The 123562-nt window shown below is 43.8% G+C and overlaps 3 protein-coding genes across 17 annotated transcripts; 2 read left to right on the forward strand and 1 right to left on the reverse strand.

The window, feature by feature from the left end:
* Positions 1 to 3694: 3694 nt before the first annotated feature.
* MTFMT (mitochondrial methionyl-tRNA formyltransferase) lies at positions 3695 to 25479 on the forward strand. Of its 2 annotated transcripts, none has more exons than XM_019748694.2 (9): positions 3695 to 3839; positions 9643 to 9852; positions 11736 to 11858; positions 13153 to 13255; positions 14360 to 14435; positions 17359 to 17450; positions 22384 to 22462; positions 23336 to 23418; positions 24542 to 25479. In XM_019748694.2, exons 1-9 carry the CDS (start codon positions 3826 to 3828, stop codon positions 24740 to 24742), a joined length of 981 nt encoding a protein of 326 aa, XP_019604253.2. In that variant the 5' UTR covers positions 3695 to 3825; the 3' UTR covers positions 24743 to 25479. The 2 variants fall into 2 exon arrangements, with proteins under 2 accessions (XP_019604253.2, XP_019604252.2); XM_019748693.2 differs by lacking the exon at positions 3695 to 3839 and adding an exon at positions 7693 to 7964.
* A 7345-nt stretch (positions 25480 to 32824) lies between these two features.
* SPG21 (SPG21 abhydrolase domain containing, maspardin) lies at positions 32825 to 51991 on the forward strand. 2 transcript variants are annotated; one of them, XM_019748690.2, is made up of 9 exons: positions 32825 to 33086; positions 36672 to 36758; positions 39454 to 39615; positions 43541 to 43621; positions 44579 to 44724; positions 46544 to 46652; positions 47344 to 47451; positions 49371 to 49511; positions 51276 to 51991. In XM_019748690.2, the coding sequence occupies exons 2-9, from the start codon at positions 36696 to 36698 to the stop codon at positions 51390 to 51392; spliced, it is 927 nt and encodes a 308-aa protein (XP_019604249.1). In that variant the 5' UTR covers positions 32825 to 33086; positions 36672 to 36695; the 3' UTR covers positions 51393 to 51991. The 2 variants fall into 2 exon arrangements, with proteins under 2 accessions (XP_019604249.1, XP_019604251.1); XM_019748692.2 differs by lacking the exon at positions 39454 to 39615.
* A 2661-nt stretch (positions 51992 to 54652) lies between these two features.
* ANKDD1A (ankyrin repeat and death domain containing 1A) lies at positions 54653 to 92511 on the reverse strand. 13 transcript variants are annotated; one of them, XM_019748704.2, is made up of 15 exons: positions 92155 to 92511; positions 88763 to 88866; positions 86613 to 86711; positions 82882 to 82980; positions 79184 to 79288; positions 78395 to 78493; positions 74897 to 74995; positions 73848 to 73946; positions 71586 to 71684; positions 64935 to 65033; positions 63767 to 63865; positions 62281 to 62376; positions 59664 to 59868; positions 57735 to 57866; positions 54653 to 56702 (listed from the first exon to the last, which is right to left on the reverse strand). In XM_019748704.2, exons 1-15 carry the CDS (start codon positions 92186 to 92188, stop codon positions 56641 to 56643), a joined length of 1530 nt encoding a protein of 509 aa, XP_019604263.2. In that variant the 5' UTR covers positions 92189 to 92511; the 3' UTR covers positions 54653 to 56640. The 13 variants fall into 13 exon arrangements, 11 of the variants coding, with proteins under 11 accessions (XP_019604263.2, XP_074183667.1, XP_074183664.1 ...); XM_074327566.1 differs by having other exon boundaries at positions 64935 to 65030; positions 92155 to 92489; XM_074327563.1 differs by having other exon boundaries at positions 63767 to 63982; positions 92155 to 92489.
* Positions 92512 to 123562: the final 31051 nt, after the last annotated feature.

The raw sequence follows: 123562 nt of genomic DNA on the forward strand, positions 1-123562 counted from the left end.
TCCGATGTCTGGGAGTCTGAGGATTAAGAAATTGCTCTTTCCAGATTAAGATTCTGCTAATTAAATGGATTAACGAGGTCTGTGTAGCCTTGAGAAAGGGAACAAAAACACGGTTCTTAAGTCAATCAGTGAGGGGAGAAACAAAAGAAAACAGCTGAACATCAGTGTAGATCTATTAGGCTGGTGCAAAAGTAATTGCAGTTTAAAAATTAAAAATAATTGTAAAAACTGCAATTACTTTTGCACCAACCTAATAACTGTAAACTAACTAAGTCTAATTACAAGTGACTAGATAGCGAGCCATGAAGTAAGTCAAACTGCAGACTAGCTAAGTCTAATTACGTTATCGATTTACCGATTTTCACCCTTACACAGTTTTTGGCACTTTCTGGGGAACGACTACTTTAATTGTCTTGGCCTGGGTCATGCACCCATGTTTTGGTCAGTTGTTATGGTCAAGAGTAAGGTACCAGCTCAAACCCCATGCCCAAAATAGCCAGTGCCTGATGTCAAAAGCTCAAAGACATCAGGGCTGAGATTTCTGAGATTCCATCATGGTCCCAAGTAGCTGGTGCAGCCCCTGGCATTATGTTCAAGTTCCAAGAAGAAGAAAAGGAAAAAGAAAAGGACAAATAGGTGTGGCCATAGGGTATAATGGACAAATAATCTACCAGAGTGTAAATCCAAACAACAGGGATTATTATGGACAGGACTGACAGCCCCAAAGGTTTCAAGGTGGAAGAGGCTACTCTGTATTTCTAGGTCAGCCTATTCTGCTCCTTGGGGTGGGCCACCCATCATCAGCTGATGCCAAGAGGGTGGACACGCCCTTGGCTAGCTATTTGGTCTTACCTTGATTTTCACCAGCATCATTTGCACTCAGAAGCCAATTTAATAACTCAGTTTGAACAATAATTATGTCATGTCCCCGGTAGCACATTCTCATCTCAGTGGAGAAAACTTCATGGAAAATAAAATGAAATCTAAAAGTGGTGATGTAAGGAAAGATAACACACAATATCAGAGACACTGCAACTTTAAGATGGTTAAAAAAACAAAAACAAACTGAATGTCCAAGAATAGGGGAGGAGTTAGATTATAGTACTAATGGAACTGCATATTTCTTCTAGAGGCCAATTTTTATATTAAAACCCAGAGGGGGAAATCATAAGAGTAGAATTAGTGAGGGCATATTTGAAAAAGGTAGGACAATTAAGTTCAAAATTATTGGTGCTTAAGCACTGACTTGATGCTTCCATCTGCAATAGGGTGGTTGACAGGAAGGATGGGTATGTAACGGGACCATCTTTACATTGAGGTAAAATGATCTCAGTAATTAAATGATTTTTCAACAGACATATATTTTCCTGGAAGCATTTCGGAAACATTTGAAAAGTACTGGAAGTTTGGGCAGAAACTGGTATGAAACAATGAAACAAAATATGTGCTTTCTCAATGAAAGTTCATTCTGTAGCTGCCACCTTCATACCTTTCATTTTATCTATAGCACTGGAGATTTTCTATGCCATTGGCCCTTTAGAATACTCAATTCTTTGTATGTCTTTGACCCTTTGCTCCTGGTTATAGTATAACCAAATATCTTCTTTAGTCCCTGAATAAATCAAAGTCCAAGAGCAGAATAAAATCAAAGTCTATCAGTCTTTTGTTTTAATTATATGAGGTACTTGTTTAATCATTCCCATACACAGCACTCTGAATAGCCTCGTCTTGAAGAGGAATTGCTCAATAACATGTTTGAGGAATGTCAAACCTGGTAAGTCAACCTTGTGTGTTAATTTTTCTGAATTTTGTTGCTCCCACCTTTCACAAGCCAGTAAGCATTCTTTGAGGGAATGGAGGTGGCATACAGCAGGTCCCAGTGTTAAAGAAAACATTTCAGATAATTTAATTAGGACTATTTCGTTAGTTAAAGTTTTATTATAATCTTGCTACGAGGGGAAAGCCCTCTGGTAGTCCCAGTTCAGAAACTCACTTTTTGTGAATGATTAGATAATCACTATTAGACTAGATAAACAACAAAAAGAAGAATGTTCCACTATAAGGTCACTAAGACTCTGGACTGATTTCAGCTGGGTGGGTGGATGATTAGTTTTCCAGAACAAGTCTTAATCCACTTAAAGTTTATCAGAAATTTTTCTAAGCATTTTTACCAGGAATCACTTCTTTCCAGAAGGAATTTGTGAATTAAATCATTCGAAAAGAAAAAACATTCTGTCCTGGATCAGATTTGGGACAATTTCTTTTAAAGCCCTTCCTTTTGGCTCAGATCATGTTAAAAGATCTCTCTTGGTCAAAAAAAAAGACTGACTCTTTACGTTAATTAAATTTCCTGCCTAGTTTTGATCACTTTTTACATTTTTTAACTAGTGGAGGCAAGTAGGCATACAAAACATACACAGTCATTGTTGCCATAAAATTTTTAATCCACATTGGTATTATTCCTTTTTTAAAAAAAACTTTTATTTATTTTAAGTGTGTTTTTCCAGGATCCATCAGCTCCAAATCAAGCAGTGGTTTCAATCTAGTTGTGGAGGGCACAGCTCACAGTGGCCCATGTGGGGATTGAACCTGCAACCTTGTTGTTAAGAGCACCGTGCTCTAACCAACTGAGCTAACTGACTGCCCCTTGATATTATTTCTTTGTTAAATAAAACCTCTCATGGCAGAAAGCTTTTCTAAAAGAAAGGGTTTATTGGACCATGGAAAGGGACCAGGTCCAGGGACATACAGTCTAAACCACCAGCAACAGAGCTAGAGGGAGAAAACAAATATGTTTTCCTTCACAGAGCAGACAGGGCTCTTTATACAATGGGTAAGAAAGAGGTAAGTTGTTTTGATTCTGGCTATAGATAAGGGGGCCAGGTAAAAGTTGAAGTGGGGGCAGTTCTAGGATAGGAATGATAAGGAGAAAATTCTGAGACGTCCTAAATTAAATTACAGGAAGCAGGAGAGTGGAAGAGAGAGATAGGAGAGGTTCATCAACTTCAGGGCAAAACCAACAAAAGGCTGCTTACATTCCTGAATGTAGAAACTTCAGAATTAACATCCGGGTAGCCTTTTCTGCAATTATCTAAAGAGAATAGCCTGGAGTCACTGACCCCTAGGTGCCTGCGCTTCTTGCTTACACAGGAACTTTCCAGACTGTCGCCCACAACCCACCCAAAGGAACAAACACTTCTTCCTTATGGACTCTGTGCCTATCCCAGAACTAGCCCATTTCACCTGCCACCCCGGTAAGCTATAGCCAATGTAAATTCTTTCAAAACAACTTACAGCTTTCTTCCCTTCCTTGATGTACAAAAAAGGCCATCAACTCCGGGACCAAGGGATTGCTGTCTGTTTCCACTAGCCCTGCTTCTCATGGTTTAGATTTCATGCCTCAAGACCTGGTCCTTTTTTGGCTAGCATTTGGTTTAATAAACACTTTCTTTTTGAAAAGCTTTCAGCCTTCAAAGTTTTTTTGTGTAACAGGTACATAATCCATAAGGAAGAAATATTTATTGTTTTTGGATTGGTTGTGGGAAACTGTCTGGAAAGTTCATGAATAAACAGGATCCAGTGGCTTCTGATGGTGGTCGACTATTTTTTTTTTTTAGATAACCGCATGGAAGTTGATTCAAAGTTTTAACATACATTCAGGAATGTGAGCAGTTTATTGTTGGTTTCCACCACAGCTCTGTTAACTGATTAACCTCTTACTTCTTCCTCTCACCCTTGGACTTGCTGTAATCTAATTTAGGACATCTCAGAATTTCACTCTTATCGCCTTCAAACCAGCTTCCTACCTTTGGGAGGAATTTCCAGATGAATATCGTATGGTGAGTCAGTCTGTTGGTAACTATTTCACGCAATTTATGAGCCTGAATTCTGTAATTGTTATTCTGTGTCATGTTTCTTTTTTACTCCCTTTATTTCCCAGGAGTTCTTGAGACACTTATTCTAAATTTATGTATGTGCCTACCAGGCTCTGAGATCAAATTATGAGCTCCATTAAATGTGAGAGGTTTTACTATCTTGTCAATTTCCTTGTGAAGATAGGCAAAGGCATTTCATAAAAAAATACTCTTATGGGGCAGCCAGATGGCTCAGGTGGTTAGAGCTCTGAATAACAGGGTTGCCGGTTTGATTCCCACATGGGCCAGTGAGCTGCACCCTCCACAACTAAATCTAAGGACAACAACTTGGAGCTGATGGGTCCTGGAGAAACACACTATTCCCCAATAAAAAAATAAAAAGAAAAATACTCCTATCCTTTGTTAATATTGTGCAGCTCTCTTGCCTGGGGGAAGTGATTGGGTAACAAACCAAAGATTTTAAGATTTGATCTCTTTAAATCAATCTTTAGATTTCCCTTGGTTTACTAGGTTGACTATCAGCAGCAAAGAGAAACTTCCTTAACCTTGAGTTGCTTCTCCTTCCTGTAGTCTTACATCTGGCTTCTCCTTCCTGGGACTCTTGATAATCCTCAAATGTCATGTGACCACTCCAGTCTCTCGCCTCAAGGACACCCAATCAGGTGGTCTCTCTGCCTCTTTAGCTCTCCCCCTGGGACGGAAAGACATCCCAGTCTCCTGCTGCGGGAGAGTCTGTTGCATAGCACACTCTCCTTTGTACAGTATTTGTCTATCATCTGTAAGAGCTGTGGGGGGTGGAGGAGAGTGGCCAGTGAGTCCCGGTCTGTCCCCAGCGGTAGCCTTGCAGCCCCAGCCCTGGGTTACAGAGAGGCTGGACAGATTTGGGAGTGACATCTACTGAGACCACAAAGAACGGTAAGAACACAGACCCATGTAATCCGAGTCAGAAGCACTGTAACTTTGTGAGTTGCCCCTTACGTTCAATGACTGGAAAGGTTGGTGAGCAGCGCTCCCCTCGTGGAATTCTGCTGCAACCACAGGCAAGAGATGGCAGTACTGCTTGTACATGGAGCTTCTCACCAAAGGCTGCATCCCTAAAGGCTTCGTTGGGCTGCACCCTTCGGTTCAGTTCCTGCCCCTCGCACTGTGTGTGGCAGACCTTCCCCTGGTCACATGTGACGTTGCTTCCCAGGCCACATATAGGAGTTCTTGTGGACTCACGTGTTGGCCACCTTATCAATTTAGAGCTCTGACCATTTTCTTCCTAGTGACCCTACTCCATCTTTCCCAAGGCTCTGCCTGCTCCTCTGCTCCTGTTTCTTGACCTTCAAAGGTCAAGATTTCACACACACACACACACACACACACACGCATTTAATCTGTGATAGGTCTGCCTCTCGTCAGAAATGAGATACACATAGTTAGGGTCAATGTGGGATGAAGGGGAATAGTGAGAGGAGAGGTTTGCCACTTCCTCCCACTCCAGAATCAGCTCTCTCACCCCCAAGTCATGGATGCCAATCCCATGTTCTAGATTTCTACCAAATATCTCTGCTTGCTTGTCTCATCACTTTGTTTCAAAGCATACAAAACTGAAATGCCGTCATGGTTACCACCAAACAAGGCTTCCTCTCTGTCAATGACATTGCTCTTGTCTTGTCACCCAGATTCAGAACTTGGGGTAATTTCATTGATTCAACATGTATACATACTCCATTCATTAGAGAAGAGAAATTTTTGGAAACTGGAGCACCAGCCTAATTAGCATTATCTTGGATGTGATTTCTGGACATTTAAATTTATTTCCTAAAACTCCTTGCCATTAGAGGCTGGCGTCCTCATCTTCTCTGTGTGCTTTATAGTAGCTCCAGCAGTGGATTTGTCTAAGCTTGGAAGTGGACACCCCTGCCCCCCCACCCCATACATCCCTAACTTAGTACCTAGAGTTTCAGAAAGATTTCCATTTTAGCATTCTGGGAAAACTTCAGTCATTACAATATCATTTTTCAGTTTTTTTTTAAAAGATGTTTGCTGGGGTGGCTGGTTAACTCAGTTGGTTAGAGTGTGGTGCTAATAACACCAAGGTTGCCAGTCCAATCCCCAGTGGGACACTGTGAGCTACCCTCCTTAATAAATAAAAAATGAATAAATAATAAAAGACGTTTGCTGCAAATCAAAAGACCATCCATTAGACAATTAGATGTCAATGGCCGGCAGCATCTCTCTGGAGGAAAGAAAACATCGGCATCGGTCCCTCAGACTGAGCAGTCACTGTGTGGTCCTCAGAGAGCGCTGTGAGTGGCTCAAAGCAGGACTACCTATGAAGAATTATGGGCTGCTGAAAATTAAATGTAGCGTAATGCAAGTCTCTCTAACTCAAGGAGAGAAATGATGTAAACACAAATGTAAAGAGTCACATTTCAGACAAGATCTAGATTCTAAGGTGAAAACCCAAATGACTATTTGGGTTGTATTTATAGATCATGTTGTATGGAAAAAGATCACTTTTAAAAATATTAGAATCATATTCCACTTACCCTCATAGAGGATACTGACAGAGAACTCGATTGAAGGAATAGAAGGTTTGGGGTCACATCTCATTCTCCTTTTTGTACATGATCAGATGAACAGAAACACTAGAAATACAATCTCTCCCTCTTTGCTTTTCTTTTTTCTATTCAACACACAGGTGAATTGTCAATGTCTAGGCATACATTATACAACTTCCCTCAATAACTGCAAACTGTGTGAGAAGCAGAGGTCCCCACAGAGCACTAAGGGGCCACATGAAGAAAGACAATAAATCCATACAGGTGAGAGTTCAAGGCTTCAGGGAGGATGTCTGAACTTGGTATTGAAGAAAGGGTAGCACTTAGAGAGAAAGAGACGTGGGGAGGACAGCCTAGGAAGGATAGACAGCATGAACAAAGGAACAGAAGAAGGGATGTGCAGAACTCATAATTTAGGAAAAAGGACTGGTCTAGGGTTGCTGGGTCTAAGACTGCATGATGGGGAAATGTGGTGAGAGCAAGACTGGAAAGGAATCTGGTCTCCTCTCTATAGCCAGGATGTGTGACCACATTCAGGGAGAAAGCCACTGCGTGGGCCTCAGGAATACAAAATCTAAGCACTAAAAGTCCTTAGGGGTCTTCTAAGGACAGTTTCCGCTGCCCATTTTCCATAAGAATCTCCTCTATGGTATCCCTCCGTGCAAGAGGGAGCCCAGAGGGTAGGGGATAGAGTAGGGCTTTTGATTCACCGTAGTAATGAGCATAGTGATTGAGCCTGTTTCCTAAGGTGCAAAATGAGGACATTGACTTTTGTAGTACATAGGATTGCTGTGAAGGTCAAAAGGTTAGAATCACACTTTGGAGCTACATGGGCTAGCTGTGAGGACCTCAGATAGGTAATTTACTCAACTTCACTGAGCCTTAGATTCTCTTCAGTAAAATGGTTGTAATGATATCCACCTGGTATAATTGATATGAGGATTACCTGAACTAATCAAAAATGCTAAGCCAAAGCATGGCATACAGTAAATACGTAGTTAATATTAATTATCAGAATAGCTGAGAAAATGACACAGAATTACGTACATAAATGGGATTTCATTGTCTGAAAACACATAAGATTTGTTCCCAAAAGAGTTCTTTTGGGAGATGGGCTCAATCGTGCCAATAAATGCAACAAAAGTCTAGAGACTCTTGAACCCGCACATTGCTTCATCGACTCCAATACAGGCCGGCGGTCACGCCTTTAACCAGACAGACCCCGCCCATCGGGTTTCCTCCCGGGCCCCGCCCCTCGGGCCCAGCTCTCTCACCCTCCCCCGGACGCGCCTGCGCAAGGTAGGCCGCGGGCGGAGGCGATGAGGATTCTGGTGCGGCGCTGCTGGGGACACCTGCCAGCTGGTGGCGGCGCGGGCCGGAGATCGGGACCCCAGTGGCGATCGCTGGCTGGGCTCGGCGGGTCCCCTGGCGGGGAGGATGGCGGGGGCACCCGAGTCCGCGAGAAGCCGCCCTGGCGGGTGCTCTTCTTCGGCACGGACCAATTCGCCCGCGAGACGCTGCGGGCGCTGCACGCCGCCAGGTACCGAGGCCGGGGCTTGGGGGGCCCGGCTGCTGAGGGCGCCAGTATCCAGCCTCTGAGGCCGTCCCCGACGGTTTGTACTCGCCCTGGGGAAAGCAGCGGCACCAGAGGGTGTGGGCCCAGATCTCGGCGTCTCCGGGCGACCGGAAGGTGCACCGCACTCGCCCTGTCCCGTCCGGTCTACACCCCACACTCCAGGCCCTGACTATCCGTTCTCCAAGGGCTCCCGGGCCCCCGGCTGTGCCAAGCCGGTGCTCACCGCTTTGCATACATCACCTCCGTCCAGTCCCACCACCTTCCTGCCCCTTTTTCGCGTAAGGAAACCGGAGCTCAGAGAGGTTAAATGATTGCCTAGGGTCATCAGCTAAGCTGACTGGGACTAAAACGGGGTCTGACTTCAAAGCCCTTCCCTTTCCATTTCCTCCTACTGCCTCTGATTTGTACCCTCCAATGCTTTGGACTTCTTACCAGGGAGATGCAGCCCCCTGCACTCCCATGCCTTATTCCTTTGCACCCCATCTCCTTGCATACATCCAGACCTAGTTTTCTGGGATTGGAATGAGGACATAGTCCAAAAACCAAGTTTTCAATTGAATAAATTTGTGTCAGAGCTCTTAGATATACATTTAATATTTCTAAAATTTAACCATTCTTGTTTACTGGAAAAAATTATTTGCAATCCAGCTTGTCCTGAAAGTCCATGGTATCTGGTGACTATACCCATACATACTCTCTGCTTCCTTTCCCCCAGCTCCACTTATTATTTCCCCGCGCCGTATTTTCCTGATGCACCCCTGCACTTATTTCTGTCATCTCAGTCTCCCCTACAAATACTTCACAGCAGCCTTTCCTATTGACTCCGTCATCAATCGCCTTCCATATCTCTCCCTGCGTGTATCCTGACCCTTCTGCTGTTGCTTCACTTGGCATCTCCACTACTCCTGCACTATTAGGGCCCTCCTGTCTATTCCTTTTCTCATAACTTCTCAACATGTGATACAATACCTGTGACATAAATAAATGAACAGCCCCTCCCAGCACTGGAATACTATGCAGCAGGTAAAAAGAATGGGGTAGTGCTATATGTACTCTCATGGAATGATGCCCATAGTATATTTTTTAAAAGTATTTATTGTTTGACTAACACATGGTTATGGTACAAAATTCAAAAGACTCAAAGGATATACAGTGAAGAGTCTTTTCCTTCCACCTGTGTCCCAGGTCCAGGTTCCTCTTTTCAGAGACAGCCACTGTTTTTAGTTTCTTATTTTAGAAATGTCTGGTGCATATATAAGCAAATGTATAATTAACCCATTTTTTTAAGACTCACATAATAGCATATATAGTGTTAAGAGAAAAAAAACAAAATATGGAGTAGTATATATAATATCCGAATTATATAAAATGTCTGTATGGTATATGTTTCTGTTTGCACAGAAAATTTCTAGAACTGTGTTCTCCAAACAGTAGCCACTAGTCACATGTGGCTCTTTAAATTTAAAATAATTAAAATTAAATAAAAAATAAAAATGCAGTCTCTCAGTTACACCCGTTTTAATCATTTACCCTTTAGTGCTTCATGAATTTAATCATAAAAATACCGTAGATGTGTGTGAAGTAGTTTAGCTTTGAGCCATTGTCTTAACACTCACATTTTCTTCCAATCTTTCCAACTTAGGGAAAACAAAGAGGAAGAATTAATCGAAAAATTGGAGGTGGTTACAGTACCTTCCCTGTCACCAAAAGGACTACCCGTGAAGCAATATGCTGTCCAATGTCAGCTTCCAGTGTATGAGTGGCCAGATGTGGGATCTGGAGAATATGATGTGGGAGTGGTTGCTTCATTTGGCCGACTTTTGAGTGAGGCTCTTATTCTTAAATTTCCCTAGTAAGTTTTATTTATGAGGAAATATAGTATAGAGATCTTGGACTTGGTATTATAAAATGCAATAACTTGAACTCTAATTCTGCTTTCTTTAGTATTTCCTCTTAAAATAAAAAATGTTATTAGTGGCATGAATTGTTGAAATGTGTGGTACTCTATCACTGTCGATGGGCTTTCACCTACTCTCATTTAAATTCCATATATATGCTGACAACTTCCAAATTTGTCCCTCCAGTTCAGATCTCTGAACTCCAGACCTGATACTCAGTGCTTTCTCTGCTTGGATGTCTGATAAGCACCTTGTATTTAAGATGTTCAAAACTATATTCCTAAACTTTTGCCCAAAACCTACTCCTCCCAAAATCTTCATCTCAGCAGATAGCACCTCCAGCCATACTGTTGCCCGGCCCCCAAATCTTAGAGTCCTTCTTGATTCGTTATCTCATGTAATACATCCAATCCATCAGGAAATCCTATTGGCCCTGCCTTTGAAATCTGTCTAGAATCTGACTCATCACGTCCAACTGCTGCCATGCTCACCTGTCGTTCTGCAGTAGCTTCCCAACTGGTCTCTGCTTTTGTCCGTGGCCCAACTCAGTGGGTTGCCATCAGCTAAAGTGATCCTTTTAAAGCATAAGTCGGATCATGTCATTCTGCTCAAAATTCTCTCGTGGTTTTCCATCTCCCAGAATAAAAGACAAAGGCCTTGTTTTGGCCTGAGTATGTGTCTACTTGGTTTGGTCTCCTTCTGGCTCTCTGGCCTCATCTCCTAGTTCTATTCCTCAGGTTCACTCCTCTCCAAGTGCACTGGCCTCTCTGCTGTGCCTTAAACTTGCCAGTGTTTACCTTCCTCAAAACCTTTGTACTTCCTGTTTCCTCGGCCTGGAAAGTTGTTTTCCCATCTATCTGCATGGCTATTCCTTTACCTCCTCGTGTTTTTACCCAAGTGTCTTCTTATTGGTAAAACCTTCTCTGACCACTATTAAAATTATAATCTCCCACCCAATATGCCTGTCCCCTTCTCTGCTTTAGTTTTCTGCATAGTCTGTAGCACCATCTGACAAACTTTTTACATATTTTGTTTTTCATTGCTTATCTCCCACTCTTTGTATATAAGCTCCCTGAGGGCAAAAAATAAATTGTTATGTTTATTTCACTGTTGCTTGTACCCCTAATACTTAGAACATTGTCAGCACATGGATTGTGTTCAGTAAATATTTACTGGATGAATCAGACTGGGCTGAAGAGTGGGACTTAGACTATCTAAGACTCGCATGTGTATATATATATATACACACACATATGTATATAGATATATACATATATACACTCTCAAGTGTGTAATCATGCTGATGGAAACATCACTAATGACAGTAAATTATTTCAACTGCTCATTAATGGGTGATAGGTGTATTGGGATAAACAGGAAAGGTGAATAGATCGTTTGATGGGGATTCAAGAAGCTGTCTTAGGCATTCTATATGCAAACTAAGTGAAATGAGGGTAATTATATAACTAAAATATAAACATAACTCACATCCATGAGATGCACCACAGGGTCTGAGTGGTTCTACTCATACAGCAAAAAATGCATTTTTTGGTGTTTATTTAAAAATTCCCAGACATCGTGAGCTGTTATGGAACATCTTTGGAAAAATAAACCAGTTGTTCTTGCTCTGTTTTTAATTGGGTTTCATTGGTCTCTTATGGTAAGACAGTGAACTTAGCTCTGGCTCCCTTTGCAGGTGGTACAAGACTAGATTTAACTGTTAGTATTTCAGAATTTCTGGGAAAGTTGAATGATGAAAAGTAGCATATTAGTTTAGGTAGCAGTAACTACATGGTACAGTTCACTTACATACTAACGTTTGCCTTTTCTAACTCAGTGGCATATTGAATGTCCATCCCAGTTGCCTCCCGAGGTGGCGTGGTCCAGCCCCTATCATCCATACCGTGCTTCACGGAGACACAGTTACTGGAGTGACAATTATGCAAATAAGACCGAAAAGGTACAGCTTATTTTCTTGAGATTTTTTTGTGATTTTAAATGTTGATATCAGTCTGTTCTGGGGGGGAAGTGGATGAATGGATGGTGCTCACTAATTTCTCCAACTCCAGAGTCCTCCCTTTGCTTATGGTTTCTGACAGAAGCCATATGTGTTTTGGTATTTATGCAGTGTCTCTAAAGGCTTTGTGAAATTTTTAACTTGTTAATTCAAATAACTTATATCATTAACAACTGGACATTGTATAAATAAGAGATGGATTTTTGTATATCAGTTGTTAATGAATCTCAGTTCTGCTAGCCTTGGTTTCTATAGTCAAACTGGTCAAAAAAATTTTGGAACCTGAAATAATATATTATATACCAATAGTTGCCTTAAACATTTGATTTTTCTTTTTATTATACCTAAAATCTAAGAAACTATTTAAAATTGCTTTAGGAGTGTATTTAGCCTCTGCCTATTGTCACCTAATGTCCCCCTAGAAAATAATAATTCACAAGTTCACAAGAACAACTCAATATCTGGGATTTGCCTTAATTTACTTCAGAAAAAAAGAGGGAGGGGGTAGATGAAACAAGAGTGGCAGAACTTTGATAATTCTAAAATCTGGGGGAAGTATATAGGGTGATTCTGTAGACTAGTCACTCCGTTTTTGTGAATGTTTGTAATTTTTCGTAATAAACATTTTATTAAAGCTCATAGGTTAAAAATAAAATTAACAGAACCACAAAGTTAAATATTCAAAATAAACCATATTTCTAATAAAAGCTAATAGCCAGTATTTACGGAGCTTGATGTGAAATGTAAGACTTGTGGGATTGCAAATACACTTATATCTGCTTATAATCAACAGTGATTATAATCCAGGCAAAACTCTTGTCCTTTGAGAAAGGAAATATGGAAATATGGAAATATGGAAAGAAATAATTAGGAATTTCCTAATTGTACTTCCCTGGAAAAGAAATTCTTTGCTCTATGCTTTCATTATACAAATAGAGATTTCTTTTAATGCTATTTATTACTAATAGTGGAATTATCTATAATTGCAATTAAATTCCTGATATGCAGCCTTGTGCTTTTTTTCCTTTAGGAAAAAATAAGTTTAAAATCTATATACAGGCCAGGTCTCACTCTCCCCCTTCTTTCAAACTGGCATTTCTCCCTTGCTAATGGCTAATGTTCAAATTCTTGGCCAAGATTAAACTATTCTTGTGGTATGTAAACGCTCATGTAGACAAACATTTTGATTGTAAGAAATTGTCAGTAATCATATTATTGTTTCTAATTTTTTTGGTAGATTTGATGTAGGTCCGATTCTCAAACAGGAAACCATTCCTGTGCCACCCAAGAGCACCGCAAAGGAATTGGAAGAAGTGCTGTCACGACTGGGTGCCAACATGGTACAGTTCTCTGACATCCCACTGCTTTTTACTCATTTAATAGATTTCCTAAGTGGTTATGTTGAGAAAACAATTTTATGACATGTAATTTTAAGTCATTGTTTTTTTAAAGAATGATTTTTATCCCTGGCTTCCTAAAAATTAGCTGGGCATTTGTGCTCTCGTGTACATCTTTGAGGATTTACACAGAGCAGGTACCTAATAAAGGCTTTCAAATGCAACACATGGTCGTATATGGGCCACTGTTTCACAATGAGGCCTTTAGACTATTCTTCCCAATTTCACTCTCAGTCTCATAGACGTACCTTTCATCCCTGTCAGACTGAACCAACAGCATTTCCTGAGGGCTCTTAGCTCTCTTCCCACTTCTTTGCCTGGGTTCGTCATTTGCATCTGTATGCAACTATAAATGAACTCCACAGCTTTGTAGAGCTCATTGAATCTGCATACAGCAGGTAAATGCTTAATGACCAAATTAGTGATTTTCATATGAACTCATTAATTTTCTGTAGAGGAAAACTTTCCCCCCAACTATATAGATTCTAGGCACTCACCTCAGAAATCCTATTATAATAGCACCGGCTTGTGTTCCAGGACTGTTCTAGATACTCTATAGACTTATTTTTTACCTTCCCAGCAAACCTTTGAGGTAGCTGTTGCTGTTGACTGTTTTACACATGATGACATTGAAGGCTGCAGACAAGTAAAATAACTTTTCCACAATGACACAGCTAGTAGATGGTGGAACTGGGATTTGAACCCAGAACTACGTAACTCCCAGAACACACTCTACTTCTGTGAGGCTCCACTGCCTTCCCTCCTGAAAGGTGAGAATGTGGATAACTGGGCATAGTCTGTCCTGATACCAAAAGCTTGCACAGCCAGGCAAAGCTCAGCATTCTCTGGAAGCGTATCAATAACTTGCGCTCTACAGAGAGCAGCATCTCTACTGAAACTCCACCGAGTAGATACGTATCCTCACAGCGTAAGGCAATTTACTACCTTACCTGCCACACAGCTCTTTTAAAGCTATAGATAATATGAATTGTAATGTATTTCTGCTTTTGTTCTTTTCATCCTAAATATATTGCTCTCCTTTCTTAGCTTATTTCAGTTTTGAAAAGTTTGCCTGAAAGTTTGAACAATGGAAGGCAGCAGCCACCTGAGGGGTTGACATACGGTGAGTGAAGCCTGCAGAGACTCTTACCTCTTTCATAGGTTTTGATTTTTGTGTTGGCATCTGAACACTCTGACTTCCTCACTTGCATATGTCCTTTAATTTTAACTAAAGATTGAGTGTCCACTTCTATGTCCTTTTCTAAAGAATGGTTGCTAAGGTCTCCCTCTGCCTCTTAACATGCAGCCTCATGAAAGATTGGAAATTTTTACCCTACTCTTTATGTTGAAAAGTATTAAACACAGGGAAGAGTTGAAAGACAGTGAATACCTGTTTAGTCCAGAGTCAGCAATTACTAATGTTTGGCCATATTTTATTTTGCTCTCTCTAAATGTGTGTTTATTTAGTATACGCATTTTAATTTCTGTTTAGCCATTTGGAAGTATGTATCATGACCTTTCATCCCTCAGCACTTCAGCATGCATCCCTAAGAAAAATGACCTGTTCTATAATAGCATCTAATATCCAGTTCATATTTAAATATTTCCCTAATTGTCTAAAAACATATTTTATAGCTGTATATTTTTCAAACTAGGATCAAATTGTAATTAGTTGTTATGTCTGTTTAGTCCCTATAATCTAGAGTAATTCCTCCACTATTTTTTTAATTTCCATGTTACTGACTTTTTGAAGAAGCCATGCCAGTTGTCTGTTTCCTTCCAGTGCTATTTAACTTGTTCTTCTAGCCCTTATATTGCCTATAAATCGGAAGTTCTAAAGGCTTAATTAGAGTTAGGCTTAAAGTTTTTGGAAAGAGTATCTCATAGGTGATATTATGTTCTAGTGATATTTGGTTTTGTTTGTTTTTAATTTTAAGGATTGCTTTTTAAATTATGATTTAATTTTATTTTTTTAATGTGTAAAACATTCAAATGATTCAAAAGTTAAACTATTTAAAAGGATATGCTCAGATTAATCTTGCTTCTGTCCCCTCCAATCTTAGGACAGTCACATCAATAAGCCACAATACCAGGTTGCATCAAGGCTAGTGAAGTTAAGTTTGATCATTTGGTTGAGGTGGTGACCACCAGATCTTTCCAGTGTAAAGATGTGTTTCTCAATTTGCAATTAGCAGGTAATATGCAGGGTAATACTTTGGCACCATGCAAAAATCCTGTTCTCTAACAGCCTTTCACATAATAATTTTAGCAGATTGATGCTCCTTTTTTGAATGGATTATTTCATTAGGGGATGCAAGTAGTGATTTTACAATTCCTTTTACATTACTAGTTGGCATTGTTCTGTGAAGAAGAATTTTTCCTCATTAATTGGGGGTGAATTTTAGTTCATCCTAAAGTAGCAGGATAAATGCTTATTTTTTTTTTAATTATCAATTTTTAGAGTAGGGCGTTATGCCATAATCCCCTTCAGTTATGGTGGCAAAGGAGGATTTTTAAAATTATCATTTGACTTCATGGATTTTCATTTATTGTGTTTTACAGTTCATTACATTCATAATTCATAATGCTCAAATTGTCCCGGATTGGCCAGTGGGAGCCCCTTAACATTGGCTCCTGTATCCTTTTAACATCCCCCCAACCCCCAACTAGCTTTTGAGTGCTTCCTGGCTTTTTAGCATAAGATATCTCAGGCTCACTTTGTAAATTCTCTGTCCCACACTGGAATCAGCCATTTCTCCCTTATTCATTTTAGTGGGGGGTGGTATTTAGAAACCATCTGGTACAATACATTCTAAATGAGGTGTCAGTGGACAAGGCTAGGCATATGTTTAACGGTTGTTTGCACTTTTTTTTTCTCTCGGAAGGGTCTATTGCATCTTTTGCCAATTTTTCTGTCAGGTTTTTGGTCTTTTTCTTCTTAGTTTTTAGGAGCACTTTATGTAATAGAGATTAATAAATTTATATAATACTTATAAAGTATTTTAAATATAATATAAATATAATATGTAATTATACATAAATTATATTTGTTATATAGCTATGTCTTATATAACTATATAAATACGAGGTGTGATTAAAAAAATACAATGAATGTTGCTGCTGAATGCCATCCAACAAAAAGGCAGGGATCTTCAATATGGGAAGCAGTTGCATCGAACCTTAGTAACAGTGTGTGACGAGTTTCAACTTGTTTGGTATAGTCAGTTGGGTGTGAGCTATGGTTGAGAGAAGGTAAGGTGTGTTTTAAAGTGTGCCGTAAATCATCCTCTATCATGACAATACTCAGTGTCAAATATCGATTCTGGTATACAGCAATTTCTGTCAAATAAAAAAACATTATGGTGTGTCCTCATCCACCTATTCACTGGATCTGGTACCATGAGACTTCTGGCTCTTCCCCAGAATCAAAATGACCATGAAAGGTAAATGTTTTGAATCGATTCAGGACATTGAGGCAGCCATGATAGAGCAACTAAAGACACTCACAAAAGAGGACTTCCAGAACTGCTTCAGAAAGTGGCAAGAACGATGGGATAAGTGTGTTCGAATCAAGGGGAAGTATTTTGAGGGGGATTAATGGCAATGTGTCTTTTACTGTAATGCATTTTTTAAATTTAAACATTCACCATATTTTCTGATCGCAGCTCATAGATATAAAGTACTGTGATATAAATTGCAAATACTTTTCATTTGTGTTTTTTTTTACTTGGTTTATGGCATTTCTTTTTGTTTTGCAAAAGTTCATTTTTATATAGTCATTCTTTTCCTTAATTGCTTCTGGAATTTGGATCATAGTTAGAAGGGTTTATTTTCCATACCTAGGTTATAAAGAAATTAACCCATGTTTTCTTCTAGTACTTGTATGATTTATTTATTTTTATTTTATATTATAGAAAATTCCAAACATACAGAAGTTGAGAAAATAATATAATGAATTCTCTTGTATATCTCACTCAGTGTCAATTGTTATCAATTCATGGGCAGTGAACCTGATATTCAATCTTGCTATTGGCTTTATCTTATAGCCCCTAAGATTTCTGCTAATACCAGCTGTATAAAATGGGAAGAACAAACTTCAGAGGAAATATTCAGACTTTATCGTGCCATTGGAGATATAGTAAGTTGGAAGTCAGATTGCAGTTTTACTTTGTGTGTGTGTGTGTGTGTGTGTGTGTGTGTAAATGTGTTATTCACTTTCAAACTATTTTTATTTAGGAATGAATCTAATATAGTATAAATCTAAAAATCCTGACATTTGGGTTTTTTTAAATTCTTTTTCATTGTGGTAAAATACACATAACACAAAATTTACCATTTTTATGTGCATAGTTCAGTGGCATTAAGTAACCTCTGAGTTTTAGTTTGTTCACTGGAAAATTAGGGCTGATATGTATATAAAGCATCTAGTACTGTGTCTGACACAGAGTAGGTGCTCTGTAAAAGATACCTTCTATTCATTCATTAACAAATTATTTATTGATTTATAAGTTCTTTGATGAAAATTAAAATAGGATAATGTGACAGACTAATGGGAGGTTATTTTAGATTGGATAGATGGGGAAGGCCTCTCTGAACTAACACTTAAGCTGAAATCTGAAGACAATAAGGAGCCAGCGATGTCAAGATCAGGAAAAGAGCATTCCAGGCAGAGGGAGCAAGTAGTACAAAACCCAAGGTAGGCTAAACCAGATAAGACGTTACAAGAAAAACTACAAATCAATATCCTTTATGAATATAGGTAAAAACCCTCAACAGGATTAGCAAACTGAATCAAACAACATATAGAAGAGAATTATATATTATGACCAAGTGGGATTTATCTGAGGAATGCAAGGTTGGTTCAACATACAAAAAAATCAATCAATGAATATACCATATTAATAGAATAAAGGACAAGAGATGCATATTTGTCTCAATAAATGCAGAAAAAGCATTTGACAGAATCCAATACCCTTTTATGATAAAAATACTCAACAAACTAAACATAGAAAGGAACTTCCTCAACCTGATAAAGAATAGCTGCAAAAAAACCCACAGTTAGCATCATATTTAATAGTGAAAGACTGTGCTCACTTCAGCAGCACATATACTAAAATAGTGAAAGACTGAAAGCTTTCCCCCTAAGTTCGGAAGCAAGAGAAGGATGTCTGCTCTCACCACTTCTGTTCAACATTGTACCGGAGATAATAGCCAAGAAAAAAAAGGGAACCAGATCAGAAAGGAAGAAGTAAAACTATCTCTATTTGCAGATGACATGATCTTATATGGATAAAATCATAATGAATCTCCAAGAAACTATTAGAGCTAATAAATAGTAAAGAAGTCTTAAGTAAATGGAAAGACCTCTGTTCGTGGATTGGAAGACTTAATGTTGTTAAGATGGCACTATTCTCCAAATTGTTCTATAGATTCAACACAATTCCTGTAAAAATCCCAGTTGACTTCTTTGCAGAAATTGATAGGCAGATCCTAAAATTTATATGGAATCCCAAGAGGCCCAGAATAGCCCAAAAAATCTTGAAATAGAAGAACAGTTGGAGGACTCACACTTCCTGTTTTCAAAACTTACTACAAAGCTACAGTAAATCAAGAACTGTGGTACTGACATAAAGATAGACATATAGCTCAATGGGATAGAACTTAGGGTCCAGAAATAAACCCATACATTTATGATCAATTAATTTTTGATAAAGGGGCCAAGGAAATTTGATCGGAAAAGAATAGTCTGTTTACCACATGGAGCTTGGACAACTGGGATATGTACAATCGAAAGAATGAATTTGGGGGCTGGCCCGGTGGCTCAGGCGGTTAGAGCTCCATGCTCCTAACTCCTAAGGCTGCCAGTTCGATTCCCACATGGGCCAGTGGGCTCTCAACCACAAGGCTGCCAGTTCAATTCCTCGAATCCCACAAGGGATGGTGGGCAGCGCCCCCTGCAACTAAGATTGAACCTTGAGCTGAGCTGCCGCATGGCTCAGTTGGTTGGAGTGCATCCTCTCAACCACAAGGTTGCTGGTTCTACTCCCGCAAGGGATGGTGGGCTGTGTCCCTGCAACTAGCAACGGCAGCTGGACCTGGAGCTAAGCTGCACCCTCCACAACTAAGACTGAAAGGACAACAACTTGAAGCTGAATGGCACCCTCCACAACTAAGATTGAAAGGACAACAACTTGACTTGGAAAAAAGTCCTGGAAGTACACACTGTTCCCCAATAAAGTCCTGTAAAAGAAAAAAATAAAAAACTATACTGAGATACCACTTAACATCTACTAGGATCATCATTAAAAAATAGCCAATAGCATGGGTTGACAAGGATATGGAAAAATTCGGAACCCTTGTACGTTGTTGGTGGGAATGTAAAATGTTACAGCTGCTGTGGAAAACAATTTGATATTTCTTCAAAAAGTTAAACACAGATATATATTACTGTATAATAATCCTTCTGCAATTCACCTTTCCTCTCCACTGAGAAAAGTTTGTGCTATAACAGAAGGAGTACTTATCATGGAACCAGAAGGTGAGATTTGATTCCTAGGGCTGACATTTACTAACCAAGAGCAAGAACCTTATCTTCTCTGAGTGTCTGCTTTTTTACCTCTAAAACGGGGTTCAATACTGTTCACAACTGTCAAGATCAAAGGAGATAAACTCTGAATTTAAATACATGCAAACATGATTTTGACAGTAACAATGGTGGACATTGAAATTATTCTTACCATCCCTTTCCTTTCTGCAATGCTCTGATCATAGGTGAAGATGAGCTTTACCTCCCCAAGAATAAGAACTGTAAATTCTGATTCTATTCCTAGCATATTTATAACTCAGTAAATACAAATCTCTTTTTAGTCAGTAAGCATGTTTCAAAAGTATTTTGAGTTCTTTGGAAGACAAAAGTTACACATATGAAAATCATTTCATAACTTTTATTGGGACCCGGTAAAGCAAAATGAGTCAGCAAGTTATAAAAGAGGATATTGTACTAAATATGTCATATATAAGGTTATGAACACCTATGAACTTTTCTTCAAATTTACTTAAGTTTAAATTTAATGTTCAAATCTTTGCCAACTGCCTAACTCTTCTAAAAATTAAATGTCTTCTTTAAGGGATCTCATAAAAAGAGCACTGAGTTGAGAATGAAAAAACATAGATTCTGATCGTTGGTTCTGCTACTAACTAGCTGTGTCTAAACTTGGGAAAAATAGCAGCATTTCTCTGGGCCTCACCTGCAACCATTAAATAGAAGATTCAACTACAGTCTGAAAATAAATTTTTCTTCTTTAAAGCTCTTATTTTAAGTGTGTTTTTCCAGGACCCATCAGCTCCAAGTCAAGTAGTTGTTTCAATCTAGTTGTGGAGGGCGCAGCTCACGTCGGCCCATGTAGGGTTTGAATCGGCAACACTGGTGTTACCCGCTCTAACCATCTGAGCTAACCGGCCGCCCCCTAAAAATAAATTTGTTCAGAAATTTGAGAGAACTTATTTCCTGGTGTGTGTTAATTTTGTTAACATCTTTAAATCAAGTTCTAGGGTGTCAAGTATATTGGAAATGTGTTATGTGATAAAGGTGGCATTTCACATTGTAGGGAAGGGTAAGATGGATTACCCAATAAATAGCATAGGGTCAACTGGTTAGCCATTAGAGAGTTACCTTTTAAAATCAAAATAATCTAGATGGATCAAGGATTTAAATTAAAAAGTGAAACCACAAAGGACTGGAAAAACACAATTGAATAATTTTAAAATGTTTAGTAATCTTGAAGTGTGAGTAAGCCTTTTTAAGCCTGATGTGAAACATTGAAGTCATGAGAGAAAAGACATAAATATTACTCCATAAAAATAAAAAAAGTTATACATGGAAATAAAAATAGTATACCTAAGACTAAAAGTCAACAAACTGGGAAAAATATTCATAACACATTCTAGAGCTAAAGGGCTAATTTTCTAAAAACGTAAAAGGCTTTCACAAATTAATAGGCAAGAGATAAACAATTCAGTTATTTTTAAAAATGGACAAAGCATAAATCGATAGTTTTCAGAGAAATAAATAAAAAGTGCAAGTAAATATATCAATGCTCCTCAGCCTCAATAATAATAAAGTCATTTTTTTCTTTTATTGAGACAGTTTAACAATAAAATGTTGATACTCTTTAATCCAAGTAGTCTAGTAAAAACATTGACTATCCTCCAGAAATATAAAAGTCCTCAAAAAACATATCTACCAGGCTATTTATTACCACATTTTATATAATTTTATAACAGCAAAAAATTGAAAGCAAAATATATTAATAATAAACCACAAACAGTCACAAATACTGCTGGTTTATTGTAAGGTACATTTCTTTTGGTTTTAAATTATCATAATTGTTTTACTGAGCTTGTAGTTTATATGATTTATCATTTTTAGTTAGTACTTCACTCAAGTGCTTATCTATCAGATTGAGCCAACGGACAGTTTACTTTTCTTAAGAAATAGTAGAATCTCTGGTATAATTTTTTGAAGGTATTAGTTGCATAAATTATGGTACATTCATAAAATGACATACTATACAGCAGATAAAAAGAATGAAATATGTAAGCGTATACTGATGAAAAATTGACCAGGGTTTATGGTTAAAGTTAAAAAAATTCCTTGAAAAACTATGTTCTAGATTTTTGTAATAATATTTGTAGAAAAAAAATGGAAAGATATTGTACATATCAAACTGTTAATAGTGGTTACCTCGGGATGGGAGTACAGAATACTTTCATTTTCTAAATTTTTTAACAAAATTGCTGTAATGCTTGCATTTTTTAATGTGCGTACATTTTAATTAGAAATATTAATACAAACATTGATTTAAAAATAGTGTTTAATGTTAAGAGCTTATAAATCCTAGCGACTAATATAGGGGATCATATCTGTGTTGTGTTCTGTGAGATTTAGAGACTGAGTTCCCAATTCCTCTATAATTGAGAGAGAAATCAGACCCAATTAATACAAAATGGTAGTTGAAAGGGTGTTGGGGTTAAGTGTATTTCTTTAATCATACCTTCTTTAATTTTTGCAGATTCCATTGCAGACGCTCTGGATGGATAATACCATTAAACTTCTGGATTTGGTAGAAGTTAATAGTTCAGTCCTCACTGGTACTAACTTTTGAGTAGCTGACATAGAAAATGTTTTCACTATAGTCTATTTGAAAATGTATCTGCTTTACCATAGGTCACATTTACTAAAAATAAGGTTTCCTTTAGTTTGTTTCAGTTCAATAATGATCATACTTTACATTCATTTATTATCTTACTCTTTGCAGTGTCCATTCACATGCATTTTCTCATTTAATCCTCAGAGGGACCTGGGAAGTAGGCAGAGCAGTGTTACTATCCCATTTTAAACTCTGTGGTTTCCTACACTGAGGTTTTCAGGGAATGCAGAATGACTTGGTTAATTTAATTCTGGTGAATATCATACTGAAAAATCTCTGGGCGGTTCAGTGAGACTCTAGGCCAGGATATAGCATTTCACAACACAGGTCTGTTTTAAAACCTGTCAGTGCCCTCCCAACGTGGTGCACTAATGAGTGTGAACCACAGCAGGAGCTGGTGTAGTTCAGAAGGAGTCGGAGTTCCCCAGGAATCTGGGAATTAGGATTTGTTTGGTGTGGATGAAATGGGCAGCTTAGATCCTAAGCCTCCTGTATATCTTTTCACTAGTAGCTAGTTTTTCCCCCCAAATGGTCAAAACTTCTAGTTCAACATTTTAGGATGATTTCTGGGAGACTGGGTGAAAGACTCGTGGGTATGAAAGTGTCCTTTGGGTTTGAGATACACACAGAGCACCATGGCTCCATCCTAAATTTTGGATTGCAGTCAGGTCATCAGTACATGTGTCCTCTCCAGTATTAGTACTGCCACCCAAGATGTTTTTTGATCATTAAGAAGCATGATAAAGTTGTATAATTACTCTCTCTCTCATATCCCTCCCCCCTTCCGTACCCCTCTCCCCCCTCCATTCTCTAGATCCAAAATCAACAGGACAGGCTGTTATTCCAGGATCCATAATATACCACAAACAGTCACAAATACTGCTGGTTTGTTGCAAGGTACATCTCCTTTAGTTTTAAATTATCGTACTTGTTTTACTGAGTTTATAGTTTGTATGAGGTATCATTTTTAATTAGTACTTCACTCAATTGCTCATCCATCAGATTGAACCAATGGACAGTTTAATTTTCTTAAGATGTAGAATCTCTGGAATAATATTTTGAAAGTGATGGTTTTGCCAAAGCTTTTTTTCCTCAAAGAATGAAAGAAGACTCAGTAACTTGAGTGCTTCCTTAAAAGAAACTTGTATATTCTCAGTAATCCAATTTTATTAACAAATCATTTTGTTAAAATGATTATCATAAAAGTGAGTCATAGCGAAGTATCTAGCTGAACTATAGTGCATGAGTCCTACTTGCTTTTACTATTCAGCAGTGTTCTTAACTGTTTGAAGTGATTTTGGAACCATTTTTTATAAGACAATGGCGTTGTCCTGAGAAGTGTTCCATATTCCTTCTATTTCCTGGGTATTTTCTTTCGTGTGGTATTTGTGTGAGATATTTCATGGGGTGTTTAAAATGTGGGATAGATTGATCTGACCTACGCAGGCTGTAGATACAGAACTCCTACATCAACCTCTCTTCATCTGTCTTCACCTTACTCTGGAATAACATTGGGTGCATATGTGTTGTTCTCCTTGTCTGGGTCTGTGAATATCTATTGCAAATCTGCAGTTTGCTCTCATAGAAGAAGCTGGAATTGTCCAAACATGTGAGTTTGAGTCCCACTACTTGTGTCACCTCGGACAAATCAGTCATTCTCTCTGGACATCAGTTTTCTCTTCTAAAATCAGTTTTCTGTGGGGATGATACTGGATCTGTGTACCTTTTAGAGCAGTTATAAACATCACGATACGATGCATGGACATACTCTGAAAGCTGTAAAGCACCATGCAAATAGAACATAACCTTTTTATTCTGCTTCCTCTGTTTAAATAGGTTTACGCAGGTCTGTACATTTGTTATCATACTTTGGTAATAAACTTGGAGAGTCAAAGAATCATATATGCTACGTATGTGACAGTGCTCTTTGTAGTTAGGCATTTAATGAGGTTTATTGGTTTAGTTTCATGATAGAAGTTTTGCAACACTGCCTATTCACTACTTGTCTTTTGCCCTTTAGGATGGCTGGATTGGTGTTCAATCAGTGATGCTCAAGAAAACACTAACAGCTACCGATTTCTACAATGGATATTTGCACCCCTGGCACCAGAAAAATCCCCAAGCTCATCCAAGCCAATGCAGATTTCAGACTCTCAGACTTCCAACAAAGAAGCAGCAGAAAGGAAAAAAAATTGTTGCTATGCAACAGTGCATTAAGTAGTTAGGAAGAAGATGGACAAGACCAATTACATATTCGTAATTTATTAAAAGCCTTATTTACAAGGAATTACCTTAATTTTCAAAGAAGATGACACTGTTGGAGGAAGAGAAGATTATTGTCAAAAAGATGAATGACCTCACTGCCCACTTCTTGTTTAACAGTAATTAAAAAAACTTTTCTACTTGAATAACAAAAGACACTTTAAATAAAATTTTTATTTATAATATCAAACTCAAGGAGACTGCATCTTCCCCTAAGAGCAAGTGCAACTGACTGGTATACATATGTATACATATAAAACTGGTATACATATACTGAAGAGAGGTTCTTTAGAAAGTACATCTATTGAATTTTTAAAATCTATGTCCCCATTGACTATGATTTTAGGAGTATTTCATCTGAATTTCTGATTTTCAACAAGTAGTAAAGTCAGCTCTTTAAATTTCTCTACCATCTCATTCCCATCAAGTAGTAAAGATAGATGATACTTAATAATCTGTCACATTGATCTGTACTATAAATTCACATTTTCCATCTAGGTTTTCTTGAAGTAGGAATATGCTAACATTTTTCAACTTATTTATGCAGGGGGTAGACGGTTCGCTCAGTTGGTTAGAGCGTGGTGCTAGTAACACCAAGGTTGCTGGTTCGATCCCCACATGGGCCACTGTGAGCTGCGCCCTCCTTAAAAAAATTAAATTAAAAAAACTTATTTATGCAATAAAGGTTACTTAGCATCTGGTCTGTGCAAACTCATCTTTCCAAGAGAGTTAGCACTTCTGGAGGAGGAAAGAGGTACAGGGTCTAGCTGCTGAATTTTTATTTGAGGATATTTACATATCAGTTAAAATCTTTCTCCATATTCATTAATTCATCCCTTCAACAACATTTATTGATAGGACAATCAGCTAACTGGTCATCCTAATTAGGACACATGCATGAGTAAGGAAGCTCTTAGTACATCCTGGATAACAGGTACAAACCAGGACTCGCCAGGCACACCAGGTTGTATGGACATCCTACTTATTGAGCACTTGCTGAGTAGCCTTTATGCTGGTAGCTGGCGGTGCAGAGATTAAATAATATTTGGTATCGTCCATCTACTGGGGAGGCAAACGTAAGCAAATATAATACTGTTGTAAATTCCATAATGGAGGTATAATGGAAGCATTAAATCTCCCTCAAGGGAATCATGGAGGCTTTCCAGGGGAGGTAAAGCTAAGTCTGAGGTTCCAAATGCTGAGTTCACTATGCAGACGAAGGCCTAGGAGGGCATTCTATTAATAGCATGTGCATAGGCACAGAGGCACAAAAGAACACTGTCTCACAGGGGGTTTTGGTAATGTGGTTCTTAAACTGGGTGGTGGGCACCTGATTGCCTTTTATTATTCTTTAAACCATAAATTTGCTGTGCATTCTCTTCAATATGTAAGCTAATTATCTAATGACATGTACAGCTGTCTGGGGGAAAGCTAACAATAGATCATGGAAGAGAAATAAATGGCATGTTAAACGGGGGGGGAAGTACAGTGTTTGGAAGAAACTGGGAGATTTGATATGAATGGAGCATGATGGAGATGAGAATGGAAGTGGAAGACTAGAAGGGTACATCATGGAAGGCTTTGAAAACCACGAGAATTGGGACCTGTGTCTTGCATGCAAGAGACTTAAGGAAGGAAATGACATAACCGCTTTGCATTTCGGAAAGGTAACTGGTAGTGGGGTGGGATGTAGCCTGGAGGTAAACCTGGGGCAGGAAGATCTGTTGGGAGGTTGGAAATGTGAAGCTACAGTAGCAATTATGCGGATGGGGAAAAAGGATTTAAAAGATTTTTGCTGTGGAACTGGAAGAACTTGGTTTTCACTTCGGTATTATATTCTTATGGAGAGTTTTGACTCCACCACTGATTAACTCACTTAACATCACTGAACTTTAGTTTCCTCATTTGTAAAATGGGGCTGAAGATTAAAAAGAAAAAAAATCTACTGAAATAGTTTGGAGACTCAAAGACTGTGAAAGTGCTTTTTTGTTATTTTCAGTTAATATGTATTGAGCACTTACTCCCCAGTCTGGTCACTAAACTCATGAAATTCAGAGAGAATGAGAATTAGTGCCCTCTGGGAGCTTATGGGTGTGCGGTAGCGGTGATTTCTGCAGGGGATCTAAGGAAGTGCCCTTGCAGACACTGCCACAGAGAGTGGGGAACCTTACTGAGGGCACCACTCTCTGCTTGTTAGTTCTGATCTCTTAATACCTGGTGGTTAATGGTCTCAGGTCTGCCACCCCACATTTTGGGTGGAGCCTATCTGGTTGTTTAGCCGATTACCAGGCAGAATCTCTCACGTCAGACTACCTCTTCTAGTGTTTGGTCAGACTGTGAGTCAAGGCCCACCTCAGTTCAATGATTTCACCTGCACAAAAATCAGCCTAATGCTGAGTAGGGGCTACGGGTGAGACAGTGTGAGCTGGAAAGAGAAGTTGGTCATCGTGATTGGCATTGTTGGTATACTTAGGACTCTATGAAATACCTCTCATACATATGAAATCTTGAGGTAAGAGTGCAAGGCCCAACCCATAGAGGGCAGTTTCCCATCTAGGGAGCGTTGAGCCCATCCTGGGACTGGAGGATAAATACCAAATTCAGAAAGGCCATCTTCAATTTGGCAGCCCATTCTCTGAACAAGTAAATGGTCACCTTCCAGATAGGCCTCGGGAAACTATATGACTCACTCTCTTCAGGCCCCTATAGAAACCACACACCAGTGTGACTGAGCAGGGTTTCTCATCTGAAAGAATCACCTGCAGTACTTGTTTAAAATGTAGATTCCTGGGCCCTACTTCAGACCATGAGCCAGAATCTCTGGATATGAGACTCTGCATTTTATCACCTCAGCCAATAATTTTTATGTTACAGTAGTAACAGCTTTAACTAGCTGAGGAAGTGCACACGGATCTGAGGCATCGGCTGGCCCCCAGGTCCAGGGTCCTCTCAGGGAAGGTTGAACACAGTCTATTCTGTGCTCTAGCTAAAAGGATGGATTTGTAAACATATTCTCTCCTTTGCAAGATACTTCTATTTTGGTTATTGTCACTGCTGAAAAACATCAGACTCAAAATGGAATTCAGTTACTCGTTACTAGTCGGGTGACCCAGGACAAGTGAAATTTTTTAAACTCTGATTTCTCAGTTTAAAAACATGGGTAATACATATGGAACATGCCCAGAAAAGTGTCTGGCACACAGTAGACACTCAATAAATGGTAGCTGGTATTGTCACCACAGTCTAAAACTGCCATAGTCTAAAACTCTTTGGGCCTGCAATAATATTTCTCCTCTGGGTGGCAGCAACAGCTTGTGGAGATGCTTTTAGAGCAACAGCAGGAAAAGAATTTTAGAGTGGGAAAGGATCTATGATTTAGTAACTCAACATTTCATTTTAGAGATGATGAAACAGGGGCCTGGCAACAGTTAGCTAGTGACAATACGAAGATTAGAACCTGAAGACGACAGTAGATTTTGTTTAAAAGGATTTTACTCTTGGTTTGGTTTGAGGGACAAAAGAAATGTTTCTGAGCGTAAAAAAGAGCTCTTGAGAGTGACTGCCGAAAAGGATGCTTATTGTTTTTATACTTTGTATTTAAGGCAGTATAGCCTATTTTCACCATTTTTCTTTATACTTATCGAACAATTTCAAGGTGAAAATATACTATTTTGAGAGGCAGAGTCTTAGATTCAATAAACATGGTGTGAGCCTCGGCCCTGCCACTGACCATAAGCCTAGGCTGGTTACTCACTCTCTCTGAACCTGTTTCCTTATCTATGAAATTAAAATTGTATGGGGTGGCTGGTTAGTTCAGTTGGTTAGAGCGTGGTGGTAATAACACCAAGGTTGCCGATTCGATACCCGCCTGGGCCACTGTGAGCTGCGCCGACTAAAAAAAAAAAAAATTGTACCTACTTTGCAAGGGTTGTCACGAGGAATAGAAATAACAAAGGTAATGAATCTAGCATGATGCCTGGAACACAGGAGGTTCTCAATACTATTGTTAGCTAACATTTATCGAATGCCAGCTACATTTCTAAGGACTTGACCTGAACTGTCTCATTTTATCCTTAAAACAACCCTCTGAGCCAGGTACTGTTATTGAGCCTCAGCTTTCCGGGACATTAAATAGCTCATAAATGGTGGCGTTGGAATTCACACTCCAATAGTCTGACGTCAGTCTGGGGTCCTAACCCTGGACTACCCTGCCTCTATTTGCAAATGTTTTTATCCTTGATCAGGAAATGTAATGTGTTAGGCTTTAGTACTCAGAAAGGAAGAAATGGGAGCACATTTTAACCGAGCACACATTATATGCAGGTACTGTGCTGGACTATTTCAAAACAATTGTCTTATTTTAGTTACTAGGTAAATATTGTCTTTATTACCTCTAAGAATTCATAAAGTTTTCTAGAACCCCACAGATTTGTTTTGCTTATTTTGTAGTATATTAATGCAGCTCTTATGTTGCAGGATTCTTTACTACTGCTCTTCTTTAAAGGTAGATTATCACATTGTTTACAGAAGATACATGAATCAGATGCTAGGTTGGCAGATGGTACCTTCACTCAGGAACTTTTATTTTAAAAAGTTAATAATGGACAAACATTAACTTACCCAAGAAGTTAAAATACTGTTTCCATTAAAGAAGCATTTTTGTGTGTATATTTTTTAAAAGTTTGATAGTAAGGGAAAAGCAGTGGGGGGATTATCAGAGACACAATTTTGAGGAAAGGCTATCATAAAGAGTTTGTAATATAGCTCTCATAAATATAGGAACTCTGAAATCTTAGAATTGGAAAGAACTTAGAGATCATTTAGTCTAAACTTGGACTCACTTTATTGAGAAACTACCCAGAGAGAGGAAATGTCTTGCCCAAGGATAGAACTCAGGTTTCTTAACTCCCAGATGACAGTCATTAATTATAAATAACTGTTTGTAATAATTGTTTAATAGTACCTATGTAGCAAGCTATAGAAGAAGTCATATCTTTCTTGGGCAGTTCCAGAATCCCCACTGCATATCTGATCCCTGTAATCCAGTGTGGTATGTATTTGACACAGACTGTCTGGCAATGAGAAAACAATATTCATTTTCCATCTTGTGTCTCAGCGTAATTTGATATATTATATCACTGCAATCAATTGTACCCTGAGAAGCTTTAAAAAGATGGTATTCCAAGAATTGGTATTAGTGTGAAAAACTAAGGGTTTTGTTCCTCTTTCACTTTTTCACACATCCACAGTTCTCGGGGGGTAAAACAGGGGTAATTTACTCTGGTGGTCAAGGGAAGGAGGCATTGTAAATGGTGGGAAGAGCACATAAAAAGGCCTAAAGGTTTGAGACATAGTGTGTTAGGGGTCCTTTGAAAGAACCAGACCTGCCCGAGCCTGTGTACCTTGGACTTTAGTTGGAAGACAGTGGGGAGCCATTGAAGGATTTAGAGCAGGGTTTAGGGCAAGATTTAAAACATGAATATAGTTGCTTCAAATATTTTTTTAAAATCGCACAATAACATATGAATATATTCTTACATTAATTACAACACTAAATCTAAAGCCAAAGTTCTCCTTTACCAACCCTTCCATCCCATTTATTCTCAGAGGTAACCACTGTTGTGTTTGGTGTACATACATGCATAAAAGATATATCTAGGATTATTTTATATGTGTGTTTTAAAACAAATATTACCCTGTCAAGGGATCAATTTGAGAGGTAGAGCTTGGGTTTGGGCAATATTGAGAGCCAGCTGGCCATCTGTTTACTTTGCTTGGTGTTCACAGAGTATTTTGTGAACATTCCAGTTTTTAAGTAAGATTCTCACCCAGGGATTGGTGCTGTGGGAACCATCTGGTAGACCCCAACCACGACAGCTGCAAACCCTCACAGCCGTATCTACAAGGTCTGTCTGTACTATGGCCTACTCTGGGTCAAAAGTTTGCTTCCTGCAGTTGTGCAATTATGGGACAGCTGGAATCCTCATATTAAATGTTCCTTGTTCGTCTGAGGGAATGGACAATGTGCTTGCCATGTGTTATGGAACAAGTGAGGATTCAAACATAACCATGGGGTCCTTTTCTAAGGGAAACAAAACATTATTTGGGGTTTGATCTTTTACATTTTTAATAAAAGCATATATGTAACAAAACACATCTATATATTGAAGTGGTTTTTCATGATCAATACTCAAGTTAAACATTATTATTACCAAATTAACAGAATAAAGACTTCTAATATATTTGGGCATATGCATAGCTTACCTCTTATTAGGACTGTTACTAAAGTGAGGTTTGGGGGTGTGGGATCCAAGGAATGTTGTTTTTAGGAATACATGTGGATAGATTTATTCTCTCATTAATTCATTCAGTATACATTTAGTTCCTATTATGAGCCTAATCATTTCTAAGGCACTGGTTGAATCACTCTGTGCCCTTTGCTCTTTAAATTAAAGTTCCCAGCCCTCTTGGATAGATACATAATGTAACAAGTACCTATAATGTATTTTACATACAACCAGTGATTTTCCAGTTATTCCACTCTTTAAACTATTCCAAAGTTCTGGGGAAAAACCAAAAGGTTAAAAATCTTCCATGGGAACATGCCCTATACACCTTGGGAAATTTTTGGGATTTGTTCAAGCTCTAGACGGGGACCCAAGGATCCTGAACAGGAGGGCATAGGTCATAACTAAGGATGCAATTTACTCGGATTTCCCCTGACCTTCAGCCAATAAACAGTTGCCTGGGTTAGGGCTAATTCAAAGGCATTTAAACAGGGTACAAGCTTTTCCTAAAACAGATTAGGGAGAAGCACTTTCAACAGGACCTTGTTGCAGGATTACTAAAAAATTCAAACAATAAGACTTAACTGTTATTCAGTTGTATACATTCTTTCAGCAAACCTGGAAATACTTTACTAAGAGTCGTGACATTTGCAACATATTGCTTAAAAATGATTATAAATACAAGGTGTGATTGAAAAATATAGTGAATGTTTAAATTTTAAAAATTTATTACAGTAAAAGATATATTGCTATTACTCCCCCCTCAAAAACACTTATCCATCGTTCTTGCCACTTTCTGAAACAGTACTGTAAGTCCTCTTTCGTGAGTGTCTTTACTTCATCCTCCATCATGACAATGCTCCATATCACACATCACTTCTGGCAGGGCAATTTCTGTCAAATAAAAACATTATGGGTGTGTCCTCATCCACCTTATTCACCAGATCAGGCCCCATGTGACTTCTGGCTCTTTCCCAAAGTCAAAATGACCATAAAAGCTAAACGTTTTGAATCGATTCAGGACATCGAGGCAGCCATGGCAGCACAACTAAAGACACTCACGAAAGAGGACTTCCAGAACTGCTTCAGAAAGTGGCAAGAACGATGGGATAAGTGTGTTCGAAGCACGGGGGAATATTTTGAGGGGGATCAATGGCAATGTGTCTTTTACTGTAATACTTTTTTTAATTTAAACATTCACTGTATGTTTTGATCACATCTCGTTTATTAATATTCTCTATTACTTTAAGGGAAAGTGATGGAGCTGGAGAAGCCTTGGGAGCTGTTCCCCGAAAAGCTTCCAGAACGTCAGCACAAGTCTGGAAAGAGAAGTGGGGGCGTTCCACGGGTGGACTATGGAGGGTGTCTGTAGCTGTGCCAAAGACAAAAAACTTACCAAGAGAGTATACAAAACCCTGCTCACCCAAGCCTGCTTTCTCCCAAGTGGGAACAAATTGAAGGCAAAGGCAGGTCCCAAGGAACCAAGTGCCCCCTCCTTCCACTCCGATAACCTCTCCCTCCGTACCCACGTCTGATAGGTGACCCAGAGCTGACCCAGAGGCAACTCGGACCTCCTCCTCCTCCCCCGCTCCCCCCAAACACCACCGAGATGGATGACGGTTTCCCAACCCGCAGGAATAAGCAAGAGCCCCGGAATCGTCTCAGCCTAGTCACCAACCCGCCCCGTCGTCATAGTGACCGCCTGAGCCCCGCAGCCCCGCCCCTTCCTCGCGACGCGGCCCCACCCCCTCCAAACCCGGAAGTGTGAGAGTCGCGCCCGCTACGCGGAAGGTTTGGGAGGAGGGAGCGCGGCGGCCCAGGCTCGCTCCGCCGCGCGCCCCGCCCCTCGGAGGCCGGCCCTCCCGTGCGCCCCCACTGCCTGCTTTGCCTGCGGCTCCTGAGCCCTGCGGCCACCGGCCCCGAAACGGGCTCTGCCGCCTTCGCGGCCCGCTCCTGTACAGGAGGGAAGAGCCGCCCTGGGGAGGAAGGAAAGGGACGTGGGGGCGGCCACGGCAGGTGAGGGATGGGCGAGGCCCTGGAAAGCGGGGGTGTGGTGTGTAATGTGTATGGGGTTGCAAGTGGGTGTGTAGGTAATATGCGCTACTGCCTCTGTTGTGTGACTTTGTGAGTGGGCCAGTCCATGTGACCATGCACGTGATCACGTGTGTGTGTGTGTGTGTGTGTGTGCGCGCGCGCTCTAGTCTTGAGTTCATGGGGGTGGTCGGTGTGCCTGTGACTCTGCCTTTGTGTCACCGATGGGACTGGGAGACGGTGGGGGGCGCTTGACCTAGGCATACTCCTGTAATCCTATTTTGGGGCTACACTGCTGCAGCCCAGGAACATGTTTTCCAGTAAATTTAAGAACTCTGAGCAGAGGCCAGTTATTTTAGAGAGTGTGCCTCAGTTTGAAAGTGACAAATGTCTTTGTCATTGCTGAGTAGGGCCAGGGGGATGAGAAAAGTAGCAGGGCTAGAATGTCTCACTTTTCCTCTTTTCGTTTTCCTGGGGAGGTATGAGTTCTGCATTTGTGCTGCTTCTCCACCTATGGTGTTCCAGCTCCTGTTAGCACAGAGATTCAAGAGACTGAGGAGTAACTTAATAGCTGTATGCAAATTTCTAAAAGCTTTTATACCAAGACAGAACACAAAATGAGGTGGCACAGAAGAAATGTCAAGTAGGCAGCTTTTCCTCCCATGAGATTTAGAAGATAATGGAAAAGGTTCATGAAGAAAAGAAAGATAAAGCTTCCCCTAAAGAGATCTAAAAGGATGGTTATGTCGTGGTATGGTAAGGTACTGGAGACTTGCATTAAAAAGCCTAATGCATCACCTAGAGACTCTCAGGTTCAACATTTTATTATTGCTGATATTAATAATAATCACAGATTGTCCATATGTAGATCAACTACAGATAGAGATAAAGGATCAGAAAATCTCTGACTAGTTAAGCTGGTTATGTGACACTAGTTAAGCTGGTTATGTGACAGACATTTGTCAAGGTGATTTCATTGACTGTAAACTGGCAGGTTCTGTTGAGATGCAGAGGGATAAGTGCTGGTGATTCTTCATGCACACTCACAACTGGCAGTTTTGTTGTCAAGCAGCACATGGGCCAGAGAGGATAGGGTGTCCGAAGCATCCCTGACGAGGGCTTTCCTTAGGCAAGATTAAGGCTAATCTCTGCAGCTCTTTCCCTACCAGCATGAACAGGTGCTTTTGTTTTAGTGAAGAATTGTGAGAGATCAAATCAGTGCTGAACTCTTGGCTCACATTCTTTCTTATTTCATACCAACCAGTTTGGTCACGATCTCAGTTAACCTTTTTTGCCGTATACAGAATGTTCCTCTTGTGACTTGGAAAAGTATACCCCTTTAGTGGATGAAAGAGCTGGGAGAACAACTTCCTTTTCATATCGCCCACAGCTGTTCTCCCTTTGCAGCAGTGAGCTTTTTTTTTTTCACTCAGATGGCAGTTGGTCATAAGCAACATTTGGTATCGATCTTACCTTTCATGTACTGCCAAATTAGCACAAGTGTTAAAATCACTTGCCTCTACAAAAATGTAGTCACAGTTGGGTGGAATCTCTCCATCCAGTAAGATTAGCTATAAAATGTTATGATACTGGGGTAGTTGTGAATAGTACTGAGGACTGAGAGGTAAGGAACGTATTTCTGTTTCTTGCTGTAGGAAGAAGTGGATGACAGTCAATGTGTACCTGTGTGTGATGTGTATTTGTATAGTAGTTTTGTTTGTACATTGCAGTTGATTCCAAATTACGAATATTTTATGCCAAATTTGGTAAATCTAGAAGGAAACTTTCCAGCTTTAATTAGCTAAGGGGTTTTTATAAATCTATTGAGTAGAGTTTTTGTTTTTTCGCTAAACATGTTTTTGATATTTCCTCCTGTAAAATGTAATTGTTTATAATAATGCAATACTAGAAAATGTCTCCATTAGGAATTATTTATATGATATAGGAATATTTCAAGTCTATCCAGGTGAAAAATATTCCAGAATATGTGCTAGTTGCTTTTAATTAAAAGCAATAACCAGCTTTTTTAACATGTTAGTATTTAAGAGAAAATGAATATACAAAGAATGATTTTCTTTATTTCAGTATGAATAATAACTATGTGCACAACTGATTTTCAGTATAAGACTGGCTAATTTGCTCGATATTTTAGAGCAATTTACGATTTTAACAAATTTTTCTGAAAGTATCATCCTAGCCTTGAGAGAAGAGACCACTATTACAATGCAAGGTTGTAAATCAAATTTAATATTGGATGTCTACCCTTACTATCTCCTTGGGGTTCAATTTAGTAACCCCCCAAGGTTAGAGGTAACATTTGAGACTACTGAGTGCCCTGTGCTCCTGAGGGAGAAGTGGAGGGCCAAGGAGGAAGAGTTCCGTTGCGTTTAGAATCCCCTGTCCCTGGCCACTCCAGAGAAGCCCCTCTAAAATGACAGTTCCGAGTTCAGCCCATGAGTTCAGTTCTAAGATCTTGAATTTATCCTATCCCTGCTAGGAAATCCAGACTTGCCCTGGGGTAGAGAACAGGGTACGATGCATGTGTTTGAATCCTTCCAAAACCGATGGGTGGAAGTTCCTCATTTGGCAATAAGAATCTGCAACAGGGAACTATAATTTCAGGTTCCTGTTATGACATCACATAGATACCTAAGCAAAGAGGGGCAGCCTTTAAATTGATAATACTCAGCCAGTTTAACGCCATTCGTTGCCCGGGTTAGAAGGGACTCTAGGATTGCCTAGTTCAATCTCGTTAGGACATCGTCACTTATTTAGTCAACAGATAATGCCTGCTGGGTGACAAGCACTGTTCTAGGCCTTGGAGATACAGTGATGAAACCGTCATAGATGAGACCACAAGCCCAAAGAAGGTCGGTGACTATTCTAAAGTCTCAGAACTCTAAAGGCTGGAAATTACTAATCTCACAACAAAAGACCACACATTTTTTTCAAAAGGCACATGTTTTGTTGCTAGTTATAGTGCCTTCAAGCCTACCCTGGTATCTTACAGATCTTTCAGAGGACATGATACCACTTTTAATCACATAAATGTGAACAACAAGTTTTCCTGTATTTTGCATTAAGAACTACTTGTGAAGTTCTGAAATTATGTTCTGCTAGAGTTAGACTTACGGCCCTTTGCTAATTGATCAGGAAGCAGGCTTACATGAACTCTTTAGTGTGAGTGTATGCTGTTCCCTATAATTCTGTCAGACAGGAACATCTTTATTAAAATGGGTTAATAAGATACCGGGAAAAGACAGATGATGGAATTGCAGTTTTGAATCACTTACCTAGGACAGGTGGTCTGATTTCAGAAGAGACTGCCATGTATCTGGTCCTAGGTTTGCAACAGCCATGGGCCCTCCGGTAAGTCATTTACATTTTCTAGACCAGATCCTTCTTCTGGAAGAACTAAGGAGGTCTGAAAAATTCTCCGGTAAAGTAGCCATTTCCTCAGTTTTACCCTTTAAAGTATGTATTGTTGGTATAACTAGACCAGACTCTATGTACATGTACTTCTGATGTAAACATGAATTCTTGACGTGAAACCACATGCTTTTATTTCAGGGGTAACCTCCATTTCAGCTAATCATGGGAGAGATTAAAGTCTCTCCTGATTATAACTGGTTTAGAAGTACAGTTCCCCTTAAAAAGGTATGTATGGTTTTATTATACCCCTTATTTGCAAAATCTTGTATTGTTTTTGTGTGTGATTTAGATGTTATGTCTTAGTGTTTGAGAGTAAAGGTTATTGCCAAGTATCATGACTCAGTCGCAGAGCATAAAGTTCGCCCCTTCTGTGTCAAGTACAGCCAACTTTTGAGACTCATTCAAGAGTAAAAGCGAGTATAACAATACTCATTTTATAATTGTCTTTACATAGTCAAGCAAGCAAGAATATGTGTACTCCTCTGTATAGTTTAGTGGAAAGCCGGTCAGACTATTATAAAGCATTTTCCTGTTCCTCAGATTTAAGATTTACAGTGGGTCACATTATAGATCCTCTGTTTGCAACGATACATTCACTCTGCCGTAGGCATCTTCTGGAAACTTTATTTGCATGGGATGTCCAAAAACTCCAAACACTTATATTGAAATTTGACTATTGACTCTGAGTCCCAAATTAATCCTGAATGTTTGGGGATCACACTAGACAAAGGTTGTTCAAGCCACAGAGTAAAATCTTTGCTGATCCCCTCGCAAAAGTATTAGAGTACTCTGATCTGAAGATCATCTGTGTCTCTGTTATTATATTGTCAGGGTAGACAGCTGTTGGAAGTATCATGCAAATTTGGATTAATAACACAACTACTCTCCATATTGTAATTTGAGATACAATTTTCCAAGTATAGACAGAATACCTGCTATATACCTGGCACTATTGTAGGAAGTCTCCAGATATCTTTAGTGCTTTCAACAGTTTAACAAAGTGAGTAGTGGTGTGCCCATTTTACAGATGAGAAAACAGGTTCGCAGAGGTTAACATGTTAAAGGTCAAACAGCCTAGTAGAATCTGGATTAAAATCAAATTAATCTGGCTTCAAAGCCAGAAGTACTTGGCTGTTTACCAAAGGGAGCCTCCTCCCTTCTTTCAACCTGGGAAAATACTGCCCGTGCTAAAAGGAGAATTGGCTCCTGGAGTCCCTCTACCTTGTTCCATACCTTCAAGTTAACTTGTGTGTGCTCCTCTTGATGGACTCACTCAGCAAAGGGATCACCATACCCCCACCAACACAAGCTTATCTAAATATTCTTAGAAGCAGTTATAGGAAGTTGTTTTGTTGATGTGATTTTCTCCAGTTGTCAGGTCAGTTTGGTCCGCAAGTAATGATAATTTTGCTTGAAATTTTGTGGTGCTAGATTTTAAATTGTTTAACAGATATTATGTCTTCTGAAGGAATTCTGATCAAATTACCATTCAAAGAACTCTGAGAAAATTGACGTGATAAACAACCTGTATTTATGGCTTGTATTTAGAATATACTATATCAATTAATAAAACTGGGAGACGAGGGAAGAAGAAAAGAACATGCCATTTTGTTACTTTTCTTCCAAATTGGATTATTGAAATAATTTTCTAGAACATTTTAACAATCTGACCATCTTTTCTCATGGATTTTATTACAAGATTGAGAGTTACTGTGCACTCTCAAAGGTCATTGAAAGTTTTTTACCACAATCCCAGCAAAAAAAAAACCATGAAGAGCAAAAATGTGAGTGGCAAAATACAAAGGGCAAAAACACAAGCATGAGATACTATGTGTGATCCGTAACCTGGGGATATACAAAAGGGCGTTGTCAGGGCCCTCTGTACTTTGCTTTGCCCTTGTGGTCTGCTCCCCATGACACCAGTGACCCCGGTTAGTGTGCCACCACCCAGAATGACACCACAGAGCCCCACTGCACTGCCAGCTGGGAGATCTCAGAAAATAGAACCTGGAGGCCTTGAACTTTTTCATGTAAAATTAGGATAGGTGCTAATTTGCATTGGCAAAAGTTCAAACAGTTAATGTACTTTTCCAAATAGCACCAAAAGTCAAAGAAATCAAAAATTAATATGTCACAATAATAGCTAACACTTACTGAACACTCAGTATCTGCCAAATTCTGTGCTGAACATTTGACTTGTCTCGGCTCATTTAATGCACATTGTTTCCCCCATTGGGTCAAGAACCATTAAATCAAGAAGGTTTCTGATGACCTTCCTCCTTGCCACCCACTTTCCCCCCAAAAAAGCCAGTTTTTCCTGTGTGCACTCCCTGCATCAGACTGAATAGTTTGAAATATTTCCTGGGACAGTGACACCTACTCCTGAAGCATCTCTTGAGTGGTACCATCTCTACCCAGTTTCTCCCTAGAGCCTGGAATCTTGTCTCCCCCTCGCTCCCCTATTCACACTCTGACCCTGCTGATCCCAGCCTGTCCTCTGGGCCAGCACTGGAGAATGACTCTGCAAATTGCCTTCCTCTTACACACATGTGCGCACACGCACCACACACACACATACAGAAGAACTATGAGTAAGATGCCAGGTACAGAGTTTATTGTTTCATGGTAAACAAAATCGACTTCAGATAATCATAGACGGAAAGGAAAATTAAAAATTGATAGAAAAAGCAGCTCTTTGGAAGAATAAGAAGCAATTCTGTGGAATATTTCCGTAGCACCGAGGGAGGAAAAGGAGACCAAAGCAGTTTTATTATACGTGCTAGTCTTGTGTGATCCCCAGTTACCTTTTAACAAACAAGGCAGAGATATTCAAGTTGTCAATGAAATTATAGTGTGAAGTTAACAATACAAAAACCAAATTCATAAGGCTCTCCATTTTTTCTTACAATTTTGCCTCCAGATTATCGTGGATGATGATGACAGTAAGATATGGTCGCTCTATGATGCAGGTCCCAGAAATGTCAGGTGTCCTCTCATATTTCTTCCCCCTGTCAGTGGGACTGCAGATGTATTTTTCCAGCAGATTTTGGCTTTGACTGGATGGGGTTATCGGGTTATAGCTGTAAGTATTATTGATTCAGTATTATAATTCAGGTTCATATTTTGTGGGATTTTTTGTGCATCGGTTTCTAATCAACAATAGCAATTGGGCACATTTTTCATTGAGGTAAGATATTGTTTTCCTTTTTTAAAATGTGAAATAAAGCCTTTTGAAGGAAGGTAGTGTGGTACACAGACATACAAGTACAGCGATGCAGTTGACAAACCTCTCTTGGAAGCCTGCTCTACTCCCAGCTTTTAAGTGCATTCTCTCTTGTAAAGTTCTCACAAGTCTGGTCAGTAGGAAGCATTGCCCTTGTTCATAGATGAGGAAACTGAGGTCCAGGCCATTTTAGTGATGGCTGAAGATCACACAGCCAATAGGTGGTAGAAGGAGAACCAGGCTCAGTGTTCTGACTCCATTTCCATTCCTCATTTATTACACCACTGCTTCCCGAAGAGCTGAGCATGGAATGTTAGCAAAGGGATCTGCAAAGGGATCTGCTAACATCCAGGTGACTAAAGCCTTGCTTTAATGTAAATCTTTGACAGTTGAAGTGAGGTTCCTTAATTAGTTCATGTCCTTAGCATTTGGTTAAGAACTTTTTGGTTTCTAATTGGTTTTTTTATTACCGAATTGAGTCTAAATCGTTGCCTATTGGTCACCCTTGAGTCTCCTGTGGGAGAAAGGTATGGGTGGGGAAGGCACTGTTGTTTTTGGCATACCTCGACTTGACAACGGAGGTTGGCCTCCTAACTTCTGAGGAAGGAGAGACACTTTTGCTTTGGAACTGGAAGTTTCTGAGACCTGGAATGTTAGCCTATAAATAGTACTTCCTGTGGGACTACTGCCATTATTATACATTTATTTACTCTCTAAAGGAGAGAAAATGTGGGCCAGATCGCTTCTCTGGGAAGGTAACCAAAAATTTTCGTGCGATCACCACCAGCTGAGGTCACACAAAACAAATCCAATTCCTCTTCTTCCTGACAGCCCTTCTCTTTCTTGAGAAAACTACTTATTATCAGCACTGCCCGCTGCCTTCCTCCCAGGTCTTTTCTTCTCTGGCTGAATGTCTCCAGATTCTTGAACCATTCCTCATAGGGCATGTTTGAGTCTCTGCAACATAATCCTCTCTCGATCTGGGTTTTCAGTAATCCCTCTTTGTGGACAGCATTCCATGAGAACAAGGTGGTAAGTGCCCTGATCCCAGCCCTCTGCAGCCTAACACATGACAGCACCTTTCCTGGTGGTCACTGTTGGTCAGCCAGGGAGGGGAGACGGAGCCGCCCCCAGGGGTCTGTCGTCCTGTAGAGCTGACTGTTTATCACTCCAAACTGGCTGGTCACGCTTGCCTTGCCTTCTAGCTGGATGTTTCTTCTTGCCCTCAAGCTTCTTGATGTGGACTTTCCCTATTTCTTTAGCTAAATAATGAATCAAGAAAAGGCCAACAGTATCTTCAAAATCACTTTGTCCTTAAGATTTGATCACAATGCCCAACCCCATGAGGTTTTGAAACTGATTAGATATTTGTTAGTATCGAGCAATTAAAATGCATGGATCCTTTTTTCATTTAAATTTAAATGAAAATTTTCGTTTAAAATGTGAATCTATAATTCACACGCAGTTCTAAGAAATAATACAGAGAGCTATTCCTTTCACACTTTGCCCAGTTTCTCACAATGGTAACATTTTGCAAAACTCTATAGTACAACATCACAATCCAGGATTTTGATATTAATATAATATAATCCACCCTTCTTATTTAGATTTCCCAGTTTTACTTGTACTTAGTTGTGTGTGTGTGTGTGGTAAGTTGTATACAATTTTATCACCTGTCCAGAGCACAGATATTTTTTAATTAAAGATTTTATAAAATATCATTTCCCGTGCCGCCTGGTGGCTCAGGCAGTTGGAACTCGGTGCTCCTAACTCCGAAGGCTGCCGGTTCGATTCCCACATGGGCCAGTGGGCTCTCAACCACAAGGCTGCCAGTTCAATTCCTCGAGTCCTGCAAGGGATGGTGGGCTGCGCCCCCTGCAACTAAGATTGAACACAGCACCTTGAGCTGAGCTGCCGCTGAGCTCACAGATGGCTCAGTTGGTTGGAGCGCATCCTCTCAACCACAGGTTGCCGGTTTGACTCCCGCAAGGGATGGTGGGCTGCGCCCCCTGCAACTAGCAACAGCAACTGGACCTGGAAAAAATATCATTTCCCTTTCTTTTAGGCTATCATTTGACGCAGATTCTCAAATTTTCTGCTAGGGAGAGTCTGTTCTCCATCCTGTCTCAAAATAAGAGAATCTTGTCCATAAATAGGATTTTAATATTATGTTGGTGCAAAAGTAATTGCGGTTTTACAGTCATTTTTAACCTTTTAAACAGCAATTACTTTTGCACTAAGCTAATAGTAAAAGTCACACATTACATGAAGTTTGAAATTATTCCATAATTTACATGGCAGCATTTATTCTAATGATTTGTCAATGACAAAATGAATCTTAAGTATTAAAAAAAGCCTGTCAGATGGGTTTTACATGTAAATAAAGAGAGAGGAATTCTTAGATGACAAGTCTGAGCTCTCTAGAAAGGACTTAGTGACTTGTATTTCTTTTTCTTCCTCATCATCAGCATAAATAGACAGGCTACGTAGGGTCAAGCACCACACTTTTTTGGTCACAAATAAAAGTTCAAGAAATCAGACTGACTAAGTCGATTGGAAAAAAAGGAGCAATTTTATTGAATACTCCCTTAAAGAAATGCTACCAGAAAAAGGGAATTCTCCTTATAACAGACTTTATTTCTGGTTCTCCTGGGCCATAATTCAAAATGCAATTGGATTTAAGGGAAAACCATATTTCTTTATTTGGATGAGTTCCGCTCACTCTATGCACCCCAAACCTCAGAGTTTCTTGGCAATTTGGAAAGGAAATTGATGTGAATTTAAATTGTTATTCACATGATATCACTAGAATGTGCTTACTTTTTATTCTTCTTAAAATTTGTCTGTTAAGTAAAATGTGAATTTTGAAGTTTAGGAGAAGAGGAGAGCTTATTTTCATGTATTTTGAATAAGGAGCAAAGCTTGAGCAAATGAGAAATGCTATTATGAGAGTGCTAAATTTTTCACATATAAAGGTGTGATCAAAGAGTACAGTGAATGTTTAAGTAAAAAACAAATTTATTACAGTAAAAGACACATTGCCATTAATCCCCCTTAGAATACTCCCCCTCACTCTGAACACACTTATCCCATTGTTCTTGCCACTTTCTGAAGCAGTTCTGGAAGTCCTCTTTGTGAGTGTCTTTAGTTGCGCTGTTGTGGCTGCCTCGATGTCCTGAATCATGGAGTATTGTCATGATGGAGGTTGAGTTACCACACATTTTAAAACACACCTCTCTCAACTGTAGCTCACCCGACTGCACCAAACAAGTTGAAACTTGTCACACACTGTTACTAAAGTTCAATGCAACTGCTTCCCATATTGAAGATCCCTGCCTTTCCATTGGATGGCACTCGGCAGCAGCATTCACCATAATTTGTGATCACAACAGAAAGACTCCATGTCACACATCACTTCTGGTACGGCAATTTCTGTCAAATAAAAACATGGTGTATCCACATCCACCTTATTCACCAGATCTGGCACTGTGAGACTTCCCACTCCTTCCCAAAGTCAAAATGATTCAGGACATTGAGGCAGCCATGACAGCGCCACTAAAGACACGAAAGAGGACTTCAGAACTGCTTCAGAAAGTGGCAAGAACGATGGGATAAGTGTGTTCGAAGCGAGGGGGAGTGTTTTGAGGGGGATTAATGGCAATGTGTCTTTTACTGTAATAAATTTTTTAAATTTAAATGTTGACCATATTGTTTGATCACACCTTGATGAGTTACATTTCACCTTTAGATCTTTTAAAATAAATTTTGAATTTTATTATTTCAGTTGCAATATCCAGTTTATTGGGACCATCTTGAATTCTGTGATGGATTCAGAAAACTTTTAGACCATTTACAGTTGGATAAAGTGAGTACCCTGAAACTAATTACTTGCACATGATTTTAATGCAACATTTACATTGTAAAGCCTGTTGTCTTTTATGTTTTAATAACAGCTCTTTTGAGCTGTAATTCACATATCATACAATATATCCTTTTAAAGTGTATAATTCAATAGTTTTTAATATATTTACAGATATGTGCAGCTACCACCACAGTCAATTTTTTTCACTCCAAAAAGACACTCATACTCAGCAGTCACTCTTCCCCCTCCCTCCCCATGTCCCTAGCCCTGGCAACCTGCTCTACTTTCTGTCTCTATGGATGTGCCTATTCTGGATATTTTATATAAATGGAATCATACAATACGTGGTCTTTCTGACGGGCTTCTGTATTTTAGCATAAAGTGTTCGAGGTCCATCCGTGTTGTAGCATGTGTCAGTACTTCATTCCTTTTTATTGTCAAATAACATCTCATTGTCTGGCTATAGCACATTTTGTTTATCTATTCAGAAGGGTCATATCTACTTCTGTCTTTTGCAACCTCCCTGCCTTTTAAAAGGCGTACACATTTGGGTTGTTTCCAAAATGTTAGGCCATTATGAATAGCACTGCTATGACCATTCATGTACAAGTTTTGGTGTGGACATATGGTTTCAGTTCTCTTGGGTATGCAGTGGAATTACTGAATTATAGTTTTCTCAAACATAAACTGCTAAGTGGTTTTGTTTTCTAATGTAATCTGTGAACAATATTTTTTAACTTGTACAATTTGTGTGCACAGTTGTATTATTTTCTTGACGGGATGTATAAATTCTATTTAAATGCAATACTTCCTAATTTCTAACTACTGTAGGTATTTTAGTCTATTGACTAGTAGTGGCATCCTATTCTATGGTTGGTGACAGTTGAAACATTTTTTTTTATATTTATGTTCAGGATTGATCATTGTTTTAGGATCCTCCTTGTGTTTGTTTACAATTAGGTTCATCTTTTTGGAGCTTCTTTGGGAGGTTTTTTGGCCCAGAAATTTGCTGAATATACTCACAAGTCTCCCAGAGTCCATTCCCTCATCCTGTGCAATTCCTTCAGTGACACCTCTATCTTTAATCAAACTTGGACTGCAAACAGGTAAGAACGTAAACGTTTGGCTTAAATTCTTACTATTTTTGTTCAGTGGAATTTCAAAAATGTTGGCCTTTGGTATTTTTGTTTTTTGTTTTGGTGCACCAGGAAAGAAAGGTCATATCTACTTCTGTCTTGTGCTACCTCCCTGCCTTTTAAAATTAGAAACAGTCACATTTGCAAAAGAAAATAATTGAGTGAACTCTGAATTCAACTCTAAATTATTGTTTAGATTTGTTTAACATACACTCATATGCTCTTACAGTTTTTCTTCCATGCGTATGCAACTAATCTTGTGTTCTGCTTGTTCCACTTATTATTTTGTGTAAACAGTTCTGTCTGTTGACTAAAACAGTTTCTTTAGGCATTTGGCTTCTCCCGGTTTCTCATCATGTTCTGTTGTAAATCTTTGTACAAATTACTTTTTTTCCTTCTCTTTCTGGGTTACTTCCATGAGATATATTCCCCAAAATGGAGGGACTAGAGCATTTAGTCTGTCAGCAGATATTCTGCACGTCTTGACACTTAATGTTAGTCTGCTTTTCAGAAAGACAGAAATGGTGGAGTATTTTGTGGGGCAACCTGCCATCCTTTCGTTGATTTTGTCATTTTAATTAGTCTGATAGGTATCTAACGGTACCTTTAAGCTGACTTAAATGTGCGTTTTTTTCATTGTTAGCAAGGCTAGGCTCTACCCTTAAAAAAAAAAAAACCCAGTGACTAAACATACCTATCTAATCAGATTGATTTTCACATAATGTTATAGGTAAACGTTTTCATAATTTTCACATCTACTTAAGATTGTACTCTTATTTATTTGTTTATTTTTTCCAATATCATCTTAGGAGTTCACTTAGCATTCGCACAGCAATTTCTTATATGCATTAGGTACAAATGCTTCATGTCCAGATGATGAGCTAAAACTCATTGATTATTTTTAATGTTATGATCGTTAGAAGCCAAGACTCCACCCACTTTGTGCTCTTGCATATCAGCTACTTTTTATCAAATGTCCGAGAGCATACTGTGTGTCACACACAGAGGCTGCAGGGGTGAGCATAGCCAACAGAGTCCACCCCTCACAGAGCATACGTCGGCATCAGGCCATTAGAAGATAAGAAAGCTGTAAGAGTCGAGTGGAGAACTTAGAAAGATAACGGAAAGAAGGCTGACTGTCCTTGTAAGGGAAGCTCAATTTCCAACAAGGCTGTTCCACTGAGAATAGGCATCAGAAGGTGGTCTCCACCTTTGATAAGTCATTTTCAGATTAGTCTTAGAAAACTTAGTGTTTACCGTATATAATGACTCTCAACATTTGTAATTAGTAGAATAGATATGAACCAAAAGTCACATAGAAATACATAAAGATTGAATTACCTTGAATTAGCCCAGTTGAATCTAATAGTAGCAAATGGGGGGGAAAAACGATAACTCTTTCATTTTGCTATTTTGAAATATCAGTCAATCCAAAGGTGACATAAAACTGAAGGTTCATATATTAAGTTTTCAGTTTTCTAAAGGAAATAGTATAGCCTTTGGATATAAGGCCAATTAGAAAAAAAAATCTTGGAATCAACAGAATGTCTTTTGAATATTGCTTATAATTATTTCAAATCTCAAATAGAAGTTGTATTGTATTAAACCATAACTCTTCGGGAGCTCGGGAAAGTGTATATAAAAACAAGATGCTGAGCTCTTTGAAAGAAGGGCCTAGGTCTCTTTATCTCTAGATCCAAGTACCTACCTAATATAACACTTCATGAATGAATATTTGCCATTCACATATAGTCTTGGAAGTTTAAATGATCAGGTCTTTGTTTTACAGCTTTTGGCTGATGCCATCATTTATGCTCAAAAAAATAGTTCTTGGCAACTTTTCATCTGGCCCAGTGGACTCTGTGATGGCCGATGCCATTGACTTCATGGTGGATAGGGTAAGGATGGGGGCGCTGGGCGGGGACACGTTGTGCTGGTATTTTCCTTGTCTGCTTGGTTCTTGAAGATACATCTGTCTCATTGAGTAGGTAACAGAGGTGCTCGTTTAGCAGTCTTCCATATTAACTTTAATGCACCCAAACAGATATTCTTGCTGGTAATCCATCAGATTCACTTGGGGGAACTTTCGAAAATACAGGTTCCAAGGCCTCACGCCTGACCATTAAACTGGAATTCCTGGGCGTGCAGATCTAGGATCGCTGTATTTTTACCCCACTCTTCCTCCTTCACTTCCCCCAGGTCAATCTTGATGTAGCAGGTCTATAGGTGCACATTTCGGAACTATTGAGCTAGATGATTTTTCTCAGGACACATCTAGCTCTAAGATCTCTTAAAAATGTATCTGTCATCTCTGAGCTTCAGGAATTGCCTTGCCGCCCACAGGCACCTGGTGGAAGTGGCAGTTCAGGTTGAAGGCTATGGAAGGCCAGGTTTCCACAATAAAAAAATGCTACCACCCAAGAGGCCCAGTTCATAGTCTCTCAGATACATTGTGTTTCCTCATTGGTGACCTTTCTGGCCCCACCACACATGATTCCATCTTTATAAGCACAAATATTACCTGTGGATTTAATGGAAATGTGAAAAACAAAATTAATTCAAAAACTTTACCTGTGTTTCTTTCTGCAGCTAGAAAGTTTGTGTCAGAGTGAACTGGCTTCAAGACTTACCCTGAATTGTCAAAATTCTTATGTGGAACCTCATAAAATTCGGGATATCCCTGTAACCATTATGGATGTAAGCTTCCTTTTAAGTAAAATAGATGCTTTACCTTTCTAAATGTATGTGTCAAGAGCCTCCTCAGAATTATTTTATAATTTTTCAGTGTTCTTCAAATGCTGCCTTAGATTTTTTTTTAAATCCCCCACCTTTATAATTCCAAAACAATCTGTTTATTGTTTATCTAATATTTTTCCTGATAGAAAGAACACCATTGATATCAGGATAAATTTAAACAAACATGGTAGTTCTTACCCATTTTGGTGTATTTTTGCTATTGTTATCAACTGATATTGTACTTTAGCTATTACACATCTGGGCAGGAAAGAGAAGGTACCTCAAAAGGGCAGAGAATCAAGAATTCCATAAAGTCTAAATAGTACAAAAGTTTGCTTCTTACATTTTTCAGTTGTGATAAAATATACATAACAAAATTTACTGTTTTAACCATTTTTAAATGTACAATTCATTGCCATTAAGTACATTTACAATGTTATACAGCCATCACCATTATCCATTTCCAGAACTTTTCATCATCCCAAACTAAAACTCTGTACCCGTTAAACAATAACTCTCCATCCCACCCCCTCCCAGCCCCTGGTAACCATGATGTAGCGTGTATCAGAATGTTCTTTTTAAGGCTGAATAATATTCCATTGTATGGATACACCACATTTTATTTATCCATTCATCTGTTAATAGACATTTAGGTTGTTTCCATCTTCTGGCTATTGTGAATGATGCTGCAATGAGCATTGGTTTACAAATACCTGTTTGAGTCCCTGCTTTCAATTTTTTTGGATACACACCTAGAAGTGGAGTTGCTGGGTCATGTGGTAATTCTCTGTTTAACTTTTTGAGAAACCATGATACCATGTTCCACAGTGGGTGCACCATTTTACATTCCCACCAGCAGTGCACAAGGGCTCCAATTGTTCCATATCCTCACGAGCACTTGGTATTTTCTGGTTTTTGGTAATGGCCATCCTAATGGATGTGAGGTGGTATTTCATTGTGGTTTTGGCTTATTTTTTAAAAAATCATGTAACTATTTTGCCTCATAAATGGATTCATTCCTAAATTCAAATAATGTGGTATTTTTAAAAATTGATTTTTGTCGGGAAATTATCTATTATATAAGCCTGTAAACAATAACTTCTTATCATTCTGCAATACAATCCCTACATTCTGACATTTACCATGACACAGAACAAGCTTTTCAGGACTCTCAGTGAAACATTTGCTCCTCAGTGCATTTGATCTGTTTGCTCATTTTTCAAAACTGCCCACTACTTGGATACATGATCATGGAAAACTGTCTATAAGCTTTAGCAAGTTGCAGGTGCTTTTTTTCTTTTTTTTTTTTTGCTGCTTTTTAAATTACTTTTTTGAAAAATGTGTTTTTGTATGTGTATAAACGTAAGTTTTTATGGGCATTGAAAAATGTCTAGAATCATATGCCCCAAACTGCTATCAGTGGCTCCACCAGGAAAGTATCTGGACTTTTTCTTACACTCTTTAAATTTTTTGGATTTTTGTTTACTGAGCATATAGTATTTATGTAGCTATATTTAATTAATAATAAAATCAGAAAGTTCTTTTGGAGTTTCATGATTTTTTTGGAATTGTCATTTTTAATAATGATTGTTCACTATTAATAGTCTATTAATTTAGTTACCTAGGTTTGAGGAAAAAGGAAATGCATGGCAGAATTCCCCCCAAAGATAACAAGAGACATGCGACAGTATAATGTGTAGCTAACATCTTCCGTTGGAGTTAGAGTCACCAGGGGTCAGCAGGAGCAGGTGGCCCAGGCTGCACAGGGGTTCAGTGGTACTTCTTCATGAGAAAGAAATGCTTGGGGTGGCACTTTCCATCATGTGAAAAGAACATATTAAAACACTAGTAGGTTTCAGCCTTATCTTTGTTTTTTAAAGGTATTTGACCAGAGTGCACTTTCAACTGAAGCTAAAGAAGAAATGTACAAACTGTATCCCAATGCCCGGAGGGCTCACCTTAAAACAGGAGGCAATTTCCCATACCTGTGCAGAAGCGCAGAAGTGAATCTTTATGTACAGGTAAGTCCCAGCGTGGAACCCAGAGCACTTTGAACCCAAAGTGTATGGTTTGAAATACAGAGCTTTTTTTTTTTGGATGGTGGAGTAAGAGAACTATAGAATTCTCCGTAGGAATGAGGCATTGACTTAATAAAGGTGGTTTACATTAATAATTTATAGGAGAATTTAAGCAGGTATATTAGAGACACCTGGGTGACTCTCTGCCCACCATCCCTTTTCCAAGAAAAGTAGGCTCACCTCTACACACTGAAGTAACCATTTGGTATGATGTGACTTTGCCTCCTGGGTACACAGTGAATTCAGTCAGAGCAGGACACCAAACCTCAGTGGGGTAAATCGGAATCCCACGAAGAGACTTCTTGATCTACGAGTATTTTTAGTACATTAAAAAAAAACAAAAAAACAGATCTTCTCATAAGCGGCCTAAGGCGACCTCTAAAAATGGTTCACTATTCTCCACCTAGAGAACTCCATAAAATCATGCAAATCGAGAGGTTCAAATCTTCGTGTTCACTTTAAGAACACTGGTGAAATTGCCTAGACCATCAAGGGTATGCATATCCAAAAAGCCACCAAGTATCTGAAGGATGTCTCTTTGCAGAAGCCGTGAGTGCCATTCCGTCATTACAATGGTAGAGTTGGTAGATGTGCCCAGGCCAAACATTGAAACTGGACGCGGGGTTGGTGGCCCAAACAGTGTGGAATTTTTGCTGCACGTGCTTAAAAATGCAGAGAGTGATGCTGAACTTAAGAATTTCCATGTAGGCTCTCTGGTCACTGAGCACAGCCCGGGGAACAAAGCTCCCAAGATGCAGCGCAGAACTTACAGAGCTCATGGGCGGCTTAACCCACACACGAACTCTCCCTGCCACCCTGAGAGGATCCTAAGGGAAAAAGAGCAGAGGAGGCTGCACAGAAGAAAAAGATACCACAGAAAAAACTGAAGGAACAACAACTTATGACCAGGGAGTAAATTCAGCATCAAATAAATGCTAATAAAAGTAAATGTAAAAGCAAAGCAAACACACACACACACATACACACTAACAAACACCATCTCTTGATCCTCTACCTAAATGGATATTAGAATAGTTTGAGAAATGAGTGCTTTGGCAATTTGGCAGGAAGAGTCAGCAGCCTTAAAAAAGGTCACTTGCTTTGATCTTGTCATCCACTTGTGACAGTGGATCCTAAGGAGAGGATCCTAAATACAGAAACCTTGATGTTGAGCAGCTGGTTGGCTGAGGTGGTTAGAGCGCGGTGCTCTTAACAGCAAGGTTGCCGGTTAGATCCCCACATGGGCCATTATGAGCTGCGCCCCCCACAACTAGATTGAAACAACTACTGGACTTGGAGCTGATGGGCCCTGGAAAGATGTACTTAAATAAATAAAAGTTTAAAAAGAGGAGGGGAGGGGAGAAAAAAAAGAAAAAACCTTGATGCCTAGAGACGTCCATCGTGGTGCTCGGCAGAACCGCAGAGGCGGAAAGGGCCTGACTGGAAGTAAGGGGCGAGGGTGAACACTGACTCATGCAGCAGCATGCTGCCACTTAAGATGTTTATGAAGAGTTGGTAGGAACTTGGAGGGACTGGTTATATATTAAATGAAGAGCAAAGATCCTAAATGAAGGTTTTTAAAAAATACACCTTGGACTTTTCTGTGTTTTCCAGCTTTTCTCTAATTAGTATATATAACCCTGTAATTTTAGAAGCACAAAATGTATATTATGGTGACGTTTAAAATAATGATCTGCATTTCTACAGATACATTTGCTGCAATTCCACGGAACCAAATACGCAGCCATAGACCCATCTATGGTCAGTGCCGAGGAACTCGAGGTACAGAAAGGCAACCTTGGCATCAGCCAGGAGGAGCAGTAGCCAGGGCTTTGGCTGGCAATGATGAGTGATCCCTGTACAGTCAGTGGCGTCAGTGCCTGCCCGTTGGCCTCTCGGTTCGGTTTGTCAGGCTCACCGGTTATCACTGTGTTCGGAATAGGACTGTCATCTTCATGACAGGCGGCAGCTCTTCTCAGCCAGTGTAACTGCTCCCTGTCTGTTTTTTTAGCTTTTGAATTTGAAGAGGTACTTTTGAAGACTCCCTTTTACGAATTGTGAACATTTTGCTACCAAAAGTCTTCCTCACTATGTTCTTATGTGAATGTTTATTTCTAAGGTTTGGGATTTTGTGGGGTTTTTGTTTTTCCCTTGTCTTTTTTTTTTTCTTTCCTTTCTTCCTTTCTTTCTTTTTATGTTATTTGCTGTAAATGCTGCATACCCAGATTGTGTATCAGAAGGACATTGGTTATTTTTATGCTTTCTTGATTATAATCGTTACCAGTACCAGGATGGTCATCCTACAGTTTGTTCGCCTGTAAATCAACTACTTCTAATTTCCAGATAAACAAATTGTTTTCAATTTTAGCTGTTGTCTTTCTAGCCATTACAGTCATTTGGAATAAAAACTCAGTTTCAGTGAATGGCTTTTGTGGTTACTCTAGCTGTCTGACTGGGCTGCACAGGTAGGACTTTCTGAGAAGCAGACCATGTTTTTGTGCCAATTTGGTATGACTTTAGGTAAATTACTTAATCTCTCTAAAAACTCAGTTTGATCATTGTAAAATAATAGTAGTTATCTTTTATTGAGCTGCTACTGTGCGCCAGGTACTTTTAATACCTTCTTTTTCGCCCCCTCAGTGCAAAATTTTAAATACACATAGAGAAAACTATGTTCCCATCACCCGTCTTCAAAAATTATCAACTCATGGACAGTCTTGTGTTGTTTCTCACCCTATATTCACTTCTTCCACACATACTCCCATCACTGGATTACTTTATAGCAATTTCTGATACTGTATCATTTCATCTGTAAATATTTCAATATGGACCTTCAAGAGAGAAAATACCCATAACGCCATAATCACACTTAAAAATTCACCAATAATTCCTTCATATCATCTAATATCCAATTAATGTTCCCATTCTTAACTATCTCATAAATGTCTTTTTACAATTGACTTGTTCTAATCAGTTTTCATACAAAGTTCACACTTTGTATTTGATTGAAATGTCTCTTAAATCTCTTAAAGTATAAGTTCCTCCTCCCTTTTTTTTTTTCTTACCATTTGTTGAAACAGGCTTATTTGCCCGACAGAATTCACCAGTCTGGATTTGGCTGATTGCAGCTTTGTGGTGTTCTTTAATTTGTTTCTCTGTCGCTGGTATTTCCCATAAACTGGCAAGTATATCTAGAGGCTTGATTAGGTTTGATCTTGATCTTTCTGGCAGAAATGCTTCATAGGCAGAGCTGTGTGCTTCCCATTGGGACACCTTACGAGGCACGTAACTTCTGTTTGTCTCTAAGTTGTTGAGACTGCTCAGTGGGTTCAGGTATTTTTGGTCCGATCTAGTCATTGGAAAAGTCCCCTGAAGGTTTCTCTGCCACTGCTGATCATTGCACAGAAGCATCATGTCATCAGGGGTTACAGAACAGTGACAATACTCTTAATTTTTATTATTCTGTGTCTATTAACTGGAGTTTGCTGATTAACACACACACACTCCCTCATCAACTATTTGGTTTTTCTTAGGTACAATTTAGATAAAATCAGCTTTATTTCCTTTAAGTTTTCAGGATATTGAGTGGGCCCTACTTTACAGATTTCATCCCCACCACAACCCTGATTTAAACTTTACAGGTGAGGTCATGGAGACTGGGACAGGGCCAGAGACTTGCTTGGCATCACACAGTAAGGACAGGCGCTGGAATGCCAAATTGGGTCGGACCGTCCCTGAGGCCAGGGATCTTTCCATGAGGGCCAGTGTCTTCTCTACCTGTGACTTGACAACTGTCCTGAGTTACGGAAGCACTTGGTAAACCGTGAAGGCAGGGCTTGCTGTTTTTAACTATTAGCATTAAGGCTTCTTGGAGGCTGCCATAGTTTCACCGTGTGTGTTTTGACTTCCCAGCAAGCAGGGGCCTCCTTTGGGCAGGGCCATGCCACACATGGTCAGCAGCCCACACCTCACCTGGTATAGTAATGAACTGCGGGGGACTGCCCTCGACTTTCTTTTCAAATTCTCCCAGTGTGAGCCATGCCGCCTAACAGCTTTAACTGCTCCCATGCTCTATACCCTGATTACTGCCATTTCCAGCCCTGACTGATTTTGAGTGCTGGCCTTGACTGTCTATTCAGACCTATTAGGCCAGTCTTCTAGTCACCTCAGACTTTACTGGCAAAAGCCACAGCCATGTCCCCCCTGCCCAAACCTGCCCCTTCTCTCCCAAACCCCATCATCTCAAGTCCCAGTGTCATTGTTCCTCAGATTGCCCAGCTAGAAATTCAGCCATCTTAGACCCCACCCCCACCCTTCCACCCCCATGTCTCAGGCTGAAGCAGATGCTGAGATGAAACTTTGGGTGCAGGATGTTTATTAAGGATCAAAGGAAGAACAGTTGTGTAAGGAAGATGGACTGGGCAGAGGGAGAAGTTGAGCTGTGATCCAGGCCCAACCAAGCACCGGCCGACTGGGTGAGGAGCTCTGGAGCTGGTATAATAGTACCCGCTGGAATAGTCTCATAGAGGGCGAAATGGCCAGGCCCTCTGCACACCAGGCCCCTCACAGCCCCCTGCCCCTCCAGCTCCTCCCTCCTCCCTCCATGCTTCCTGTGTTCCAGCCACACCATTCCCCAAACATACATCTCCACCCCACCACCCCACCCCGCCCTGTTACATTGCAGACTGTGCTTTTTGCTTGGAATGTGCTTTGCCTATTCGGTCTTCTCTCTGAGTTTCTCACCTTCTTCCCCCTTACCTTCTCCAAGGAAGAATAAATCCCATCGTTCTCTGCGTACACCAATTATAGCACCAACTGCATTATATTCCATTATTGGTATCCGAGCCCCCTCCCCACCCCCTACCCCCAAGGCCTCAAGCTTCCAGAGGACAGGAACTGTGGGCTACTCAGCTCTGCGTCGCGGCCCCCAGCAGATTGCCTGGCACAGAAGACACTCAGTAAATACGGATGCTGGTGGTGAGTTGAGCGATTGTGGTTCCACAGAACCAATCCACAACAGCTTGTCTGATTTGAAAGTTTGCCATAAATCTCCCAAACAAAAGAAACGGGTATTGAATTTGACAGCTATTTCAACATTTCAGTTTTATTTTAAGAATTTGCTTTGTCTTGAAAAAACATACAAAATTCATTGTGCAAAATTCATCCAGAGGAATGATCTAAGTCCTGTGTGGGGAAAAAAAACCACCTTTCACAAATGGAAGAGATGGAAGAAGAGCTTTCCACCTCCACACAGCACATGCAGAGGGAGGGCACCACACGGCATGGAGGCTGCGTGCTGTGCTGGCGTCTGAATCCAACACCTGTGAGACCCCCGGCAAGGCCCACCTCTCAGATCACCTGATGATAAAATGGGCTGGTTTCAAAGCCTCTTTTTCTTTCTTTTCATAAATTGTAGGGTTCTTTTTAGTAAGACATTTTTTTTTTTCAGTTTAAAAATACAGCATATAGTACAGAGTTCCTATATACTCCTCTCCACGGCACAGTTTCCCCTGTCTTAACCTGCATTAGCGTTAGTATAATGTTTACAGGTTTATCTGTAGGATAAATTCCTAGATGGGGGATTGTTGGGTCGGTGGGTAAAAATGTATTTGTAATTTTGGTAGATACTGTGAAATTGTCTTTCGGAGGATTATGCCATTTGAACTCCCATCATCCAGGTGTGATCGCTGAATCCTCTTTTCAGCTCAAATGATTTTTATTCTATCTTCTTCCCAGGGCTCACGCCCAATGGGTAACTTTGTGGGAGATTTTCTAAGATGTGGGCTCCTCAATGGGCCACAGCCAACTGTGCCATATTCAAGAGAGCTCAAATTAGACAGAAACAGCTTTCAGGCACAACTTCTAGGCTTCTTGCACAGAGAATTCTCTACACGCTGTGAAACTGTGAAGCTTGCAGAGTCACATTTCTCTGGAACCACACTCTCCTACTGGTTTGGCTGAACCATGCAGTGCCCTGTGCTTGCCTGGCACTGGAATTAAAGGCAAAACTCCCCATCAGCTGTGCTGTCCAATGCGCTTGCCACTTGCCACAGGTGCCTATTTAAATTTCCAATCATTAAAATTAAATAAAATGTAAAACTCAGTTTCTTGGTCCCACTAGCCACGTTTCAGGTGTTCAGGAGCCACAGGTGGCTAGTGGGAAACACATTTGTAACACAGATCCAGAGCAGCCCCACGTCCCAGAAAGTTCTGTGCGCTAGTGCCAAGCCTTTGCTATTAAAAAGGAGAAGAATGACAACTAAATGCGAGGTGTGATCCTGGGCTGAATTCTTGTCTGGAAAAAGGACATGAATGGCTGAAATTTTAAAAATTGAATAAGATCTGAAGATAAGCTAATAGTATCGTATCAGTGTTCATTTCCTGGTGTTGGAAAGTATACTGTGGTTATGTAAGATGTGAATCTTTGGGGAAGCTGTATTGTGAGAACTGTTTGGAAATTCTTTGTCTTATTTCTGCAACTTTTTTGTAAGTCTGAAATGATTTCAAAATAAAAAGTTTTAAAAATTCAAACAATGATAAAACAGGAGGGAAAAATCAGAGTGTGTGCCTCCTGGAACTGTCCAAGTGTACAAATCAACTTGGGAGCAGTCACAGCTGTGGTGTAAGAGTAGCATTCCTAAAAGCCAGTGACTGAGTTAAGGGCGGTCCATTTTGTAAGTGATGGTTGGAGCCCTGCATCAGGTAGGGGAGACAGGGATGCTGGGTTTGGCACCTGATCTCACCACTTAATTAGCTTCTTATCCACCCTGAGCCCATGTCCTCTCTGAAAAGATGCCCCTTGTACCTCAGAGAACTGTGGTGAGGCTCTGAGATGATGGAGATGAAAGTGAGCTGAGAGATGTGAAAGACCATACCTGTGGGAAGGGATTCCCTATAAAACCTGAGACAGGCTCCTGCATTTGCCTTTCTAGGCCTGCATGACTATGTGTTTCAGTAGAAGCAGCTGGAGGTCTGTTAACAGTGATTTTTTTTAAAGCCCTTAATGGTGGTCATCTTTTGTTTGGTGCCCGCACTCTGAGGTCCCACGCTCCTGAAGGTCCAGCGCCTCCGGTTACATGGCTGTGCACCTCCTGGGGGCACTCAGGTCGGCATTTGCTTTCTTCCTGATGCTTTCTGCAAAAGACAAGATTCCTATTGCCTCATGTTGCCTAAGCTCTGTGTCACAGGGCTGGTTTTAGGTTTTAATTGGCTGCCAGAATTTGTGCTAAAAGAAGAAGCAACAATAATATTTAAGAATATTTTGGAAAAATTAAAAAGTCACACCCAATTCCTTTACTCTGAAATGACTCTTTTCCTATCTTGCCTATAGCTGTGAAATAGCCACTGTGCCAGGGGCTTTCCTGTTTGCCCTCAAGAAGATGCTATCAGTGTTTTTCCTTGTTGCCATGGCACTAACAGACTTCATTACTATTGGAGACTGCCGGATAACACATCCTGTGGCATTTCGGAAAGCACCACGCCGGTGGACATTATGTGTTTTAATAGCCATTAAGGCTTTGTCAACATGGGCTGACCTTGTTTTTAATGAGGGATTAGTACTAGAACCTTTTATTCCACTTGCCTGATGATTCCATGGGATGCCCTGAATTCCAAACCAGGCTTTGGGGAGTAACACTTTTTAAATTTTATTTACAAAACCCATTTGTTAAACCCATTTAATAGCTAGGATTCAAAGACTGGTGTGGCCTCAGAAATTTTATTTGACCAGATCTGACTGGTTCAACTCATATTAAGCCAGTTCTGGCCCATGTGTCTTCATGTTTGTGAAAAGACCTCCGCAGGCTGTTCCAGCCTCATTCCAAACTGGAAAGAAAAAAAAAATCAAAGTACAGAGGGCTGGAGGGGAAGCAACTGTAGCGTCAGTGGTTTTAGGACTGCGAGTTCGTAGGAATTATCTGGGCCATGTCCACAATGCGCAAATGGAGAACCCAGCGCCAGGAGGCACCGTGATTTGCCCCAGGCTCCGCCTGAGTTCCAGAAGGAGGCAGAGCTAGGACAAGGGATCTGGAAGGTTCACAGTCAGCTCTTGACTTTGCAGTTTGAGCAGCCCCTGGAAGGCCCTACCGCATTCTAGTGGGGCCGTGGAGCTCTGACCCTGGTTCCCCGGGCTGCCCTGAGCTGGAGCTGGGCAGGGGACACTCTTACCAGCCAGGTCCCTCCTGCCAATGGCTACGAGGCCCTCGAAGAGCACTTTGCTGGGGTTCTCACCCTTCATGACCACACCGTGCAGCCAGATGAGCAGCATCCGGTGGCCGTGCTCCTGGTAGCTCTTGGTGCCTGAGGACCGTGAAGGAGAAACAGAGGGAGAAGGAGCCCACTTAGCATGCGCCAGGTCTGAGCACGTGTCTGTGCTGCCCTGTGCCGCCTGTTGAACACCAGGACCTTCTCCCATGCTCCCGCGGAGCTCAGCCCAGAGATGGAGAGGGGCGGGGAGGAGCAGCCTCAGATGAGGTGGGGGCCGGGATTTTGTGTTGGGGACTCTTGAACCTCCCCAGCCCCAGGCTTTCTCCTGAGCACCCACCATGCATGCTGTTGGTGTCACTCCTAAGAGAGCAATAACTGGCACTCATTGTTGTGATACCACGATGCCCTTGACTGTATCTTTCATCCCTAGCTGCTCACAGTGGTCTGTGCCTTGCATGTTGGCCCATTCTACAGATGAGCTGGCTCAGTCAGACAGAGCTGGCCATGTTCTTTCCCTGCATCAGGGGTTCTCAACGCTTAGTGCTCATTGGGAACACCTAGAAAGCTTCAGAATACACTGACACCTGGGTTCCCCTGACCCCCCGAGATTCCGACATACTTGGGTCTGGGTGCAGCCTGGGCACTGAGTGGTGTTGAAGCTTCTCAAGTGATTCCAACATACAAGCATGTTTGGAAAATAAGTGCCTGCACTCTTCAGGGCAGGTAGTAGAGTGGACCTGGTATTAAATTCTGTGACTAGGCCTGCTCTCCCAGCTGAAGACACCCGCACACACGCACCCCCTCAGGCACAGCCATCAGGTCCAGGGCAGTCTTTTCACTGTGTCCTCTGACGTTCTGGCCCTCAGCAGGTTCTTCCCCATGGTGCTGCCCTTCGTGAGGCAGTTCCGTTTCAGCCATTTATTCACTAGCCCTTGCTTCCAGCCCCATAATTTACCGGAGCGCCTTTACCATCTATGGAAGTTCTTATCTGTAATAGAGTTCACTTTTGTACTCCCTGCTCTATTCCACTAATTGGTCTGTATATTTTTGTGTCAGGTATCTCTCTATGTCAATTATTTTAACTTTATAAATGGTTGAGGCTGGTTGGGTTAGACCCTCTTTACTTTTTTTCTCAGAATGTTCATTTATATATACCCTGTTTATTCTTTCAGGTGAACTGTAGAAATCCTTAGTCAAGTTTTAGAAACCTCTTATATTCATTTAAAATTGGATCAAAGTTTTAATCTAATTTGGGAAAAATCAATATCTACATGACACTTTTTTTCTAGCTGGGAATACAAAATGTCATTCCACTTACCCAAGTCTTCTTTTATAGGTTAACGAATAATACAAATACCATGGTGTTTGTGTATTTTATCATATATTTAGCCATTTCATTGCATTATTTTATTCTAAGAGTTTTTCAATTGATTCTTCTGAACTTCCTGTGTATATAATTATGGCATCTGATAATCTCTCTCTTCCTTTCCAATATTTGTACTCCTTATTTCTGTTTCTGTTTCATGCCTTAGTACCAGAGCCAAATTTTCCAAACAGATGTTAAATAATAGTGGCGACAGCAGCTCCTCGCTTTTTACTGGGAGTGCCTTTCGTTTCATGCATGAATGATGCATATCAGCTGCAGCTGATTCCTGAAGAACGTGAAGTTCACAGGTCAATCGGGAGGGAAAGGCAGAGGGCACACAGCCTGTGCAAAGGCCGGGAGGAATGAAAAAGCACTCGGTGTGCTGGAAATGACATATGGCTTCATGTGGCTGGGCTGTGGGTGCCACAGGCTTTTCCACCAGAAGCACAGAAAACTGAACACACCTCAAGGGCGCCGACCCCTCCGCCCGCTGGTTGCTCTGGGGTGCCAAGCCCAGGTGGTACCTGTCCACTGTTGCTCGATGGCCTGGATGTGGGCCTCAGTGAACTCCCAGCAATACGCAAGCTTCTTCCACTCGTGGGGCAGTAGGTATTTGGAGGCCAGTTGCCACAGCACAGAGCGCAGCTGCTGTGTTTCCTGCTGATGGTCCTGCTTAAAGGTCAAGTTTTTCCCAGACGGGTCACTAGGGTCCCTGCAGGAGAGGTGGTCCTGTGGGGCAGATCCCAAAAGTGCAGCAGCCGTCTCAGGGAAATCCCTGCCAGGCTCTCCCTTGTGATGCTGGACTGGGACCTGGGGCTTACTGTTCACTGCTCTGGTGTCTGCCTCTATTCTTTGTCTTAACCTCAAGAATCCGAGCTACTCACACTGTTTCTCCATCCAGAATTCCTTGCTTTGCCTCCCTGTCCCTCAACTCCTTTGCCACAGCCAAAAGACCACCCAAATGCCACCTCTTCCAGGGAGGCTTCCCAATTCCTCTCTTTTTTCTGCGTTTCTATATTACAGCTATCAGCAGAATGACTCAGCAGCTGTGGCTGACACCACGCAAACCGAGAACCAGGCACTGGACTTGCTGAATTCCAACCGGTTATGGGTGGGGTTACAGAATTCTTTCTATGCAACGCAGGTGATAAAATGAGAGGTTACAAAAGAATTATGTAATAGCATAAATGAAACCCACAAAAGCCTAAATAAAGGGGTAAAGGCAGAGTTACAGTTGTTAAAAGCTCATGGTGAGAAAAATCCCCCTGGTGTCTGCATGTTCCGTCCTGGTCAACAGTGGCCAGTCACCTGTGAGGTGATGAACTGGGAGCTTGGCTCTCACCTGGGGTGTTAAAAATCATTTCCTTAGAGCACTGTTCTCAGCCACGTCTGTACATTGCGATCATCTGGGAGCTTTAAGAACTACTGACGCTTGGTCCCCAGGCCAGAGATTCCGATTGAATTGGCCTGAGGGTAAGGAGGGGGAATTTGTGATTCTAACTGCACCTCTGCCTTACTGTTGAGAACTTTTAAAGAGTGAGGTGGTTTAGAATTAATCTCAGAGATGAATCATTTCATCAAATACTTGGTCTTCATATCTTGGGGTTACATTTAGGAGTCATCTGTTGAAAAAGGGTTGTAATGTTTGTGAGGATCTAGCCTGTCAGTGAAAGAGAACATCTTATGATTCCTACGGAAATTTGTTACCTATCAACTGACTTTGGAATAGTGAGTTTTTACTTGAGAGGTGTGAGAGAAGTTTGCTAAGTTTGTAAACAATATTAGAATGTCTAAGATATTTGAAATTCGCTTTATTTGTTGATTTAATTTATTGGATTTGCTACAATAATTTAAGATTTAGGAAGCATTTGAAATGCTTAAAATGAAAATCTAGCATATTAAATTTATTCATTCAGTTTAAAATGTTTATTGTAGTTTAATTAAGTTTAAACATGGGACCAAACACTAATCCAAAGGCTTCTTGAAAGTGACTGTTAAAATTTACTAGGTTCCGTGTTTCCCCAAAAACAAGACCTAGCCAGACAATGAGCTCTAATGCATCTTTTGGAGCAAAAATTAATATAAGACCCTGAATTATATTATATTATATTATATTATATTATATTATATTATATTACATTACACTACGTTATATTACATTATATTATATTATATTACATTATATTAAAATAAGACCTGGTCTTATTTTACTATAAGACCAGGTCTTATTTATAAGACCTGGTCTTATTTTAATATAATGTAATATAATATAATATAATGCATTAATATAAGACCAGGTCTTATATTAATTTTTGCTCCAAAAGACGCATTAGAGCTGATTGTCCGCCTAGGTCTCATTTTCGGGGAAACGCGGTTGTATAAATAGAATAATAAGATTTTTTTTAATGAATTTAAAAGTTTAAGGAAAACTAGTTTTTAAATTTGTAGTATATTGAGTATTAATTTTTAAAACTGAAGTAAATGTAAAAATTATTTTCTGTGTATAAAAACAACCGTTGGGGTGGCCGGTTAGCTCAGTTGGTTAGAGCGTGGTGCTAATAACACCAAGGTTGCTGGTTCTATCCCCGCATGGGCCACTGTGAGCTGCGCCCTCCTTAGAAAACAAACAAACAAACAAAAAAACCCTCAGACACCAAAAAAATTCCCCACCCCCCATTGCTGACAACAAGCATAGTAAATGCATAGCCTTCCATCAGCCACTCTTTCCCAATTCCACAGCAGACATCACTAATCAATCCCAACACACTTTCCTTCTGGGCTCAGAAAGCTCCCTGAACACAACACCCCGAGCAGCAGTTCCAATCACCTGGAGATGGCAGTGAGCTGGAACCAACTGGCCATCTCTTTGTCCATGCGTGCATGCATTCATCCATCAACCAAGAGTGGCAGTAATATCCAGTAGTCTCTCCACACTGGCATGGACCTCAGTCAGCCTCGTTTCACTGTGGTTTGGGTGCCCCTCCCCACCCAGACCCTTACAAACAACTCTGGTGGTAGGTAAGGCAGAGATTATCACCCCCTTGGAAACTGAGGGGCACCTGAATTGGTCAAAGCCAGCTCCACCTGAAGCCAAAGCCGCTCCCTTTCCCACGTGGAAGACCAAGCACAGGGTCTCAGTACCTTCTCCCATGTGTAGAAACGATCCGCTTTTATGATCATGTCCACCAGGCTGACGTGGTTGCTGCGGGCGGCCACTGCCAGGGCGGTTTTTCCTTGCTGCAAGGAAGAAGCGGAAAGGGCAGTTAGACTCTACAGGAGGGGTGTAGCGTGGCCTCTAGCACTGACTACAAACCCTGCTGCCCAAAGAAAGCAGTTTCCAGCAGTCTACACTGGAGAACAGAAAGGCTTTCTGGGCATGACGAGAGAGGTGGAAAAACCACAGAAAGAATATGGTAATAATAATAATGCCAGCCACCATCTCCTGTGTTTCCTTAGAACTTAGGAAGCCTTTAAGGGTTTATGAATCGCAGCCTGCATAACTTGTTACCGGCTCCATTTCTGAGATGTAAGCAAAGCCCAGAGATGAGGCTTGGGCTCATTGTGAAGCGTTCGCCCGCCTTCCCTCAGGTTCCCAGCCCTTGGCTCCCAGCGTCCTGTACAGTGCTCGCCTCCATCACCCCCAAGGACCTGTGGGGAGATGGGAAGCACCTCTTCAAGTTTGGCCAGCTGCCCTGGGGCCCAGCTCAAAGCAGGGGAGCCCTTTCCAGGCTGAGCTTCAGGGCCTGGTCCTGCCCCCAACCCTTCTCACAACATCCCAAGGGCTGGCCTTACTGGGCCACATGTACGAACACCATCTCCCTCATGAGACTGAGACCTCCTCAGCCTCCTATCAAGTTTTCACTCATCCTGGACGTCCAGCCACCTGAGGAGGTTAGCTGCCTCCAAGGTATGATGAGCTGGGAGCCTTCCTGCAACCCTACCCTACAGGGAGGGGATTGTGGCATGGTGATGGCTGCTCCTCTCTCCACTGCCCCTCCCCACTGCCCACCAGGTACCTCAAGGTGCTTAGAGTCTGATGAGGGCCATAAAACAGAAGACAACCATATCACAGGCCTAGACGAGGAGAGGGGGCATTGTGGGGACAGAGCCAGGAGAGCAGTTTCCAGGCTCTCGGCCTCACGTGGAAAGGTGCTGGCTTGGGTAGTAGATGGCCGTCAACTGTGACTTGTTGGCCATCAGCTATTACCGGTTAGCCATTAGCCACTAATATAATTGCCATGGGTTGGTTGGCAGAGAAGCGGACGGCAGGTTGTGGATCGTGTGGCTCCTGCTTCCTGTGTCTCCAACCCAACCGCCAGCGAGAGTATAGTGGTATGAACGCCCCCATCCATGGCTCCGTGGGTGCTCCTTTCGGCCTCACCATGTCCTGCATTCTTGTGCGGGGAGCGGGACTAAAGTCCCTGCATGACAGGCATGCCAAGTGCTGAGGGCCCTCCGAGGAGGCAGGGAAGGAGGAGGAGGGGCAGGAAGGCTTCCTGGAGGAGGCTGTCTTTGAGCTGATATATAAGGAATGGGAGGCTTTGACACCTGAGAGCAGGAGGCATTTGCATCAGGGTCTCTGGAAAAGAGGGAGCTTGAAAGGAAGGCTGCTTGTGAGCAGAGGTACCTTATCTCTCAGCTTTAAGTTAACCCCCACGACCAGGAGCATCTCAGCTATGTCCTGCCAGGCATGCTCTGCAGCAAGGTGGAGCGGTGTCTGCTGCCTCTGCAGAAGAAGCCAAGGGGACAGGGTAGCAGAAAAGCATGGAGGGGTAGCCTCAGGCTCAACGTCAAGACAGGACCAAGGTGGGTACATTCCCAGCTGGGCTTTCATCAAGTTTCTCTAAGAAGTTATAAGGGAAGATAAACGGGGTTTAATCATGAACATAATACTCAGCAGAGAACAAAGAAGTGGAGAGAACAAAGCAACACTACCACTTGCTAGCCCACCTAAGTCAACCTCAGTAATGATCCTAGTATATCTCTTCTATAGTCTTTTCTTTAATGCAGTGTTCTTAGTTTTATGGCTTTACACATTTGAGATCATCCTATATATACATTGTGCATCTATTTTTCTACCTAATGTAATACTTTCCATATGGTATAAATGCTGATCAACACCATTTTTAATAGCTCCATAATAGTCTGTCTGTACCTAACCACTTCACTGTTATTACATTTTTGGGTCATTTTCAAATTGAAGACTGATAAACAGTACTGCAATTAATATCTTTGTACATGAGCTCTTAATATATTCCTTGACACTCAATTCTCAGACATACAAATACTGACCATTTTAATGATATAGGCTATATCCTGCCAAATTGCTTTCTACCGCTAGTGGTTGTGAGTACCAGCACTGAGGACTATATGGTGGGGAGGTGGGTTGTGGGGAGGAGGATTTTAAAAAGCTCCCAACAGGTCACACCTTCAGGACTTGGAGGCCTCTTGTTATTACACAAGACTGCCCAGTCCCCTCTGCCCTGGGAATTTTTTCCTAAGGCAAAAAAAAAAAAAAAAAAAAATCAACGAAAGGAAAAGGTTAAATGTAGGAAGATGTTTACTGCAGTGTTATATATATCATGGCAAAAACTTGGAAACAACCAACATGTTCAAAATAGTGGAAGAGTTAATAAAATGATGTTACCTTCAACACATATGCAAAGAGCTTTTCACAAGCTCAAACAGCAATTCCTCAGCTCTGGGCGGTGCTAGTAGGTGGGAGCCCGGCCCCGCCAGATGGGAAGGGCGCCCAGAGGCTCCGTGGGGCCCGTGTGGTTCCTGTAGCCACTTACCTTGTCGATGGCATCCAGGTCACTGTTGGCATCGATGAGGAGCTGGACCAGGGCAGGGAAGTTGTGTCTCACAGCCAGGTGAATTGGAGAGGCACCCTGCTGAGGGGAGAGACACACGGATCAACTGATGGGTCCCTCCCAGGGCTGCCCAGCTGCAGGTGGGTGCTAGGAGATGGGACTAGGGAGGGGTATACATTGTGCCTTTGGGTGTGGAGGGTGGCTTGAGGCATTTACAGCCCCAAAGCCTGAATCCCTGAAGTCCAAAACTGAGCCTTAGGCGGGAACCTGAAGACCCCAGTTTGAGACTTTGCTATGCCAGGAACTCACTATGTGACTTTGGGCAAGTCATTTCCCTTCTGCACTACTCTTCATCTGGAACAGAAAAAGAACATTAGGTAGAAACTAAAGAATCTGAAAAAAGTATGGATTTTAGTAATAATGTATTGACATTGGTTCATCAATTATAACAAATATACCATATTAATGTAAAATGGACTACACTAATAGGGGAACTGGGTGTGGGGTGTATGATATGAGAACTCTCTGCACTACCTTTGCAACTTTTATGTGAAACTAAATATATTCTAAAATAAAAAGTTTGTGAAATGCTGCAAAACCATGTGAATAGTATGCTAAAGGGGGGGTGGAAGGACCCAAACAATTATGTCCAACTAACTTTTGACAAAAGTGTAAAAGCAACTCAATGGAGAAATGTTAGATAGCCTTTTCAATAAATGGTGTCAGAGCAATTGATCTTCCACAAGCAGAGAGAGAGACAGAGAGAGGCTCAACTGAAACCTCACACCTTATACAAAATTAACTCAAAATGGATCACTGACTTAAAATAAAACTATAAAACTTTTAGAAAAAACAGGAGAAAAACTTCAGGATCTAGGACTAGGCAGATTTCTTAAATTTGACACCAAAATTATGATCCATAGGAGAAAAATATTGACAAATTGGACTTCATCAAATTAAAAATGTTTTGCTCTACAAAAGATCCTATTAAGAGCATGTAGGGGCCGGCCCGGTGGCTCAGGCAGTTAGAGCTCCGTGCTCCTAACTCCGAAGGCTGCCGGTTCGATTCCCACATGGGCCAGTGGGCTCTCAACCACAAGGTTGCCGGTTCAATTTCTCGACTCCCACAAGGGATGGTGGGCTGCGCTCCCTGCAACTAGCAATGGCAACTGGACGTGGAGCTGAGCTGCGCCCTCCACAACTAAGACTGAAAGGACAACAACTTGACTTGGAAAAAAGTCTTGGAAGTACACACTGTTGCCCAATAAAAAAAGTCCTGTGGGAAAAAAAAAAAGATTAACAAAAAACCTTTGGTGTCTTTAAAAAAAAAAAAAAGAGCATGTAAACACAAGCTACAGACCAAGAGAAAATATTTGCAAGTCACATATCTTACAAAAGCTAGTTCTAGATTATATAAAGAACTCCCCTCAAAACTCTACAGTACAAATAAAAATTTAGAAAATGGGCAAAAGACATGACTAGACATTTCACCAAAGAGGACATACAGATGGCAAATAAGCACATGAAAAGATGTTCAACATCATTACCCACAAGGGAAGTGCAAGTTAAAACCACAATGAGGTAACACTACACACCTATCAGAATGATTAAAATGAAAAATAGCGACAGCACCAAATATTGACAATGATGTGTAGAAACTGGATTACTCATATGTTGCTGGTGGGAATGTAAAATGGTACAGCCACTCTGGAAAAACAGTTTTGGAGTTATTTATAAAACTAAATATGCAATTACCATAGGACCTAACAACTTCATTCTTGGCATTTATCCCAGAGAAATGAACATTTATGTTCATACAAAAACCTGTACATGAATGTTCATAGCTGCTTTATTCATAGTAGCCCCAATCTGGAAACAACCCAGATGTTCTTCAACAGATTCCTACAAATCATTACAAAATAAGTATTTTTGAGAAAAATGGTCAAAGGCTACATGAACAGACATTTGATAGAAAAGGGCATAGAGAAGACCCTTAAGAGGAATGCAAATTCATATTACATGGAGATAAAATTCTTCCCTCATCAGATTGGCACACATCCAAAAATTTGGCCAGATGTTTGACAAAGCTGTGGGGAAATAGGCAGCATCTTATACTCGTGGAGTGACTATACGGGTTGACAATTAAGTTCACGAACTCATCCTAGAAAAAGTGCTACACACCTCACTGCTGAATATCACTACCGTCACTTTCTAAGTACTCCCCTTGGGAAGCTATGCACCGACGCCAGGACCTAGTCCACCCTTCAGAGCAATTTGGGAACTTTTTCTGGAATGGCCATCAGAGCTGTCGTTGTATTACCCTTGATGTCCTGAATGTCATCAAAATGTCTTCCTTTTAATATTTCTTTTATCTTTGGGTAAAGAAAGAAGTCATAGGGGCCAGATCAGGTGAGTAGGGAGGGTGTTCCAATACAGTTATTTGTTTACTGACTAAAAACTCCCTCACAGACAGTGCTGTGTGAGCTGGTGCACTGTCGTGATGCAAGAACCATGAATTGTCGGCCAAAAGTTTAGGTCGTCTAACTTTTTCACGCAGCCTTTTCAGCACTTCCAAATAGTAAACTTGGTTAACTGTTTGTCCAGTTGGTACACATTCATAATGAATAATCCCTCTGATATCAAAAAAGGTTAGCAACATCGTTGCAACAAGTTCGTGAACTTAATTGTCCGAACTTGTATATTGATGTATCCCATACAGACAGCAATTTGGAAATATATATAAGAAGTACAAATGCATGTTCCCTTTGACCCAACAAATCTACTTCTAAACATTTATTCTACAGATATACTTCCACATATATGGAATGATATAAGTAGAGATTTTTGTTGCAGTGTTGTTTGTAATAGCAAAAGATTAGAACCTACATTTATATAGGAGACAATTCAATAAATTATGTTCCATCCATGTCATGGAATACTAGGCAGCTTAAAGAATGAGGATGTTTTTAAGTACATATACTTATATAAAGAGCTCAAAGATATAGTTATGTGAAAAAAGCGGTATGTACATTCTCCAATAAAAGGTACCAGTGCTTCTTGAAGAAATGGCTGATTCTAGCACTGAGGCAGGAAATATATAGGATAAATCTGGAGCATCTTGTAGTGACAGAAAGTAAAAAAGTGCTCCATAAAAACACAGTGATGTACACACCTACTAGAATGGCTAAAAGCCAGGACACTGGCAGCACCAAATGCTTGTGACGATGTGTCGCCACAGGAACTCTCATTCATTGCGGCTGGGAATATAAAATGGTAGTCCTTTTAGGAAGACAGTTTGGCAGTTTCTTACAAAACTAAACATACTATTACCATGTGAGCGAGCAGTCATGTTCCTTGGTATTTACCCAAAGGAGTTGAAAACTGATGTCACACAAAAATCCACACATGGATGTTTATAGCAGCTTTAGTCATAATTGCCGAAACTTGGAAGCAACCAGGATGTCCTTCTGTAAATGAATGGATAAACTGTGGTCCATCCAAACAATGGAATATTACTCAGCACTAAAAAGAAATGAGCTATCAAGCCGCCATGAAAAGACTTGGAGGAACCGTAAATGCATATTACTAAGTAAAAGAAGTCAATCTAAAAAGGCTACATGCTGTATAATTCCAACTAAATGACATTCTGGAAAAGGCAATACTATGGAGACAGTAAAAAGATCGTGATTGCCAGAGGTTGGGTAGGGGACGGATAGAGAATAGTCAAAGAACAGGATTTTTAGGGCAGTGAAAATATTCTATATGATACTATAATGGTGGATACATGTCATTACACACTGGGGGTACCAAAAAAATGTACACAAGTGGACACCTTGGTCAACGTTGCTCAAGCAGTAGTTCGCCGTAATCAGCAGTGTCTGGGCGCTGATGGTAACCACTTTGAGCACCTCTTGTAATTACAAAGTCAAACGTGACTTGTATTCATCTTTTGATATCAGTATATATTGAGTATTATAATTTTAATAGCTTTTTCCTTTCTTAAAATGTGTATACATTTTTTTGGCACCCTCTGTATTTATTAAAACCCATAAAATGTACAACACTAAGAGTGAACCCTAATGTAAACTATGGACTTTTTTTTTCAATTGGGAGAGAACTTAAAATCTAATATACAATGTTGGTGAGAGGAGTGAGAAACAGGTGGCCCATGCACTGCAGTGGCTCTGCATATTGGCATGAGACTTTTAGGAAGTGATTTGGTTTATATATCAGGACTTAGAAAGATGTTCACAATATTAGACCTCGAATTCCCATTTCTGGGAATCTTTCCAAAAGAAAAGTTCATGCATGAATTAAGATGTGTTACTTGTATTGGCAAGGAAACGATGCCGTACCATAGTTAAAGAGGTTAATAAATTATGACAGCTCCATTATCAGACTAAATGTCATCATCAGTAGCTATGCAGCAACACAGAAATGCTCGTGATTATCTGGGCACAATATGATATGCATATTATAATTCGAACTGTACTAAAGTAGGTAATTTTTAAAAGATTGGTATACAGTATAAAAAAGAATATCTGTGGGTAGTAGGAATATGGATGGTTTTATTCTGTTTTCTAAACTCCCTTTTAATCAATTTTAAAGTTTAACTTGGTTGGCAGATTTAAATTAATATTTGAACATGTAGACACTGTATTCTATATGGGAAGACTAATTATTGAAAACATGTTAATTATCTCCAATTAGTTTACAGTAGTACAGTGATTACAGGGATTAATCTAAATCTGAAATTGATTTTTTTTTAATCGACAAAATTACTTTAAATTTCAATTGGAAAATAAACAGGTGAGAATCTAAAAAGGATAAAAGATTATACTAACAGAGAAGAATAATTATAGGAGACTAGTTTTATATGACTTTAAAATTAATTATAAGGCAACAATAAAATAGTATGGTGACTCAGAATTAGATACACAACTTATTGAAAGAGAATCATTCACCCAGAAACAGAGTCCATCATATATCAAAATGTAAATATTGATGAAGGAATGAAAAAGCATTAAGGCTTTTTTTTAATTTATGTTAGAATTATTTAATAAATGCACTTGAGATAGATATACAAAAATTGGGGGTATCTATTGAATAATATATCACACAATATGCAAAAGTATATTCTAGGAGGATTAAAGAGAAACATCAAAAATTAAATCACAACTAGAATTTTCAAATTTTTTACTAAATTAAAATTAAAAACTTGTGTCAAGAATACCTTTGATTACATAAAAATGTACATCTTCAGAATGTTAAAAAATTGTGAAAGCAAACAATATATGTGATGGTCCAAGAGTAATGACCTCTTAAAAATTGTTTAAAAAGACAAACAAGAAACCCACCAATTTAGACAAAGGACCTGAAGAGATAACTCACAGCAGAACTTAAATTAGAAAAATGAATTAAAGGGAAAAGTTCAGGGTCAATAGTAATTTAAGAGACTCAAAGTAAAACAATAATAAAGAATCATTTAACTATAAAATTGATTAAAGTAATATCTAATATTGGTAAAAAGTCATTCATAACTAACTGGGTGCTATGTGGTGTGACCTTTCTGGAAAGCAATTTAACAACTTACATGAAAAATCATAAAAAATGTTTTTACTACCTAACCTAAAAATCCTGTTTGGAGAATTCACACATAATGCAAAAGAAATAAAAAGTTATATACCACAAATATGTTCATGAAATCATTATTTATAGTGGCAAAATCAGAGCCAACGTAAATATCCAACAGTTGAACTGTTAAGTAAAATGTGATGTGGACACCGGACCACATCTGGCATGGTCAGCCCCTAAAAATGGCTGCTAGGAAAACTATGCAGCAACACTGGATACTTAGGAGGGGTAGACTCCACTGGACAGGAGTCAAGATTCTGGTGTCTTGGGGAAAAACAAATAAGCATCCCCCTTTCTAGAATTGTCTTAGTCTGGATTCATTCCAGCTGGAGGTACTTCTGTACATATGAGGCAACACTGAGAGGGAATAAAGAAAAGTATTACTTTACTAGGGTGTTGGGATTACAGTGCCTTTTTTTCCCCTCTATATTCCAATGAATTGTGTTACTCTGTCTTTATAATAATTTTAACTAGAGTACTTATTTCAGCTATATGAAATGACCTCTTTCTAATTTAAACAGACAGTTCCTCATTTATGTAATGGGAATAATAACAGTACCTGTTGATAAGGAGACAGAGGCCCAGGGAGGTCAAAGCTGCTTGCCCAAAGTCACTCAGTTTGTGAGTGGCAGAGCCAGGCCTCAAATCCAGGTTGTCTAACGCCAACATCTATATCTTAACTACAAGGTCATACTGTCACCTATGGTATATTGCGTGTACCACAACATAAGAGGAAAAGAGTGAACAACCAAGAATGAACAACCTTGATCTGTAATAAAGAGATAATTACTAAGACCCAATGGATAAATGAGTGGAGAACACAAACAGGTAATTCACTTGAGAGGAAATGCAAGCTTGGATTCTAATCCTGTCCCTTTTGAACCTTATTTGACTCTGCTGTGTGCTGCCAGCTTCCCTGGTCCTGGCCCCCAACCCCAATCGATGAGGTCATGGGAGATTTTGCAGTGGGGATCCCCTTCAGTTCAGGCCCCCACTTACATGATCAGCCACGTTGGTGGAGCCTCCTGCATGGATGAGGGCCCGGGCCATGTCCTCAGAGCCACCAAGGGCTGCATAGTGGAGGCAGCTCTGCTTCTTCTAGAGGAAAAACAGGAATCACAGCAAGATCCTAAGGCTCCCTCACCGTGGGTTTACAAAGCACATTTGGGTTCATTATTCCATTTTTGTCTCACAACACAAAAGTACCAGTCCCCAACCCCCAGGACTATTATCCCCATTAAACTGGAGGCTGGAGAAATCAATGACTTGCCCAGGCCTGGTGAGTATTAACAGGAGCTCATTACGGTCTCAGCTTTTCCTCACCCCCCATCGCAAACTCCAAAACATAGGCCAGAGCCTGCACGATTCCTTAGCTGGTAAAGACACAGAGTATAGACTCTGAGGAGATGCCTTTCAAAGAAGGGGACACATAAGATTTGCCAGTACAGAGCAAACCCTACCCGGCACACACCTCCCAGCTGGAACTGGTCTCAGGGTGTCCCAGCAGGTCCTGGAGGGGCCAGAGCAGGGGCGTCCTCCCATATGGGCCTTCTAAGTGCTCTTCTTCAGTTAGAACCCACCCCTGGCCCAACAAGGATCTCACATAAGAGACCTTCCCACTCTGCCAGGCAGGCCCCTCTAGGTGACCAACTGTCCCAGATGGCCTGGGACTGAGGGTTCCCTGGGATGCAGGCCTTTCCATTTTAAAACCAGGACATCATGGAGCAACCTGGGACAAGTTGTTTACCTTCCCAAAGTCCTGTCTGAGTGGGTACACAGAGTGGGTGGGAACCAGGCCACCGCTCAATGAGAAATGCATTCACTTTGGGTTTGCCCCCTCCTCAGAGACCCTGCTGCCCCACACCGTGAGGGGTGGGAGTGTCAGAATGGAATGTTGCCTCTGCCAGAAACCTCAAGCCAAGACTGGAGCACAAGACCCAGTGCAGTGGGCAGCCCCAGCCCCACACATGACCACCAGCTGGACACGAACTCCCCAGTCTATAAACTCCGAAGCTGTTACGGTTAGGAAGCCCTCCCAGTGCTGAGTACTGCACTGGACATGGAGAAAGGACCTTGCTGACCAGAGAGCAACCCCGGGACACAGTTTGCAGAGGCAGCTACTTTCCTTCTCTGGGCCTTGGTGTCCCTACCCCTAGGCTAGTAGCTCCTATACCTGCTAAGAGAGTTCTGTAAATTAAGTGTTTTGTGGCTTATAAAGCATTATTCACACTTAGGAGAGTTTAACACTGATATTATTATTAAATTTACATTTACCATTTTGCTATTTATTTTCTGTATATCTCCTATCTTTTTTGTTCTACTGTTTCTCCTTGACTTTTTTCTTTTGTGCCAAATAAATATTTTGGCACACCATTTTAATTCCTGTTTTAAAACTATTTTTGCTATTTATATTTTATTATTAACAATATTATTTTTGCCTTATTATTGAAATTTAGAACAAATAGAGAATTCCAAACCCTGTAACCATTCAACCAGCCAAGAAAGATTATTTTGTCATTGATCTAAAAACAAAAAGCAAAACAAAAGTACCAACTTCCTACTTAAAGAAAGATCACAACCCTCCTTTCTAGGACACCGGAAAATTTCTAACAGCCAATTTAAGGAATTTGGTGGGAATATGATGAGGGAGAGAAGAGGGCTGTCCCAGAGTCACGCCCAGGCCACAGCTCTGAGGGATGGTGTGTCCCCTGCACAGGTGGGCCTCATACTGGGGAACCACCCCACACTGGGCAGGGCAAATCTTCCCTGAGCTCTGGAGTCAGGAGAATACGTTTTTTCAGACTCAGCTTTTCTTCTTACTAGCCTGTGACCTGAGGAAGTCATTGAACCTCTCTAAGCTTCAGTTTCCTCATCTGTAAAATGGGGGACACTTTTCTGAAATAACAGATATGATAGCGTTTTGTGAACTATGAAGTGCCCAACAATAAGAAGACACGAACAGGTATTGAGCTCCTATTATGTCCCAGGCACTGTGCTAGGTATTTAATCCTCACAGTAATGTAAAAAAGTAAGTAAATCTCACCCCCATTTTATAGTTGAGACACAAGGCTCAGAGAGGTTAAGTAACTTGCCCAGATCACACAGCTCAGCAATAGAAATGCGAAGACCAGAACCTGGGTCTACTGCCTCATAGCCTCTGCAAACACAATATTCAGGCATCATTGTGGCTGCTACTGTTGACATGGTTATAGCTCAGTAGCCAAGGGCAGACAGACGTCAGTTGTGGGGTTGCCTGGCTACCTGGGTGAGGGCATTCACGTTGCTCCCAGCCCTCAGGAGGAGCTGCACACAGTTGTGGTGGATCCCTTCAGCAGCCGCGTGCAGGGCAGTCAGACCTTCCTGAAACACACGGAAGAGGTATGAGGATGGAGGAGGCTGGGGCCAGAACCTGAGGGGAGAGGAAGCCCTCACGCGAGGACCCAGGGCTCTTTGAGCTCTCCACTGCCCTGCAGGAGATGGCCTGGTTACTTGTGGTTCCTTGAGCCCCGCACCAGGTTTTCTCACTTTGAGGAGCATGTGGTACATTCACCCCCTCCTCCACACCTCTGCTCACATTCTCCTCGCCCTCAGGCCACCTCACCCCTGTTCTCTGTCCCTTCCCTCCTTTTGAGGAAGCCATCCCTGGCCATTCTGGCCACCGAGATGTCTACCTTCTTTAAGCACACACCTTATATATGACTTATTTTTTTTTAAATAAATTTTATTGGGGAATATTGGGGAACAGTGTATTTCTCCAGGGCCCATCAACTCCAAGTCATTATCCTTCAATCTAGTTGTGGAGGGCACAGCTCAGCTCCAAGTCAAGTTGCTGTTTTCAATCTTTAGTTGCCGAGGGTGCAGCCCACCATCCCAAGCGGGAATTGAACCAGCACCCGGCAACCTTGTTGTTGAGAGCTCGCGCTCTAACCAACTGAGCCATCTGGCCGCCCCTCCATCAGCTCAGCGGCAGCTCGTTGTCTTCAATCTAGTTGTGGAGGGCGCAGCTCACTGGCCCATGTGGGAATCGAACCAGCAGCCCTGTTGTTCAGAGCTCGTGCTCCAACCAACTGGGCCATCCGGCCGCTCCCCTATGTATGACGTCTTGGTAATCCCTCATGCCTAGTGCCCCATTACGTTTGGAGTTTTGTGCTGCTGCTTAGTTTTTCCTGGTGGCTGTTAGTACAAGAACATGTCCTCAGCTCCTGGTTTCAGGGCCTCTACCATGGAAAACTAGGCTATGTAATAGGCTGAGGGTTCCCTGAAGGCAGGGGAGTGTCATGCATCTCTGTATCCTCCAGGCAGTAACTTACCACATTCCGCTCCTCCAAGTCCAGCCTGATGTCCATGAGTCGCTGTAACACAGCCAGGTGGCCCCGGCCAGCTGCCAGATGAAGGGCTGTGTTCCCCTCCTGCAGGCAGATGGGGCTAGTAGAATCACAGACCCTCCCAGACACGGGGGACGGGCTAGAGCCACCCCTTATTTTATAGACATGGAAACTGAGGTCCAGAGAGGGAGAGTGACATCTTGAGGGTCACAGAGCAAGTCCACGAGTCACTGTAACACAGCCAGGTGGCCCTTGCAAGCTGCAGCCCTGCATGCTGGGCCATTGCCACCCTGCCCCCTGAGAACTGTGCCAAAAACTACAACTGGGGACATTTTCTAGGGCCAAGTCCTGGACTCTCTTTCCTTGTACTTCAAGGCAGACACATTACTTAAACAAACAAACAAACAAAGTCCCTACTTTCTATGCTCTTGTTAAAGCTGGTCCCTTCCTGGGGACCCCAGATCAGCATCCCTTGGCTCTGCTCAAGGCCCCTGCTCCAGGGACTCTTCCCGTGCCCAGGCTGTGCCCAGGCAGCCATCTAGCACCATCACTTGCCTCCTTGTCTTTGCTCAAGATGTTAGCTTCCCACTGAGTAGTGTGGCTGGCCCTGACATCATTAAAACAGGACCTCCCACTCCTGACCTCCTGATGCCCCTAACCCTGCACGACTTTTCCTTTTCCCCATAATGCTACTAGCCTAACACACTTTATAATTTACTTGTATACTATGTTTATTGTCTATTATCTGACTCTATTATTAGAACATAAACACTATAGGGCAGCGATTTCTGTCTACTTTGTTCTTTGAAGTTTCCCCAAGGGCCTAGAATATGGCCTGGGGCACATAGCAAGCACTCAATTGATATTTGTTCAATTAGTAAATAATGTGGAAAGCTTGACGTGTGTCTTCTGGACCTCAAGAGCCAGAGGACTGGTAGTTGCCTCACACTTGAGAAGTCCAAAGGTGGCAGTAGAGGTGGCTCCATGGGGCGGAGCACAAGGCACAATGTTCTTTGTATTAGAAGTGGCCCCTGCTGAAGGGCGATCCTTAAAGGGATCTTCCTGCAGAAGACACCTGAAGGGTAAAGGACCCCAGCAAAGGGGAGGACGGCTAGAAGGGGCCAGCTAGAGAAAAGGTATGTCCCTAAGGGAGAACCACAGACACAGGACCAGGGCAGGGACCCCTGAGGAACCTGCAGAAGTATCAAGAAGAGAAGATCCAGCTTTGGCCATTCATCACACCCAGAAAGCCCCTGGGACACATTTGGCAGAACCAGGCATGGGGACCTCCCAGCTCAAGCTCTTTCCCACCCTGGCTTGTCACAGTACCTTCCTGAGGAAGGAATCAGGACATCCACATTTAGGCACAGATCTTTAAAGGGCCCGATGAGGATGTGAACATCTGCCAAAGCAGTACTAAAGAGAGTTAAAAACATACCCTCCTCCACGATAGATCCACACATACATAAAACAGCTATAACTATCCTATGGGATCAAAGATGAAACATTTAAATTTCCTTTATGATGATTATATCAATAAATAAAAGTTAAGTTTTAAAATTCCCCTCAACAGCTTTGTTCCGCTCCTCTCCCACCCTCTTCTCAGATGTACACACAGTGGCCTAGGGCCTAGTCTGCTCACTGCAGCAAGGATCAGGCGACGGGAATGTGGCCACAGTGTGAAGTCTCTGTGTTCAAAGAGACTCAAAGGAAGCGGGTGAACGGAGGGGGGCCTGACAAGTGCCCCAGCTAGCAGGGCTGTGGAGATAGGGCAGGGCTTTCTTCTTCTTTCTGGGTTATAAATACCCACATCCTGCCCTTTGAAGCTTCAGATAGCGCAGGCCCCCAAACAGGGCTGGACAGGGCAGGGGGCTCAGAGGCAGGAGAGCCTGGCTGTAGGAGGGCTTGGCCTTGGCCCCAGCGCCTTCTGCCCTCTACCTATGGGGACGCCCAGGCTCTCCACCTCTGTGACGCCCTGTCAGCCTCTCCTCAATGTTCCCAGAGGAATGAATCACTTTCTCTGGGCTCTCAAAGCCTCCTTAACATTACAGCATCTATGGCATGACGTGTGTTCTCATCAGTTCTGACAGGTCTCTCCCCCTATGCAGGCCGTGGGGTCCAAGCAGGAGGAGTCAGACCTTAAGTGGCCCAAAGCCTTGAAAAGTTTACAGTGCCCCTTCCCCAGATGAAATTCCAAATGAAAATACTCATCTGAAAATAAAAAACTGAACAGGGGCATACAATTTTAACCACTTCGTTCTAGAATTTCTGATTGCAAGATTCTGGGGAAGTTAATCAAAGCTGGACTTTTCTTGTTTTCTGCTTTTGGTACTCTAGCGCTCCTGGGGCCCTGAGTACAATCATGTTTTGCCTCCTGAGTAGATGTGTCCTGGCAAAGGCTGCCATTTACCCCTCTCTGTACTCTCAGTTCCTGGCACAGAGCTAGGCCATTTCCACAGATAGCCACATTTCCAAAATGAAGGAAATCAGCCTGATCTGATTCTCAGGATCCAACTCAGTCTTTTCATCCCTAAAGGATGAGTGTGGACAGACGGATTCGTAGCAGAACCAAAGGCTCAGCGCCCCAGGAGGCAGCCTGGTGACAGGGAGGCGCACAGGGCGAGGCATCAGGGTGCTGGTTCCACGCCCAGCTTGACCTTTGTCTTTCTCTGTGATCTTGGCTAAAGTATCCCCCTCTCTGGTTCTCAGTTTCCACATCTGTAAAGTGAGAAGGTTGAACTGGATCTTGATGAGCTCCCTGCCACTAGCTTACAAACAGGACTCCTTCTTTTCTGGACTTCTATTTTAAGCAGAAGATTAAAAATGGAGTTCATCCCTTTGTGGGAAGCATTGTTTAGAATTTGCTGCAACATACGTGCCTAATGATTCGCAATGGTCCCTTACAGGGTGGTCAGTCATGTGCAGGGTAGTCCCTTCCAGTGCCCATCCCTCACCCCTTTTCAGATTGGTGAAATCCACCCTGAATGAAGTGCTTCCTGCTCAGCACACTTACCCTACTTTTGCCATAACCATAGTAGATTACGAAATCACAAAGAAAGCAAACAACCACAGGGGTGTGGCTACCATCCCCCTAACTCTTCCCACCCCGTGCCCCAACAACAGACGTCCCCAGTGGAATTCACAATCCGCTCAAACCCACTCCAGGCAGCACGGCCAACCAATGGGATTTGCCATCCTGACTCCCCACATCAGATCATAATTGTTTACTAGGATGGTAGCATTGAGTTCCTTGGGTAAGAAACTACGTCTTGGGCATTATTGTGCTTCTTATTGTAGCACAGGACTGACCCATAGTGTGTGCTCAAAACTGCCTGCGTCATGAACATCAGCCATACTCCGGTCCTTCGGCTGCCTGCCCCTCCAGGATGATGGACTCAGAAGTAGGCACAGGTGAGCTGCCAGTGCCCATCCCAGTCAGGAGCCCAGAGCCTGGCCCTCCCCTGGGACCCGCGATCACAGTACCTTGTCTTTGACACTGTGGTCACAGCCAGAGCCCACGAGGAAGTCCAGAGCATCCAGCTGCCCGTGCTCAGCTGCCCGGAGAAATGCCGTCCTTCCAAGCTGACAGGGGAGGAGAGAGTGAACCTTCTGTGGCCTGCCCATCTGGCCTCTGTTTCCCCAACCACTCGGGGCTTGCAGTGGCCTCTCCTGCCCCAGACACTCTCTTCGCCCCTCACTCCACACACACTGTCTGGAAAGTCCAGACCCAACTTCCCAACAAGACCCCACTTGGGAGGGGCTCTCCCCCACTGAAATCCCCCTGGGCTCCCTACAGCCTACTGAATAAGGGACAGAGTCCTGAGGCTGAGAGTCAAGATCTCCTTGAGGGACCCCAACAACCCCTCTGGCCCTTACTCCCAAGAGTCTGATCCATCTGAACTCATACACCATGGACCTTTTCTACCTCTAAAGCTCTAGTGATGCTCTCTCCTCCATCTGGAATGCAACCCTACTTTCCAATCTTACCGACAAATCCAGTTCATTCACCAAATGCCACCTCTTCCAGGAAGCAGAAAGCAGTGACACCCTTCTCTAACCTGTCTAGTCCTTTTCAGAGCCTCTCCAGGGAATGAGCCACATTCTGTCTCGTTCATTTGTATCCTAATGCCCCTTCTAGACCAGATGCTCCCTGAGGCGGGGTCCGGTTTGCACGACCCAAAGCTCAAAGGATGCACTCAAGGAATGGGCAGGAGTGGTCCCAGGAGCTCCAGGCCCAAAAGAAAGGAAAAACAGCCTTGACGCCACACTTACCTTATCAGCACGGTCCAGGGCCACGTCCTCCAGGTCTTCCATTATGAACGCCAGAATCAGCACGTGGCCTTTCTGGGCTGCGCAGTGCAGTAAGGTCAGGCCATCCTGGAAACAAGCCCAGGGTGGTCCTTGCAGTCTGCAAACGGAGGCCCTTCTCCCATACTGGTTGTGTCCCAAAGGGTGCAGAAGGAGGTCTTGTGGACCCAGAAGCAACATTTAGGTGAGGGAGGTTTGCAAATCCAATGTATACAGCCCAAAGCCTCCATCCTGGCTTTACATTACAGCTAGATTGTTTGGAGCACTGTTTTTCGAATAGATTGCAGCCATCAGTGATCATAAAAATCAATAGAACAATGTTTTACATATTGACAGTGGTTTGAGTTACACAGGAGTAGCATGTCAAATCTCAGACATCATAAATTTAAGATTTGTGTACTTCATTGTACATAAAGAAATTGAACCCTAGTTAATGATATGCATGCTGAAGAATTTAGAGGGAAGTACACTGTGGTCTGTAATTTATTTTTAAATGCATCCAAAATTTATAAAGAATTCTAAAACTCATAAAGAAAAAATTAAACGACTGTGGACGAAAAAGGGGCTGCATACTAGACCCGACAAGCTCTGGGAGACAGGCCAAAATTAGCCACATAGGATGACCTGAACATAAAAATTCCTAATTAAAAGCGAGTCAGAGCGGGAAGACATATCCGGGGCCTGTAGCTTTCTTGACAAAAGTCAACCTTTACCTCAAGTAAGCCACTCTATTGTCTTTTTGCATCTAAGATAACACACCCTTGGAATGTTAAAGTAATCCCTTTTTCAGGATCCCTGGGGCACAACGCACCACACCAGAGCGTGAGACCACAGAAGCCCTCATTGTTATCTTGTTCCCCCAACACTATCTTTATGTGCTATAAAATGTTAATTAACTATCATGTACTCATCAATGTAAAAGAAGCATATGTCTCTCCATTTCACTTTTTTACCCAATTCCAGAGATTTCCCTGCTTTGCTTTCTCCCACCCCCTGAATCTATCACCAGTGGACTGTATGTAACCCTCCTTACGTCTTCTCCTTTGATTCTAATGTATAAAATAAACTAATAAACTGCAAAACTGCCATTCTCTGTTGAGCATCTTCTTAATCTGTTGAGATTTTGCTTCCAAGCAATTGTCATCAGTTTGGCTCAAATAAATTCATTAAAATTCTCCATCGATCTGGACGTTTCTTACATCAACACAACCCAATTAAAAAATAATGTGGACATCAAAGAAGATTTACAGTAGACAAATAAGCACAGGAAAAGATATCTGACATCATTAGTTATTATTAAAATGCAAATTAAAACCACAAACAGTTTCTAACGATGAAGCATGAAAAGGGAAACATGCTAACATCACAGTGGAGGAACCTAGCCAACACCATTTTAACCAAGTAATCAAGTGTGATATTGTGATTTATAATAATAATACTATATATATTTGGTCTTTGTCCCCTTTCCTGGAACAGAGCTCCTAAAACCTTTTGGAATTTCAATTTATTAAATTGTGAAAGCCATAAATATCTTTTGTTATGTTAATGAGGTAACTGGGAAAGCCCCTAGGAAACCTAAGGTGGGGGCTGGTTGTCTGGGGAACCAACCTCAATTAGAAGGCTGGATCTTTCAGTCCCACCCGCTAGCATCCTGGGAGAGGAGAGGGGTGGACGCTGAATCAAGTGCCAATGGCCAAGGGTTGCGTCAGTTGTGTCTAGGTAATGAAGCCTCCACAAAAACCCAAAGGAAACAGGTTTGGAGAGCTTCCAGGTTGGTGAACCAAAATGCATCCATGTGCTGGGCCCAAACTCCACAAGAACAGAAGCTCCTTTGTTTGGAACCTGACCCTGTGTATCTCTTCATCTGGCTAGTGATGATTCGCATCCCTTTAATATCCTTTGTAATAAACCAGTGATCTAGTAAGTAAATGGGTTGCCTGAGTTCTGAGAGCTGCTCTAGCAAATTACTTGAACATGGGGAGGGGGTCATGGAACCTCTGATTTATAGCCAGTTGGTCAGAAGCCCAGATAACAACCTGCACTTGGGATTGGCATCTGAAGTGGGCAGTCTTGTAGGGCTGAGCCCTTACCCTGTGGAATCTCACACTACCTCCAGGTACATAGTGTCAGAATTTAGTAAATTTGTGGGACACCCAGTCAGTGTCCACTGGAGAACTGAGCTAGCTGCTTGGTGGTGTGGAAAAAAACACATACGTGGGAATTGGTGTCAGAATTGGATCAAAGTAACATCAACAGTGACAAATCATGTTGGTGTCATACGCCCCCTGAAAGGAGGTGATGGGAGCGCACTTGACCTCTGTGGTCTTCCCAAATTTCTGTAACCCCAATCTAATCATGAGAAAAACATCAGACAAATCCAAATTGAAAGATATTCTATAAAACACGTGACTGGTACCCTTCGAAAATGTAGAAGTCATGAAAAAGAAGGAAAGACTGAGAAATCATCACACGATTGGAGGAGACAAAATGACTAAGTGCACTGTGGGATATTAATGGAAAACAGACAGAAATAATGGTGTGTGGCCCAGCCCACAGCTTCCCGAGATGAGTACCTTTGGGGAGGACTGTGAACAAGATTGAAAGAAGAACTGGGTAGATTGTTTGCAAAGTTGGCCGCAACTGTTTCTCCCACCCTTGGAAGCACACTAGGGGGCAGTACTGTGCTAGCTTTCAAGAGGAGAATCCAATATTCTCCACCCCCTGAATCTAGGCTGGCCCTGTGATGGGCTTGGAGCAATAGGCTGTAGTGGACGTAGTCTGTAACTTAGAGGCCATGCCACTTCCACCCCTGCATTCAGTCACCATTGAAAGAAATGCTCAATTTTCAAGCAGAGGTTAGTGAAAAATATGTCCATTCTTTCCCATCTAAGTCCCTGGATCCCTGAATTCTAAGGACCCAGCTTGAGAACCCCTGGTTGACGGCGTTTGGCCCAGAAATGTATGCATTTTCTTAAGGGCCACTGTGCAGGAATTCCAAGCACTCTGATGGGCTGGGCCCTCTTCACTCAAACCACAGCACACACCAGTGAGCAGCGAGGGACTGCCAGGCTCCCTAATGTGCCACGTACTGTGTCAGGGCCTTTACACACAGCACTGAACTTACTTCTCCTACTAGCATCCCCATTTCTAAAGGGGAAAACTGAGGCTCAGGGTGGTAAAGTAACTAAGGTCTCAGAGTTTGGTGAAAGGTGCTTTCCTCCTATCCCCCCACCCAGAGCACAGGGGAGGCAGGGTCCATGGAAGAGGGGAGGAGGCCCCACCTCTCTCTCATGTAATCTTTCTAACCACCCTCTGAAGGTGTTATTTTGATCCTTATGTAAATAAGGAGGCTGGTCAGAGGACTGGGGACTGTCCTACATCCAGAGTGGAAAAGGGTGGAGGGATGAGAAGAAAGAGGTGTTCAGTGTTGATGGAAGAGGCATCCCAGGCCCTTTTCCCAGCCCCAATGGGAGCTGCAAGGATCCCAGCTTCACTGAGTTGAGCTCAGCCGGGGTTTCGAGAAGGTTCTAGGAGGGCAAGCTGGGGCAGGTAGAGGCATGTGGGGACATGAGCGGGCAGTGATGGGGGCAGACCTGTACAGCTGGAGGTGGGGAGCAGGGGGGCAGGGGAAGGGAGGCAAGGGGCTGCCAGCGAGGTCTTACCTTGTTCTCACAGTGGATCTTGGCTCCAGAGTTAACCAGGATCTGAAGAATCCGTAAGTGGCCGAACCAGGCAGACAGGAGAAGTGCGTTCATCCCAAACTAGGGGAAAGGACACAGGTGAGGAGGAGAGGAGAATGTGAAGAGGTGTGGCTGTGCCATCTGGGCCCATGTCTGTATTGTAAAATCATACAATCATAAGGGACCATAAATGCCACCCAGGTGAGGGAGCTCCAAGCTTTAGGAATTGAAAGTCCAGGAAATTTTTTTAAACAGAGGCTGATATACTATTGTAAGCTTTGGGGCAGGGCGGTGGAGTACCAAATAAAACTTAAAAATAAAGCAGCTGCCATCTACTCTCATCTTCATTTCATAAGGAGGGACCATTTTAACACAAAAAAAATTAGAAGGAGCCCGTCTCAGAATATACTCTTTCCAAATTCGGCTTCACGAAAAATACACTACATTGTTCTTCTTTTCTGATTTGCTGCGAATGGTGAAGACCTCCTGGACTGGCGTTTGAGAATCAACTGTTTGAGAATGTCTGGCAGAACATCGTCCAGGCTGATGGCTGAAGTCTGCACACGTGCAGGGACGGCGCCTCCTCACCGCACGAGACCTCCGCTGCACCGTCAAACACTGCTCACCACGAGCAAGCCCCTCCCTATGCTGCACCTAGACCTGCATCCCTGTACTTTCCACCCCACGGGCCCTTGGGAGCAACTGAGAATACGTCTGGGCCTTCTTCTGAGGACCTGTTCGCAGGATGCTCTTTCTCAACATCTGCGAAGCGCTCCAGGGTCCCCAGAGCCCCTTCCCTGACCTCAGCCCTCGTGGAGTTCTGCGTCTGAGGGCAGCCCTCGTCCCCATCTCCCCAGCGTTGCCCCTTGTCTGTAAAGAGCACTCCCAGGCCTCCAAACTCACCTCCCAAGATACATTAACAGCTGGCCACCCACCTCACCCCTGGCGATGGTTTTCCCTGTCTCCGTGGCTGGTGGTGGTATCAGGCCAGGTCTGGGGGACCATCACCATCTTTGGCCTAGAGGTTGTTCTGTCCTCCCTCAGTTTGGGGCACCCTCAAAGTGTGTCTGTAAGTCAGGTGTTGATAAGACCAGAACATATTTTCCCACTGAAACAGGGTCTGTGTGGTTCTAGGTTCCCCAGCAAGGCCAAAGGCCTGTCATACACAGTGTAGCATCATTCTGATGGGCCAGAAAATCTCCCGACCAGCATAAGGAGCAGGCCTGTAGTGGGCAAATGCTCTCCAGTTCTGCCGGGAGCAAAAATACAGAGCCTATCTCAAGAGCTAAGGGGTCAGGGTCCCACTATTCTGCCCCACCCCCAGCGGCCAGAGGACAGGGACCCTGCCCTAGGACAGGGCTAGCTCTTAGTCTTCAAGCAGGCTCAATTCCACAGTCTGCACCTCTGGCAGAGGGGAGGCGCCCCATCCCAGCATCAGCATGGAATATCCTGGTCACAGCTGCCTCCCCACTGGCTCCACAAGGAGCCTTTGTGAGGGGTGACAGGCAAAGGAGTCTTACTAGTTGGCACCAGAATTCCTCTTAGGGACTATGTTTAGGTAAAAGCTCTGACAAGTGGTTGGGGTGAAAGGTGAAACCAGGAGGGAACTGACTGATCTGCAGGCACCTGAGCATCCAGAGAGTTTTCACAGTTCTGCTTTAGAAACAGGCACACATTGGGCGGCCGGATGGCTCAGTGGGTTGGAGCACGGGCGTCAACAACAAGGTTGCCAGTTCAATTCCCGCATGGGATGGTGGGCTGCGCCCCCTGGCACTAAAGATTGAAAATGGCGACTGGACTTAGAGCTGAGCTGCTCCCTCCACTAGATTGAAGGACAACGACTTGGAGCTGATGGGCCCTGGAGAAACACACTGTTCCCCAATATTCCCAAATAAAATAAAAAATCTTTATGAAAAAAACAAAAGAAACAGGTACAATTTGGAGGCAGGGTGGGGGGGGGACAAGAACAGCTTTGAGGGGGCGTGGGGACAGAAGCAGTGCCCAACACAAGGAAAGTGGCAAGGGACTTTAAAGAACAGGCATGTCAAAGATAGAATTTCAGGATTTTTACATTGTTTTCATGTGTGATGTAAATGCCCTCCATCTCTTATTTTGGAAAGCCTGTGCCACACCCAAAGCCTGGTGTATGGGGTCTCCATGGAAATCAGAGAGAAGGACTGAGATCCACCGTAGGGGTGATGCCAGGGCAAAGACAAAGGGTTATTTGCAAAAATGTAAGAGGGTGGCAAAAATTGAGCAGAAGCTAAAAGTAATAGCCAATGGTGACCACAAGAATTTCCTCCTGAAATCTTAGGGAAGATGCTGCACCCGCTACAGCGCCTCAAATGGGAACTGGATTGGTCTGAGTTAGAGTCAAAGAGGCCAGGAGACCCAGCCCTGACTCAGAGCTCAGCCCCGGGTAGAATATCAGTAACTGTGGGCTGGCTGGATGAGGAAAGGAATGAATAAGCACAGGGCAGAGGAAAGGGAGGAGAAGCCCACAGGAGTTTGGGAATTGAAACGGTCCAGGCTCAGGGCTGGGGGAGGAGTCATGGAAGCCACAGCCTCCTGCCCGTGGGAACCCCAGGGACACCGCACAGTCCTAGTTCCAGAAACTGCCCCAGGACAGAGCCCTGTGACATATCACTAGAGATCTTCCCCCAACAAGAGGATTTCCCTTCTCCAGGGTCTCCCTCACCCTCCTGTTACTAAGTAGGCATGCCCACCAGCCTTCTTATTTTTCAAAATATATTCATTGCTATTTGCAAAGGAAACAGGTTTATAAAGGCACTCTCGCCTACTATTCTCTCTGATACCTTCTTTTCTCAGTCAGTCCCTCAAGGAAGGAATCTCAGAGCACATTGGTGATAGTGGTAGTCTTTGTGGTCAAGGGCCTGACGAAAGGGGTTGCATTGTTTTATTGGGAAGCTCAGACTTACGATCCCAGTCTCCTTCCAGAGTCACTAAATGAGCCCAAGCAGGTGCAGGGAGGCGTGGGGAGCTCGGTATTGCTGCCCCGCCTTGTAATCAAGACCCCTAGTGGTGGGGCCTGGGAGCAGAGAGAAGCCAGGACAAAGCAAAGTATTTCCATGGAAGCTAAATCTTTACCAGGAAGTTTACAATTTTTAAAAATTTAAATGTAGACTCTTAAATGTATCCCTGTCAAATATCATCGTCAGATTCCGCTCTTTTCTCAAACACGTACAGCTAATTTTGTAGCCCCTGTTATTCTTCAGTGCTCTATCTCAGCAGTGTGCTGCCTGCCAGTCTAAGACTGTCAGTCTTCATGCACGTTCGTGGTTCCAGGGTCAGCCAGGACACAGCCCTGTGGCGTAGCATGAGAGACCTACCTCTGATGACTTTACTATTAAGGCCTTTATTAATACACCCAATCTGTTCCACCCAAGCCCATATTTCTCCTTGTTCACACGGTATCACGAGGAGCTGGAAAGGCTCTCTGAGAACTGAAGGGCCCTTGAAAATGGAAAGATGTTTATGACTGCGCAAGGGAAAAATGGGATCAGGGTGTTGTCATTGGCCCCTAAAAACGTTGACATCCTGCCCACCCTGCCCCTGTGCATCTGTGGCAACCTCAGCAATGACAGCTGGCTCAGAGACCCACAGTGTGCTCCAATGCCCCTCCCCCACCCTGAGACAGACAGACAGACAGACAGACATGCACACATAGCCGTGCCTTCATAGGGATCTCGTACCACATCCTCATCGTCCACAGCAGCCCCGTGCTCCAGGAGCAGCCGCACAGCTTGCTCGTGCCCTGCACCTGCGGCCCAGTGCAGGGCCACCCTGCCCACCTGCCAGGAGTGAGAGAAATGCTGTGAGGCATCCGCTGGCTGCCTGGCCCACCACCTGGCCAGGAAGCTGGTCTGCAGAATGGAACGGACTTTGCTGGCACTGGTGCCTGCTAGCTGGGGCCCCAGCCCCACTCTGGCCCACCTCCTCTTCCTTCATATGGCAGCAGCTGAAACAAATGTAGTAAAACACAAGGGCTCCATCCATCTGTCCCCCACTTAAAACTCTTCACAGCCCCTCATTGCTCTTGGGACAAACGCCTAACCCTGGGGCCCAGGAGACCCTGCACGGCCTGGCCCTGCTCACCACTGCTTCTCAGAAATGCCAGCTTCCCCCCTCTAACTCTGTTCCTGCTGCTCCCTCGCTGGGCAGCCACCTGTGGCCTATGATTATTCTCCAAGTCCTTGAGGTCCCCTGAGGGCCTGGGTTCTGTCCCCTCCTTCCCTCAGAACAGGGCTGACGGGTCCTTACCCCACACCTCATTCTCAGACCACCCTGGCAGTTCACCATGGTCTCTGATCCTTGGCACAGCTAAGTAGGCCTGGGGGAAGCGAGGGTCCCTCCGTAGTCTTCTGCTTGTGAGGGGACAACGAAAGGAAACACTGATCTTCTATATGGTCTCTCTGGGGACTAGCTGCTATTCCTTCCTCAAGGCTTCTGCCCATGTGTAGCTTCTACCTGGAGCACTGCCCTTCTTCACTGGCTCCTGCAAAAAAGCCACTTCCTCATGAAGACTTCCTTGACCCCTTCAGGTGGGGTGGGTCCCTTCCAATCCCCACCTGCTCTCAACCTGTCACAGTGGGAATGAATCATTTGTGATGTATATACTCTGTGTAACATCAGTCCTCCCTCACCGTACTATTGGCTCCAAGAGGGCAGGAATCATGACTGCCGTGGGATTTGCTCTGTCCCTAGCACCTAGCCCTTAATATTCATTGATTGAATGAATCGATAAATGAATGAATGAATGAATGTGACATTAGCATGCTATCATCCTACAAGTCCATGCTTCCTCACTCGTGCTTGTCCAGGACTGAGATCAAGGCTTCCGTCACCAATAAGATGCCACGTGAGCTAAGGTGACTTGCTGACCCCTCTGTACCTGCCTCAAACTATAAATAATACCAAAGTGAGGACCACCAGAAAACAGGGAGATGAGTGTTGTGAAAACTGAAACACACCAGACATACCCCAGAATTTCTGTTACTATTACTGAGACCTAGGAAAGCTTGGAAGACCCAGATCATACCCCTGTCGTGTCCCCCAGACAGAGCAGCCTCTGCTGCAGTCAGGAATTCTACATCCAACCCTTTCAGCTTCCGCTGACCTGGCACCCAGGCTGGCATTGCCTCTAAGATGCTCCTGACAGCTAGAGCCCTCAGGTGGGGAGAGGCCATCCTAAGTAGCCTATCCTTAGTGTCCCACACTGAAAGGAATGGACTTTCCCTCTGTCCCCTTCCCCAGCAGGGATCTGGACCACCCCACCTGCCGCCTTCCCTGAGACCTGATCAGTGGGGCTTGGTCTGCCCCCCTGCCTGGGCTTTGAGCCCCTGAGGGCAGGTGGAGACCCACAGCAGCTTTACACATTCAGTGGGCACGGCTGGCCCTCAGAAAAATGAACTAAATTGCTGCCTCATGTATGCTCAGCCTCTCTTGGTCTGGTTTCTCTTGGTCTGAAACCCCTGGACTCCTGACCACAGGCACCACTCCATCTTTGTCTTTTCAGGTGTCTGCACCTATCTACCTGTCTGCCAGCCTCTACTCCTGACCTTCACGCCCTGCACTCCTGACTCTAACCTTTGTTCCCTGGATATGCCTTTCAGATGAGTCACAGGGGTCAAGAGTGTGAGCTTTGGAATTGCCCAAGCCTGGCTCAGAATCCTGCCCCTGACCTTGGACAAGGCCTCAGAGACCTTGGGACAGAGTGGACAAACTGAGCCTCCCGCAGGTTAACAAATGTAAATGCAGGCTCCATGAACTATCCCTCCTGGGTGGAGCTGTCCCCACCGCGCTGCCCCTATCTCGGCCTAAGTGGAGGAGCCCGTGTACACACGTGGTTTCTGGCTCTGACGTTGACTCTCCTCCCAATCAGCTCCTTCATGCTCCTGATGTTGTTCCGGTGCGTGGCCTCATGGAGCTGCCTCTCCAGAGGAAGCACTGTGGGGAGAAAAGGGATGCGGAATGAAAGAAGAGTCCCCCACACGGCATAACAAGGAGCAGTGACCGGCCTCCCCCTGGCCCAGAACGTTTCCTGGGTGGGGTTCTTTCAGAGGAACGGCAGGGGGAGAGGATGCCTCTCCTCCCTCTCAATGTGGGAACTTCCCCAGACAGGCTGCTTTTCTTTCTAACTCACCACACATCCACACAGCCAGGACTCAGCAAAACCCTGACGATGGAAGAGCATGGGCAAGACCATCTACAGAGCCAGGAGTGTACCCCTCACCTCTCAGAGGTGCCCCATCCTCCAGGTTTCATGTCTGCTCCCCATGTCTGCGCTTAGAAAGGGAATGCAATTCATTCCCACTGGAGTTGATAACTACCTTTTTCACAGTGCTGTGTAGAAAGCAGCCAGGATCTACTGAGCCACCTACCGCATTCACTCAGCTTTTTTGTCCTCATCCTTCCATCTCTTCTTTTCTCCTCTCCCAGCTATGGGGCCCACTCTGATTTGCCTTCTCTGTGATTTGTCTGTACTGCTCTCGCCCTCATCACTGCACTTTATCTCAGTCTCAAGACTAGTGAGAACCTCAAAGCTCCCCTGCCAGCTTCCAGCCATGGGCAGCGGTGGGCTCAGAGGACTAAGGCCTGGTGACCCTCATGCTGCCATCATTCTGACAGCTCTTGGCTTGCAAGGATGTCTGGTTTCCTTGCCTGGAGCTCAAGTTCCTTGAGGGTCATTGCCACACCTGACCTTTCTCAATTCATCCAAACAGCTCACAGCAGGCCCATGGCTGGGCACAGGGAGGAACCCACAAAACTCTTCTTCCATGAGTGACACTAACCATCCTCAGACTAATGGATGCCTGTCCTCCTCCAGAAAGTCTTAGACACACTAACATAAGGGACAAATATTTCCTGGCCCTTTGCACAGTCATTACAAAGCAGGTAATCTTGTGGTTTTATTGCTGCCAAACCCACATCCTGTGTGTTTGGTCCAGTGTGAATGTCCAGCCCCAGTCCCTCTGTGTATCCAGGGACAGGTGGCCAGCATCTGGGCAGGGAAGGCTAGGATGCACTGAGGTGATAGAGCTGCCATCAGTTTGTTTTTCCTGATAAATTCCACATAGCTTTCCAGATGTGGGAGAGGGTCTTGGGCTTTCTGGGGCTTCACAGAGACAAGCTGTGGACCTCAGAGCTGCTGCCCCAGGGCAATCAGCTCTGGCTGAGTCACTTCCTGGCTATATGAATTAGTTACTTAATTATCCTGTGCCTCAGTTTCCTCATCTGCCAAAAGGGGATGTCGGCTGCCCTGCAGGGTTATTGTAAAGATTATATATATATATATATATATATATATATATATATATATATATATATATATATATATATGAAAAGCTTCTAGCATGGTGTCTGGCAAATAATGCCCTCATCGTCATCACTGTTATTCCTCCAAGACAAAGAATCAGAGAATAATTCCTAGTGGCCAAATACCGGGAAGTGGTGGGGCCTCCTTCAATCAGGGCCTTCTGAGCCAGTGAAGCCCCAATGAAGGAAAGCACCCTCCCTACACACCTTCCTGCATTGTTTTTCTCCACAGCACCTCTCACTGTCTGCATATGCTATAGTCACACATTTATTACGTTTATTGTCTGCTTCCCCCATTATAATATAAGCCCATGAGATTTTTATCTGATTTGTTAACTATTGAATCCCCAAATTAGGCCCTGGCATATATTTGTTGAATGAATGGATGACACACAAATCATTAAATCTCTTCAGGGGCCTTTGGACTATAAGATGCTGCCCTAATTAAGTTCAGACTCATTAGCCCCATGGAAAACCAAGCCATGAGCTCAGGCGAATGGCAGGGGAAGGCAGCTTCCTGTCAATACTTCAGGGGAAGGGAAAACACCACCTTCCAAGTGTGGTCCTCAGTGATGCTCCATCTTTCCCCACCTCCAAAGGGGTCTGCCTTTCCTGTAGGTGAGGAGACAGCCCTTCTGGAAAAGCCCCTCTCAGATCTCAAACATCTCCAGGAAGCACTGTGTCCCGAGCTTTTCTTTCCTTAACCTCTTAGCTAAAAACCACCAGGATCCAGGTTTGGGAAAAGAGCTGGCACTTCAGGGGTGAGCTTTGAGAAGCTGGGGTTCTAGTACCCACTCTGCCACTTTCTAGCAGCAGGATCCTGGGCTAGCCATGTCCCCCTTGGGGTGTCGGTTTCTTCAGTTGTGGAATTGGGGGAGGGTGAATAAAGTGACCCGAAAAGATCCCTTCCAGCTCTGACTCCCTTTCTCTTAGCAGACACCTATGGGGAGTGGTCTGGTTTGTGTTGGCAAACAGCTAAGAGTCCTAATGGGAGCAAGCAGACCCCACCCTGCATAGTGCCAATGAAATCAAGTCCAGTCTCATCTCTTCCATCCACTTCAACCCATGCATCCTCTTTCTGGCCACATCAAATACTATATCCTGTACTCTGGCCTCTGAGCCTTTGCCCAGGCTGGGTCCTCTGCCCAGAATTCCCTCCCACACACCCCAATGCTCCTTGCTGCACAGGTCCTTAAGGGCCTGATCACAGTGATTCTCTGCTGCAGGCAGAACCCTGTACCCTTTACATAGTTAGCACCCTCCCCACGCCATCCTTCTCTCCGCTCTCCCAGCCAAAGCCCCCCAAGGTCCACATGGATGCTGCCACCTGGCTGGGAGGCCCTGGCACCAGACACACTCCCTGAGCAAGGCTCTGAGGTGCTCTCATTCCCATCTGCAGCACACCATAACTCTCTCCTCTGGCTTTCAGTTTCCCCATCTGATATGGTCTCCACTCGCCATCCAGCCCCAACATGCTGAAAGAGCTGGGGCCTTCAGCATTTCTACCACTTAATGGCTGTGTGACCTTGGGTAACTTAATTAACCACCCTGTGCTTCAGCTTTCTGTTCTGCAAAAATGGAGGTAGCAATAGGTCCCATCCATAGGACCACTGGGAATAATAGAGTCTGTCCTGGCTCAGCCTGACACCAAAGTAAGTACTCGATAAAGGACCGCATTATCATCTTATTTCTAGCTAATGTCTCCACCGCGGCAGCTCACTGCTCTCCCAGGGGCTGGCGCCGCTGAGTCCCAGGCGCGCGGCCCGGTGCGCGTTTCTTTCGGCGCCACAAAGAAGCCTGAGACGAAGGTGGCCACATGGACTGAGCCAATAGTAGCTTTGGGCCCCAAGGGTGCGGGGTATGCTCTGGGCCTCTGCCTGCACCGGACCCCCCCGCCCCACCGGGGCCCTGCGGACTCACGGCCATCGGTCTCCCAAGGTAGCTGCTCCTCCATGCCGCGGCTCCGCTGTGCTCGGAGGCCAGCCCGCCAGCGCGCATCCTCCCCGGTGGGGCCTGGGGAGCGGAGAGGACCAGGCGCGGAGCTGGGGCGGAGGAGCGTTGAAGTGTGTGCGGCAGCGGCTCCTCCAGACCCCTTGACTCCGCCTCGTCCCTTGGGTATGATGCCCACGCGGTACTGCGGCCTCCCCTCACCCCCCGCCCATCCGGGACCAGGCTGCAGGTCTCTCCTCCGGGTCTCAGTCCGGTGAGTCCACGGTTGGATGCAACACAGGGATCTTTCTCCAGGTCACTCTGGGCTCCGCAAATCTCCGTGGGCGTATGCCCCCCCCCCCCCCCCCCCGCAGGAGCTGTTCCAGCCTCTGGCGCCCATTGGTGTGTGCACGGCCAACGGCAGGCCCCGTCCTCAGGGCTCAGGAGCCTGTCCCCAGGCGCCGAAACTCAGACACCAAGGACTTGGGCAGACTTTAAGAAACAGAAACCCCAGCAAGCCCGCAAGCATATGGAGAGATGGTCAGATTTATTCATGATCAGAAAAATACATGTTAAAATGACAATAAGATATCACACCGATTAGACTGGCGGAAATTAGAAAGCTGGATAATGCCACATGTTGGTGGGGAATGAGGAGCTGTCACAGCCAGGTCACTGCTGGTGGGAGTAGCCTGGAGCAGCCATTCTGGCAAACTCTCTGGCAGTAATGAGGGAAAGGATATACAGCGCATTGTGATCCTAAAATCCAGCTCCATTCCTTTCTCCTTATCTGTAAAACCAATGGATTGGAGGGAGGATCTGTGATTGGTCCGCCCTGATAGTCCCCGGTTGGATGCAACACAGGGATCTTTCTCCAGGTCACTAAAGAGGTGTTAGCACTGAGGGCTTCCCAGTGCTGGTGACAGGTTTCTCCACAAGATGGCCCTCCTGGCTTTTCTTGGTTCTTACTTCATATCTTGAGAAATTAGAGGTTTGTTTTTGTTTTTAACAAATAGAAAGGTGATTTGTGTTTTGCAATCTACTTAGTTGATTTCATGCTTCTTTATTATTCTGTCAGAAAGGCGGCATCCCAGGCCCCAGCCCAGACTTGTTGAATCAGAACCTGCATTTCAACACGATCTCTGGTGACGTGCACATTCAAGTATGAGACGCACTGCTCTAAGTTGTCCACACCACTTCATCCCAATCCTTTTTTTTTTCAGGTTTTTATTCACTATTTTCCACAAGCATATCTAATCTCCTTGTGTTGTCTTCATTTACTGAGCACCAGCTGTGTGCCAGCCACTGTGTCAGTCCTATCTCAGCATTATCTCATGTATTCTTCTTACCCGCCCTGTGAAGTAAATGCTGTTATCAACCTCTTGTCCAGGAAGAAAACGGATAGTGATGCACAGATAGTGAGTCACAAGATCTGAGGGACCACAGTGGCTGATTCAAACAAAGCATGTGTCCCCAAAGCCAGTGTCCTTGAGTCCTAAGCTACACAGATGCTTTCATTGAGCAAGGCTGTGATGCCTGCTTCTGTGCATCCCCTGCAGGGGGATGGGCGCATGCCAGTGTCAGGACACAGTCCATGATGGACCTTGTCACCTCACAGAGATGGGCACCTTCACCTCAGAGTTCCTATGACCACTCACTGGGAATCTAGGGGTCTCTACTGGCATTCAGTCCTCAGAGAAGCCCATGTCTGCCGTGTATTCTGCCTGTTCCTCCTTCTGAGATGCCCTCGTTCTGAGCATCTCAAACTGGGGTAACCATACTCTGGGGTACACAGTAGTGGATAAGGGACACAGGAAACCACATTCAGAACCTCAGTTTTACATGATGCCTGGAAGGGGGTGGAAAAGTTGCACTTTATTAAAACAACTATGGTTTTATGAGAAAAAGTATAGATGCAAAATCCAGTGGGTCACTATGGACAAGACCCCAAGAGCTTTGGGGGTATTTAGAAGGAGATATCTGGGGTTGCCAAACCCTGGCTCTGCCATTTTCCTGTCCCTGCCAGGATATAGAGCCTATTTCACCCTGCATCTCCAGCCCTCACCTCACATACACACACAGACACACATGTCGTCTCCACGTCATTCTTAAAGCAGACAGTATCCAGCCTCACATACTTGCTGCCTCCATCCTTTTGGCATCAGGGACGGTGTGATTGAAGGACAAGAAGGACGTGTAATTCAGAGACCACCAGGGTTGACAGGGATGGACAGAGGGCCTGATCTCACAGTGCTGGGGTTCGGGGTGGGAGATAGGGGGTGGCTTCAGGACCTGTGTGAGTGCAGGTGATATAAGGAAGTGATTGACCTTAACACTGATTAGAAATAATGATGAAATATGAAAGTGACAAACTTGGTTTAACAATGGAAAAATGCCAATTATTGTCCTTTATGAATTCTACATATCATTTTAGCCTATTAACTTTGTAACTTAGCAATGTGTATCATTTAAAACGTCCTTTTTTAACAAATTGGTAGTCACAAAATAGTCACGAGGATGTGAAATACAGTATGGGGAATATAATCAATAGTGTTGTAAAGATCATGTAGGGTGCCAGATGGGCACTGGACTTATTGAGGGGATCACTTCATAGACTGTGTAGATGCCTGACCACTGCGCTGTACACCTGAAGCTGAAGTAGAATAATATTGAATTTCAACTATAATTAAATGTATATCGAGGTGCCAAAAAAATGTATACACATGATTTGTATTCATCTTTTGTTATCGGTATATATTGAGTATTACAATTTTAATACCGTTTTTCCTTTCTTAAAATGTGTATACTTTTTTTGGCAGCTGCTGTATATAGTCACGGGATGTAACGTATAGCATAGGGAATATAGTCAATGGTATTATAACAGCTATATTTGATGTCAGAGGGGTAGTAGATTGAGCAGGTTGTCACTTTGTGGGGTATAAATGTCTAATCATTATGTTGTTTTATACACATGAAACTAATATACAAAAATTAAATTTAAAAATAAATTTAAAAAAATAAAATGTCCTTTTTTATCTTCAGAGAGGGGAAAAAAAATAAAATTAAACTTGTAAAAGTTCCTCCAGCAGAATGAAATTTCCTCTGTCCTGCCTCAGGGCCTTTGCACTTGCTATTCCCTTTTACTTGGAACAGCTCTTCCCCCCACCCTTTTTCCATGCTGGCTCCTTGTCACATTTCAAGACTGGCCTAAATGTCAGCTTCCCAGTGTTAAGTGTGCCACCCCTACCCTCATTGTCCCTCTCACAGCTGGCTTTTCCTCCAAAGCACAGTCACATGTGTAATTCTGTGACAGACAACACTGGATTCATCTGTTCCCACTCAGAGCCCATCGCCCTGTCATATCATACTCAAAAGAAACATTAGTCTGGTTCCAAAGCCTTGAAGAGTAATGCAAGTCATTATTTTTAATGTGTCAAGGAATTCAGGACAGTTCAGACACAGCAAAGCTTCCTAAAAACCATATTTCAATATCTCTTTTCTAAAAGGTCCTCTCATCCTAATAGGGCCCCCACCTGTCCACCCAAGTCTCCTCTGCTTCTCTTCTCCCTCCAAGCAGTCTCTCTCTCTCTCTCTCTCTCTCTCTCTCTCTCTCTCTCTCTCTCGCACACACACACACTCACTCACACACACAATTTATTTATTGATATACTGGGTCATTTATCTTGTAGAGATTCCCACGGTCTAGAGTTTGCCAATGACCTTCCCCTAGTGTCATTTAACATGTTCTTCTGCCTCCTGTGTTTCTTATAAATCGGTAGATTGATCAAAAGGTTGAGACAGAGTTTTGGAGAAGCTCCTTTCATAAAAGTGATGTGTGTATTTCCATCAGAAAGTACATAATGTCTTACCTCTCTTTGTACAAAAAGGGAGGATGGGGTTTGGAGAGCTTCCTGGTTCGTGAACATATGGTGATTCAAGGAGAGAGCCACACTCCAGAGAAGGCACGGAAACTATGCACCATTTCCCCGTAACTTGCCTTATGTATCTCTTCCATCTGGTTCTCGCTACTGGGTTGGTCTTATTTCTAGGACGTTTCAGTGGATAGAGCTAGGACATGTTTGTTCATTTGTTTGTTTTCTGATAAAATGCATCATGAGTTCAAACTCATGACCGAGTATCAACTGAGATTCAAGACAACAGGGTTTTATGTAACGTTATCAAAATTACATTTGTATCTTTTTTCTCCCACATTGGAAATCCCACTTCTCAGTGACTCCAACATAATTCCTCATTCCTTTTACCCTATAATATACTCTTGACAGTGTTGGAGTAATAATTTCAACGTAACAACCAACAACATGATTTAAGTTTGTCTTGTCATTTGGATATATCCCATTAGGGGCATATAGCCACATTACTGTTTTAAAGTCACTTGAAATAGTTTCTCTCCAACTCAACATGCATAGGTTTATTTGTTTCATTTTGCTTTTTAGATATTTTTTAATGTTAATTTTATTTTATAATTATGTAAAATATTTACAAGTTTCAAAGTCAAGTCTCTGTAGGTTGTCATAGTCAGCAGCTTCCACCTTGTTCTCATTCTACTTCGCTCCATGTCCAGCTTTTATTCCCAACTGGTGACCCAGCTGACCAACAGCGGCCCCAGACTGCCACAGAGCTCATGGCCCACCCAGAGGCATTGTCTGCACAGAGGAAACAGCTTCCCCTAGACCTCCTGCAGTTCCCCCTATGGTTCCACTTGGGCAGCTGCACACACTTGGTTTCTCAGATTGACTGATCAGTGACTACTCTGCTTCTCTAACTGCCCCCTGGTCACTGTCTTCCCCAGCTCCTTCCACAATTGTGCCAAGCGAATTATTACAGTAAGGCTTCCATCCCACCACCTCAAGCAATTCTGCTCCCCGACTGAATCCTGACTGACACAATAACCTTTTTTGTTGTTGCTTACCCTAATATCATTTAATTCAATATCATATGAGGTCTAACAATTAAGTTTGCGAACTCATCCTAGAAAAAGTGCTACATACCTCACTGCTGAATATCACTACGGTCACCTTTGAAGTACTCCCCTTGGGAAATTATGCACTGACGCCAGCACCTAGTCCACCCTTCAAAGCAATTTTGGAACTTTTTCTGGAATGCCTATCAGAGCTATCATCATATTACCTTGATTTGCTGAATGTCATCAAAATGTCTTTCTTTCAATATTTCCTTTATCTTCGGGTAAAGAAAGAAGTCATTAGGGGCCAGATCAGGTGAGTAGGGAGGGTGTTCCGATACAATTATTTGTTTACTGGCTAAAAACTCCCTCACAGACAGTGCTGTGTGAGCTGGTGCATTGTCGTGATGCAAGAGCCATGAATTGTTGGTGAAAAGTTCCGGTCGGCTAACTTTTTCGCGCAGCCTTTTCAGCACTTCCAAATAGTAAACTTGGGTAATTGTTTGTCCAGTTGGTACAAATTCATAATGAATAATCCCTTTGATATCAAAAACGGTTAGCAACATTGTTGCAGTAAGTTCTCAAACTTAATTGTCAGACCTTCATATACATATATAATATAATATAATATAATATAATATAATATAATATAATATAATATGTATATTTTTTCTCCCTTTTCTATAGTAGCATACTATACATATTTTTTTTCTTACCTTGCCTTTTTTTGGTAACAGCTTTGTTGAGATATAAGTCACATACCATACAATTCACTCATTTAAGTGTATAGTTCCATGGTTTTTAGTATTGTTTAGAGTTGTGTAATCACCACTAAATTTTCATCACCCAAAAAAAAAGAAACCCCATACACACCCTTCTCCTCACAGCCCCGGGCAACCACTGATGTACTTTCTGCTTCTAACAGAGTTGCCTGTTCTGGACACCCACCCTGCTTTATTCTTGGAACAACCCACCCCCGCCTTCTCTCCACAGTAGTAGGCTGTGCTCTTCTCATTCCTTTTGCGGCCTCAGAATCTTTCATTGCGTGGCTTATTCACCCAGTTCTTGCCAATGGACTTTTGCCCTATTTCCAGTCTTTTGCTATTACAATAGATTTATAATGAGTACCAGTGCAACTATAGGATCTATTCTTAGAAGTGGATTTCTGGGTCAAAGGGTAAATGCACATGTGATTTTGCTAGCTATTGCCAAATCCCCTCTATGCAGTCTGAACTATTTTGCACTCCCATCAGCAATGCATGAGTGCTGGTTTCCCCACAGAGTTCCCAAGAGGACATGTTGTTGAAGATGAATATTTGCCAATCTGATAGGTAAGGAATGGGAACTCAGTGTAATTTTAAATATGCATTTCTATCATTACAAGCAAAGTTGGTTATCTTTTTCTATGTTTAAGAACTATTTTCATTTTCTTTTTTTCTGAGAACAATCTGTTCTTATCTCTAGCTCATTTTTCTTTATGATTGTTGGCCTTTTTCTTAAGAGAATTTTAAAACAACTTTTATTTCTTGTTTTATTAATAGTGTTTGTTCGTTACAAAGAAAATTTAAAATACAAACAAGGGGGGAAATAGCCACAATTCATTTACCCAAAGATGCCAGTGGAATCATTTGCTATGAATTATGCTAGTCCCTTTCTAACAAAAGGAAAAAGATACACACAGTTGTGTATAGGTTTAATAGGATTTCAAATCTACTTGTTTATGAGCTAAGAGGAGTTGTTTTAATTCACTTCTTTATGATGAGGAAAAAAATGTTGCTTTGATATACGTATGAAGTCATGCCAGGATGTCATCATTCTATATCTGTTGTTATTGATAAGCAGCCAGCAGCCCACTCTCTATCCATGAGAGTGTAGAAACAACTATGGCAAGGGGACATTTACGCTATAAATGCTGACAGTTTGGTGGGACTATTTGAGAGTATCATCTTGGGCGAGGCTGCTCTTGCTAACCTAAAAACTCTCCGAAGACTTTTGGGACATTCGCTCCAGTCCTGGCCAGGCAATCCTTATGCGTAGACAGACAGTAGTGATAAACCGCCCAGTGAGAGAGATCAGCCCGCCTACCAACACTGGCTTCTTGGTTCCCTAGCAACGTGCTCTAGCAACAGAGGACTTTTAACTTTTGCGCTGACAGCTGGAAATCAGTTCATTGGTTGGTCTACCCAGTGCCTGTAGTGTAAAAAAGTACACCTAATATTAAATTTGGACTTTATTCCTTCACCTCCCCTTGCCTGGAATAACAGTGTGATTAATTTGTTATTTGTTTGTAGTATGTTATTTCTGCATTTGGCTTATTGGGAGAGATTATCCAGTATGCTATTGGCTTATGAAATTATTATAATTCCCACAGTGAACTTGTACTAAATAAATTGCTGTCAAAGACAACTCAGTCCCTGAGCATCACTTTTGCTGCCCCTCAAAACACACACACACACACACACACACACACACACACACACACACGGAAAATATTTGTTCGTCTTGTGCCAGCACTTGGGAGCTAGAGGCCGCACTGGTCTCTCCGCTTCAGGATCAGCTCTGTGAGGGGAGAGAGGCCTGGTGTGCATGAAGGAGACTGGGGGACATGGGGGGCAAAAGTTCTGGCTAAGTGGGGACAGGAGTGGCCAGTGGACAGCCCCTGGAGAGGTGCCTGTACTGAGCAGTCAGATTGTTATTGAGAAGAAGCATTACTCTGCAGAATTGTTCACCCAAAGGGGAGGGTGGAGGTGGGGAGAAGAGCAGGACTACAACGGAGGCTCCTGCTCAGTTCTGTGCTGCCCAGCTGTGTGACCCTGGACAAGTCTTTCCCTCTCTTCATAAGGAAACAGGCTTGGATGGTCTTTTAGGTCCCTGCTCATGTAAGCACTAGAGGGTGTGAATATTCCACTAGAGGAAGAAAGCACTGATTAATGACCCAAAGAGGAGCAGGGCTGGATTAGTTTTCAGGCCTCTGGACACCCCCTAACTTACAAACCTTGCACGCCCACCCACCCTTCCCAGCACTTGCGTACCCATGTCTTCCTGAGTCCAGTCCCAGCTCTGCCACTCTCTAGCTATGTGACTCTGGGCAAATCACTAAATCTCGATTTCTTTCCTCAATTTCTTCATCTGTGGATGATACTTTTTTATAGAGTCATTTCAAAATGCCTGGGGCAGTCCCGGCACACAGGGAGTGCCCCCATTATGGTGGTGATTCTTATCCGTCTGTTCTCCACCTGTCACTTGTACTACCCCATTGAATCATCTTGACAAGCCTGTGAGTAAATCTAAGCTCCATTTTGCAGAGGAAGCAAGTGAAGTTTAGAGAAGTTAATGACCAGCCCACGGATACACTGAAAACAGGCGAGAGTTGAGAGTGGAATCCAGATATGCCGCTCTCCAAAGCGAACTCAGTGGTCCCCAAGGTGCTGCACCCCTTGCAGCGTTCCCTGTGGGGCCGCACCCGCAGGTGAGGCCGGAAGGCATCTCTCCGACCGGCGTCCGCTGTGGCATCCAGACTCTAGGGGGCGAGTCTCTTGCCGGGAAGTAAAGCGATTTGGAGGACAGGCTCAAAAACAGCACAAGCAGGTACTCTGGTTTGGAGAAGCCCCATGAGGGAGACAAGGGGCAGGCAGGCGCCCAGCTTCTCCAGGTTAAACCTTCTCCCTTGGAGAAGGAGAAGCCGGTTCGGCCCGATTGCAGTGCCTGCAGTCGACACGCGAGGGAGCGAGAGCCGATGAAGAGCTGTGCTCCTACATACCGTAATTTTCACGGGTGTGCACTCACGTAATCTGTCCCCACTACCGTCATGATCGTGACGTAAACCAGAGGGGCGCGGGCAGGGAGAGGCTGGGGGATACAGACTGTAGTCTAACCTGAGGTTGGTTAGGTCCGCCGGTGGAGGCACCACACGGGTGGAGCCCACCTGCTCTGACTCTCCCAGCTGGGCCTCCACTTGGACTTCCTGCTGCATTATTTTCTGAGGCTTTCCCCAACATTGCCCGTGGACTAAGAACCTCCCAGAGAGCCTCAGGCCTCTCTGAACCCAAGGGAAAAGATGGAATAACTATTCACACAGAAAGTTTGGGAATTGACTATGGGTTCCTGTTAGAGTAGTGTACATTTTCAAAAACTGCAGAACAGGGCAAATGCTTAACCCAAAAGAACTTTCAAAGGCCTAATTTCTGAGCGAGGTGTTTTCCTGGAGAAGGGATGGGATGACCTGGCATTCTTGCGCTGGGAAGTGAAGCAGCTTTGTGTGGTCTGGGCCCTGGAGCAGGCGCAGGGGCCGGTCCATCTGGGCATGTGGGGTCTGAGTCCCAAGCCTCTGTAAGGTTGTCCAGTCATAGGCAGTGCCCACTGCCCAGAGTTCTGCCAACCCAGCCAGCATGACTCAGGGTGGGGGGCATGAGGCGGGGGAGGGGGGGCAGAGGGGAAGATAATGGGGAAAACACAGCAAAGAGAAAGGGAAAGGGGAGTTAAGAGCTGGGAGGTTGGAACTACGCAAGATCTTCATTCTCCAGGCCTCAGTTTCCTTTTCTGGAAGGTGGAAATAATAATACTACCTAATGCAAAGGGCTGTTGTGAGAATTCAATGAACTGGTGTTATAAAAAGTGCTCTGTAACTGGTGCAAAGGCTAGGCAGGAAACCTCCTCTGTGGACGCCTCCCTGATTACCCCAGACTAAAATGCTGCTCTTAACTTCTACTCTTATTTGGGTCTCCCAAAATCAATGGTCTAGCCTTTAGTGCCAGCCCTGGCCTCATTGGGGTAACTGTTTGTTTTGCATCTGTCACCCTCTACTACATTGCTACCCTCACTCCAATGTCTGCCAGACTGTGAACATTTCAGGGAAGGTATGGTGGCTGATTCATTCTGGTATTCATTCAAAACAAGGCCTGATAATACTTGGCATATGATACTAAAGTTCATCTAAAACAATAAACATGTGCAAACAGACAGCAAAGTTATGAAAACAAAAGCAGTGGAGGGGAAATGGGACCAGATATTGAAACATCAGACTTTTCAAAAATGCACATATGAGTATACTTTATGCTCAACACTCCATTACTAAGAATCTACACCACAGAAATAATAGCAGAGATAAGGCAAAGATAAATATGCAAGGATGTTTGCTGCAGTATTGTTTGTAACTATAGCAAAAAAAACTGGAACCAATCCAAGCATCCATCAAGAAAGGATGGTGAAATAAATTGAGGAGCAGCCATACAATGCAATGCTGGGCAACTGTTGAAAAGAACTACGGTAAGTGGGTCTGTCAGTACTGAGGTAAGAAGAATCTCTAAAAGATAGCAAGATGCAGAACAGGAAGTGTGGTATGAGTCAATTTATTTAAAAACATTCTCCCACCATTGCCTTATTTGTCAAAGCTCCTTTCCCTGTCCCACCCAGAATGTCAATCTGGCATATCCTTTGCTACGCAATCTCTTTAGGATATTAAAAGTCTGGTCCAACCCAATTTAAATTCCAAGCTCTTTGCAACTTCAAAATACAGATAACACAGTTACTTACCAGGCTTGTCATTTTAACTTGTTTATTTCTCACCACAGCCATCTGAAGTAGGTACTGTGATTATCACCCCCATTTTGTAAGTGAGGAAACTGTGGTATAGGGAGAGGTTAAACAATTTCTCCAAAGTTACACAGATCATAAATATAAGAGCCAGAGTCTATGGCTCCAGAATTTATGCACATACGAGTATACTTTAACTATTCTGTCATGTCACACTAGGCTCACAGGACCATGAGTAGGACATTTTCTTGTCTTATGCTTTCAACAGGCACAGTATATATCATTAACTAGATATATTGGAATTAATTTAGCCATTCCCATGATAATGGACAGATTATTTCCAGTCTTGTGCTTTCCCAAACGCCAAACAATGCTGCAATGAATGTCTGTTCAGGAGTTTTAATACACTTGTGTAAACATTTCAGTAGGTTAGATTCATAGAATCTATGCAATTGCTGGTCAGAGGGTACATTTAAATTTGGATAGCTATTTCAGAAACTTACGGTTGTATAACAAACTACCCCAAAACTCAGTGCTTAAAACCTCCATTTTATTTTACTCACAATTTTGTGGGTCAGGAATTCAGGAAAGGCTCAGCTGGATGGTTCATCTTTCATTCTCTTCCAGACTGGTTTCATCACTCACACGACTGGGCCTCAGTCCTCTGTCACCTCTCTCTCTCCATGTGGTGTCATATTTTCCAGGGCTTCCCCACCTGAGTTGAGCTTCTCATAACACGGTGATTTCAGGTAATCACAGTTCAGGTAAATTGGCAGTTGGCTTGCAAGAGGTAGGAAGTAGAACCTGCTGGGCAAGTTAAGGGATACATTTGGACCTAGGACATTATCACTTTTGCTGTAAACTATTGGTCAGCGAACTTAGAGACCAGCCAAAATTCAAGGGAAGGGGTCATAGACTCCCACCTGTCTATGGAAGGAGTATCAAAGAATGTGTGGCCACTTTTACTCCGTCACACTAGCTATTTGCAAATTGCCTTCCAAAATGTAATGTAAGAGTCTGTCTTTCCCCACACTCTCACCAACACTACACGTTATAAAACATTTTAATTGGTACCAATTTGGTAGTTGAAAATGGTATTTCATTGTTATTTTGTTATGCATTTCTTTAATTCTGAGTGAAGTTTAGCATCTTTTCATGTATTTTCTATTCATTTAAAAATGTTTCTTGTGATGTCTGTTTATATACTTTGCCCATTTTAAAATTTGCCCTTTTTACTAACAATTTTCACCCCAATAAATTTAATTTAAAAAAAAAATTGCCCTTTATGTATTGATTTCTAAAATGTATATATTAAGGGGATTAGACCCTTATCTGACCTTATGTTCCAAAGAGTTTTCCCAGTGTGTGGCCTTTTGACTTTGTTTTTTGACAATTTTCTTCATTCAGTTTTTTCATTTTCACGTGTTCAAGTTATCAGTCTTTTACTTTAAGATCTCTGGGGTTTGTGTGGTATGTTCCTTTCCTTTTTCAGAATTTTCCCGCTGGTTTCAAATGTCTATTTTTCCAGAAGAAGATTGATATTGATTTTTGAGGCTCCCTCCCCAATCCTGTTGGTATTTGGATTGAAATAGCTTCCAGGTGATAGACCCTTTAGAGAAACTGCACAACTTTACGATTGGAGGACGGGACGGGATGTCACGTTGCTTTGAGTCGTCTCTTCTGTAGGACAGTGAGGCTTATTGAGGGGGGTAGTAGTGCCGTCTCAGAGAGAGGCCCCAACACCCTGGACTTCTGGGGGGGGAGGGAGCCCAAGAGCCCAGCATGGGCGGGCCTGTGATGGTGCAGGCACCGCACAGCTCTGTCGCTGGGAACCCAAGACCTGGCCAAGGGAGGCTTAGAACACAGCCCATAGCCTTCAACTCCAGGACCCGTGCAGAGTGAGTTTAGGCCTCCTTGAGGGAAACATTCCTTGGAGGCCCAGGAGAGGGGCCAGATGTGGCCTCAAAGAGCTGATTCATGAGGTAGGCGATTTCACAGAGCACTGCCTTGTTCAGAAGACCAAACACAGTAAGGCCTTTGCCAAGGACAATCTTACTGCTCTCAACATCACAGCCTTGGGGAGAGGCAGGGATCTGCTCCATGAGCCACAGGTTGGAGGCTGCCTGAGCACAGGCTTGCCTTCCCTTCCCAGCCAGGCTCTGCTGGCTTCTCTCCAATCCTGGAGCCCCAGACAGCAGCTTCCACCCACTCCTTCCCCAGTCAGGGGCCCAAGGAGGCTGATTTATTCAAGGATTATATATTGAGTGTCTGCTATGTGCTAATCAGTGTTCTTGGGATATAATAGAGAATAAAAGAGACCAAAATTCCTACTCTCTGGAGTTTACAGACAATAAAAATAACCATAATGAATATGTAAATACGTTAGGAGATAAGTGCTATGGGAAAAAAATGGGCAGGAAAAGAGGACTTGTGAGTTGCAGGCAGGAGTGGCTAATGGTGGAGGGACTTCCAGTGGCCTTCCAGCCTGGTTCACCAATGCTGAGCCCTTGCAAGAGTGCCAGGAAGGACAAGGAGGCGTTTGTGCCCCTGGCTCCCTCCCTCCTGGCTCCTGCTCCTGTCAGGAGGCCTATCCCACAATTCTTTCCTTCCTGGCTCCAGCAGCCACTTCTTTCCCTCCCCCTCAGGTGTGGGAGTAGCAAAGGCTCCTGCGCCTGGGCACTGTACTCTCCTTTGGGGTTTCCTTACATCTCATCCACACCTTTGCAAAGAGTCCTCAAACAATCCTAACTTGAGTGCTGTATTCCGCTGGCATGCTGAGAAATACAGTAACATCTGAGTAGGCTGATGATCAGGCCATGCAGATATCCAAGGAAGTGTTCTGGGCCGAGGGAACCACCAGTGCAAAGGCCTAGGGATGGGAGGGTAGGCCTGACTTGTTTGAAGTAAAGCAAGAAAGCCAAGTGTCTGGAGCAGAGCAAGGGACAGGGAGAAGAGTAGGAAACGATATCAAAGGGGTGTGCTGAGAAGTGGGGCATGACTTTGGCTCTGAGTGAAGTGGGGGCTGCTGGAGGGCTTCTAACTGAGTCACATGATCTTTAACATCATCATTCTGGCTGCTGTTTACATCAGGCTATGGGGGCCAAGGGTGGAAACAGAGAGGCCAGTGAGGGGCCTATTTCAGTATCCCAGATGAGAGACAGTGGTGGCTTTGCTGGCAGTGGGAAAGGAATGAGCCGACAGCATTTGCCAATGGATTGGCTGTGGGGTGTGAGAAAGGAGGCAAGGGTGCTTGAAAAATTCTGGCCTGTTGGATTTCATAGGGGCTACTAGGTTTCTAGTGGCTTCCCTGAATCCACCTAGCCTGGCCGTCATGTTCTGTCCCTCTGTGTGTGTGTGTGTGTGTGTGTGTGTGTGTGTGTGTGTACCCCTGGGGCTGTGCACTGTAGGCCCATCTCTTCTCTGGCAGGCCTAGAGGTCTGTCAGTCTTTGCCAGGAGGGATTTCAAGCAAGTCACAGCCTCTACTTGCGCCATCTGTCTGCTGGTCCTTGGTCCAGGATCAGGAGTGGATTTAGCACTAGGGCGCTAGGAAGGGAGGCTGAGCCAGATTCCCCAGAGGCAGCCCCAGTGAGTTGACTGTTACTGTATCAGTGACCTGCTTTCTGGGACACTCGCAGACCCATGGTCCCTTCAGCCTGGGTTCTGTGGGTCAGCCAGACCTGAATGCGACCTGCTTCCTCTTCTATTACTCACTCAGCTGGCTTCCTCTCAGTCTCCTGCCCTCTGTGGGGGCATCTGAGGCCACGAGTGAGGAGCCTGCTCAGGGGTGGCCCAACCCCCTTCCTCAGGGCCCTGGGCAGCCTTTGCCCCTCCTGCTGGACATGGTCTTTCAGAACCCCATTTTGGAGGGCCTCCTCCCACAGAGCCTGTGGGGTCACTTGGCTGGACTCTCACTGCCCCGGGCCCTGAATTCAGACTGCAAGTGCCTTCCGGGCCAGCAGGCCTGCTGTCCATTGATAACAGCACCACCATACAGCGATTTCACCAGGTCAGCTCTGTGCTGAGCACTCCACAGGCCTGCTAGGTTCTGTCCAGGACAGAGGGCTGGTTACAGAGTGACTTCTGGGGTACAAGCTCTGCCACTCACCTGCATGTGACCTTGGACAATCACCTAACTTCTCCAAGCCTCCATTTCCTCAGCTGACCTCATAGTGTCCTACATTGGAGGCCCTTGTAAGTACTTTCTGAATAAGTTACTTCATGCAATATGTTCAACACAGTGCCTGACCCAACATGCTCAATAAAAGTCAGCTATTTAAATCATCCCAATCTCCATATGGAGAAACTGAGACTCAGAGAGGAATGGAACTTGTCCAAAGCCACAGATGGAAAATGATGGAGCCAGGCTCCGCCTTCTTCCCTGCCTCCGGAAGGCCACACACAGTAGGTGTCAGCCCACAAATGGAGAAACCAGGAGCTTACACTCAGAATCCCTGCAGGGAGGAAGTTGACTTTGAATCATGGGAGATTCAAAGATGATTTAAACACAGAATCAGCCCTCAAAGGGCTGCCCATTCTGGAGCTGGGAGCCACGGAGCTCAGCATACCTCTCTACACAGAGAATCCAGGAAACCTCCACGGAGGGGGTGACACCTGGGTTCCTTGTACACGACTGGCTTGTTGAATCACATAGGTCACAAGAAATGGTGGCCACACAACAATTTGAATTTTTAAACACATTTCAAACATTCTGTCCCATTGTTGGAATAAGCATCAAGAGCCTCCAAAGAATCCAATATTGTGGCACCCAAATGACCTTTCATAGCCATATGTGTCACAAAAATCCACGTTACTTCACATGTCCTAAGCTTAACGTGGAGAAATAAGGTCCCCACTATGCCGGGGAACATAGATACCAGCTGCCCCATTTCATGTGTGTGTGTGTGTTCACACACACACACTAACAGCAGCCCAGGCTGAAGTCACCCTCTCTTGGGCCATTAGGTGTCTCTGTGGCTTGAGTAAGCTCCCCAACCCTTCCAGCAGCGCTCCAAACCCCAGTGATGGCTACTATACTGTCTGGAGGGGGCTTCTGAGTCCTCAGAGAGAAAGTCTCTTACTGTGCACACTTCTTGTCAGCATGAAAAGCAAGGCCTGGTCTAAGAGACACCAAGATTGAGGCTAGGGTCTGCCCTCAGATACAGAGGCTTTGCTCCCTCAGCAAGGTTTTGCAAAATTAGTATCTTGCTGCAGACTTGCCTTTCACGTTGATTCTTGCCAGGACTTTTGGTTTCGGTTTCTGAAAGCAGAAATGAGTCTTACCCTTTCCCTCTGCTGCCCCCTCCTCGCTCTTCCTCCTCCCTTGTCTTTGACCTTCCCTCTCCCACAATGGTCCCTGGCTCTGTAGAAAGGGGTAAGGGGAAGAAGAGGGAGATAAAGAAGTGGGGACAGTTGCCAGAGACGTCAATCCATTTTCAGGGCTGGGTGGCCACTCACAATTGTGCAAATTGTGCACTGCACAACTCTAGGGGTTGCAGGCACCTTGATGTCACCAAAATTTGCATAGTTATTAGCGTACTTTTCGGGCAGATGGCAGTAAAGTGTCCTGAGAGGGGGCATCTTTTCCTAAATTGTCTGAAGTGCTCTGAGTGGCATGAAGGAGCTGAACGCATTTTGGCTCTGGTCCCCCACAAGCCCCAAGCTAACCAGTAGACCACAAGCCACATTCTCCCAAGGCCTTGCAATCGAATCGATTCGTCCCTCATTGCTCAACTTCTCAGCTGGGCTAGAGCCCCAATGAGAGACTCGTTCAAAAGAGGCTAGCCAATCACCTTTAGGCACATTTGTGGGCCTCAGTTTCCCCATCTGCAATATGTGGACAAAATGATGTTTAAAGGACTCTGGATTTATATCTGAGTCCGTGCTGAGGGTACTCATTGGAGGCAGATGAGTTATAGTTGGGTTCAGCCTCAGGGTCCTCTTCATTCTGAAAGAAGGAGGTTATTGGTCCCCTGACTGAAAGCAGAGCTCAGAGAGAATTCTTTGGTTGAAGGATGGTGGTGGGGATCCCATGGTGTCACCCAGAGGGGCTGTGTGACTCGGAACAGGTCCCCTAACCTCTCTAAGCCTCAGTTTCCTCCCCCATGAAATGGGACGCTAGTACTCATCTTGCAGGTGGCTGTGAGGATTAAAGAGAATACTGTATGCAAAGGCTGGCACAGAGGAGGAACTCAGAGAAGGTTAGAGGAAAGGGGCCTTGCAGAACTCAAGGGAGCAGGGCCCTAAAGCTCTGACAGAGGCTGGGCCTATGGAGCACAGCAGCCCTGTGAGGTTGTTACTGCCTGAGCCCAGGTTCCAGGGCAGGAAACCTACCTCGTTTCCTCTGGGCCTGACAGGCGTCCCTGTCCTTCCTCCCACTGTGGGCTCCCCTCCCCTCTCTTTGCATGATTGCACTTCCGGGAGGAGGATACCTAGGGCCTGCACAGCTCTGCTAGAACCCTAAAGAGCCCAACCCCCCTAGCCTGGCATATAAGGCCCTCCCCTGAAGCCCCAACCACCTCTGCCACTCCCCAGCCACCTCAGTTACCTGACACCCCCAAACAAGCAATGCTCGGTCACACCTTCATGCCTTTGCCCATGCTGTATCCCCTCTGGTCACATGCTCTTCCTTCTACTCTCTCCCTGCCCCCCAAGAAAGCTAAATTCTGCTCATTGTTTAGGGGCCAGCTCAAATGTCACGTTCTCTGGGAAGGCTTTCCCTGTCCTTCCAGTAAAGAAAATAATCACCCTTCCTGTTGGCGCCCTCAGCCCAGGACTTACAGTCAGGAGTCCCGTAGAGCTGAGTCAGTCACATGCCCACGGAGCCCTTATCTATAAAATGGAGGCAAATCACCTCTACCTAAGGGGGAGGGTGTTGGAAGAATTCAATAAAAGGGGACAGGTGAAGCCCCTAAACACAGTGTGGGCACAGTCCATGCCCGGTAATCCCTGGTTGAAACTTCAATTCCAGCCAGCCAACCCTGCAGAGAGCAGGAAGGGTATGTCAGGCACCCTTCCCATCTATCTATTCCAGCTCTTTTCAGGGGGTGCTCGGGTCCTTTTTTTAGTGGGATACTACCAGCCCACAGCTCATTGGAAGATCAACAATGATTGACAGGCTCCAAGTCCAATGACTGACCTAGCCCTTCTTTGAGCAGGTTGTCCACCCCACTGTCCCTTTTTGGGGCCTCTACCTGAGGAAAGCAGACGGCTGGAGTCATTTTTTTGGGATAGGTCTGATTTCCCCAGGCAGCCTTGTGTCGGCCTGGGTGGCCTGATCGCCTCACTGATGACTCAGGTCTACTCCCCACCCTTCCCCTTCAGGAAGAGGCCCTGTCATAATCGCAGTATGCTACACAAAAATAGCTTCAGTTCACAGATACATGAACACCAGGCCGTTCCACTGAGGGAAGAGGAAGGCCATTTCCCCACACGCATTCCTCCCACCCCTCCTCAAAAGCGGATCTTCTGGGGTGGGGTCTTAACACTTCTCAGTGGATGGCTTCAGCAGCTGCTTCCTCCTCGGCTTTGAGGCAGAAGGCTTTTTGCTGCTTTGCAATCAGCTTCTCACATTTTCTCATTTGTCCCTCACACCAGAGATGTGAGGCAGAGCAGCTGAGGTTATTATACCCCTTTGGCAGGTGCAGAAACCCAGACTGAGGGAGGGGAGGGGACTTGCCCAAGATCACACAGTGAGCTGGTGCTGGAACTGAGTTGTGGGCATTTGACTCCAGCTATAAGGTTCATTCTGCTCCAGCATATGCCTCCTCCTTGGAAAATACTGTGGCCCCAGCCAGGGCAAAGAGAAAATGGGGAGGAGAGAAAGGCTAGACAGCACAAATGTGAGGAACAAGACATTCATGCAACAAACATTTGCTAAGCTTCTACTATATGGCAGGCACCATGCTACACACTAGGGATATATCAAGGGGCAAAAAAGAGGTCTACTTCCTGCCCCCATGGAGCTTACAGTTTAATGGAATGAAAGCTAACATTTATTGAGCATGTTCTTTATACCAGATGCTTTGCTAAGCACTTTTACACGGAATTTATCATTTAATTCTTACCAACATCCCTATAAGGTAGCATATTGGACAGTTGTCATTTCTGTTGGCCACCCAGCATCTGAAACACTTTCCTATGCGTGGGGTATTCTCCGCTTATGAGGAAGAGCCCAGCTTGTGACCAGACTTGGCCAATCAGCATGACTACCCCAGACCCAGTGTTTAAGCAGACACTGTATAAATCCGTCATGGCAGTAATAGGAGTCCCAGGGTCCCTTATTCACTGCTGGTAGAACCAGTCAGTGTCTGTGCCCATCGGTGGCAGCTAGTGTTGTCCCTCCAACTCTGCAGAGATTGAATATTGCTTCTTAGCTAGTTAAAAAAGGAGAAAATCCTGGCTTGCCTGCAGGTGGGGGTCCCTGCTACTTCCCCACAGGGGAAGTGGGTGGGGTGGGGCGTCAGGGAGTCTGGAGCAGGGGTAAGTCTTTCTCTGAGGCCTTTCAGCCTGAACCCAGTGGCCTGGGCTGGGGCAGAGGTGGGCACTGGGTGGTCTCAGAGTCCTGCCCCTAGTGACTGCATAACCATCTCTGCCCTGTCTATTTTCAAGCTGTCTCTCTTCTGCCACCCACCCTTCTTTCCATCTCACTGCTCCAGGCCTGGTTCTAGCCTATGACCCCTCCTGGACACCTGTAACAGCTCTTCCTTGGTCCCCTGTCCCAGCTCATCTCCTTGCATCCACGCACTACTATTTTTCATCTTGGAGTCACAGTGAGACTCTAGAACAGGGGTGTCCAAACTCTTTTCAATGTTTTTTACCAAGGGCCATATGCAGTAAAATACACAAACAGCTGGGCCACTCACTTGAGGTGAAGTATGTATTGCCTCACCTGGTTTATTTAAGTAAACTAAATATATTTTTGGAATTTGCTGCAGGCCAATTAAAAATGGATTGCGGGCCGCAGTTGGCCCGCGGGCCGCAGTTTGGACACCCCTGCTCTAGAACACAGGACTGATGGAGTCACACCCCTCCTGAAGGACCTTCCAGGACATCCTGGCACCCAAATGTTTTTGCCTGGCATGCAAGCCCTTCCAACACCTTCGACCTTCCCGTCAATCTTCCAGCCCCATCCCAGAGCTCTGACCATCCAGCTTTCTGGCCAGTCTCCCCCTACTCCATTGCCACCGTGCCCTTCCCTGACCATTGCTCCTTCTTGCACTGCCTTTGATTGTGCTGTTCCCTCTGCTAGGAATGCCCTCCGTCCTCTCCTCCATTCTTCTAACAAACTCTCATTCCTTCTTAAAGCAGCTTCAAATGGCAACTTGTCCATGAAGATTCCCTCAACCCCACATAGACTCCCATTAATATTACTTTTTCCTTTATTTTGTCCATAAAAAGTTCTGTGGCGTTTTATGGGTGTGGGAGGTGCTGCTGCCTGGAGCAGCTCCTTTGGCATGAAGAAAGTTGTGCCAGTGGGACCAGAAACCTGGGCGCTTGGTCAAACAGACTTGAGTTCAAATCTAGACTTTGCCATTTACATTGTGGACCATTGTGGGCAAGTTAGTTTATTCTCCAAGGCCCCATTTCTTTAGCCTCACTGAGCCCCCATGACAAATTGGTGGTTTCCCTGTCAGTCTGGCCTGTGAACTATATAAGTGGTCTCTTTAGGCGAGGGCTGATGGGTATCGGCCATGGGGCCCAACCTGAGGCATAGGCCTTTGTTACCCATTGAAGTCCTGCCTGGTCCCCTTGTCTGAACTCCTTCCCTCCACATCCACTCTTCACTATGGAAGCTAGCATTCAAGGCCCTTCCACCCGGGTCAGAGGGCACAAGGTGGGAGCCTCTGATTGGGCAGTTCCTAGCACTGGAAGAAATACACAGGTGTGTTCCATCCGTGTACCTATATGCCAACGAATATGAGCAGGTTACTCTACGTGTTTGCACACAGCTGTATACAAATGGGGGAAAGTGAGTGTGTGCATGTGGGTGCACATGTGCTTGTCTGTGTGTAGCTGTTGTGGTTGTCAACTCAGAGCAAAAAAGCCTACACTTCCTGTTAAGAATCAATTAGATCATTTTTTTTAAATAGAAGCCCCAAATCTCCCTGGGAGTGTCATCAGAGCCGGGTGAGGAAAGGTGGGAAGGCAGGGCCAAAGGATGGGAGCAGAGGGCAGGACCCCTACATTTTGTCTCACTCTGCTGTCAGGTCATTGCATAACCCTAAATAAGTCACTGTACCTCTTTGGGTCTCAGTTTCCCTTCCTGTAAAAAGCAGGATGGGGGATTAGACTAGGTTATCTCTGAACCCTCTCACCCCTCATTTTTGGAGACTCGGATGATATCTGGAGTACACCCTTCCTTCAGAGGGAGACACGGAGCACAGCCCAGATATGCCACCGGGCATGCCCCCTGTGGGGACGGAGTCCCAGAGAGCAGTTTCCAGGTTCTCAGCCTCACATGGAAAGGTGCTAGCTTGGTTATTAAATGGCCATCAGCGGTAATCAGATGGCCATCTGCTGTGGCTGGGTGACCATCAGTTGTTACCGGTTAGCCATTAGCTACTAATATAACTGCCGTGGTTACGCTAGGGGGTGGTTGGTTGGCAGAGAAGCGGGCGGCGGATTGTGCATTGTATGGAGCCTGCTTCCTGTGTCTCCAGCCCAGCCGCCAGCGAGACTATAGTAGTATGAACCCCCCATCCATGGCTCCGTTGGAGTTCCTTTTTGGCCTCACCATATCCTGCATTCTTATGCGGGGAGCAGGACCAGAGGCCCCGCATGACACCCCCACACCCACATTTATGTAATCCTTCCCAGACCATCCTTGGAAACACCTCGATTCTTCCCTGTAGTGGTATGAGGGAGGAGACAAGGAGAAGTTTCCAGTGAATAAGGGTTTAGTGGCAGCCGTCTCCCACCCTCATCAACAACTTCCTCTCTACCCCCATCGGCACCCTGCCCTGGTCCCTCTGGGTTCCCACATCCTCAAAACAGAAGACAAACAAATTAGTTACCCAGTAGGAAAAGGCGGGAGTCCGTGCTCTTTACACCCACCCCATGAGCAGTGGGAGAGAGGAAGTGCAGGAGAGCCTGGGTTCACGGTCAAAGCTGGCCCCTCACTTTACAGATGAGAAAACCCACATGCAGAGAGCGCCAGTGACTTGCTCAGAGCGCACAAGGAGACAGTGCCAGTGCCACGATTGAACCCAGCTGCCCACAGCCTTTCCACATTCTCAGGCTGCCTCAACCCCTGCTCCCACCCCCACCCCCCAACTAACAGGGTCCCTAACTAATTCTCATTTCCACTGAGAGTGGAAGAACAAGAACAGGAACTGACATTGCAGCACGAGAACCTGGGGTGCGTGCCAGGAAGCACTTACCTGTGATTGGTAGACTCCAGGACAGATGTCAAAGGAATACTCACCTCTTCGCAGGCATCCCTGGAATGCAAATGCTCCTTGTGGTTAGGAAGATGGCTGGAGAGAACAGGCTTCTTGCCTAAGTTATCGTGCAGGGAAACGGACAGGATTCCAGGAGGAGGAGGAAAGCTACCATGGCCATGTCCTGTGTTCGTATACATACCCATGCCCATGATACCTGTGGAAGAGAGGATCCCCATTTTACAGATGAGGAAAGTGAAGCCCAGAAAGGTTAAGTGACTTTCCCAAGGTCACACAGCTAGGAAGTAGTAGAACCTATATCTTATGATGCCAAAATTTTTCTTTCCACTAAGTAGTTTCCCAAAACATAGCCAACAAGATGAATTTAAAATCATGGTCTATAAGGTGAATGCAGATGATATGTGGGTAAACTGTTTCTGTTTTTTTAAATAATATGTTGACCCAAATGTAAATCAGGAAAAAATAAATCAGCTCATCAAACTCGTGATTTTATAGATGCTATTGCTTTGAACTAGGCTGTTTTGAAAGGCATTGATTTAAAGAAAAATATTAAATGGGAAATAGTTTAGGCAGCAAAAGTCTAGAGAGTGATTCATGAATGGCTGAAGTTTTAGAAACAATGCTTGAAAGCTTCTGGTTAGAAGCAGAATGTTGGTCTCTGTTGGCAAACACAGAGGTGACTCCTGAGTGTCTGTCCAGCAAACCCCCCGCCCTCTACCCCACTCCAGTCCAGTCCTGGGGCATGCAGCTCCAGCTCTGGTGTGTGTGTGGAGGGGAAGTTCATCCTGGGTAATGCCAGCCCTGGGGAGGTATGAAACGGAGGAGAGCTGCTGGCAACTGGGGAGGGTGGAGGGCAGGAGGAAGGACAGGCTGCAGGGGCTTACAAGTATGAGACATAGCCCCTGGGTACTTGGAATCAGCTCTGAGGAGAGCCGCAGCTCTCTACTTGGCCTAGCCTGCATGGGTGCCCCTTCCTGTCTCAGGTTTAGCTCCTCATTTTGGGTCCCGGTTCCTACTCTCTTCTGTCCCTATCAGTTTCAGCCTTGCTCATTTTCTGAGGAGCCATCCAGGCAAGAGGACAACACTGGGCATCCAAAAGGAGGCAACCCCACTCCTGGGCCCTCCCTCATGGGTCTCCAGGCCTGACGCAGGGAGCCAGCTCTGTGAAGCTCAGTGTCAGGCCAGGCAGCCGGGCTGACCTCCTAAACCCAGGGGACCGAGGGAGGATGCAGAGCCGAGCGAGGGCCTGGTCAGCTGCCCCTGCAGTCTGGGGTCAGCCCCACAGGGACAGGCCATCAGGAGGCTGAGTGTGCTCAGTCCCAGGAATGATACAGAGGAATCTCCTGCCTGGCAGTAGGAAGCTCTATGGTGGTGGTGGTTGCTTGGTTCCTTCAGCCCCTGTCATACTAGCCCCTGGGTCTGCTCATGCTCAGGATTTGCATCCTGAATGATCATGACCATATTCACCAATAAACGTTTTTAGGGTATTTCTCCCCAAAGCTCAGAGCTGAGTGCTCTTCACACAGTATTTTATTGAATCTTCACAACAACCCTGAGGGTAGATTCTGTTATTATCCCCACTTAACAGATGACAAACTGAGTCTCAGAGAACTGAACTGTCATGCTCAAGACCAGACATAGGGCAGGGAAGAGCCAGGATTCAGTCTGTCCGACTCAAACCCTGTGCTGTTTCTCCCCTCCTGGTGAAAGGAGAGCTCTCCCCTGGGAAAGAAGCTAGACTCGACCCCTGATTTAAATACAAAGCCCACTGGGAAAAGCCACGTTGAAGCTTTATCGTTGCCTATACCTTAATGTGAGTCAGTCGATGACCACTGTGACCTGGAACCACACGTGTTTTCTCACTACCATCTCATTTAGTCCATGCCCACAAGAGCAGATAAGAGAATGCCCATTCTACAGCTGAGGAAACAAACTTGGGGAAGTACAGGGATGGGGCCCCGCCACGCCCTGGCCAGCACTACGATCTGCCCCTCTGTTGGGTCTGCCTCTCCATCCACACCAGCATTCCCTCTCTGTCAGAGCACATTTTGAAGGAGGGTGGGGAGCCAGCATGAGGAACCAGGACCCCGGAGAGGAAGGGTGATGAGGGGGAAGTGGCCGACCAGGAAAGAACAGAGACTGCCTGGTCATACCCCGGCCATCGTGACTTCGAACCTCGCGTCCTTGTTGGGCTTCCAGAGCTGCAAGCAGGAATGGAAGGGCCGCCCTTCATGAAAGCGAGACAGCTGGCCTGCATCCTCCCCTCACAGCCCTCCACTGCCGGCCTCTTTTCTAGCCAAAAGACCTCCGTTCCTTACCCATCACTCTTAGGACACGGCCTAATGATGGAGAGTATAACTGTGTATGAAGAAAAATATGCAGAGGACTCAAGGTTGTTTTTCAGTTAAGTTCAACAACCTAAATGTCTATGGGAGGGGGAGATTTTTCTGCTAATGGACAGTTAGAAGGGCTCAACTGGACAACTGTGGATTGCGTACCCTTTTAAAATCTGATTAAATTGACACAGTGCCTGGCAGGTGGTGGGACTCAGTAAAGGTGGGGCTCCCAGGGCTCCTGCTGTGATTTCTTGGCGAGGTGTTCTTCCAGGGAAAATGGATCCTCTATTTGTTCCTCTGTAAAGTGGAGCTTCCAGGACTGCACGGAAGTATTGCCCCCGGGCGCCTGCAGACTGCTTCACACTGAGCCAGTCCTTCCTCCACAAAAGTGGCCTCTGTGCCCCTCCTCACTGGATGTCGTTTGGCAGGAGAGGAATCGAGTTAGGTCCAAGGATATTTTGACTGGCCCTCAGTCCTGGGTGGAGGGTGACTTCACACACAGCTCAGCCCTGGGAAGCCCCAGCCTCCAAGGCACCCCAAGACATCCCTCACCCAGGGCCCTAAGAGCCTGCATCCTGGGAATCCCCCGGAAGCCCTTGAGTGCCTGCTTCCCCTCTTGACTCATTTGTGGTCACACAAGGAACATAGTCACGAGCCAGAGTGACGAGGTCAGTGTTGACAGTCTCACAAGACACTTGGCCGGGAATCAGGCAGCAGACATTGGCAGCAAGCTGGGAGGCCCTCAGAGCCCAGAGAGCAGATGGGAGCCTAGAGGAGAGGTCCACGCCAGCCCCTCAGGCGTCAGGACAGGCCCAACCAGAAGTCCCCAGAGCTCACTCCCCACTCCTCCTTTGTGGCCTCCTCTCCAGACCACTCCTGCCCGAACTGTCAACACCCAGCAGACTCATGCCCGACCCTCTAGCCAACTCTCCCTGCTCCAGACCCTTCCTCCTCATTCCTTCTGCTTTCCTATCAAAACCTATATGTTCTGTGTCCCATTAGCCTCTGCTCTCTAAGGCAACTGCCCATTATCTGCGCATCATACATGGAATTTGGAGTTACAGGCCTGTATTCAAGTATTGGCTATGAAGTCGTCTGCCTCTCTGAGCCTCGTTTGATGTCCTCATCTATTGCATGGACATGTTTAAATTGCTGCCCTACCTTTCATAGCCATGATGAGGATCAAAAGCATTTTTCAATGTTCAATCACTTTATAAACTCTAAAGCACTTTCATAGCTATGCTATGGGACTCATGGCTGACAAGTTGTTTGATATGTTTCAATGATCAAGGTCCTTCTGGAGAAATGACACAAAGGAATGGCTTTAATGGTGGTGTTTCAGGCACGGGGAGACCCATATAATTATGGAGACCCTGACACATATTCCCACCGCCCTTCCCTCCCCAGATCACATCCCAAGGAAGACATGCCCTTGTAGACAGTGTGGTCTTGAATCTGGGTGGGAGTTTGAAAACTCTGGAGGGATGACCTTCCTGAACCCAACACAGGAACTGAGCAGATAGGTGTTGGGGTTGAAGCACATTTACTGCTGCTTTTGATGTGATTCACCCATTTGTCTCAACCACTGTTGAACCAAGAGGGCAATGGAAGGATGATGCATCTGTTTCTAAGAAGGAAAGCCAGGGAAGGTGCTCTACTGCTGGAGCAGAGTCTGTGGCTCACAGGAGGGCATGTTCAAACCATTTGTTGGCTTGGGGGCCTGGAGTTTGACCTGCTAGGAATCATTCAGGGTTTAGCAACAGAAGGCCTGGATCCTAGACCCTGCTGTACCACATCCAAGCTGTGTTCCTGTGGGTAGGTCATTGGTTATCTCTGGGCCTACATTTCCTGTCTGTGAAAGGCCCAAGTCAGCAGGGTCTTCTGAGGAGTCATGTGTTCACAAGACACAGAAATGCCTACAGCTGGGTTTCAGGGTGAGGTGCCCACCCACCTCACCTCCCAGTGTCCCCACCCCCTGTGCTGCCACCCAGCACAGCACTTGTCTAGGCCTCCGATATGTCTGTCTCCCCATTGGGCTGATTCCTGCAAGAGGGAACAGTGTCTTCTCATCGTATACTCACAACGAAGTGCACCTGGTGGGCATTCACTGTGCACCTTGGCTGAATGGAGGGCAGAGGGTGGTGCACCTGACATTATCCTACAACTTACATTGTGGCGAAGCCCAGGAAGGGCCCTTCCTCTCTGTGAGGCTACCTCATGTCTCTGTGTTATCTTCAGATATTTCATTTAGCTTTCTCCTCTGGGGTCACAGAAAACCTCACCCCAAGCTAGCAGTTGCTCCAATGTCTGGGATTATTTCATCAGTGCCCTCTCTCCTTTGGTACTAGACAGTCTGGTTCAAATCCCAGCTTTGATACTTAATAACTGTAACCTTGGACAAATCACTTAATCCTCTGTGCCTCAGTTTCTTCATCTGTAAAATGGGAATAATAATAATTCAACCTACTGCTAGGTAAATGTATATTCAGCTTGACAAGAAAAGGTCATATTGTTTTCTAAAGTAGATGTGGGAATATATAACTTCTATTCCCAATAGTTATACTTAAGAGATCTCATGGGCCACATCCTTTTCTACCTTTGTATTGTCCAACTTTTGCCAGCCAAATAGGTGTAAAATGGGTTTGTTTAAATAAGCATTATTGTGCTTATTTGCATTTCCCTGAATGCTGATAAGGGTAAGTATGTCTTCAGATGATAATTAGCCATACATACTTTCTCTTCAGTGAAATGCCACTTATATCTTTTGTTCATTTCTCTGTTGTACTGTCTATCTTTTTGGTTATTGATTTACAGGAGTTCTCTATTTTTTCCTATGTACTCTTAATACTAATCCTTGGTTGGTTATATAAAATAATTCATCTCTCAATATGTAGTCTTGTCTTTTGACTTTATTCAGGGTGTCTTTTGATGAGCAGAAGTTCTTAATTTTAATGAAGTAAGATATCAAAAATTATTCATCAAGTACTTTTTCTAAAGGTTTTAATGTTTACTTTTTAAGTTCTTGATCCATCTAGAGTTGATTTTTTTTGTATGGTGTGAGGTAAGGTTTATTTTTCTTTCTTTTTTTTAAATTCAAGTTTATTGGGGTGACAATTGTTAGTAAAGTTACATAGATTTCAGGTGTACAATTCTATAATATGTCATCTATATATCACATTGTATGTTCACCACCCAGAGTTAGTTCTCCTTCCATCACCGTATATTTGATCCCCTTTTCCCTTATCTACCACCTCCCTACCCCCTTACCCTCTGGTAACCACTAAACTATTGTCTGTGTCTATGAGTTTGTTTCTCATTTGTTTGTCTTGTTCTTTTGTTGTTTTCAGTTTTATATCCCACATATCAGTGAAATCATATGATTCTCAACATTTTCTGTCTGACTTATTTTGCTCAGCATAATAATCTCAAGATCCATCCATGTTGTTGCAAATGGTAATATTTCATCTTTTCTTATGGAAGAATAGTATTCCATTGTGTATATATACCATGACTTCTTTATCCAATCTGTCGTTTTTTTCTTTTCTTTTCCATATGGGTAACTAAATTTTCCAGCTCTATTTTTTTAACAGTCCTAGAGCCATTTTTTTTTTTTTTCTTGGAGCCAATCTCAACTGAGGGGGCAGGGAGGCAGGGCCCAGCTGAAGTCTGACCAACACAGAATTCCCTCTATTCCTGATCAAGGGGACTGCCTGACTTCCTGAGGGGTCACATCTAAGGAGGCTAGAGACAAAAGAAGCCACACTGCAGCTTTGCCCAAGCAGCCTCTGCATGCAACTGAGCTCAGCATTAACTATTTTATTAATAGATCCAACATACATATATGGCAAATAATAAAATTCAAACAGTTCTAAAAAGTATCAAATAAAGTTAAATTCTCCCACCTCCAGAACCACTGACCAGAGGTAACCACTTTAGTAGTGAATGATGTTTAGCTCTTATGAATTCTCATAATATACTTAATGCTTCTATTTCTTGGTTTATCAACCCCACAATAACTAGTTATTCTCTGCTGGAAAAGTTCGTTTCCTTATCTACTCCATCTCTTCTCCCTTCTCACCCGATTTCTAATATTTGATTTTTTTTTAATGAATATTAAATGTTATGCAAACAAACTCATGCAGCTGCTGCCACAGCTGTATTTCAGGAAGCCCAGCCCTGTGAGGTTGCCCCCCCTTGGCAGGAGGACAGATGTCAGGACACTTCCCATCACCGGGTCCGGATTCCAGGCATCAACGCTGAGTTGGACAGAAGGAAAACAGCCTTTTGGTGTCTGGGGCTCTTCCCAACAATGGTGCAGATGAAAGGCCTGGGCCCATTTCCCAGGTGGAGGTGGAGAGCCCTGGGAGAGGGCCAGAGGACAATGTTGCACATGGATTCCACCTAGTTGATGACCTGCCACTCAAGCCTCTGTGTGTGACCTTAGGCAAATTCCTTCCCTTGTGTCTTCATCTGTAAAATGCAGGTTGCTGAGGTTCCTCCCACCACAGAGTTTCTGTGATAAGACTTAGAATGGCTGGCTGGCCCGGTGGCTCAGATGGTTGGAACAACATGCCTCTAATGCTGAGGTTGCTGGTTCGATTCCCTCCAGGCTCAGTGAGCTGCGCCCTCTATAGCTAAGATTGTGAACACGAGCTCACCGTGGAGCTGGGCTGCCGTGAGCAGCCAGAGTTTGGCGTGAGCTGCCGTGTGCTGCCACGGACTGCCCTGTGCCGTCATGAGTGGCCGTCAGCCAGCATGTGTGGCCGGCAGCTCACGGCTGCCGTGAGCTGCTGTGAGTGGCGATTGACCACTGGCGACTGACTACTGGCCTCGGCAAGGGGAGCGCAAGGCTCATAATATCAGCATGGGCCAGGGATCTGTGTCCTACACAACTAGACTGAGAAAAAACACACCTAGACTGAGAAACAAGGGCTTGAACCGGAGTGGGAGTGGGGGTGGGAGGGAGGCGGAAGAAAGGGGGGAAAAGATTTAGAGTGACAGTTCTGGGGAGGACTTTCTGATAAAAGTAGAAAAGGCTCTCCAGGGAGACAATATGCTAATACAATGACAATAAGAACAGCTGCTGTTTCCTGACCTCCCATGGGCTGGGCACAGTCTAGACGGTTCACATGCATGACCCTATTTAATGCTCACAGCTCTCAGGTAGGCATTATTCTCCTCATTTAAAGAAACTGAGGATCCGAGAAGTCACATCACCTGTTGAAGAACTTAGATATTTGAAAACGCTGAAAAACTCCAGGGTCCCTCTGGACCTCCAGAAACAGGTTGGAAGGCAGGAGCTGACGGAGACCCTGCCTCCCAAACCACTGCAGAGACTGACTCTGGCCCAGGCAGGCCCAATGGGCAATTCTGAGACCAGTACCTTTCAGAGGGCCTTTTCACAGCCAGAGAAGAACAAGGGAACGGGGTGTTTTTGGCCTGAGGAGATGTTTGCTAGCCCACAGCAGGGACCCCAGACAGTTCAGAAGGACCTGGGAGCTATTCCTCTTCCTAGCCCTCCCCAGAGGTAGAGCTGTTCACACACTCCCATCCCACTGACAGGCATATTCTTGGCCACATCACGTACTGGGGACTCTGGGAACCCATAGGTCTTAGCCTCAGCATGGCCTGGCACTGGTGGCAGGCCTGCTTCCCTTCCGAACTAAGGCCACAGGCCAGGAAGGAAATGAAAGTGGGTGGGGCCGAGAAACGCTGACTCAGCTGGAAGGCTGCCTGGGAGGGAGGAAGCTCAGCAAGGCACATGTGCAGGGCTGTGGGCAAAGCTGCCCTGGTGTCTCCGAGGATTCTGGGCCACAGGGGCCTCACCTTGGCCCCCCAGCCCTGGCTGTGGACAGGAGGCTGAGGGGAGGGTCCTGAGGCCCACTGTAAGGGAGGGACTGAACAGCCTGGCCCTCGCTGCCAAGACTACGGCACTTCTTCCCAGGGATAGCTTCTGGGAAAAGAAATGCCCACATCTTAAGCCCCTTCCCTGAGAGTCCAGCCTGGGAACCTGCACTTCTGAGACCAACATCAAGAAATGAATAAGACAGAGACACAAACAAAGCTTCTTTGCTTTTGTATGAAGGCGGGAGTTTCTCCAGGCTGTGACAAATCTGACAAACCCCAGCGCCTCAGTCTGAGCTGCTGAATTCCCCTGACGTTGTGGGTGGCCTGCTAGGGACAGGTGTCTTACATGCGCATAAGTGACTTGTGCATTCACTCTGCATGGTCTCCTGGCTGCAGCAGTGGGACTATACACTGTCCGTCTAGGTCAGGGTTTCTCAATCAGCACCACTGACGATTGTGTGAGGGGCTGTCCTGTGCATTGTAGGATGTTTAGTGACAGTTGTGGCAAACAAAGATATCTCCAGACATTGCCAAATGTCTGCTGGAGAGCAACATGGCTCCCCGTTGAAAACCACTACTCCAAAGTCATCCTTCCCTTCTTGAGCAATAAGACTTTCCGCCCATAAACACTAGGATAAGAGATTGAGGAGCTGCAAGATCACCCTGGGAGCGAGGTGTGGCCATGTGTGTCCTTATCACCCCCTCCCTTCCCACTGGTTGAAACACAAGTGTGGTGACTGGAGCCAAGTCGCTTATGGGTCTTGAAGGGGGTGCTAAGATGGCAGAACAGTAAGAGAGAAAGAGGCCAGGGCTCAGAGGACAATGGAGCTGAGCTGCCACAGTAGAAGTGGCCTCTCCTGCTGGACTTCACTCACATGAAAGACCAATGAACTTGTGTCACTGTTCTCTTGGCCTATCTCCCCTAGAGCTCAGATTTTAGCCTCTGATGAACTCATCCAACACCATGGCCTCTTGTCACAATAAATCTAATCCTGAGTAACATATAAGATATAATTCTGCCATGTTCGTGGCTTCAATCACCCACCGTCTAGATTCCGTGACCTTCAGATCTGTCCCAGCCTAGTCCTAGCAGTTCACCACAACCCTCCACACAGCTGCCATCCTCTTCCCAACCTGCTTCTCTCCACAGGCTCCCCATGTCAGGAAAGGGTGCCTCCATACCCCCCACACCCTGTGAGTCATCTCTGACTTCCCTTCCTCCCACTCCATCTCTCTCACATCCACAAGACTTCAAATCCCCTATTCTGCCTCCTCCCCTCCACCTCCAAAGTGACTGTCCCAACCCAAGCCCTCACCATTCCACACCTGGTCCATTGCAACCCTGCAGCCTGCCCTGCCTGCT

The sequence above is a fragment of the Rhinolophus sinicus genome, linkage group LG03 (assembly GCF_036562045.2).
Source record: "Rhinolophus sinicus isolate RSC01 linkage group LG03, ASM3656204v1, whole genome shotgun sequence".
Lineage (NCBI taxonomy): Eukaryota > Metazoa > Chordata > Mammalia > Chiroptera > Rhinolophidae > Rhinolophus > Rhinolophus sinicus.

Coding starts and splice junctions, on each gene's coding strand:
- MTFMT (XM_019748693.2), top strand. CDS start 7,744: ATGAGGATTCTGGTGCGGCGCTGCTGGGGACACCTGCCAGCTGGTGGC. Junction 9,853..11,735: donor CTTATTCTTAAATTTCCCTA/GTAAGTTTTATT, acceptor TTTCTAACTCAG/TGGCATATTGAATGTCCATC. Junction 14,436..17,358: donor ACCTGAGGGGTTGACATACG/GTGAGTGAAGCC, acceptor TTTATCTTATAG/CCCCTAAGATTTCTGCTAAT.
- ANKDD1A (XM_074327561.1), bottom strand. CDS start 92,188: ATGGAGGAGCAGCTACCTTGGGAGACCGATGGCC. Junction 79,289..82,881: donor AGATCCACTGTGAGAACAAG/GTAAGACCTCGC, acceptor GCTTGTTTCCAG/GATGGCCTGACCTTACTGCA. Junction 65,034..71,585: donor CCACCAACGTGGCTGATCAT/GTAAGTGGGGGC, acceptor CTCTCCCCTCAG/CAGGGTGCCTCTCCAATTCA.
- SPG21 (XM_019748690.2), top strand. CDS start 36,696: ATGGGAGAGATTAAAGTCTCTCCTGATTATAACTGGTTTAGAAGTACA. Junction 36,759..39,453: donor GTACAGTTCCCCTTAAAAAG/GTATGTATGGTT, acceptor TTTTGCCTCCAG/ATTATCGTGGATGATGATGA. Junction 46,653..47,343: donor TTGACTTCATGGTGGATAGG/GTAAGGATGGGG, acceptor TTCTTTCTGCAG/CTAGAAAGTTTGTGTCAGAG.